Source organism: Polypterus senegalus, chromosome 8 (genome assembly GCF_016835505.1).
Source record: "Polypterus senegalus isolate Bchr_013 chromosome 8, ASM1683550v1, whole genome shotgun sequence".
Classification (NCBI taxonomy): Eukaryota; Metazoa; Chordata; class Cladistia; order Polypteriformes; family Polypteridae; genus Polypterus; species Polypterus senegalus.
This window is the reverse complement of record NC_053161.1, coordinates 167,741,267-167,885,445: the sequence shown is the minus strand read 5'-3', so window position 1 is coordinate 167,885,445 and position 144,179 is coordinate 167,741,267. Positions and strand designations below refer to the sequence as shown.

General features: G+C 41.5%; 2 protein-coding genes and 1 pseudogene across 3 annotated transcripts; 2 read left to right on the top strand and 1 right to left on the bottom strand.

Moving 5' to 3' along the window:
• The first annotated feature begins 5,575 nt into the window (after nt 1–5,575).
• Nucleotides 5,576–41,045, top strand: LOC120534443 (zinc finger protein OZF-like). Of its 2 annotated transcripts, none has more exons than XM_039762017.1 (3): nt 5,576–6,282; nt 27,263–27,908; nt 38,348–41,045. In XM_039762017.1, the coding sequence occupies exons 2-3, from the start codon at nt 27,461–27,463 to the stop codon at nt 39,559–39,561; spliced, it is 1,662 nt and encodes a 553-aa protein (XP_039617951.1). In that variant the 5' UTR covers nt 5,576–6,282; nt 27,263–27,460; the 3' UTR covers nt 39,562–41,045. The 2 variants fall into 2 exon arrangements, with proteins under 2 accessions (XP_039617951.1, XP_039617950.1); XM_039762016.1 differs by having other exon boundaries at nt 5,576–6,773.
• A 39,579-nt stretch (nt 41,046–80,624) lies between these two features.
• Nucleotides 80,625–143,304, bottom strand: LOC120534686 (NACHT, LRR and PYD domains-containing protein 3-like; the record flags this gene model as incomplete). The annotated part of the gene is made up of 9 exons (XM_039762277.1): nt 80,625–80,674; nt 83,116–83,249; nt 99,599–99,772; nt 108,847–109,020; nt 118,939–119,112; nt 132,927–134,616; nt 134,857–134,869; nt 142,184–142,200; nt 143,286–143,304. Coding segments are annotated over 9 exons (2,445 nt in total), but the record flags the coding sequence as incomplete, so codon positions are not given.
• Nucleotides 113,521–115,335, top strand: LOC120533663 (annotated as a pseudogene).
• Nucleotides 143,305–144,179: the final 875 nt, after the last annotated feature.

Below are 144,179 nucleotides of genomic sequence, written 5' to 3'. Positions count from 1 at the left end.
AGAAGTACAATTTTTTAAAAAGTTACTCAAGTAAATGTAACGGAGTAAATGTAACTCGTTACTACCCACCTCTGCCTGTGAGTTACATTCTAGATTACATTAATTTATGATATTTATACTCTACCTGGTAAAGATTTGTTGACTGAGGCCATAAATAGACACTGAACTGTCAAACAGAGAGAGAGATGAGGAGGTAGACAGATGGAGCAGCTCAAGGGGGCCATTAACAGGCCGCAGCTAACAGATGCCAACGCGCTCCATGAGAGGTAACTGTCGACAGGTGGTGAGGGCCACTGGGCCGCTAAGAAATGTCTGACTGGGTTAGCAGAGAAGGGACTTCATGTTTATCTACAGCTTGTTCTTATTTTGGAACCAAGGAATGTAAGATCAGTTTAAGAGGGCTGGCAAATGTAACTGATGAGCTGACACCAAAACAAACAAAGTGGAGTCTTTAATGTTATTGGTCTCCATCTTAGTATTTCTGTAGTAAAATTGATGACCAGTATATTGTAATGTGTATGTATTTGTGTGTGTGTATTTAAATAGTATGTGAAGGTGCTATCAAAATATTGTTTTATTCTATCTATCTATCTGATATAGTGCCTTTTATCTATCTATCTATCTATCTATCTGATATAGTGCCTTTTATCTATCTATCTATCTGATATAGTGCCTTTTATCTATCTATCTATCTATCTATCCAGTTAATTGTATATAGTGTTTTTCATATTTATCAATCTGTCTATTGTAGATAACATAATGGATGGACAGGCAACTCAACTGGGATGAACAACAGTATTTTATCCAGGGAGACCATAACAGGAGGTGAATGGAGGTACTTTCAGGCCATAATGATGTCTAATTCTAACCCCAGTTGGGGAAAAATTCTAAGGGATGGACTAGGGAAGTTCATCTACTAAAGGTAATTTATCCCCCCATACAATAGGTGGCAGAGCTTGCCCGGCATGGTCCCAGATTGGACACCAGCAGGGTTGCATGGGAGCTGAAGTTCTATAGAACAACTCTGTTGGGCTCTCTGGGTGCCACCAGAGGGTGCTGCCTACGGATAAAGTTCTTGGTTTTGGAAAGCATCCCCATGACCAGGATGTTCTTCCACTCTGCAAAGCTGTATCACCACAACTATTTCTCGGTCCAAGATTAAATTAGTCACCTCACCATAATAAGGGTGACCAAGCTGGGAGGAGGTCAGAATTGTTATTAGAACTGGGAATTGTGTCAGGGATTTGGGACTTAGAGGCACCCCCTTGTGGTCACATTATCTTTCACTCTGTCTCTCTCTCTTATATATATATATATATATATATATATATATATATATATATATATATATATATATATATATATATATATATATATGTAGTACTATGTTTTTGTAACATGTTAGTCATTATGGATGAAATGAGAAGTCAAGCAAAATGACCCCTTTAATTGGCTAACTAAAAAGATTACAATATACAAGCTTTCAAGGCAACTCAGGCCCCTTCTTCAGGCAAGTTGTAATCCAGAGACTGGAGTTCCCTGTGTTTATATAGACATTTGGACAAATAAAAACACTGGAAAACCTTTTTTGATGAGATATCTTAGATGTGAAAAAATTAATAGACCTCTTCAGGCTAAGATTCATTAAGCAAGAGAGCAGAATAATGTACGGTCAAGATCTTTGGATAAGATAACTGTCCAACAAAGTCATTTGAGGTTTCTGATGAGTTTTTCCATACAATGAGGGTCTGTAGACAGGTGGTCTGTGTCAGTCTGAGAGATGCAAACAGTCCTCATACCTGGCCATAAAACTCTTGTCTCTATTCAAGCCATGTTGTAATGTATTCAATTTTAACATGAGCTTAACTTCCCATTCTTTTCTCTCTTGCTGTGTTTTGAAGTTGCCCATAAGCACTGTGACTTTAAAGTCCCTCTCACAGTGTCCATGGCTGTTGAAGTGGGCCGCTACAGGACCATCTGTGTTACCGTGTTGTTTAATGTGGCACCTGTGAAAATTCATTCTCTGGCGGAGTGTTTGTCCAGTTTCTCCCACATAGAGTGTAGTGTCAGGACATTTCTTGCGGATAGTTAGGTAGACCACATTAGATGATCTGCATGAAATTGATCCCTTTATGTGATGTTCTAGCTGGCAGTGTGGCATAACTACAAGGTCTTTATCATAATGTGGGCACACGTTTAACCTCTTGCCTGAAGAAGGGGCCTGAGCTGCCTCGAAAACTTCCATATTGTAATCTTTTTAATTAGCCAGTAAACGGTGTCATTTTGCTTGACTTCTCATTATATCTTATGACGTGTGAGTCCCTGTCTTGCACCCCTAATAACGAGGCTGAGTCTCAGTACTTTAGCAAAGCCAGCTTTATTCAACTTGAAACAGGAACCCGCAGGGTTATTTAACTGCCACTCTCCGATACACAGACACAGCAGCCAGGCAGGGTGGTGACCAGGTAATCCTGTGCCCTGCATTTATAATGCTCCTTGCATCACTCATCCACAACAGCCGCTTATAGTGTGACTGCGATCGACTCACATGTGTTTCAGCAGCGCTTGCCGATGACGTGCTTCAGCATGTTGTCCCATTTCCCATAAGAGTTCAGAAACCTTACATTATATGTTGTCACACACGTGTGCATAGGAGGCAGGTGAAAGGCCTGAATAAGAGTAATTCCATGCCCACTAGGGGGTAGCAGAGTGCTCTGACTTTTTCTCTCACTTCTCTGCAGAACGCTTGCGGGAAATTCTGCCTCACCCTGATAAAGTCACTTCCAGTTCTACCCTCAATGATGTCACTTTCAGTCCCGGGCACAATGACATCACTTCCAGTTCTGGACCCAGAGATGACATCACTTCCCATCACTTTGGGTTTTTTTTTTTTTTTAGTGGTAGTGGGGTGGTGTGTTAGCAGCATCACTTCTGGTTCCGGTCTCAGAGATGACGTCACTTCCTCCAGTCCGCTTTAAAACCGCCATCTTTTTACCAGCAAGGCAGATCGGTACTGGACTCCAACCAACTCACATCTCTTGTGATTATTGACTTCATTTTGCAGCCGGGGAATAATATACGGTGTCGCAGATAAGGCCACCTCTTGAACCCTCAGGTACCAGTCCAGACACCGGATAAAAGTCCAAGACTTCTTTATTAAATAACAATAACGTGCACAAAGCACCCTCCACACTACTCATAAACTAAATTAACACAACAATAATACTCTCTCCTCCTCGCCCAGACACTTTGCCCCTCTACCTCCCAGCTCAGCTCAGTCTCAGGGCTTTCCCAGAGTCCTTTTATACACCCTGACCCGGAGGTGTTCCTGCCCAATCAGTCCACAGTTCCTTATTCCTTCCGGGTCAGGGTGTGACGATGTGGGTTCAGGCTCCACACTCCCTTTGATGTTTGGAAGCACTTGAACCCAACACCGTCGATAATGTTGCCGAGTGAGCTAGTCAGTGTAGGCAATAAACAATCGAGCAAGGGGATGGTTAAAAAAAAAGTGCATAGTGCTTTTATTTAAAAGAAACAGTGTTCCATATAAAGTGCAGTTCTTTCTTCAATAAATAATCCAATAAAAGGTGGAGGTTAAAACCAATAGAAAAACACAATCCTTAAAAACCAGAGGTTAAAATCTTCTTTAGGAAGCAGTTCTTAAAACAACAAGTCCGGTGCTTTTCTGGTAGCGTCTCACCTGCTTATCCTGTTAGGGCTTAGCAGCAGGCAAGACGTTCTCTGCAGCTGCCCTCCTCTTACTCACATGCGAGACTGGAGACCTCCCGATACCTGGCTTCAGTTGGCACTCATCCCAGTCTCGGAGAACTTGGTTTCCCACAACGGCCAGGTCGCCCACGTTGGGGATTCCAGCACCAAGTCTCCCGACTTCCACTGCCTTTCCATGGCCACTCTGCGGCCAGTTGCCTTCCCTTGGTCACTCCCGCTACCTGATCGCTCAGTGGAAGCGACATCCAACTCAACAGGCCCAACACCCGCCCAACACCCCAGGCCCTCGCAGCTGCCCATGAGCGCTCATTCGCTCGCTCTCTCTCTCTCTCTCTCTCACCGACCTGCTTCCTCTCCTGCTCCCGGTAACCTCCGTCCTCTTTCTTTTCGTTCTTTCCAAACTCCTCCCTCCATAACCGACTCGCGCTTCTTTTAAATAACGCGAGGGGCCATCACAGCTGTAGCATTAGCCACGGGAGTGATCCCGGATGTGGGCAGGTCGTCACCTGTGCACTTGGTGAGAAAACGCCCACATCGCCGACTGCCCCGCGGTCCGCTACAACAACGCCCCCCTCACGAAGCCGTCTCGGGTGCGGTGATTATTTATTTAAATAGGCCTTTACTCAACGAGCTGTGGACCCATAACACCACACAGGGTAAACAGTCCTTTTCTTCAACCCGGGAGCACGTCGTTCCTTCCTGTCATGTGACCGTGACGTACTCCCGGTTATAGGGCACATAAGAGCCCACGAGCCCCCCTACAGCGACTCCCGGTGGCCCCCAAGGTATCCAGCAGGGCTGTGTACAAACACTACATAGTCCATGAGGCCCTGCTGGAACTCGGGGGCACGATCCTGCTGTCGGGAGAGCTCCTCCTGGCGGTCTGGGGGTGAGGGCCGGAGTACGAAGCCGGCAATCCTCCACAACGGGTAGCTGCCCCAAACCTTTTTTTTTGGCTCTTTTTTGAATCTTTTGTGACAATATATATAGTAAATCTGGAATCCTCAAAGAGCATGCACCTCCTGTTGGCTCCACACTCATTCACTCATTCTGGGAAATCCAGAAACAACTCAACTCCACAGAAGCCGAGTCTCGCATAGCCAAGCATAAATGGTAAGACACACATCTAGAGACCACCAGGAGTGATTTTGGCTTAAATGTGTAAGGGAAAAATTTTTGGTAGTGTGATGTCACAAACCCTCTTGTGTGGGGCCTGATATTACCCACCCAGAAAACAGTAGGTGGGACAGCAGAGACACAAAGGCCCATCCTGCAGTTGCACAGGAGCACCACCTCCAGCAATGGTTGTAGGCACTGAGCTGGGCCGTGTCCTGGTGCTACTTATAATACAAAAGAGATCCCTGAGAAAAGTATGAGACCAGGTGCCATCATATCCCTGGCACAGTGCCTCAGATCACTGAATAACACCAGCAACAGTGTAAGAAATGTGGGCATCAGCGTTAGAAAAGATGGAGATGAACGCTGAAGAATCTAGTGTAGCAGCAAAATAAACTGGAATGCTACCAAAACCTACAGCTTGGCACCATACATGGTTCGAGTAAAAGACCCCAAGGGCAGACTCGAATTGGGGCAACACAGACTGAGCTGGCTCAGCCTCGCAGTAACATCAAACATCAAGACCTGGGCAGGACAGATGGTGTGAGAAGTGTGACTTTGGAGAGGAGGAAGGTGAACAGCAGCACCTCAAATATGGGACAGTGAGGGACTGCAGCTTCACCACACCATCAGAGGTGAGCCCAGAGGTCACAGCACTGGACACCAACATCAAACTGGCTGTTCTGGTGAGAAAGGAGGACCAGAGGGCAGAGAGAGAGAGCAGCTAATACAGAGAGTGAGAGAAGGAAACAAAATGGGTGTAAAACTACATGACTAATCTGTGTGTTATATTTAATATACTTATCTATAGTTAATTGTGCAGTTATGTTGATGGAAAAGTGAATATTTATATATCTGTATAAGGGCAGCCTTGAAACTGAGACTGAGGTTGGCGCTCTGAGTTTTCTCTGTGTGGATTTTGCATGTTCGCCCTTTGTTAATGTTGGTTTCCTCCAAATGTCTAAAGATATACAGGACACCTGAATTGCTATTGTTAAAGTGGGTTGTGTGTGTGTGTGTGTGTTTGTGTGTGTGTGTTCATCCTGGGATAAACTGTGCGGGTGTTGTTCCTGCTTTGTGCTGGAGGACAGCTGGAATTGGCTCCAGTACAGTATCTATGTATTGTTACATTATACCAGCCCAGCATTTCTGTTAACCCGTTAAATTCTGTATGTGTATATTATTTATGTTATTACTCAAACTGTTTCTGCTTTGGCAAAATGTGCGGATACTTGACACGGGAGGGGGTGTGTGGTATTTGGGGTGGGAGTGAAGCCCCCTGCCCGGAGAGCAGCGCCGATTCGAGTCGCTCAGCTGTTTAAATCCGTCAGGCTGATTTGTGATCACCGGCGATCACGTGGAGGGAGAACATCGGCTGGGCCACACGGACATTGTGGTCAATCTAGTGGAAGACACGGACTGAGAAACACGGGACAGGTACGTACTTGCGGCACATACGAGAAAAAGAAGAGAGGACTGGCCAGTCAGTCTTCAGAGACTCCCATCGGAGTACACGCTCTGCTCTTCACATCCCCATTTATGATTTTTTTAATGTCCGCACACTTTGCGCTGCTTTGTATTCCGCGATTGTCCGCCTGTATATCTGCTGCTTGGCGCGGTTGCGGCTTTCTTAATAAAAAATGGAAGTTCGCTGCAGCTCGGGGTTTCTTTTCTTTCTCGTTAATCCATAGCCTTGGAGCTTTGCCGTTTTTATTCGCCGGCTGTGCGCGGCCCTCAGACTGGTCGCCTCCTCCCATTCCCCACCCCCTGTCTCTCTCTCTCTCTCTTGCCCAGCTGACGGTGGTGCGTGCACTTGCCTGCAGGCCGCGTCACGATAACTGAGGTTTTACTTGGAGCTCCGTCAGTTCACGTGAAATGTCCATTGGAATTTGGAGACAAACATCAGACGGCCGTTGATCTATTACTTGGTACGAAGGATGAGCTGTAGCCTTATAAAGAAAGCAAAGCGCAAACTAAAACATGACGTGTTTTGCGTCGCTCCAAATTCAATTCGAAGACAAATATGTCTTTTCTGGCTAACTGGGTTGTTCCTTTTTATTAAGTCAGGGTTACTGCTTGGTTTGGAAACTTCGCCTTTTGATTTCACGCATGCGCCTTGGCTGACGCCGTCATGCCCGTTGGTGATGTGCACGCGCAGTCGCTTGCTCTGCTTTCTTCTCTTTTTGCCGTTCGGTTTGCTCTCCCAACTTATCAGTGTCATCGCTTCGCTGTGGTCGGACAGCTGTACGTGCCTTTGAAACATGCCAGAGGAGTTTTTGAAAAGGGTGTATGATTTGTTCAATTCTGCCATCGTCCAGTTGTGTTTTTTTTTTTTTTTAATTTTTATTTATTAATTTTATTACAATCAATACATAGCAATCAAGTTTTTACAAAAAAAAGAATTATGTTAAGAACAGATCGATCCCCACCACTGAGAGAGAGAGCAAGCCAAACGGTGTAAAATTTAAGGCTTGTAAAAATACCTAAATTAATAAATTCTCTGTGCTTTATAAAATCATTTCAAAATATTACTGATTAGATCCTGCCATGTTTTGAAAAAAGTCTGTACAGATCCTCTAACTGAGTATTTGATTTTTTCCAATTTTAAATAATATAACACATCAGTTTCCCACTGACTTAAAGAGGAGAGTTTGGGTTCTTCCAGTTTATCAGAATAAGTCTGCGTGCCAAAAGTGTAGTGAATGCAATCACAATTTGTTTGTCCTTCTCCACTTTAAGCCCCTCTGGAAGAACCCCAAACACAGCTGTTAATGGGTTAGGAGGGATTGTGAGTCCAAGGCTGTCTGAGAGGTAATTAAAAATTTTTGTCCAGAATAATGTTAATTTGGAGCAGGCCCAGAACATGTGACCTAGTGAGGCTGGGACTTGGTTGCAACGTTCGCAGGTTGGATCATGCCCTGGAAACATTTTGGAGAGTTTTAGTCGAGACAGATGTGCTCGATATATAATTTTGAGTTGTATAATTGTATGCTTTGCGATATGGAGCTTGAGTGAATTCTCTGCATTGCTACTTTCCACTCCTTTTCTGATATATTAATTGAGAGGTCTTTTTCCCAGTGTCCTCTTGGATCTTTGAAAGGAAGGGATTGTAAAATGATTTTATATATTGTAGAGATGGAGTCTAATCCCTTGAAATTGAGCAATATTTTTCCAGCGTGGATGAGGGTGCAAGATGAGGAAAATCTGGAAGGTTCTGTTTAACAAAGTTCCTGATTTGAAGATAGTGAAAGAAATTTGTAGCTGGAATGTTAAATTTGGAATGTAATTGTTCATAGGATGCAAAGACGTTGTCTATATAAAGATCTCTAAGCAAGTTAATTCCAAATTTTTCCAGATATTAAAAACTGCATATGTTTGTGAAGGTTGAAAGAGGTGGTTCTCTTGCAGAGGTGCCACAGATAGAAGCTTCTCCGTCTTAAAATGCTTTCTACATTGGTTCCAGATTCTAAGTGAGTGGAGCACAATTGGGTTATTAGTGTATTGCCGATAGCGTGTGTTTATTGGAGCAGAGCAAGGAATACAAAGAAGTACTGCAGGATTTTACTTCTATTGCGGTCCATGCCTGTGTATGTTCTTCTATTTGTGTCCAGGTTCTTATCGCCTGTATATTTGCCCAGTAATAAAACTGGAAGTTAGGTAGAGCCATGCCACCTTCTGCCTTTTGTCTTTGTAGGGTCGCTCTTTTGATGCGTGGATGTTTTGAATTCCAAATAAATGAGGTTATTGTTGAATCTAATTGCTTAAAGAATGATTTATTAATGTATATTGGGATGTTTTGAAATAAAAAGGAGCTTAGGAAGAATATTCATCTTAACAGTGTTAATTCTTCCAGCTAGTGTGAGATGAAGGGTTGACCATCTATGCAAGTCTTGTTTAATTTTTTCCATGCAGACGACGAAAATTTTGTTGCTATAGAGCTTTTAATTGTGATGTTTACGAGGTATTTAAACTGTTCTGCAATGATAAAAGGAAGGGTGTCTAATCTAATATTATATGCTTGAGAATTCACGGAAAGAGTACACTTTTATTCAGATTAATTCTGAGACCAGAGAGCTTTTGAAATTCTGTGAGTGCTGCTAAGACTGCAGGCACAGAATTTTCTGGAGTCCGATATATACAGTACCATGTCATCTGCATATAATGAGATTTTCTGTTCCAGTCCTTCTCTGCTAATCCCCTTTATCTGATCAGTATTTCGACAATGTATTGCCAGTGGTTCAATGGCAATTGCAAACAGCAGTGGTGACAAAGGGCATCCTTGTCTTGTGCCACGTTCTAGTTTAAAGTAGTCTGAGCAAATGTTATTGATGCAAACTGAAGCTTCTGGGTTAGTATACAGTAATTTAATCCATGCACAAATGTTCGGGCCAAACCCAAACTTCTCCAAAATAGTAAAAAGGTATTTCCATTCAATCATGTCGAATGCTTTTTCTGCATCCAATGATAATAATATTTCTGGGGTGTTTGATTTAGTTGGTGAGTATATTACATTAAACAGGCATCGAAGATTTGAAGATAAGTGTCGGCCCCTAATAAATCCAGTTTGGTCTTGGATTACCGAGGGGAGCACTTTCTCCATCCTTCTAGCTATGATTTTAGAGAGTATTTTAACGTCGTTATTCAGAAGTGAAATTGGTCTGTATGATGCACATTGTAATAAGTCCTTATTTTGTTTTGGAAAGACAGTGATTAGTGCTTGGCGAAAGGTTTGTGGAAGAGATTGGTTATCTCTGGCTTCTGTAAATGTTGCTAAAAGCGTCAATTTGTGGTATCTGTAATGTATCCAGAAATGCATTAGATTGTATATTGTCTTCTTTAAACTAAGTAGTATATAGGGATTTATATTAGTCTCTAAAAGTGTACATTATATTTTTGTGTTCGATGATTTTATCTCCGTTCGTGTTAGTGATTACCGAGATTGCGTTGCGTACATCTTGCTTGTGAATTTGTTGAGCTAAAAGCGTATTAGCTTTCTCTCCATGTTCATAATAATGATGTCTGGATTTGTAAATTAGATGTTCAGTTTCTTTAGTTGTCAAGAGGTTTAATTCTGAATGTAGAGCCTGCCTCTTATGTAGAGTCTCGCTTGGTAGTCTGGCATGTTCTTCATCTATTTTAGTAATTTCGCTTTTTATCTCTGCTACTTTCTTCACTTCGGATTTATTTCTGTGGGAAAGATATGAGATAATCTGTCCTCTTAAGAAGGCCTTAAGAGTTTCCCAGAGTATTCCTGCAGAGATCTCAGGGGATGTATTTGTCTCTAGAAAGAATTCGATTTGTTTGGATATAAATTCAGTACAATTCTCGTCAGCTAATAGAAGGGGGTTGAGGCGCCATCTGCGGGGTGAGTGTATGGGGCTTAGTAATTTCAGCTCCAAAATCATCGGAGCATGGTCTGAAATAACAATAGCATCGTATTTACAAGATTTAATCTTAGGCAAGAAGTTATTATCTATAAAGAAGTAATCAATCCTTGAGTAGCAATGATGTACTGGTGAGTAGAAAGAATATGTTCTTGAATTTGGGTTTAAAAACCTCCAGGGATCTGATAAGTTGTGATCAGTTATAAACTTTGTAATTATCTTTGCGGTGTTAGTTGCGTTCCCCTGTGGAGGACGTCTTATCTAAAAGTGGATTTAAAACACAATTAAAGTCCCCAGCCATTATAAGTTTATGAGTGTTCAGTTTGGGAATGGATGCAAATAAATTTTGTATAAATTCCTTATCATCAACATTAGGTGCATAAACATTTATCAAAATCATTTTACAGTTAGATAAGTCTCCCATGACCATCACATATCTCCCTTCAGGATCCAATACTACATCTGATGCTACAAATGGTACTGTTCTATGTATGAGAATTCCCACACCTCTAGTTTTCTTTGTAAAACTAGAATGGAACATTTGGCCAGTCCAGTCTTTTGCAGCGGAACTGATCCTTACTTAGTAAGTGGGTTTCCTGTAAAAATACTATTTTAGCATTTAGACCTGTTAGGTGAGAAAGTACTTTCTTTCTTTTTAATTCGTGATTCAGGCCTTTAACATTCCAGCTTACGAAGTTAACTGTCCCATCATGGAGACACTGATTCTGAGTTTTTGGTGTCATATTATAGTCTTAACTGGAAGTGAAATAGTTTAGGTCTTAATTTCCTATTCCCCCAAGAGTTGTTGCCATGCAGCTTATTATTACATTGATAGTTATAATTATAAAGATTGAGATGATAGATTAGGTATAGATCAAGCCTGCTCTCTTTCTCTTCCCCCTTAACCCCCCACCCTCCCTTTTTGCCTCCCCAGGTGAGGTTAAAACCCACTTAATGCAGTCCCAGTCCTCTGACATACCCAGAGACAGAGCACATCCAAAGCACATCAAGCCCCCATGCAGTGGCGCTTTAAGGTTAAAAGATAGAGATATCTGTTACCAATATAGTCTTTAAAAGAGGAAAAAAAAAAAAAGAATTTTGCACTTAATATATATATATATATATATATATATCTATATATATATATATATATATATATATATATATATATATATATATATATATATATATATATATATATATATATATATATATATATATATATATATATCTCTATATATATATCTCTATATATATATATATATATGTCTATATATATATATATATATATATATCTATATCTATATATATATATATATATATCTATATCTATCTATATATATATATATATATCTATATCTATATCTATATATATCTATCTATATATATATATATATATATATATATCTTCAGCAATTTTAGTGCATTAAGATGATATCCCCAGATAATAAACCCAGGTGATGGTGTTAAAGATGTGTCCAAAACAAGCATAACAAGTCTTAATGCAGTAATAGCAATAACAGCAAACCAAGGGTATGATATTGAACAGTCTCATTTAGGGTACACATGAAATAATTAGAAAAGAAAAAGAGGAGGAAAACGTAATTAAGCACAGTAAAACATAAACATTTAGCACCCTAGTAATACTAAGTAATAATAAGTAATAAGTAAGTAATAATAAGAATATGAGAATATATGCTGATAAAAAACCCGTATTTTAAAACAAATAGATCAGACAGTAGATTATTAATCCTAGCTTTATCATTTACCGCCATGACTCACAATTATGTATCAGAATAGTCCCGGGATCAGCTTTCTTAATTCATTTACTGCTTCCTCCTTGCTAGCGAAAACATAGAAATGACCCTGCCATTCCACTTTCAGTTTTGCGGATACAGGAGGCCGTATTTGACATTGGCTTGCCGTAGCCGCTGTTTAATATTATAGAAGGCTGCGCGTTTAATAGCTGTTGCTGGAGAGAAGTCAGGGAAGACACGAATGTGGCAATCTTAATATATAATATCTTCCTTTTTTCTGAGGAGTGCCATCACCTCTAACTTAAATGATAATCGTTCAAAACGAACTATAAAAGATCTTGGTCGGGGTCTGACGGTGTTTGATCCGCGGCTGTAAGCCGCTGCTATCTCAGATTCTGCTTTAAAGTCGCACCCGATTATTTTAGAAAAAAGTTCAGTTGCGAATTTCACAGGGTTTGAACTTTCTCGATTCTCCGGCAGGCCTTCAATTCTGACATTATACCTTCTATTCCCATCTTCTAAAGCAGCCAGTCTGTCTCCAAGTTTTTCTCCGAGTTTTTTACATTCCGAACTGACATTTACTGCTCTTTCCTCGGCACTGGCAGCTAGATGTTCGGCCATTTCGATCCGATTCGTGAATGTCTCATTAAGATGCTCCAATTGATCAGCAAGCGTGCTCAGTTTAACCGAGTTTTTCTCAATGCGCTCTTCAATTTTACCCAGCACCTGTCGAAGTTCAAGTTGTACCTCTTGACGCAGCCTTTCATTTTCCTGTTGGAATTCCTGTCGCAGCCTTTCATTTGCCTGTTGGAATTCCTGTCGCAGCCATTCATTGGCCTGTTTCATCTCCTGTTTCAGTCTCTCATGTGCCTTTGCCGTTGCTTTCTCATTAGCCTTCTCGCTTTTCTTTATATCTTGCGTGAGCTCAGCTAGCAACACTTTCAGTTCAGATAGCTCAATTGTGCCTTCTTGTACCGTAGATGAAGCAGCAGACTCTGCTGAAGCCGGTGTCCCCGCTGCTCCAGTCCCGCGTAATTGCGTAACTGAAGCCTTTTCCAGTTTCAGGTAATCCTCTCCAATCGGCGAGCTATCCACATCTGCACTCACGATCGCACCTTCGCTCCCCTTTTCGCTCTCAGCCGGCGACGATGTAGCGGACCGTGGTCCCGAGGAGTCTGTACTTTCGCCCATCTGATCCAGGTCCGTCTCTGAGATGCCGTATCTCGAGCTAGGGCTTGCTGATCGTAGCTTGGATGTAGCTTTAGTCTTCGATTCTTTCGGACCCCCTTCTTGTTGGCCATGTTTATATGTGTTTACATATACTGTAGCGGTCCCTCTCGGGTTGAATAAATACAGGATATCTCAGAATAATAAGCAAATAATATGAAAAATAGCACCACTGCTAGCGGAGCTCCACTTCAGACGTCCATCTCTCGCATCGGACGAAACCAAGTCCATCGTCCAGTTGTTTGACTCAGTTAGTTAGCGATTTGATGACAAGGACGTGTCGCCTGCTTGGATGTCCGGCAGGAGTGTGCCAAACCTTGACTGAGGGTGTCATCGACTTGAGGGGTCTATTGATATTGGAGGGCATTTTATGAATTCAAGCAGTGGAACCCAGGACTGTCTTAACAGCACTATAGGCCCCAGGGCAAAGCAGTGCACTAACATACATAGATTAGCATGGGGGCGTTAAGCTCATGGGGCCCCCAGGCAACTACCCAGAATGCCCATGCATTAAACATGACTGCACAAGAAATTCCTCAAATGGAACATGCATTTTTAGAAAGTTTCTCTTTGTGCTGAGACAGCACAGATGCGTGGAGTAAGTGAGCGAGTAGTGTGGGGGACAGGAGGACCTGTAATAAGAGATCCCTAGATATGCAAGGACTCGAACAAATAAACCACTAAACCCTGGTGGACTCCTCCAGTGTCTATCTAGATGCGGCCCTTTGCTCTTTGAGACTTACATTATTAGCTTTGCTGTTGTTGGTCCAACTTAAAATGCAGACCATGGTGCATATTGAAGAGAGGGGTCAAAATGGCAGACCCTGATATGGGGACTACAACTCCCATCAGGCTGCTGGGCAAACATCTTTATCAGCACACACAAAGTTTTGTACAGACCCAAGCGAAATGTCTAAGTCCACTTTCCCTTCTAGAATTGAGACTGAGTGTCTCCACGCCATCGCTTTCCAGTGACTTATTCTGTGGATGTCCTGCTATTTATCAGTGTTTACCCAATGTCGGGGGAGGTGCATGCCATGTTCCTTTGGCGTATTCAGTTAAGTAGTTTGAAAGTTAGAACCGAGGAGGATTTGTCAAGCAGCTTGAGTGTCCACCTGGCTTCAAATTCAGTCAGTATTGAAAATGAGGGGGTTAAACAAACCATTGTGTTATCTTTGTGCTCCAAAAGAGGGGGAATTTCAGCAAACCGCCATCACCAACCTGCGCCCCCAGTTTCTGAAAACACGTGGCTGTCAGGATTTCCTCACCAGCCTTATTATGTTACAAGTAGCACTTTTTTTGTAGTCTAATTTTGATGGCTTAAATTCACTATTTTATTATGTATACGTTAAATCTAGGTCAAGTGTCAGAAAAAGGTCACTTAATTTCTTAACGTGGGGATCAGAGTGTAGCGGAGAGCTGCAAATGCTTATTACCGTTATGGTCTTATTTTGCTAAGATATGGCCTGCCTGCTGCTGATATTGTCACCATGGCAGATTAAGTAGAGACGTACCATTATATCAATGTAATCGACCTAGGACTTGACGCTACACATACACATTTAGTTTTAATCTGGTTATCTATCACTTGTGTGGGCACTGCAGTGGGACACAACGTGTGTTCCTGTCATACAACGCCATGAGCTCAGGTGTGATTGTCACCCTGCCCGGGTTCCGTATGGAGTTTGCATGCTCTCCCTATGTGTATATGGACTGAGTGTGTGTGACTGGAGATGATGACCTGTTATACAGCTGGATATTTAAATTGTGTCATTAAGGACTCTCCATTGACAAAATCTGTTGATTCCTGTATGTGGTGTTATTAAATGACATCCACTCAGTTTAGGGTCACAGGGACGTACCCCTGGAAATGATGTGCCGGGCCTTTATAGGCCTCAATCTCAACACATAAGAAAGTAGAAAAGAGACTGAGTGAGTGGAATCGCATAAATATTCATTGAAGCATTTTTGAAGTCAGATAACCATTTGCTTAAGTTTACTACACGTTAAAGTGACAACCGCGCATCCCAGTTCTTGAATTCTTACAGCTTTTTATTACACAAAGCTTTGGACTGCCATTTCATCCTGGCACTGTTGAGTTCTGTCACAAACAGTCCCATTGTATGTTTCAAGAACTCATTATCTATATATATAATTCACTAAGGCAAGACACCCATGGAAAGCACGCCGGAAGGGGCGTGGATTCACTAAGCCGCCGACAAGTAAGACACCTATGGCGCACACAGGGAGGAGCCACGCCCACCAACTCCAAGACCATTGGATACGATGACAGCTCGCAGAGCCACGCCCACCAACTCGGACGCGACGACACAGAAAAAATGGCGTCATTTATATCCGTCTGTCGTAGAGGCTACATGCACCTCTGAGCCACGTTGACTGTTCATAGAGGCATGTTTCTCGCGGAGGTGAATCGCCATATGCAGCGTGTAAAACAGTTTGAGAGGGGTTTCCCATGGGATCCTGTAATGGAAGGATTTTTCTTTGTAAAAAGCAAAGGTGAAATAAAGAGAGGAAGGGAATCAGGAGAGCAGATGGGCGTTGGTCGCTCCAGCTGCAAAGACTAATGTTTTGGGAAAAACAGCTGGGAATGTTCTAAAGATACAGCCAAGGCTATGTAAGGAGTTGTTTTTCACTTCGAGAGGCTTTTTTCACATGTAAGCATATTACTGTGTCTTCTAGTACTAGGCACTTGCCTTAATCAGGGCCAAGTAGAAGAAAAACAATACCGTGTCCCGTGGAAGGGTGTGTACTGAAACTGATCACTTCTGTATACATTGCTTGCACGTAAGCCGCTTTTGGGGCAAGGACACTCAATTAGTATATAAGGGAAGGTTCCGCCCTCAGTTTCTTTGGAAGCTCAACCGTGGGGAATGCGCGCACCGCCCGGTACCTTTTGAGTAGGCTAACGAGTTGATCCTCTGACGAGACTGACATGCGGGCTCCCTCAGTCTACTGGTCTAGGATGATGGCTCTGGGTCTTTTGATATTGCTGTAAGCATAAGTTTGTTTCTTTAAATATATTACTGTTAGCATATATTTGTTCCTATAATCTATCGCTACTGCATTATACTGCATTATATGTATTTAAATGTTATAATTGAATAAGTAAATTTTTTTGAAGTATCGGACCTTCTCTCTCTGATTCTTGCCTACTTATGTTTTAATCCCTTGATCCATTTTCCCAAATCAAAACAGATCCTCAAAACAATCCTTTACAACTGAGGTTAAAACAAAATGAAGTAAGAAGTCTTCTAAAACCGAGTTTTCGGTTACAACGCACGACCGCGTGCACCATAGCAAACTGTTTTACACGCTACATACAGCAATTCGCATTCACGACAAACATGCGTCTTCTTAGATGCTCCTGCAGGAACACGGAAAGTCTACGTGAGTCACAGGTGCATCTGGACTGTGCAAAGACGACAACGACTCAAGTGACGAGTTGGAGGTGGGCACGTGAGTGATGGCGGTCCGCCAGTTTTCAGTCACGGACGATTGTGTGTTGGTTCGTTCCGTGCATGGTTACAATGTTGCTTTTCTTGCTGATTTATTACGTTACCGATTTTTCAAATGTTAATTTTCTCCCTGTGCTTAAAAATCATTAAAAAACCGGCCTGATTATGCGGCGAATGGTACGCCGCGGGTTGGCTAGTATAAAAAAATCCAGTGACAAGACTTTTTTAGAGAGAGACAATTTCAAGTCCCGTGAGATGAGACTTTGTGCCAAGAGACTTAACCACGCCTGGGACCTGAAATAAAAGTCAAAGAGTAGATGAGAAAGTAGAACATTGTAAAGAATTCAAAAACGTTAGCGTGATACACATGCAGAGCAGGTTAGAGATGACGGAAGTACTAAAATTCGAAAGTCTCAAAAAAAATGTTAGTAAAGGTCGCATTAGCACAAACAAATGGAAATTATTACTCGGTAAAATAACAACAGCGAAAGGAGATCGAATATATGGATATAGCTGATATGACAGAAGTATGTAGATATTATTCGGATTTAAACTTTTAAGTCGGAGATTTGTAGATCGTCTAATTCGAGTTGCCATCAAGAAAGTCGTGTTTCTTCCCAATGAAGAGGCATATTTGGTGAAAGTGAAATCCAGAGACACGAAGAGGCTGGCACGTAGCACAGGTTGTTGGCGAGTAAAACGAGCAGGAGGTCGAAGCCCCCTAGTATTAATGATATACAGCTTGACAGCTATAAAGACATCTGGGATTTCAGACTTGCAGAGCACTGTTCATGTTCACATTGGTCAGTGAGTAAAAGAAAACTAGTAAAAATATAATAAAAAAAAAAAGCATTAATAGTGTTTACACGGCATTACTTAGTACTTTGAACCACTTATGTAGCAAATATGTGGAACTGTTTAGGTTACGTACTGTCAGGGTAGCAATTGGCCCTTGGCTTCAGGCAGACTGTGTAGTCCTTTCAAATTTAGCCATGAAGATCCAAAAACATAACCAGAAGAGCAGCTACTAAGGAGTAGCCCTTTCAGGAGAGGGTTGAGGTAGCCACCCTAAGCCAGTACTGAAATATTCTTGCTTTATATTTGTGCTATGGAAGTAACCCTTGAGGAAGGCAGGAATAGTTCAGTCAATCAGTCTTTATTCAGGCACCGGTGAGTTGATGGATTAATGCATTGTAAGGCAGAAGAGCAAAGTTCTACTTTTCAGTCGACTGTTTTATATTTTCTCCCTTCCACTTACTTATAAAAAAAAAAAAAAGCATAATATCGTTTACCTAAGCATTTCATTTAATATTGTGCAAATCAGCCAGCCATTTCTGTTTTGTGTACGTGTCAGAGGGGCCCTAAAGAAGGACAAGTCATCTTTCCTGTGTCTAACGCATGTATTCCAAATAAAGAAGTTGTCCTCGGTCAGCTTACTGCACCCTGTCTCATGACAGTCAAGTCAAGTTGGGGAGCATGCGATGGTACAGCACGTTGCCGCACCCACTACATGACAAAACAACGTGGCAACCCCCCAGGCAAACACGTGGTCCAGTCCCACCCTCCGGAAATGACCCTCTATCTACCGCAGTCAAGTGTTACGTGGGCCTGGTCCAGCCACTCGGGTCCCCAACAATGAGGATCCTACGAGCCGGATCACCATCAGTGGAATCGCGCCACATGGCCGTAATGTCGTAACTGACGCTCCCTCAAAATGCAGGTAATGTGCCTCATTCGGGACTCCATGAGGAACTGCTCATTCAACATAAAGTCAAACCAACGGTACCCAAGGACTCTCTGAAGAGACACGGTACCACAGGAGTCCAGTCTTCATCTCTGGTCGCTGGATATCGTCCATGTCTCGCAACCATGTAGCAAGACAGGAAGCACCACCTTTTGCATAGATATTGGGAGTGCCACACACCCCTTTCCAGCGACCTCATGACCCCTCATGCTCTCCCAATCCGTCTACTGACTTCATAAGAAGAGTCACCAGAGACATGAACATCACTACCAAGGTAAGTAAACCTCTCGATGAGGTGGACACACTGCTGATGGCCGTGCCTAAGAGTTCATTAAAGGCCTGGATCTGATTTTTCTTTATCCAGGACACTCGCAAGCTTAGACACTCAGACTCCTCGCTCAGTCTCTCGAGTGCCCTGATCAGACAGACAGACAGACATACGCCTGTATGAATGACCTGCCATTAGAGCAAAACGGCTTTGTCAGCTTTTAACCCTTACTAACACGCAGCAGTTAAATGTTCTGAGTGAATGTTGAATAGATAGATCGATACTTTAATTCCAAGGGGAAATTCACATAATCCAGCAGCAGTATACTGAGGAAAGTTCTGCTGGAGGTAAATGCCAATCAAGGCTAATAGAGTAGGCATTTCCAGTCTTAACTCGTCTACCAATATTACAAAAAATTATAATAAAAAAAACACACGGATTGATGTGCCCTTCATGGACACTTGTTCTCCTTATATGTGCATGGGTTTCCTCCTCCAGTACAAAGACATGCAGATTAGGTGGACTGGTGATTTTAAATTGTCCCCAGTGAGTGTATGTGTGTGACTGACACCCTGTTCAGGGATTGCTCCTGCCTTGCACCCTATGCCAGGGGTCGCCAAGTCCGGTCCTGGAGGACCACCGTGGCTGCAGGTTTTCATTCTAACCCTTTTTTTTTTAATGAGTGCCCTATTTGTGCTGCTAATTAACTTCTTGTGATAATTGAATTGCTTTTTTTAAGATTTGTTCCCCTGAATTTCTTCATTGCTTTCCTTAAATGGCACCCAAAGAGAAATGAAATGTGAAGTGAGTGAGCCAACGGAAGACCAGCTAAGTCAGGGCCTCAAACTCCAACCGATTTCACTCCAACCAGCTGCTTCATGAGGTGCCAATTCCTGTCGTTAATGAAATCCGTTCTTTAGTTTCGTGGCTTTGTTGCTGACATTGTGCATTAGCAGACATTTCTGAAATTGCTGATTTTCTAAGAGCTCAGTTAAAATGCTTTGGTGATCTGAGCAGATCGACGTTCCTGAGACATTCATCTTTCTTTATTTTCAGATGTTGTATGATGGAAACGCGCCACATGGCCGTAGTGCTGGTCATGTTTTTGGCTCATTTTGTATCTCATTATTGTTTGGCTGCTAATTAAGGAAAAACAAACAATTAAGGGGTCTGAGTCTTCAAGAACAAGTCAATTAAAATAAGTTCAAAGCAGCACAAACAGGGCACTCATTAAAAAAAAGGGTTAGATAGATAGATAGCTAGATAGATACTTTATTAATCCCAAGGGGAAATTCACATAATCCAGCAGCGGCACACTGATACAAAGAAACAATATTAAATTAAATAGTTGAATGAAAACCTGCAGCCATGGTGGTCCTCCAGGACCAGAGTTGGCCACCCCTGCCCTATGCTATCCGGAATAAGCACCCGACTCCCCCATTGAACCTGCTCAATATTAGGTGGGTTAGAAAATGGCACGACCTGGCCACATCTTGCATTTTAAAATGGAATTAAAGAGGCAGGAGTTGACACATGAAAACAAAAACCACTTTGAGGCTTCCACTTTGTAGAAGGAAAGGTTACGATTTAGGAAGAAGTGCCTTCTATATTTCTGAAGCTTGCTTGTGCCAACTCTATGCGAACCCTCAGTGCCAGGATGTGGTCGATGGTAGACTTCTTAGGCTGTTCCGGTCGCTGGTAGGTGAGCAAGTGATCACGGATCCTATTGAGCAGGGGTGTCAAACTCCAGTCCTGAAGGGCCGCAGTGGCGGCAGGTTTTCATTCTGACCATCTTCTTAATTAGTGACCAATTTTGGCTGCTAATTACTTCTCTTAATTAACTTGATCCAGGCCCCTTAGTTGTTTCTTTTTCCTTAATTAGCAGCCAAACAATAATGAGACACAAAACAAGCTGCCACATCACACAATATCTGAAAATAAAGAAAGGAGAAGGTCTCAGTAAGGTTGATCTCTCAACTCACCAAAACACTTTGACGATGTTGTTATGAGAAACAGAAAATCAACAGTTTTGGAAATGTCAGCTGTGGCAGAACAAGGGCAACAACAAGCCGTGGAATTAAATAACGAGTTTAATTAACAGCAAGCATCGGCTTCTAATTAAGAGACTGGTTGGAGTTTGAAGCCCAAGTTTAGCTGGTCATCTGTTGGCTCGTTTCACGTCTCATTTCTGTTTGGCTGCCATTTTAATGAGGAAACGAATCAATTCAGATGGCTGAATCCTTCTAACAGGGCTATTAAAATGTGAATTAGCAGTGAAAACAGGTCACTGATTAAGAAAAGGGTTAGAATTAAAACCTGTAGCTGCTGCGGCCCTCCTGGCCTGGAGTCCGACACCCGTGCTATTGAGGATGACCCTAACAAGGACCTTACCCGGCACAGAGAGCAGCATTATCCCCCTGTAGTTGCCACAATCCAGGTGACCACCCTTCCCTTTCCAGATAGGGACGACAAGTCCCGTTTTCCAGTCAGTTGGGATGATGCCCCTCTCCCAAATGGAAGCAAAGATTGCTTGCAATGCCAGGAGGACAGCCTTACCACCAGCCTGGAGAAGTTCACCCCGGATACCACAGATCCCTGTAATCTCCCCCCCACCCCAGTTGGTTAACTACCCGTGCAATCTCAATGAGACTGGGTGGTTCACATCTAATTGGAGGATCAGCCTCAAGAACTGTGGACCCAGAGATATCCACTGTCCTAGCTGGAGGATCAACTGCAGTGTCAGCCTTTGTCGAATTTTTGCAAAGCGTTCGACTCAGTTGATCGAGCTGCCCTCTGGGACATCCTGAGGGTTCGCGGGACCCCCTCGAGGTTGTTGGATATCCTGGCTGGCCTGTACACTGGTACTATGAGTGCTGTGCAGAGTGGAGGCAGTTCCCAGTTGATTCTGGGGTTCATCAGGGGTGTGTTCTTCCTCCTACTCTGTTCAGTGCTTGTATGGACTGGGTGTTGGGCAAGGTTGTGGGGTTCAGCGGCTGTGGGGCATCTGTTGGCGAAGAAAGATTCACGCATCTTGAGTTTGCTGTGATCTTTGTGGAGTCAATGGAGGCTCTGATCGGGGCACTAGAGAGACTGAGTGAGGAGTCTGAGTGTCTGGCCTTGAAAGTGTCCTGATAAAAATCAAGAGCCAGGCCTTTAATGACCTCTCGGGCACGGCCATCAGCAGTATGTCTGTCTGCGGAGAGAGTGTCGACCTTATTGAGAGGTTTATTTACCTTGGTAGTGATGTTCATGTCTTTGGTGACTCTTCCTATGAAGTCAGTAGACGGATTGGGAGAGCATGGGGGGTCATGAGGTCACTGGAATGGGGTGTGTGGCGCTCCCGATATCTATGCAAAAGGACAAAGGTCCAAGTCTTTAGAGTCCTGGTGCTTCCTGTCTTGCTATGTGGTTGCGAGACTTGGACGCTAAACAGTGACCTGAGACGAAGACTGGACTCCTTTGGTACTGTGTCTCTCCGGAAAATCCTTGGGTGCCATTGGTTTGACTTTATGTCGAATGAGTGGTTGCTCATAGAGTCCCGAATGAGGCACATTATCTGCATTGTGAGGGAACGTCAGTTACAGCACTACGGCCATGTGGCGCATTTCCCCCCCCGAGGGTGATCCGGCTCATAAGATCCTCATTGTTGGGGACCCAAGTGGCTGGACCAGGCCAAGGGGTCGCCCACCTAACACCTGGCTGAGGCAGATAGGGGGTCATTTCTGGAAAGTAGCACTGGACCGTGTGACTGCCTGGGGGGTTGCCAACCGGAATCCCGAGTTGTTTTGTTGTGTAGAGGGTGCGGCAACACGCTGTGCCAGTGCATGCTCCCCAACTTGACTTGACTTGTGCCAACAACAGTAAAATACACTCGCCTAAAGGATTATTAGGAACACCTGTTCAATTTCTCATTAATGCAATTATCTAATCAACCAATCACATGGCAGTTGCTTCAACTCATTTAGGGGTGTGGTCCTGGTCAAGACAATCTCCTGAACTCCAAACTGAATGTCAGAATGGCAATATGATAATGATAATATGATGTGAGAACCAGGAAGCTGTGGCCACTCTCTTTTCCGACTAGATAGCGGCAGATCACTCCTGGCAGAGACCTTGTCCGGGTAAGTGATCAGAATATTCACTTCGCGACTTTAAAGCTGGCATTTTCCTGTGCTGAACCGTAGCTTGGTAGCCCTGATGGCAGAGAATACTTCTGCGAGGTGCTGCAGTGCTTTATCGAATCTGGGGGCGTCAGGACGTCATCAAGATATACACTCCAGTGGCCAGGTGGTATACCGGCAAGGACCTGCTCTATCAGGTGCTCGAATGTGACGGGCGCATTACATAAACCAAATGGCCTGACATTAAAATGCCACAACCCCTGCAGTCTTCTCCTTAGAGCAGGGGTGCCCACAGTTTTTCGGCTTGCGAGCTACTTTTAAAATGACCAGGTCGAAATGATCTACCTACATTAAAAATGAGATATATATATATACACTCACCTAAAGGATTATTAGGGACACCTGTTCAATTTCTCATTAATGCAATTATCTAATCAACCAATCACATGGCAGTTGCTTCAATGCATTTAGGGGTGTGGTCCTGGTCAAGACAATCTCCTGAACTCCAAACTGAATGTCAGAATGGGAAAGAAAGGTGATTTAAGCAATTTTGAGCGTGGCATGGTTGTTGGTGCCAGACAGGCCGGTCTGAGTATTTCACAATCTGCTCAGTTACTGGGATTTTCATGCACAACCATTTCTAGGGTTTACAAAGAATGGTGTGAAAAGGGAAAAACATCCCGTATGCGGCAGTCCTGTGGGCGAAAATGTCTTGTTGATGCTAGAGGTCAGAGGAGAATGGGCCGACTGATTCAAGCTGATAGAAGAGCAACTTTGACTGAAATAACCGCTCGTTACAACCGAGGTATGCAGCAAAGCATTTGTGAAGCCACAACATGCACAACCTTGAGGCGGATGGGCTACAACAGCAGAAGACCCCACCGGGTACCACTCATCTCCACTACAAAAAGGAAAAAGAGGCTACAATTTGCACGAGCTCACCAAAATTGGACAGTTGAAGACTGGAAAAATGTTGCTTGGTCTGATGAGTCTCGATTTCTGTTGAGACATTCAAATGGTAGAGTCAGAATTTGGCGTAAACAGAATGAGAACATGGATCCATCATGCCTTGTTACCACTGTGCAGGCTGGTGGTGGTGGTGTACTGGTGTGGGGGATGTTTTCTTGGCACACTTTAGGCCCCTTAGTGCCAATTGGGCATCGTTTAAATGCCACGGGCTACCTGAGCATTGTTTCTGACCATGTCCATCCCTTCATGACCACCATGTACCCATCCTCTGATGGCTACTTCCAGCAGGATAATGCACCATGTCACAAAGCTCGAATCATTTCAAATTGGTTTCTTGAACATGACAATGAGTTCACTGTACTAAAATGGCCCCCACAGTCACCAGATCTCAACCCAATAGACCATCTTTGGGATGTGGTGGAACGGGAGCTTCGTGCCCTGGATGTGCATCCCACAAATCTCCATCAACTGCAAGATGCTATCTTATCAATATGGGCCAACATTTCTAAAGAATGCTTTCAGCACCTTGTTGAATCAATGCCACGTAGAATTAAGGCAGTTCTGAAGGCGAAAGGGGGTCAAACACCGTATTAGTATGGGGTTCCTAATAATCCTTTAGGTGAGTGTAGAAGTAATCAATTTGACCACAGATTCTTGGTACAACCCCAATTCCAATGAGGTGGGGACATTGTGTAAAACGTAAATAAAAACAAAATACAATGATTTGCAAATCCTTTTCAACCTATATTCAATTGAATACACTACGAAGACAAGATATCGAATGTTCAAACTGATAAGCTTTATTGTTGTTTTGCAAATCTTCACTCATTTTGAATTTGATGCCTGCAACACGTTCCAAAAAAGCTGGGACGGGGCAGCAAAAGACTGGAAAATTTGAGGAATGTTCAAAAAACACCTGTTTTGAACATTCCACTGGTGAACCGGTTAATTGGAAACAGGTGTTTGTCATGATTGGGTATAAAAGGAGCATCCCCAAAAGGCTCAGTCGGTCACAAGCAAGGATGGGGCGAGGTTCACCACTTTGAGAACAACTGCGTGGGCAAATAGTCCAGCAGTTTAAGAACAACGTTTCTCAACGTACAATTGCAAGGAATCTAGGGACTTCATCATCTACTGTCCATAATATCACTAAAAGATTCAGAGAATCTGGAGAAATCTCTGCATATAAACGGCAAGGCCGAATACCAACACTGGATGCCCGTGACCTTCGATCCCTCAGGCGGCACTGCATTAAAAACCAACATCATTCTGTAAAGGATATTACCACGTGGGCTCAGGAATACTTCAGAAGACCATTGTCAGTTAACACAGTTCATCGCTACATCTACAAGTGCAAGTTAAAACTCTACCATGAAAAGCAAAATCCATATATCAACACCACCCAGAAACGCTGCGCTCATCTGAGATGGACTGACGCAAAGTGGAAAAGTGTGCTGTGGTCTGATGAGTCCACATTTCAAATTGTTTTTGGAAATCATGGACGTCGTGTCTTCCGGGCAAAAGAGGAAAAGGACCATCTGGATTGTTATCAGCGCAAAGTTCAAAAGCCAGCATCTGTGATGATATGGGGGTGTGTGTTAGTGCCCATGGCACGGGTAACTTGCATATCTGTGAAGGCACCATGAATGCTGAAGGGTACATACAGGTTTTGGAGCAACATGTGCTGCCATCCAAGCGACATCTTTTTCAGGGACATCCCTGCTTATTTCAGCAGGACAATGCGAAGCCACATTCTGCATGTGTTACAACAGCGTGGCTTCGTACTAAAAGAGTGCGGGTACGAGACTGGCCTGCCTGCAGTCCAGACCTGTCTCTCATTGAAAATTATGTGGCGAATTATGAAGCTCAAAATATGACAACGGAGACTGAAGTTGTACATCAAGCAAGAATGGGAAAGAATTCCACCTACACAGCTTCACCAATTAGTGTCCTCCGTTGCCAAACGCTTATTGAGTGTTGTTAAAAGGAAAGGTGATATAACACCGTGGTAAACGTGGCCCCGTCCCAGCTTTTTTGGAACGTGTTACAGGCATCAAATTCAAAATGAGTGAAGATTTGCAAAACTACAATAAAGTTCATCAGTTTGAATATTCGATATCTTGTCTTTGTAGTGGATTCAATTGAATATAGCTTGAAAAGGATTTGCAAATCATTGTATTCTGTTATTAATTACGTTTTACACAACGTCTCAACTTCATTGGAATTGGGGTTGTACTATTTTCTTAAAGTGATGATGTGTTTTCTCTTTGCTTGTCTGTTTACAGCGACGGGAGTTTTCAATTTTCCGCAGGTGCCCCACTGATTTATCTGCATGTCCATTGCCTTGCTGTAGGTTCAGGTTGGATATCCTCTTTGTATAAAGCAAAAGAAACCATTGCATTGTCGGGTCTGCCGTAAGCGTGCTGTTGTCCAGCATTGTGCTTCCCCTACCCCCTGTCTACTCTGCGGTGTCTTGCATGTTCTCCGCGTGGAGACTGGAGCAGGCTGTGTCCAAATTAGTGTGAGAAAATGCTTTCTAGTGTCATTCCTGGCGATTTTATGTATGGTTTTTTATCAAAACGGAGGTCGTGAAACGCTGAACTCGAAAGTGTCATGATTGATGTATTGCAGCCTTTTTCTTTAAGAGGAGCCATATTGTGTACTGCTCTCGGGGTCACGTCCTGCATTTCTAGGGATGTGGTTTCCGGGGCTATGACCTTGTCTTAGTCAGCAACTGGCATAAAAGCTCAGGCTTCGCATCAAACCTTATCCGATCTTTGGATTAACTCCTTCATTTCATTTTGAGTTAGTGTGTGTTGCCTCTTCTCGTATCGCCTGCTTTTTGACTTTGATTGTTTGCTTGTCATCTGGTTTCGGTCGCTATCATTTATTTTTGTTTTCTGTTGTTGTTTTGTGAGGTCATTTATGTTAGGTAGGATGCCTAGAGGGGGCTGGGTGGTCTCGTGGCCTGGGACCCCTGCAGATTTTATTTCTTTTCTCCAGCCATCTGGAGTTTTTTTTTTTTCTTCTGTCCTCCCTGGCCTTCGGACTTTATTTTTATTCTAGGTTAATTAAAATTAGGAAACACTGATTATTTATTTTGTCTCTTTTCTCTTCTTGAGCTACATTGTTTGTATGAAAATGTGCTATAGAAATAAATGTTGTTGTTTTGTCTTTGTTTGCTTCTCCTGGTTACCTCGCAAAATTTTCCTGCCGAGAAGTGGCAGAGTGGTGGCTCTGAGGCTAGGGATCTGCCCTGGCAATCGGAAGGTTGCCGGTTTGAATCCCGTAAACGCCAAAAGTGACTCTGCTCCGTTGGGCCCTTGAGCAAGGCCATTAACCTGCAATTGCTCCGTCCCGGGTATGACGTTAATCTGCACCCAGCCCTGCATGTGAGTTGGTTTGTCTTGTAGATCCAATCCAGGATCCGTCCTCCTTTTGACAGTTTTTCTCTCTCATTTTCTCTGTCAGGTTCCTTCCCCTTCTGAAAGTCTCTCTCCGAGTTCCTCAAGATCCCATACATCAGAATTTTTCTGCCAAAAGCACCAGTTCTTAAGATCTCTGTAATGAGCTGTGAAGAACAATTAAATGAATAAACTATAATTAATTTTTTTGGTTGGACTTTCTTATAGAGATAAGAAAGGAAGCCACTGTTTCACATTGTCCAATATGGAGAAGGCATTTCAGATTGTCCTTGGACCTCAACTTGTGAGATACAAAAGTGAAGAGGGCATCTCGGAAGACGTATGCAATGTAAAGGAGGAGACAGATCCCACACTGCACTGGGGCCTCCTTATGATGAATGGCATAGACGTTGATGAAGAGCACTGTAAATGGAGGTCTGGACATCTTGAACAGGAAAGTGTCTGCATGAACAAGGAGAAGGAGGACAACGACTGCTATAGTGGACCTCTAGACTTTACAGTAGACTCTGAACTCATGTCTGACATACAGAAAAACAAAATTGTCAGCGTTATAAAGGAAGAAGATCTGAAGCATGAGTCTGAGTGGCAGAGTTTTAATCCAGAAGAAGAGGCTCCTGCCTCCATACTGCATCCTTCTGTCCATGTGAAGCAGGAATATGACATGAAATGGATTGCCAAAGCATCGGCAGAAGGTAAGTGCTCAGATATGAGAATTGGCCTGAGGCTGTGGGCTGATGGGATTGACCCGACAGGCATGGCCTTTCCTTTCTCACTGAACTCAGAATCATAGTCTTGATTTGGATTGTGTGTTGTGGTGATAAGTTAAACTGTTCATTTGTGTGCTGAACAAGTCATGTATGGCAGCAGAATGCATCACATGTACTCTGTTTAAACACCAGAATGGCTGAAATTGATCAGCATTAAGCACTGTAAAAATGTCGGCATGAGTGGGGTCAGGTGGGCGGCATGCAGGTGTTGATAGGCCAAGACGGCGATCAAAGCGGTGGGGTAAGGAGTTAATGTCACCTAATGATTTCAGCCAATAATGAAGTCATGTAGTGTGCCACCATTTAAATGAGGGCTCATCAAGATCTGGGTCTGACCAGGGGCAAAATTCTCATAGAGCAAATATTCTTTTAACTGGCCCACACCATAGCAAACAAAACATAGACATTTCCCTACACATACAGGTATGAGAAACTGACACACAAATTTGTTTGACAGCCAATTCGCAGAGCACAATACTCAAAATTATTATTATTATTATTATTACAGGGAGTGCAGAATTATTAGGCAAGTTGTATTTTTGAGGATTAATTCTAATATGGAACAAACACAGTGCTATCAGTCAATCCAAAATGTTAATAAACCTGAAACCTGAATGTTTCACAACGGAAATGTGAGTGTGAACATCATCAGGGGAATACATATGTGCGCACAATTATTAGGCAACTATTAGTGTGCAGATTTATTATGCAACTAAAGGAAAAATGAAAATGTTCCCATCTCACTTGTTTATTTTCATCTGTTATAGTGAGAATAATAAACAAACACCTCAAAATTTACAAATAAACATCTCTGACATTTAAAAAAAATCAATCAATCAATGACCAATATAGCCACCCTTCTTTCCAATAACAGTCAGAAGCCTTTCCATTCATGGAGTCTGTCAGTTTCTTGATCTGTTGACGATCAGCTTTTTGTGGAGCAGTGACTACAGCCTCCCAGACACTCTTCAGAGAGGTGGATTGTTTTTCTCCCCCGTAAATCTAGCGTTTAAGAAGTGCCCACAAGTTCTCGATAGGGTTTAGGTCAGATGAGGAAGGGGGGCCATGTCATTATTCCTTCATCTTTAAGGCCTTTACTGGCTGGCCACGCAGTGGAGAACTTCGATGCAAGTGATGGAGCATTGGCCTGCATAAAAATCATGGTCTTCTTCCTGTATCACTGTTTGAAGAAAGTGTCTTTGAAAAACTGGCAGTAGGTTTGGGAGTTGATTTTGAGTTCATCTTCAATGCAAAAGGTCCAACTAGCTCATCTTTAAAAATACCAGCTCATACCAGTACCCCACCTCCACGTTGGAGTGGAGCTCTGTGCCATTACTGATCCACAGGTCCATCCATCTGGTCCATCAAGAGTCACTCTCATCTCATCGGTCCATAAAACCTTTGAAAAAAAATCTGTCTTCAGATATTTCTTGGCCCAGTTTTGACGTTTCAACTTATGTTTCTTGTTCAGTGGTGGTTGGGTTTCAGCCCTCCTTACCTTGGCCATGTCTTTGAGCACTGAACACCTTGTACTTCTGGGCACTCCAGGTAGGTTGCAGCTCTGGAATATGAAAGTACTGGAGGATAATGGGTTCCTGGTAGCTTCACGTTTGATTCTTCTCAAATCTTTGGCAGCTAATTTGCATCTTTTGTTCTCAACACGTTTCTTGCGACCCTGTTGACTATTTGCAACAAAATGTTTGATGGTTCTGTGATCACACACCAATATCTTAGCAATTCCAAAAGTGCTGGATCCCTCTGAAAGACTTTTTACAATTTTTGACTTTTCAGAGTCAGTTAAATCTCTTTTTTGGCCCATTTTGCCTGAGGAAAACTAGCTGCCTAATAATTGTGCACACCTTGATATAGGGTGTTGATCTCCTTAGGCCACACCCTCCCTCATTACACAAATACACATCACCTGACGTGCTTAAATCCAATAAGCATTCAAGTTAATACAGCTTGGAGTTGGAATATACGCATTAAAAATGATGATATGGTCAAAATACTCACTTGCCTAATAATTGTGCACACAGTGTATTTTTATTAAGTTTTTCAGGGTGGAATCTGAGGACGATTGCTACCTAAAGTCTCTTTCACACTTTCATGTTCACTTTGGTGGTTTTCCACAGTTTGTGTAATGCAAGTAATCGTCACCGCGTCAGCCAAGTCACTTCTCTTTATGGTTCTCGTTCACCTCATCACAGAGGAGCGCAGTGCTTTTATTTTTATTTTTAAATGTAACATGCTGAATTTTTTCCACTCTCGGATACACCAAAACATCTTATTGTGCAGCTTTCTGTGTTTTTACCCAAAGGAAACCTCACCTGGAAGTTGTTTTGCTCTTTGGAGCGTCGATCTTTGCACATCTTTAGGATTGTGATCACAAACATTGTCATTCTAACTGGTGACTCTGGCATTGCACTACCAGCACAGTCACAACACAAGTCTGACAGCTCACCAAAAACGACTGCACGTGACAAGAAATGCGTCCCGTGATTAGAGTTTTTTACTTTAATGAAATACTAAATGATTCCCACAGAATCATTGCCAGGAAGAAATTAATTCACTTTCTCCATTTGGTGTCATTTTTTTGGGAATTCGAAGTACTGTAACGACCCAAAGTGGGCGATCGGTAGAGGTATGGATTCAGGCACCTTATGCCATACCGCTGGTGTGGTCCTGTAAAGGACCTTTTGATTTCTTCAGCTATTCCTCCACCATGCCACCAGGTCTTCTGTGGCACAATGTGATCGGAGGTGCTTTGTCCCCTTGGTCTGCACACACCCGATTCTGCCTCACTCCTCTTCCTCAGAGTTAGAGGCATCCCAACATCCACCTAATCCCCGAGTTTGGTGAGCCGAGTCCATGTTCATGCTCAACAGCAACAACATTTATTTTTATAGCACATTTTCATACAAACAATGTAGCTCAAAGTGCTTTATATGATGAAGGAAGAGAAAAAAGACAAAGTAAATAATTAAAATTAGAAAACACTAATTAACATAGAATAAAAGTAAGGTCCGATGACCAGGGAGGACAGAAAAAACAAAAAAAAAACCTCCAGCCAGCCTGGGAAAAAAATTAAATCTGCAGGGGTTCCACGGCCACGAGACCGCCCAGTCCCCTTTAGACATTCTACCTAACATAAATGGCCTCACAATCAGTTCTCATGGAAGAATTTGATGATGATGGTCATGAGGACTTCTGGCCTTTAATCCATCAAGGTAAGGACACCACGGTGCTTTGATTAGGTGGTGGTGCAGATCGCCACCACAGAAAACCGGAAAAAGAACAGAAGAGAAAGTAGGGAGATATCTCAAAAAGTGCTACTCACAGCTCTGGATCTGAAACCTCTACCTACTCACATAGGAACCACTTTTATAGCGGGCTTCCCTAAATATCTGGGAGTGCAGCTGGATGACAAATTGGACTGGACTGCCAATACTGATGCTCTGTGTAAGTCAGGACACAGCCGACTATACTTCCTTAGAAGGCTGGCGTCCTTCGACATCTGCAATAAGATGCTGCAGATGTTCTACCAGACGGTTGTGGCGAGCGCCCTCTTCTACGCGGTGGTGTGCTGGGGAGGCAACATAAAGGATGCCTCACACCTGAACAAACTGGTGAGGAAGGCAGGCTCTATTGTAGGCACAGAGCTGGACAGTTTGACATCTGTGGCAGAGCGATGGGTGCTGAGCAGGGTCCTGTCAATCATGGAGAATCCACTGAACAGGATCATCTCCAGGCAGAGGAGTAGATTCATTGACAGACTGCTGTCACTGTCCTGCTCCACTGACAGACTGAGGAGATCGTTCCTCCCCTACACTATGCGACTCTTCAATTCCACCCGGGGGAGTAAATGCTAACATTATTCAAAGTTATTGTCTGTTTGTACCTGTATTTTTATTACTCTTTAATTTAATATTGTTTTTTGTATCTGTATGCTGCTGCTGGATTATGTGAATCACCCCTTAGGATTAATAAAGTATCTATCACTTCTTATTTCTAAAATCAAAAACTGACTTGTTAGCGATTACAGAAGTTACGTACAGTATAACAGTAAGAGAGAGGGGTGAGTTGTAACTTGATTTATGATGTTTGCTTACAGGCGGACAGGCCTATACACGTGTAAAGATGAGTCTTGAAATGCCAAGCTGTATCCAGCAGGGGGCGTTAGCTCCCTAGTTGGAATGAGTTCTTGTGTAATTGCGGTGTGTTACATAACCCAAATCTACTGTATATAGATATAATATAAAAAGGCGATACCCCTCTCTTAGTGAAACGGCGGTATGAAATCATATAGGAGAAATAACTTACCTTTGTTTAAGGACAGCTGCATAACAGATGAAGAAAGCCAATGGCAAAACCTAGTCTGGGAGTGGGGGCCCGATGTGTAGAGTCTGCCATTTTTTCCACTTGGAAGGATTTTCAGGATCTGATGACATTCTATCCCATTCGTCCGTCGGCTTCAAACGTACTTGGCCGCTTTCCAAAGCTTTATACTCTTTCTTCACATGCAGGCCCCCACTTAGACGAATCACGCCATTCCAGACAAGGCAAAAGAGAGGATACAATTTCATGCAGACTTTGACACGCAAAAATAGTATACGACAGTCCTCAGTCTGACTGCCCGTTTCGCAGTTGTCCCTAACTTGTCTTATCTTAAAATGCTTGCCTAGAAGTTCTATATGGTGAACCCCTGTGCTAAATCAGCCTCTCTGTGAACTGTGCATGTGAGTAGAAACAGACAGATTTATGAGATGTGCACAGAGTACAGCGACATATTAAACTTATACTCTTATTACACAAGTGACGCCACTAATTGCAGCAGCCCTTGATTTAATTGAACCGACACGCAGAGAGTCGCTGACTGGTGCCTTTATTTTTATTCACGGCTCAAACGTTACATTCTTTATTAACATTGCTATTCCGTCACAAGCAACGGGAAAACTATAAACAAAAAATAAACATTTTACAAAAAACGGAATAAATGAATACACGAAATACATTTTTTTTCAATTGCATACCTTGCTCCATTTACCAAGGGTGCAGCAATTTTAAAGATTACCATTTTAGAGATCAGCGTTTGCCTTCCGTCATTCTCTCACAGTTCCTCCACACTTCCGGTATTCTACGTCACTATGTCCCCAACGTGCGGAATGATTTTGTGGTCGTTTACACCAATACCACAGAGCCGATAGTCAACAACTGTGTTATTTTTCTGCCATAAACAGTTGTAATAAACAAGTTTGTTTCAATAAATAGCTTCTACTTCGATTTCCATTTTTTTTTTGTGCCCCCCCTGTAGATATCTCACGCTCTCAGGTTGAGAAACAACGCCATACAGAATGGCATCACCTCAGGGATGTTGCTGGGTTTTCTCAGATGAATGGCACACTTCACAGCTTTCCACAGCATTTCTATTGGGTGAAGGATGATGATGATGAGGTTAGGAGCACACGCAGGCACAGTGCATTGCCGCACCCACCACACGACAAACCAACTCAGGATCTAGATTCGGACCCGAGTGCAGCCATGCAACGGGTGATACCTCAGCACCACACCAGTTCAGATGGAGTGGAACCAGTGGGAGTTTTTTTATGGTGGCTGGATTGCCAATTCTTCCACCAACCCCCAAGTTTTTCCCTACATGTTGCAGGTCATTCCAAAACCTTCATTTTATTCTTCAACTACTCTTTTTGGTAGAACGACTTGTGTGTTTGGGGTTGTTGTCTTGCTGCATGACCCAGTTTCTCTTGAGGTGTAGTCCATGGACAGATATCTTGATATTTTCCTTTTAGAATCTGCTGGTATAATTCAGAATTCATTTTCCTATCCACAATGACAAACTGTCCTGGCCCAGATGCAAGAGGCCCAAACCCTGATGCTACCACCACCATCATGTGTCACAGATGGGATAAGGTTCTCATGCTGGAATGCAGTCCAAACGCAACGCTTCTCATTTGAACCAAACAGTTCTATTTTGGTCTCATCTATCCATAAAACATCTCTCCGCATGCTCTTCAGCAAACTGTAGATGGGAAGCAGTGCTTTTCCCTGCCATGCACACCACTGTTGTTCAGTATTCTTCTGATGGTGGACTCCTGAACATGATACTGTACAGAAGTGTTTGAAGATGAAGCCCTTGATAGACCCCTGCACTTTTACCATAAACAGGGTGTCCCTTCCCACATTGATTGACGACAACCGACTCTAATCTCCCCTTCAGATTACCTGCTACGTTCAAATACTGTTGCCACTTACAGATATGAAATACTGGGTGGTTCTCCTCAATCAATAAATGACCAAGCATGATATTTTTATCTCATTTGTTTAGCTGGGTTCTCTATATCTAATTTTAGGACTTGTGTGAAAATCTGGTGATGTTTTAAGTTATATTTATGCAGGAATAGGGAGGATTGTGAAGAGTTCACTAACTTTCAAACACCACTGTAGATTGTTCTGATGCTGTAAAGTCTTCAGAGGACAATGCAGGTTTTATTAAAGTGTATACATAACCCCCAGAATCACTTGATTTTTCCCCCTCTGCTCCACGGTTTAAAATTACAAATCAAATAATAATTCAGACATTGTGATTAAAATGTGAACATTACAAAGTTTTCATTTAAGAGGATTTGCGTGCATTTTGTTCACACCACACATGTTTCACATGGTCCCCCATTTCAGGGCACTATAATATTTGGCACACAGCAATGGCAGGTCTATTAAAGCCGTTGTCATATTTAGGACTTTGTCGCATATCCCTCACTTGTAATGACTGCTAGTCTGAAATCCATCGACATCACCAGTCGCTGAGAATCCTATCTGGTGATGCTCTGTCAAGTCTCTAATGCAGCCATCTTCAGTTCTTAGGGGAATGGGGGAGCTTGTCCCCTTAAGTTTTCTCCAGCATATGGAAGGCCTGCTCTATTGGACTGAAATCGGGTGGCTGACTTCGCCATTCAAGAATTTTCCATTTTTTAGCTTTGACAAATTCCCGTGTTGCCTCAGCAGTGTGTTTGGCTCATCATCTTGTTGTAGGATGAACTGCCATCCAATGAGTTTGATGGTATTTGCTAGAACCTGAGCAGATCAGATGTTTCTACGCACCTCCGAATTCATTGTGCCGTCAGCAGTTCCATCATCAATGAAGACAAGTGTGCCAGGATCTGTGGCAACCATACAAGCCCAAGCCATAACACCCCCATTGCCATGTTTAACAAATGAGGTGGTCTGCTTTGGATCTTGGGAAGTTCCTTTTCGTCATCACAATTTGCTCCTGCCATCACTCTGATCAGGTTCATCTTTGTCTCATCTGTCCACAAGACTTTTTTTTTAAATTCTGCAGGCTCTTTTGAAGTCCTTTTTCACAAACTGTAATCTGGCCATCCTGTTTGTGTGACTAACTAGTAGTGTGTCCTCTGTGTTTCCGTTCATGAAGTCTTTTGCTGATAGTCCTCTCTGACACGTCCACATCTGCCTCGTGAGGACTCTTTGCCAGGGTGAGGATTCTTCTCTCATCAGCAGTGGAGGTCTTCTTTGGCCTACCAGTCCCTTTGTGATTACTAAGCTCACCAGTGTGTTCTTTCTTCTTCACGATCCTCCAGACAGTTGATTGCGGTCATCCTAAGGTTTAATCAATGTCTCAAATGGTTTATTTTTACAGCTCTTTGTCCTCATGTTAAACAGCGAAAACTACAGATTCCAAAAAGTAGAAGGAAGCCGAAGTATCTTAAGACATGAAACCCACCTGAGGATTCACAAACACCTCTGACACCAATCATCCCAAATATTATGGATTCCTGAAATGGGGGCATGTAGAAAAAGTGTTGTGTGACCAAAAAGTCTGCAAATCCCCTTAAATAAGGTGGTTTTGTGTATGGCACTTGTCTGTGCAATTTTTTGCATATTATCAAGTATAATCCATGTAATTCAATGAAAATTGGAACTCGGAATTAATGTATCCAAGTAAAACAAAATGAATAATGTAGATTTTTGACCAGTGCCAACTGGTGGCTTTTTTTTTAACCACTGGGGGAACCCAGGATTAAATCCGTTTATGATGTGCTGTATGAATGAGACACTTTCATCTCACCTGTACTCTTGCAGCAATATTGATGCCGGGACTACAATTCCCATCAGGCAGAAGCAGTTAAAATATTTTCCAAAATGGTGTCTCATCTTGGACCACAGCTACTGCGTTTTCTGTTATTCTAATTTGGATTCAAATTTTGCTCAATTGAAGCTTTTGTTTGAGTGTCATGGTTGCTTGTGTTCATGTTGATTTTCCAGAAGATGCATTTCCCTTAAATTAACTTACATTTGAACCCTTTTCTGAGGAAGGTTTGTGAACCAAAAAGAGTAAACGGTGTTGCAAAACCCTGAATGTTCCTTTCTACCTCTCCTCACAAAACTTTAAAACTTCCAAATAAACGGCCTTTAATGTGTTTGAAAAAAATCGCATGTGAAATGAACGTAATCATCGATTTTGTGAAACTGTATGGGAGAAGAAACTCCTTTACTTTGCTCATTGCTACCTGTTCTGTTTTGTGCCGTTATAATTTACCTAAGCTATAGAGTAAGAAATTGACCACCGGACTAGGACAGTAGCAGCCATGTTGGTCAAACGTGATCATACAGATTACACTGCACTGGGTGGGTGTGAATGTAACACTGAAATAATCTGATGACATAAAATTGTTATCAAAGCAAAGCCGTACATTTGTGAAAAAGCCAATGGTGTTGAACCCCTGACTGCCGTTAGAAAGATAAGCAACAATGAAAACAAATGAAGCACGATTTGTCAGCATATGCTGAGTCACTCTTTAGCAACTGAGGATGGTGCTTACTGGTAGACATTTATTTTTTATGATGACACAGTTCTAGTAGCATGTTAAATTATCTTTATGTCATCTTTAAATAATTATTGAATACTGCTGTTAACACTAGGAAGACAGCCCAGCCATCCCTACTACAGAAGCTTTACACAGATCCTAATATAAACTTATTAATCATAACAAGCATGTTATACTTTTCAAAATAAACCACGCTAAGTGTCTGAATAGTTGTAAACATTCCACATTAGGTGATCTTCAACCTGCACAGTAAAATGCTGGAGTGTTATGGGCCTGTGAATTAGGGTGAAGCATTTTTCCTCCATGTCCACAGAGTTCTGAGAATTTACATGAACTCGCCTAATTTTTCACGTCTGTCCCTTTCTTGCCAATGGCTAGTGAGACATGTATGTTCTCACATCATTTATGTCCCAAAACATCATTAGAACATTGAACAATCCAGGCGAGGACAGGTCATTCAGACCAACAAAGATCACCAGTCCTATCCAGTTAATATCCAGTCGCACAACGGGGTGCTGGTGCCTGATCTGTCTCATCAGGTCATCATGATACCCTCTCCACTGCCTGGATAATCTTTTGGCAAGAAACTTCCTAAATTGAAACAGCAACAGCTGAAGTTTATAAATGAGTGGAATTAAGGTGGAAAAGGACAAGCAGGAAGAACATAGAAAGAACATGAAGACCACATACCCCTCAAGACCTGATGTTGAGTCTCTGGGACTCTCTAGTAGCAATACTGACCACTGTATGGCCAGGGCTTTACTAGACATTTTGAGGACAGCAAACTATGTTGTGTTGAGATTTGTTCAAGAGATTTTAATAATCATTTTCACATGACAAGGAAACCCTTCCTATACAATTGTTTGTCTGCTTGGTCATGATTTTCAGAGACCATTAATGTAATTTGGTAAAAATTACATTTGATATCCATCCATCCATCCATTATCCAACCTGCTATATCCTAACTACAGGGTCTGCTGGTGCCAATCCCAGCCAACACAGGGAGCAAAGCAAGAAACAAACCTCGGGCTGGGCGACAGCCCAACACAGGGTGCACACACACACACACACACCAAGCACACATTAGGGACAATTTAGAATCGCCAATGCACCTCACCTGCATGTCTTTGGACTGTGGGAGGAAACCCACTCAGACACGGGGAGAACATGCAAACTCCACGCAGGAAGCGAACCCTGGTCTCCTTACTGTGAGGCAGCAGCGCTACCCACTGCGCCACAATGCCACCCTACATTTGATACGTTTTACTTAAATACATCAAAGGCAGTTAACAACTAAAACAGTGTGTTTCCCTTATCTTTATTACTTATGAATTCATGTCTCCAATGTTTCTTTTTCTTTGTCGTCATCTTGTTACTTTTTACCTAGGATTACAATCAAATCAGAATGAATAACATGAAGCTCTGTAAATTTTGACACATATGAACTTTCTCTTTCATTACTTCTTGAACACTCACCTTTGTTTATCATGTGTTTTTTTTCTGCAGCTTTACCAGACAATGACAGCTTCAATTTTTCCTCATTAGCTCTTCATTGCAGAGTTCAACAGACTGCAGATGATGAAAATATCAAACAAGTGACTTCTGGCTCAAAAAGTGTAACACCTGCCTCTGTGCAGGATGAGTCTGTGTTGGTGATGAAGCTAACACCTGTAGGTGCACTCAACAGTCAACCTCAGAAGCACAATTCCGATTCAGTCACAGTGCACCAAGAGCAGAGCAAAAAATTTCAAAGGCAATGTAAATCTAGAGATGGTAACCTGAGACAAACGCAACAAAGGCTTTATCAGTGTTCTGAATGTGGCAAACAATTTACACAAATTTACAATCTCCAGAGCCATACAAGAATTCACACAGGAGAGAAGCCATATTGCTGTTCTGAATGTGGCAAACAGTTTTCACGAAAAAACATGCTCGAGATCCACAATAGAATTCACACTGGAGAGAGGCCATATTGTTGTTCCGAATGTGGTAAAAGCTTTCCTCGAAAGAATGATCTTCAGAAGCACAGTAGAACTCACACTGGAGAGAAGCCATACTATTGTTCTGATTGTGGCAAACGATTCACACAAATCAGCTATCTCCGCATCCATGCAAGAATTCACACCGGAGAGAAGCCATATCACTGTTCTGAATGCGGCAAACAGTTTTCACGAGCAGACGTACTTGAGAGCCACAAAAGAATTCACACGGGAAAGAAGCCATATTGTTGCTCAGAATGTGGAAAAGAATTTACCACCAGTCATTATTTTCAGATACACAAAAGAATTCACACAGGAGAGAAGCCATATCATTGTTCTGCATGTGGCAAACAGTATACCACAAATAGCGCTCTTCAAACACATTTGAGAATTCATACTGGAGAGAAGCCATACTATTGTTCTGAATGCGGTAAACAATTCACACAAATGAGCAATCTCCAAATCCATACAAGAATTCACACAGGAGAGAAGCCATATCGCTGTTCTGAATGTGGCAAAGAATTTACCACCAGTAACTATCTTCAAATACACAAAAGAATTCACACTGGAGAGAAGCCATATGGTTGTTCTGAATGTGGCAAACGATTTTCACAAAAGAGTGCTCTTCAAACCCACAAAAGGGTTCACACTGACAGACGCTCAGAAACTAAAATGTTGCCAACAAAAATGAATGGGAAAGATGTAAAGCAGAGCATTCAGGGACAATCCAAAAATGTTTAATAGATTGTCAGGCAGGGTCACCGTGAAAATAACTACTGTACACCACCAGGGAGAAAAAAACTGGAAACATAATGGAGAAACATACATGCATATCTCCAACAGCACAATCACGAAACAGACTGGTCAGGACAAATCCAGAAAACAAGTAAATGAAAGGAATGGAATGGCCTGAGGTAAATCCAAGGAGATTAAAAGCACCCTTAAATCTGCTGCCAACGGGAAGATGACAACAGGCTCTGATGCCATAACAAACGTCTGGTTCAAAACATCTGATAGCCCTGCACCAGGATACGGCCAAATGTAAAATCATGTTAATGCAGCACCCGCAGATGACACCACAGTGCCTCACCACTGGAACAACACTCGTAAGCCTAAAATCGGACCAAACTAACAAGCCCAAGAAATTACTGCCCCATGACCTGCTTCTCCGCAGTGTTTAAACTTTTCACAGCAATCAAGTCACCTTGAAGAAAACAACATAACGGCAACAGAACAAAAAGGAAACAAAAGATCGTCAACTACAACAAAAACAATGTAGCTATTGTTAAACAAGGTGTTAATGGAGAGCTACAAAAAGAGTTAAAACCTGAGTGTGGTGATGTGGACAACAGGAAAGCCTTTGACGGTGTGATGCAGTCATGGATACTCAAACGTCTGGAAATGTATAAAATCCACCCTGCTGTCACACATTTCATATCTGCCACCCTGCTCCATTGGCAGAAAACCTGCAGCTACACCACAACAAAAGCACAAATCACAATCCCGGATCAGCAAATCAAGAGGAATATTCCAGGGAGACTCACGTTCACCACTCCAGTTCTGTTTATTAATAAATCCACTAAGCAACCCCCTCAATAATATCAGCATCCTGATTGAGCCAAACCCCCAGATTGTCACATAATGTCTGTTTGTTAATGATTTGAAGCTTTTTGGCCATAACAAAAGGCAACTCGAGGAACAGCTTCACCGGCTAAAGAAATTCTCAGAAGACATCCAAATGACATCCGAGACTGGATAAGTAAACACCGAGGCAACTTTCATTAATGGAAAAATCGGACATAGCAAAAACATCACGTGTGTCATTACAGATGTGAACCCAGAAGAAGCCTATAAATATTTGGGGGTAAATGAAGCTGTACAAATTAACCAGAAAGAGTTACGACAGAAAATCGAGCAAGAATACATCTGTCAAGATGATACTGAAAACTTCCCTTCGATCACACAATAAAGCACAGGCAATAAACCAACTAGGCAGTCCCGTCCTCTCTTATAACTTTAGTGTCATAAACTAGCCACAGAAAAATTTATATAAACTGGACATAAACACACAAAGACTTCTGCATGCACACCAGTTAATACAAGAATCAATGCCCCCCACGACTAAACATTACAGGATCTGAAGAAGCCGTTGGGCTTATGTATTATCGTGGTATTTCCCTCTACTTGCTCTTTTACCTGTTTCATCAAGGGTAAGTGTTCTCGTCAAGTTCGTTATCGGGTTGGTCTACTGTTGAACTTTAAGATGAACACACACACACACATAGATAAACACACACACAGACCCTAACCACAACTGTGCTCCATGAATGACACACACACGCTGATTAACCCTTAGCACTTTAAACCACACAAGTGCTATAGGAATAACAGCCTGTCATTCAGCACTTCAAGAGACTTACTTATTTTCGGCACGAACAACAATACGATGTTTTAGTGATATCTCAGACCTAAATATTACACACGTGGACAAAACTGTTGGTACCCTTCAGTCAATGAAAGAAAAACTCACAATGGTCACAGAAATAACTTTTAATCTGACAAAAGTAATAATAAATAAAAATTCTATGAAATTTAACCAATGAAAGTCAGACATTGATTTTCAACCATGCTTCAACAGAATTGTTTAAAAAAATAAACTCATGAAACAGGCCTGGACAAAAATGATGGTACCCCTAACTTAATATTTTGTTGCACAACCTTTTGAGGCAATCACTGCAATCAAACGATTCCTGTAACTGTCAATGAGACTTCTGCACTTCTCAGCAGGTATTTTGGCCCACTCCTCATGAGCAAACTGCTCCAGTTGTCTCAGGTTTGAAGGGTGCCTTTTCCAGACGGCATGTTTCAGCTCTTTCCAAAGATGCTCAATGGATTGAGGTCAGGGCTCATAGAAGGCCACTTTAGAATAGTCCAATGTTTTCAACTTAGCCATTCTTGGGTGTTTTTAGCTGTGGGTTTTGGGTCATTGTCCTGTTGCAAGACCCATGACCTGCGACTGAGACCAAGCTTTCTGACACTGGCCAGCACATTTCTCTCTAGAATCCCTTGATAGTCTTGAGATTTCATTGTACCCTGCACAGATTCAAGACACCCTGTGCCAGATGCAGCAAAGCAGCCCCAGAACATAACAGAGCCTCCTCCATGTTTCACAGAAGGGACAGTGTTCTTTTCTTGATATGCTTCATTTTTCCGTCTGTGAACATAGAGCTGATGTGCCTTGGCAAAAAGTTCAATTTTCTCTCATCTGTCCATAGGACATTCTCCCAGAATCTTTGTGGCTTGTCCACATGTAGTTTGGCAAATTCCAGTCTGGCTTTTTATGATTTGTTTTCAACAATGGTGTCCTCCTTGGTCGTCTCCCATGAAGTCCACTTTGGCTCAAACAACGACGGATGGTGCGATCTGACACTGATGTTCCTTGAGCTTGAAGTTCACCTTGGATCTCTTTAGAAGTTTTTCTGGGCTCTTTTGTTACCATTCGTATTATCCGTCTCTTTGATTTGTCATCAATTTTCCTCCTGCGGCCACGTCCAGGGAGGTTGGCTACAGTCCCATGGATCTTAAATTTCTGAATAATATGTGCAACTGTAGTCACAGGAACATCAAGCTGCTTCGAGATGGTCTTATAGCCTTTACCTTTGACATGCTTGTCTATTATTTTGTTTCTAATCTCCTGAGACAACTCTTTCCTTCGCTTCCTCTGGTCCATGTTGAGTGTGGTACACACCATGTCACCAAACAACACAGTGACTACCTGGAGCCCTATATATAGGTCCACTGACTGATTACAAGATTGTAGACACCTGTGATGCTAATTAGTGGACACACCTTGGATTAACATGTCCCTTTGGTCACATTATTTTCAGTCTTTTCTAGGGGTACCATCATTTTTGTCCAGGCCTGTTTCATGAGTTTTTTTTTTTTTTTTATTAATTCTGTTGAAGCATGGTTGAAAAGCAATGTCTGACTTTTATTAGTTAAATTTCATAGAATTTTTATTTATTATTACTTTTGTCAGATTAAAGTTATTTCTGTGACCATTGTGAGTTTTTCTTTCATTGACTGAAGGGTACCAACAGTTTTGTCCACGTGTGTACTTTTGGTCTACAAGAATACATTTAAACATGCAAAGACTCAGCACTCTTGACTATAGGCCATTTATCTTCCAAGAATACCTTCTTTCTCGTATTGTCCCTAACTTTTGAGTAGCGCTCTCACTCTCAGCCTTATAAACCTCGTAGCACAGATATAATGGCAAAAATCCGGCTGTCACCAGGTGCTCAAAGAAATCTAACTTATTACTTCAATCACTCTAGACATTAAGACAAAAGCATTGAAGGTTAAAAGCAGCATGGTATTTATTACAAGAATAATAATAATACCACAAGAACAAAGAATACTAGAAAATAGGTACTGATAGGAAAGTCTGAATATATATAGTCTTTAGAAAAAGCTTACGAAAAAGTTACAGATGACAAGGATGAATGTCCCAGGGAGGCGTTTGATTTAGCAATCGATATTCATGGTGCCTTTCTGACAACCAGGGCCGTCTTCGTCTGTTCCTCTTCTTCTTTGCTTCTCTCTTCTTGCTTTCCAAACCAAGGCATATTTATTATGAAATATCATGCCTTGGCTTCACAACACATGCACCTGATTGGCTGGCTGTCCAAATGATTGATCAATTAATTCACTGTCCGTTTTCCCACACAACAAAACCTTTAATGTACTCTGAAGTATCAGTAGTTCTTCCTGTCCCAGGCTGTAAACCAAACTGTTGTTCCAGATGTCCATCCATAAAGTAATCAATAGCCTGAGGTATCAGCTCAGCATTCTTTCCCAGGCTGTAAACCAAATTAGCACTAAGCTATGAACAAAAAGTAAGGTGTAAGGGAAGAAAACCTGCTTTAATTTGTCTTAGTTCATCTGTTGTCTTTTCTTGAACAAAATATAATGGAAACCAAAATGTACAGATTTTATACACCATAACAGCTTATCACCATAGATTACTTGTACAGGGCTACAGATCACTGAACTGAAGACGTGCCTCTTCTACTTAACAGACCACCTTGTGAAGAAGGTACTGAACCCAGTAGGGGGCGCTAGCTCCCTTGTTGGAATAAGTTCTTTTGTAATTGCAGCATATTACATAACCTGAAACTATATAGATATGATAACCCTCCCTTAGTGATACGGTGGTAAGAAATCACATAGGAGAAATAACTTAGCTTTCTTTAATGACCATTTATGTGGCATAACAGACAAGGAAGTCATGACAAGACCTTTCGGGTAGTTGGGGCCTGATGTGTAGAGTCTGCTATTTTCGTCGCTGCATCGAAATGATTTTCCAGATTGGATGATGTTATCTCCCATCCATCCGTTGGCTTCAAAAGGTGTCCCGGGCAATGTTCCAAGGCTTTATACTCTTTCTCCATGTGCAGGCCCCCACTTAGGTGAATCATGCAATTCCAAACAAGGCAAAGAGAGGATACAATTTCATGCGGAGTTTGACACACAGAAATAGTGCACGTTTCCATTTTCACAGTTGTCCTTTACTTGTTTTGTCTTAAAATGCTTGCCTAGCAGTTCTTATATGGTGAACCCCTGTGTATATGTGAGTAAAAAGTAAGAAAGAAAAGTAGATGTAAAATATTTGCACAGAGCACAGTGATATATTAAACTTCTATTTTGACTACAGGTACATCAACATAAAGCAATTGAGCCCAAATCAGCGTCAAGTATTAAACTTGGCCAAACATTTAGAAAAAGCAAAAAGGCATGACAGAGACACTGCCAACTGGTGTGCAAACAGCATCAGTGTAGCTGGCTGAACAGCAACAACAGGAATACAAAAGGATCGACCAACACAAGCGGATGTACAATTAGAAAGGCCACAGATATAACGGAAAAAACGCAGACCTGCTTGCTCCATCCCCATGTAAATCAAGAGCTTTCCTATGGATGGCTTCTATGAAGCATGAGAGACGTGCCTAACAATAGCTGAACCAGACAATGGCCGCCACACAAGGTGGTTTAAGGCAAAAACAGAAAAGAATGGGAAACCTGATCGGTGTCGATTCTGCCAAACAGAGAGAGAACCAGCCACTCATCTGGCTGCTGGTTGTGAGGCGCTAATTGTAGAAGGTTTACACACACAAAGACACAATAAAAAATATGCAAAAAAATACAAGATGCCAGTACCACAGATGACCATATTACAGACCGGATAGCCAAAAATGAGGAGGTCTTAGTCACTTGGCACGTACCAATACTAATGGACAGAAAGATAATCGCCAGGAAACCACACCAATAAAACAGTCTGATAAAGCAAGAGTCATCGAGATGTTTCTTTCTCAAGTGATTAGCCAGAATGGAAAGTCAAAAAAATAATCAAGTACAGTATTAAGAAATGCATTCTGAGATTAATCAGAAGTGGAATAAAACCACTGAGGTTGTGCCACTGGGGCACGGATCAACAGGCCTTATCAAAAAAAAAAAAAAAAAGAAAAAAACGTTCAGGCTCATCTTAAAATCCTACCAACTACCTTACTTCCAGCGTCTGTCAGGAACGTACTGTACGATAAGTCAGTCAGTCATCGTCCAACCTGCTATATCCTAACACAGGGTCACGGGGGGTCTGCTGGTGCCAATCCCAGCCAGCATGGGTTGCAAGGCAGGAACAAACCCCGGGCAGGGCGCCAGCCCACCACAGGGCACACACCAAACACACACACGGGACAATTTAGAATCGCCAGTGCACCTAACCTGCATGTCTTTGGACTGTGGGAGGAAACCCACGCTAGCACGGGGAGAACATGCAAACTCCACGCAGGGAGGACCCGGGAAGTGAACCTGGGGGTCTCCTAACTGTGAGGCAGCAGCGCTACCCACCGTGCCACCCACTGTATGATAAACAAGAGTTTAAATCAAACAAAATAACCCACCTCACTCATGGAGTCCCAGCCCATTTACACTTTATCATTATTATTGCTCCTGTTATTAGTACAGTGGCACCTTGGTATATGTCCGCTTTGGAATAAGTCCAACTTGGTATACACCCTGTTTGGACGTGACAGATTTTGCTTGGTATACGACTCGTGCGCTACCCTTGTTTACTTCTCTCGAGAGACAAAGCCACGACTGCCCACGAGCGTCAGTACGCCAGTTGCTAGCATTCAGTGAACAACCCGCGCTGTAACTCTCTGTGAATTTTCATGTGATTTTGTGTTTTTTCACATAAATTTGAATTGATTGTTGAAAAGTATGAAGGTGGCATGCGTATCCGGGACATGGCTGCTGCATATCGTATCCCGAGAACGACGGTATCTACGATTGTGAAAAAAAAAGACTTATTAAAAAGTAAAGTGAGGTTAAATTTTCATATAATTCATCTGATTGCTTTTGTATGTATGTATTTTAGTATTAAGTAGTGTTTAAAGTATTTTATACAACCCCATCAATGTATAATATGCTAATAACAATAGGATTTTTTTTCATGGGAACGGATTAATCATTTTCCCATTATTCCTTATGGGAAAAATGTGTTTGGTATACGTCCTGTTTGGTATAAGTCAAAGGATCTTAAATGGATTAAGGACGTATCTTATTAGCCCTCATCTTTTGTTGAGATCAAATATAATCAACTGTTGTTTGGGCTTCCACACCCCCAATGTTGTAGGTTTGAGAGTAAAAAATAAAATAAATAAAAACATACAATGAAAATGAGCCTTGTCATTTGTCCTCCAGTGTTTTCATTGTTCTGACTTATTTAAAAATAAGGGAGTACATTTGAGAAAGAAGATGAAATCCTGAAATGAACAGATGTTATTATTCCATCAAGTAATGATATTGCAATTATTAATATTTTATAAGTTTGTGGAATTGAAAATTAACAAATTCATTACAAATGAAAGACACCATCAAAGTCAAATCTGTCACAAGTGCTGATCATTCCGTCCTTTGGCTCGACTGACTAAGGCAGTTGCTTTTCGTATTCGTATTTGCGTTCAAGTCGGATTAAAGAGTTGCCTAAAAAATATGATCAGGAGTGATATACTGTATTTAGAGCCTAAATTTTTACTAATAAAAGGCAAAGCCCTCACTCACTCACTCACTCACTCATCACTAATTCTCCAACTTCCCGTGTAGGTAGAAGGCTGAAATTTGGCAGGCTCATTCCTTACAGCTTACTTACAAAAGTTAAGCAGGTTTCATTTCGAAATTCTACACGTAACGGTCAACAACGTCTGCCATATTGAACTTTCTTATTCATGGCCCCATCTTCACGAAATTTGGTAGGCGGCTTCCCTCCATTAACTGAAACCAATGTACGTACTTATTTCGGTAGTGTGATGCCACTGTCGGCCGCCATATTGAACTTTTCAACAGTCTTTGTTACTTATGGGCCCATCTTCAAGAAATTCTATCGATCAAAGAACTGTCACTTACTGAGTGGTTTCCATGCCCGGAGATGGCACCTGCCTTTTCCATTCCATTTGTTACATATTGCACGGCCATATCAGGCTCACTCTTGATATCCGGAGGAACATTGTGTCTTATGTATTGAATGACTGGGACAGGTTCAAGGTGTGGACTGATGACGGTACAGGAGATAATTATACTACACAGGAGCACTAGAAGAGTGAAATGCTTAAGCCCTTCACCTATGGTTCTGCATGTGAGTTGATGGCTGCCGCTGAATTGTTCGGTTGTCGATTTCAAGTGTACCGAAATGGCCAAATATTTTACACCTTTCGACAACCGCCAATGCCTCTTAAACATCTTAGATTCACAGGTGACGATTTCAGTAGTGGACACTTTGATGTTTATGAATGTTTAAACTCTCAAAAGCTGGATGTGATTTTATCGCTGAAACCGGTTGTGCGCTTACAACGCTTGACAGATGCCGAATGTCACTTCAACACAACAAGTCCTGCAAATACTGTTGTAATTGAAACAAACCATGAAACTCAAACCGATTATGACAGCAGCAATCCAAGCTGTGAGATTTGAGACAAGATTACTGTTCACATGGCCAACTGTAAGTTACATGCTCAAGAGAAAGCTCAGCGCACAGCTTGGTCATATTACAAACGGACGGCCGAACTGACAACATGGTATACAAAGAGATCCTTAACAAATAATTATTAGCATATTGTCCCACAGTTTAAAAAGGTTTAATTTTCTTCTTAATAAAAATTTGAATGCAGTACTTCACCGTTGCGAAGCGCGGGTATTTTGCTAGTCTATACTAATAAAAGGCAAAGCCCTCACTGACTGACTCACTGACTCATCACTAATTCTCCAACTTCCCATGTAGGTAGAAAGCTGAAATTTGGCAGGCTCATTCCTTACAGCTTACTTACAAAAGTTAATCAGGTTTCATTTCGAAATTCTACACATAACAGTCATAACTGAATCCTACTTAAGTACATATATACGGCCATAGCCTGCAGCTCGGTCGCCGTGTGAGGCGGAGTTGCGTCCCCCATCACCACGCCTCCCACGTAGTTGGCTGCCTGCCCATATAAGGCCGTCTGTCAGCAGCAATCCAATAGACACGCTGCCCCCTACGAGGCGTTTGTCATGCCTAAGATGAATACGATATTCGTGAGATACAAGTTTAGTGAGAAGACGCAAGGTATAAACGAGACTTTTGATCACTTTGTAACAGAGTTAAAATTGCTGGTGAAGGACTGTGCTTATGCAAACGTAGATTAGATGGTCAGGGATAGAATAGTGTTTGGCACAAACTCAGCGAAACTGAGACAGAAACTTTTAAGTGCCGGGTCTGAGCTAACATTAAATGAAGCCGTGGACATCGCAAGATCGCACAAGATAGCACAACCACAGCTGAGAACCTTTGATGCATGTACTCCGAGCGACTCACGTGAACTGACTGTGAACGCAGTACACACACAAAAAGCAAGAGCTCCAAAGAGCGCTGAACGAAAAACGCATTACACAATTGAGAAGGCAGCAAAAGAATATGAAGCGAGTGACGCATACAAGCATATTCATAAGTGCAGCTACTGCGGAAACAAAGCACACGGTGGAAAAAGTCAATGTCCAGCTAAAGGAAAACAGTGTAAAAAATGTGGTAAATTGAACCACTTCGCTAAAGTCTGCAGGACTGGGAACGATAAACCCGTGCATGCAGTGTGTAATGTCTCAGATAAAGAGGAAGACGAGCTGTTTATTGATGCAGTAAGAAAGGAACAACCCTCTGAATCTGAACAAGCCTTTGTAGACATATCAATAGGAAAGCAAGGTGTAAAGCTTAAGTGTAAATTACGTTCATAGACACGCTGCTGCTAAATATTTGCAGGCAGATCCAAAACTTAATACCAGGAATGCCTGTTAAACATCTTAGATTCACGAGTACCGATTTGTGTAGTGAACACTTTGATGAAACCTGTTATCTTTACAACGGTTGACAAACACGGAATGTAACTTGAACACAACACATCCTACAAATACGAACCTGATTGAAAGAAATAATGATAATCAAATCCTTGATGACAGCAACACTCATAACAGTGACAAAACAATTACATTGACAATCATGTTACGTTATTTTTAAAATGTTTCCTTTTCTTTTTCATTACTTCTTTAACACACTACTTCTCCGCTGCGAAGCGCGGGTATTTTGCTAGTTCACAAATAATTTTGAGAAACACGGTGGAAGGACATCAAAAATGTGATGACTAATTTGCAGAAGGCAGCTCACATATTTACAATAATCCGTTGTCATAAATACGAGTCCAAGACATTATAAAGGTTTGGGGCAGCCACCCGTATATTGTTCTTCCCAGCTGCAAAAGGCTTTTCTTTTCAAACAAACGATGTGCATCTCACAGAGTCCAAAACAGAACTGGCTATACTAGCCTAAGATGGAGACTTTAAAGGTCTTGAGAGGAACTGATGTCACCAAAGGGGCCAGAACCAGAAGTGACGTTATCAGAGGGGCCGGAACCTTGCAGGATTTCCCAGGAAAGGTCTGTAGGGAACTGAGAAAGACAGACAGCGCACTCCGCCGGCCCCTGGTCGGATGTTTTATTACAATTATTTGAGCCCTTTAGCTGCCTCCTTCTCGCACGTGTGCGACACCATCTTCTACTCATTGCCACTTGATGTCTATGAATCCCACCATTGAAAAGGATGATACCAGGCCCACTTTGGCAGATCAGGTTGAATTTGCTCTGCTGAACACCAAATTCAAAGGTGTCAATCCGGAGCACTGCAAAGAGGGACAGAGAGACACGGCATAGATCAGTCACCGGCACAGTGTCTCTGTCTCACACACACACACGCAGAGGACACTCTAAGGTGAACACTTATAATATTCAGTGATCCTCACTCTGTAGTTGATATCTACTGCATATGTATGGTGTAATGTGAATATAAATATGTGCTGCTGTGGTGGACTGCCGGCATTTTACTCCGGTCCTCACCCCCTGGCCGATAGGAGGAGCTCTCCCGAGAGCATATACGGGCCCCGAATTCCAGCAGGGCCTCATGGACTATGTAGTTTTTATACACAGCCCTGCTGGATACCTTGGGGGCCACTGGGAGTCGCTGTCGGGAGGCCAATGGACTCATTTGGGCACCATGACCCGGAAGTTCGTCACAGGAAGAGCGACGGGCTTCCGGGGTGAAGAAAAGTACTGTTTACCCTGACCCGGAAGGAATAAGGACTTGTGGAACTGTTGGGCAGAAAGACTTCCAGGTCAGGGGGAATAAAAGGACTCTGGGAACTCCCAGACAACGAGCTGAGCTGGGTGGTAAGAGGGCAACGCGTCTGGGAGTGGAGGATTGTGATTGTTACTGATTTATTATTGTGATTGATGAATATAGTGGAGTGGAGGGTGCTTGGTGCACATTATTATAATAAATATAATTATTGTAGCACTTTTACCAGGTGTTTGGTGTGGTACCTGAGGGTTCAAGGGAGCACTACTGCCCCCTACTGCGACACTGCACAACTAATTACAATTGTCATTCAAACAGAAACAGCAGCCACTGTAGACACCCTTGTGGTAAAAAGAGAACCGGGTGATTTTTACTGAGGTTGGCATTAAAGATCCCCTGGAGTGCTGCGACAACAAAGAGCAGCAGGATAAACCCATCCTGACCTGCTGTCAAAAAAAGCATCTGACTTTACCAGCAGCATCCCTCCCACGCAAATCCATTGTTGAAGGTCCAGATAGGCGATCAGCATAAAGTCGTCTCAGTCACAGCACAGTATAAGAATAAAACATTTCCTTAAATGAACATGATAGTTGTCCACTCTGTACCATTCCTGGCCAATCTTCCAGTTACAGAAGCACACAATGCCAGATACTATACTGATACATTTACTGTGTACCCCTGTCCCTTAACAATCAAAGTAAGAACAAATTTCACCCCATTAATTAATATTTAAAAATTAAAAATCCCTAAACCTGTAATCATTAACCATAACAACAACTGAAATTGTCAGTAAAATTCTAGTTTTGTTATGCACATGAAAGAAGGCAACATTTACTTTTGATATATCTTTATTAATTATAATAATAACTGTGATAATAATGATAAGAGGTGTGGAAAAATACAAAACCGCTTGATCAATCTGGTGTACGTGACAAGAGCCATGCAGTCCCTGCGTGCCCAAAGTCTGCGTGCTAAGTGCTACTTCTTGTTTTAAGGTTACTACACAAAAAACCACAAGTGTGGACTCATCGAGCCCCAAACTAAGGAAACTAGCAGATGTATTCCACCTGTAGATTTCTGTTAGTGCTGATTCAGGCTAATATTTTGAAATACTTCTGTAACTAAAGTCATAAGACAAAAGCCCTATAAAAATTTGGGACACCAACCCCTCGGAGCAGATGAAGGGCAGGTGTCCTAGGACTGTGCTTCTCTGTCATTTTACCTTTGCCTGGTGTGTATCAATTAAAGATTTTTACTAACTTTAATTATTATATCTCTCTGTCTTCAGTCACAAGAAATGACACCATAGACAAAGTGTCCACAGAGGCACGGGGGGGATATTTATGAGAAAAGAGTATTATGGTGAGAGAGGAGTCGTCATCCGTATTACTAAAGCTCTGCTTTGCAGCATTGCGAATTCTACAAGTCCATCCATCCATCCATTTTCTAACCCGCTGAATCTGAATACAGGGTCACGGGGGTCTGCTGGAGCACAAGGCAGGAACCAATCCCGGGCAGGGTGCCAACCCACCGCAGGACACACACAAACACACCCACACACCAAGCACACATTAGGGCCAATTTAGAATCGCCAGTCCACCTAACCTGCATGTCTTTGGATTGTGGGAGGAAACCGGAGCGCCCGGAGGAAACCCACGCAGACACGGAGAGAACATGCAAACTCCACGCAGGGAGGACCCGGGAAGCGAACCCGGGTCTCCTAACTGCGAGGCAGCAGCGCTACCACTGCGCCACCGTGCCGCCCAATTCTACAAGTCGGCATTTGTAACTTGTGCCATTTATAGTTTTGGAACCAAACCTTTAAAATGTATTTGATGATCCACAATCATTCCTCTCCCCTTGACAGTTGTGTTGAGCTTTTGAAATTTGGCGATACCATGTGTAGTCCAAACAAAGCTCAATAAATAAGGATGTGAAAGGCCGAGCGGACATGTGCAGTGACCAGACATGGAGGCTCTTTGGTGTGGCGAAAGTCAATAAGCAGTTCCTTGGTTTTGCTCATGTTAAGTTGCAGACAATTCTCCAAGTTCTTCACCTGTCTCCACTCCTCTGTGTCAATACACCCCACAAGTGCAGACTCATCTGAGAACTTCTGCAAGTGACGTGGCCTGCTGTTATATTTACAAATGGAGTTGTACGGAGGTAAGAGAAATAGAGACAGGCCTGTTCACTGCTCACACAGTCCTCGAGTCTTATAAACTGTGGTCTGCCGGACAGATAGTTCATCATCTAGAGGCTAGTCCTTGGACATTTCAGTTTTAATAACTGTCCGGTCAATAGCACCTGTCACATCTGGAAACCTACAAACTTTCTTTGACTATCAACGTGCCATGCCATGTCATGACTGCCCACATTGGTAACCGAGTAGCTTGTCGAGAAAGAATTCATTCAAAGTGCATCACCCAGGATATTCTGCAAAGACCTGCTAGCATGGCATCTTTACGTTTTGTAGTTTCGTGTTGCCATTGTCAGGCATGTTCACCTGGGAGGCAGCGTAAGGGCTCGAGTGAAAGTAGCTACCCACCGAGCTAGGGGTTGGCACCTTTTTCTGACCTGTTCTCTTTTTCTCCCTCTGCAGGCCAGTTGATTGACGTCTCTTCCATCACTGACATCATCTCTGGTGTTCCGTCCCTTCATGCCATCTTCCTTTATAATCTGGAAAACCAGCTACCTACTTACATTTACGTCTTCTTCTTCTATCGGCTGCTCCAATTAGGGGTCGCCACAGTAGATCTCCTTCTTCCATATCTTTCTGTCCTCTACATCTTGTCCTGTCACACCCATCACCTGCATGTCCGCTCTCACGACATCCATAAACCATCTCTTAGGCCTTCCTCTCTTTTGCTTGGCAGATGATTTAATCCAAAGTGGCTTTTAAAAGAGGTAATCATAACATAACATCAAGTAACCTGAGGCCTGGGCCTATTTGTTTGCAAAGTGTAGTAGGTCGGGTAAGAAAAGTTCATTTCTACAAATGAAAAGATGTAATAATTTTACAATCATAGATTACAATTCATAATGTCATTAAACGTATCAACGACTTCAGCTCAGTTCCGTTTTGACTTTTGTCTGTAAAGACATCTCCACAACTAATTTCCACAAACCCTGTCAAATTCTACAAGGTGCTACCTTAAGTCTCTCTCTGTGTCATTTTACAGTGGCACAGTCGTGCAGATTTTGCTGAGAAATGACAGCAGCAGCAAGACCTGAACACCATCATCGGTAATATGGCAACCAAACTCCAGTCCCTAAGGGTCTGGGTAGGGAACAATGGACTCAACTTGCCGAGATTAAGGTGAAGAACCAAGCTAATATGGATCTCCACCAAGACCATCTGCGAGCTCCATTCCAGGTGTTGTTACCACTTCATATGGAATCCTATTTTCTTGTATTTGTGCGTATAGCCACACAACAGCACAGGGAGCGAGTGGAGTGGGCAAACATATTGGCGCCATTCTTGAAGAGCCTGCTACAACCTTGATGAGCAAGCTGCTCCTGATAACATCCATCCATCCATTATCCAACCTGCTATATCCTAACTACAGGGTCACGGGGGTCTGCTGGAGCCAATCTCAGCCAACACAGGGCCCGGGCAGGGCACACACACGGGACAATTTAGAATCGCCAATGCACCTAACCTGCATGTCTTTGGACTGTGGGAGGAAACCCACGCAGACACGGGGAGAACATGCAAACTCGCTGCCCGGGTCTCCAAACTGCAAGGTAGCAGTGCTACCCACCGTCCCTTCTGATAACAATCACCTTCAAAACAAGGTATTGAAGAGATAACAGCAGGTGAGAGTGTGTAGGGACTGGAAATTCGGACCTGAGCGGCCATCATGTTCCCAGGTCTTCAATCCTTAGGGAAAGGTTGGATGTTAGCTGTAACTGGACATCAAAGACTCCAAACAGGTCATCGAGCAGTTCCCCTGTGACATCTTCATCAACACCTGGCCAGTGTGGTGGCAAGTGTTTACGAACATGGATGTCCTCATTGAAACTCTGGAGTGACACAGGGTGGCCTTAGAATGTGAATTTGCGTAACAGTCCACTCACCAAACTTCCCAGATGGGCTGCGTCACCAACCCAGAGTCCACCCACCGTGACGCAGAGACGGTGGCACAGCCAAAGAACAAGCCCATGCATCCCCTCTGCTGTTTTGAGTGTGGGGAGGCCGGGCACACCAACCTCAACTGCCCTCACCTAAGATGAGCCAAAGGATTGCAGCTGGGTGCGAGAGAGGAAGGTATTGTACGGTTACTGGGTTACAGAGGGGACTGGGTGGTCTCATGGTCTGGAATCCCTACAGATTTTATTTTTTTCTCCAGCCGTCTGGAGTTTTTTTTTTGCTTTTTCTGTCCCCCCTGGCCATTGGACCTTACTCTTATTCGATGTTAATTAATGGTGACTAATTTTATTTTCTTATTGTGTCTTTTATTTTTCTATTCTTCATTATGTAAAGCACTTTGAGCTACTGTTTGTATGACAATGTGCTATATAAATAAATAATGTTGTTACTAACCCCCTTATGTCTTCCTTCAATAGGAGTGGTAGTAATAAACGCCAAACTGTTATCTCACTCATCGATTCCGGCAGCAACATTTCTATTGTTGCTAACTATTATATTCTTCTGAGACAGTGGAATGCCAGCAAGGAACTTTGGCGTCTGCTTCACTTGCCATCCCCTTTGAAGGTACAACATGCACAATACAGGTGGCAGTCCTGCGTAATCCACCTTACCAGGTAATACTGGGGCGAGACTGGTCAAAAATCAAAAGCAGAATAGCACAGCCGACCCTTAGGGATTCTCCAGGCTTGTTATGGACAGGGGGTGCCCATCCCAAGCTGCGTCCATTCCGTGCCCACCTAGCCATCCAGTGCCACAGGCTCTCCAACAACTCTGTACTTTCAATTTTGGCAAAGTCTGGCTTCTTTTAACAGAGAGCAGTGAAACTACAATTGCCTGAAATGTACCAAAGTGGACAATGTACCGAACAGCCTACGTCACCGGGGCCACATTTTGTTATTAACAATTATCTGATATATTGTAGTGGAACACGGGGATGAGATTAGGTCATTGCTGCTAGTTTCCTGTACGTCCACCTGGGTCGTGAGAAAACGCTTGAGCATATCAAGCTCAGATTTTAGGGTCAGGGATCAATGAGGAGGTTCGCCACTTTTGTGCTTCATGTGCAGTCCATGCTTCACCACGGAAATGTTTTCCTCGTTTGTCACCGAATCTCAGTGTCTCAATGCCGTACAAGCCAGTTTGAATTTGTGAACATATCCATGTTAAATGGCGGCACGGTGGTAGTGCTGCTGCCTCGCAGTAAGGAGGCCTGGGTTCACTTCCCGGGTAACTCCCTGCGTGGAGTTTGCATGTTCTCCCCGGGGCTACTCCATGCTAAATTGTTTTAAATTGACATAGCCCTCTTTCTAGAAGTTTAGGATTTCAAGGGTGGTGACTTATCTGCATGGCCTCTTTGATGTGGATTTGTCCTTGTGGACACCGATTTGGAACTGACCACCAACAGAGGTCGGTGCTGTATAGGATCAAGCTGAAGAATATAAAAGGAAGGAAATACTTATATGTGAAGGAAAAAGTGCACGGAAAGAGGCCTGTTTTTTAAAAGTGTTGTGGTGTGAAATTTTGTATATAAGTTGATAAATATATTGTATGTCTTTATTTGTAAGTTAGACAAAGCAAATATAATATTAGTGTTATATCATTGAAAACAACTGCAATGGTTTGATGCCCCCCTGTGATAAGCCAAGTCCAGAGGCCGTAAATAATGCAAATAAAAGAGGCAGCCGATCGGCTTATCACGGACATGTAAAAAAAAAAATGTAAAAGAAATAAAGTTTTCATTTACCTGTTTAGCGCCCCTGCACAGATTAACACAGCAGCGGTACAAAGTTTTAGCGGCGGCTTGAGCGCCGGGATGTTCGAAGGGCTGCCTGGAGGCCTACAAGCCCGTGGGGCTCAAACTCGCCAACTCCGAGGCGCGCGATTGAGGCCGTTTTTTTTTTCCGAGCGCGCTCACGGTTTCTGACAGCCAAGTGCGGAGGCGCGCTTCCGTAACCGCTGGAGGAGAAAGGGCGAAGGTGAACGGGTCGTGAAGGACAGAAAGCTCAGTTTTAAGGTAGCTGACAAAAAGGGAATTGACGCGCGTGGTAAAGTATAGAAGAGAAAGTAAAATAGTACTTAGGCTACTTAACAGAGGCTGAACGTAGAGCCCGCAAGTCGCCAAGACCGACGAGTACGTACGGACGCGCGCGCGAGCAAGAAAGAGAACATTTTAATAGGCTGGACTGTACCTGAGCAGATGCTGTTGAACGGCGCGCATCCCAACATGTCTGAGTATTGGAAGTCCGCGGGAAACGTAAAGACGGATTGGATGGTCAAAAGGGCTCGCGATATAAAACTGGGGTCCGAACATCAGAGGACGTCTTTTGTCCAGGTCTTCAGGCTTTAATGCATATCTGTGCTAGTGACTTATTTCAGAGTAGTGGAGATACGTATTGTTCTTTGTGTGTATAGATTAGATGATTAGTTTATTCCTTTTGTTTTGATTATTTTGTAGCCTGTCCCTCGTGATCCCTTTTGTAGTTGGACCAAGGAGGTGAAAGTGTTTTTGGTTTTTTTTTTCTGTTTGGTCTTTTCTTCTCTTTTGATTTGGAAACCACTGTAAATATAATAATAACTGCACTGATTTTTCTTTTTGGAAGTGTGTTTGCATTGGACTTTGTAAAATATTTTTTTGCAAGACATTTCTTTTTAAAAGAGTATGGACACTACTAGAATAAAATATCCATCCATCATCCAACCCGCTATATACTAACTACAGGGTCACAGGGAGCCAATCCCAGTCAACACAGGGCGCAAGGCAGGAAACAAACCCCGGGCAGGGTACCAGCCCACTGCAGGACACACACACACACCAAACACACACTCATGCTAGGGACAATTCAGGATCGCCAATGCACCTAACCTGCATGTCTTTGGACTGTGGGAGGAAACCCACGCAGACACGGGGAGGACATGCAAACTCCATGCAGTGAGGACCCGGAAAGCAAACCCAGGTCTCCTTACTGTGAGGCAGCAGCGCTACCGACTGCGCCACCATGCTGGCCTGGTGGAATAAAACAGATTCCTGATTTTGAATAGTTTTTCTTTTTTATTAGTCTGAGTCTCTCTTGCTCCAACCCTTGGTTGCTCGGTCTCGTCTACTGACACCCCAAGTTGAGAGTTGTGCAACTGGGACTTTACCAGGGGTATCACACCACCCTTTAGGACTGTGTTTTTGTAATTTTACGCCAGGATTCGTAGAAGTGCCTCAAACCAGTTTGGCCAGTGATTCTGTGCAGGACTCTCACAATCAACCCCTGCATGGAGGCCAGCTACCTAGCTGGCATCCTTCACCTTAACAAATGGTATTGGGAGCAGGTGTGAAACCCATTGTGTTTCAAAAGTTGCCTGTTTGGTCTTAAATCAGAACCCATTAAGTACCACGACACCCTATTGGCTGTAAGATTTGGACAGAGAGTCTATAGATTTGCTTGCTTTACCCCTCCCTAACCCTCTCTTACACCATTACCATGAAGAAGCATCTCTCTTGTCACACTATTGCCATGAGGAGCACAACTCAGCAGCCATATTGAGACAGGCATGTGGTCTGTTGTGAAGAAAGCTGACCACAAATGGACTAGAGACATTTAAAGTAACTGCAAGTCAGTGTGCCACCTAAAACTACACATCAGCATTAATCAGGTTGTATGGTTGCCAATATTCACTTGTACTTTGCTTATTGTTTTATTTTATGAATATTACCAATAATACATTATTGAAATTGTAACTTAACTCCTGCTTGCCTTTTACTACACCTAATTGCCTGAGGTTATAAATGTAGAAGGGAAGGTGGGGAGAAGTTATAAAGTACAATACTTTATAAACAGTGGTAAGTCTGTGAGATTTGAGGCGTTCTGACAACAGCTACATAATAATAATACAAAAGGGGAAAGTAAAGTATTAGAGAACTCTACCAAGACAAAACAAAAAGACAATATAAAGACCAAAATAAAGGAATAGATCTATAAAAAAAGGTCACAAAGCTGTCAGGAGATACATAACACATGGCTATAGTTTGGAAGGTAGACTACTGCTCCATAGGCCACTGGGCCTACTTTCTCTGAGGCAGTTACAAAAATTGGATTTTTTTTTTCATTTTCATTTTCTGAGTTGCAGGAGATGAGGTTGTGTTTTCTGGGGTTTGACTTGTACCTGTTGAAGTGCTCGCCGGGACTGCCATTGTAATGCCTTCATAAAGTATCTGGACTCACCGATTGCCGCAAAGTTTTCAAAGTAACTAAAACAGCAATCTAATAATTTACAAGAATAGGCAAGTAGGGATGTCTGCCAAATTAAAACCTAAGAAATCAGCAAAACAAGCATTTAAAGAAAAGGAGGTCCTGCTCAACCTTTATAACACACTGGTGGGGCCTCATCTGGAGTACTGGGTGTAGTTTGGGTCTCCAGGCTACAAAGAGGACATAGCAGTGCTAGAAAAGGTTCAGAGAAGAGCGACTAGGCTGATTCCAGGTCTACAAGGGATGAATTATGAGGAAAGATTAAAAGAGCTGAGCCTTTACAGTTTAAGCAAAAGAAGATTAAGAGGTGACATGATTGAAGTGTTTAAAATTATGAAGGGAATTAGTACAATGGATTGAGACTGTTATTTTAAAATGAGGTCATGAAGAACACGGGGACACAGTTGGAAACTTGTTAAGGGTAAATTTCACACAAACATTTACACAAAGAACGATAGACACTTGGAATAAGCGACCAAGTAGTACGGTAGATAGTAAGACTTTAGGGACTTTCAAAACTCGACTTAATGTGAATAGGACTGGCGAGCTCTGTTGGGCTGAATGGCCTGTTCTCGTCTACAGAGTTCTAATGTTCTAAACAAACAGTCAGCCGCAAGTGCATATGTCGTCTTCTCAAGAGAAGAGAAGTCAAGAGCAGAATTCAACTGAAGTGGGATGCGTTTCAACATGGAGCATTCACTGAACCTAAAGAGCTACAGGAGGAGGTGAACTATGAAATCAAGTTTCAGTGTTAGGACAAGACAGAAAACGAACTGTGAACTGACAACATGAGTCCTTGTGGAATGGCATGAAGATGATGCAGGGTGACGCCGAAGGGCAAAAACACAAAAACAGTGCCAAATCAGCATTACCAAGTGACAGCGAGAAATTAAACATTCAAAAAGGAGAATTTGAAATTAATATCAAAAACCCAGAGCGTAAAACTATGTGACAGTGTAAAATTAACAATGAAAAGTAAAATCATGAAACCCACCAAAACTGAACATGGACGTGAACTTTAGAATGGAAATGGCATTTAATGGAAATGACACACACCCTTGGGCTGTTTGGGAGCGCCTTTTCCCAAAGCAATATTTACCCATGGAGTGCCTTGTTGAAGATGTGTGAACAAAGACACAGTCACATCAAATCATTAACGTGTTAAAGTTACTCACATGATGGATCGTCCATTTCACAGCCGCTGTTTGCCTCCACGTGACTCAGCAAACATGCCCCTGTGGGCCCACCTGGGCTAGGGCTGTCCACCTAGATGGGCCCTCTCCACAATGTACATACGTACTGTCACATACGTGCGATTAGGAAGCAGCCATCAAGTCCAAAGGTGACTGGTACTTCACAAGGTAGAGGGTTAGTTATGTACGCTGATATCTCTTTCTCTTCGCCGACAGAAATAAACAAGAAAAATAAGAAACTTTCTTACCTTACTTCCGGGTCCACAAAATGGCTTCAACAACAACACACACAACTTCCGTGACGTCACTTTTGGCCATCCCAGATGACATCACTTCCTATGCAGCCATACTGACATCACTTCCGGCCACCACAGAAGACGTCATTTCCGACGGCCATTTTCTGTATAAACGCATTAAACCAAACAGTCCTTGTCTTGTACGATCGATTTTGATTCATTTTGACGTTTTTTTTTTTCATCTTTGTCCGTAAGGATCATTCCGCAGATCTTTTTGAGCCTAACTAAACTAAACTATCACAACCTTTCTCTTATTTTACTGGGTTTAATAACTACAATATATATATATTTTAGTAGTATGATTCAAATGGATTTGCATAAAAAATACCTTACAGCATTTTGTCTTTACTTAGCTGTAGATAGCAGTACTAATGAGTTATATCTTGTGTAATAAATATTCTAAGTATATCAACACAGCTCAATTTATGAAGTGTGTAGCCATTCAGTTATTATCACATCAGGTAATCTAGTTATATTTTGGTTGATTGAATTTTTCATGCAATTCTAAATTGCTTTTTTGGAAACAAAGAAAAAATGCTTTTCTGATGTAGGGTGGGCAACATGTATCTAATAAAAGTCTCATAAATCAGCTTCTGCAACCCTATAAAGACCACAGTATTTGGGAAAAAAAATCAGTTTACTAAGAGTCGTAACTTTCTTTCCAAGTAAACAAAGGGGTGAGGATCCCTCGGAATGTGTTATCAACAAAAGGGGTGGTGCTTTATGCAAATGACCACATTTTATGCAAATATGGGATAGTCATGTACATAAAACTTGACTATTTCAAATTAAATCAACCTTATTTGACTGTATATAGGGAAAGTAGGAAGACCAAGTTTTGAGGATTAGAAAAATTTTAATTCTGAGCAAGTTTAATATAAAATTAGTGAGTAATGACAATAGTCCCTTAGACAGGATATGCTTCTGTTGAAAGAAGATAATCTTGATTGTGTTGTTTCAACATAAATTAATTGTGTTAGTGTGACAGCAAACAGATTTACGTCAATGTAACTAGAGAAAGGTACGTAATACCAGAAAACATCATAATTTCAGTTAAAGTAGTTTAAATTAGCTACATGAAGTGAACATTCCCAATAGCTATTTTTTTTATTTTTGATTTTTATTTTCATTACTAGGGGTCTTCGTCCCATGTTCGCTTCACTCACCAAGCCTGCGCTACACACTAGTCACTTTGCGTCTCTGCCGCTCGTCTATGTGGATTTCTTTTTCATCAAACATCACATCTTTTAATTCTCGTGGATACGCCTCTTCATTGGGAAGAAACAATTCTTTTCCCTGATGGCAACATGAATTAGACGATCTACAAGTGTCTGACTTAAACTGTTAAAGACAAACAATATCTACATACTTCTGTCAGATCACCAATGTCTATATACTTGATCTCTCACCGAATAATAATTTCCGTTTGTTAGCGCTAATGCGATCTTTACTATCAGTTTTTTGAGAATTTCAAATTTTCATTATCTCTAACATGCTGTGCATTTGTATCATGCCAACGTTTTTGAATTCTTTAAGATGTTCTACTTTGTCATCTACTCTTTGTCTTTTATTTCTGACCCCAGTTGTGGTTAAATCTCGCAGGACACATACACTCGCGGAACTTGAAATTATCTCTCTGAAAAAGTCACGTCTCGTCCCAGGCTAAAAAGTCACATCATGTCCCAGGATTTCTTTATACAATAGAGAGATACATAATGAAATCCTACGAGAAGTTGATTAATAGACAACTACGAAACAAAACCCTGGCCTATCTGAACACACATCTATGTATGTGCATACAGAGCAAAGACGGAGGTAGAGGACGCCATAGCTATGCTTCTGAATTTAATTAATGAGTTTTTGGATGGACAAACACACAATTTAATTCCATTCAATTCATTGCAATTTTATTGTGCCAAGAGGGAAATCTGGTTTGTCAACAGGTTTTACAGAGAGGCCGTGACATAACATATAACAAGTTAGGACAGTGCTGGCCTGGCGTAACATTCAGGTGTGTTCTCCAACAAACTTGACTGATATGAAAGTTGGAGCATTTCACATTTTTTATTTGCTTCATCCAAGTGTCAGTTATTACATTTTTGATAATTGAATATTTTTGCAACAATGAGTCATATTCAAAAATAATAGCAATAGCATAAAAATAATAATAATAATTCAATTTGTCTGTAGACTCCATTAATTTTGTTCTTTTTAACAGCACTTTAGATAGATAGATAGATAGATAGATAGATAGATAGATAGATAGATAGATAGATAGATAGATAGTAGGCACTATATGATAGATAGATAGATAGATAGCAGGCACTATATGATAGATAGATAGATAGATAGATAGATAGGAAGGACACTATATGATAGATAGATAGATAGATAGATAGATAGATAGATAGATAGATAGATAGATAGATAGATAGTAGGCACTATATGATAGATAGATAGATAGATAGATAGATAGATAGATAGATAGATAGATAGATAGATAGATAGATAGATAGCAGGCACTATATGATAGATAGATAGATAGATAGATAGATAGATAGATAGATAGATAGATAGATAGATAGATAGATAGATAGATAGATAGATAGATACTTCTTTACAATGGAGATAAAAGCGGAGTACAAAGAGGCTTGTGGTGGCTCAATGGCTTCCATGCACAGCAGACAGCAATTCAAGTGAGTTGACCCAGAGTGGCGTTTGGGGGTGGCAAGTGGGGCGACTGCCCCAGGCTCCACACCTAAGGGGTCCCTGCTTTTGAGGTCCACGTGTCTCGTTTGAGTCCGTGTGTTATATTGCAAAAATTTAGCTGAATACTGTCATGAAAAAATCCAGTGTATGTTAACACTATTTTTATTAAATTCGTGAGCAAGTTTATAGTCCACACATACCGGTAACAGCGTTTGGCGCATGGGGTTAGTCAGCACTAGGTCCCGCACACCCATAAGGCCGCCTCTGGAGGTGACAATGACATCAACTGAAATGTGTTAATGGTGGAGGGTCTATGAAGAATTGGTGTTCACTTTTCTTAAACATAACATTTTTATTAAACATTTAGATAAGTAGTATCTAAAAATTAGCTAATGAGAAATTACTAATAATACAAAATGGCCAATGCCAACATTTAAATCAGTATCAATATTGCCCTGTGAAAGAAGAAAAGGAACTGCAACAAGTTCTCCATGTAGCTACGAATATTAGTTAGAACAGAGCAATTCATTAAAATTATATAAATGAGTAAGAACTTGGAAAAGAACTGATTTATTGTATATCAGGAACATGAAAGGTGACGGTAATCTTAACAAGGCTGAAGAACAAGCTGTGAATAAGTAGCCAAATTCATCCTTGTGTAACCTAAAAGACTTGAATTCCCATCTGAAGTTACTTGGAAGTAAATGCGGCTCTTCAGGTCTGGATAGAGCAGAAAGTGGGCTCAGTCTTGTGTGTTATACCACCAAGTAATCAGCACCGAAGAAACGGTAATCCTACTCCCTCCTCGCGATTAGTGGCCAGCGTGGCCTGATCTTCTGCCCATAGTTCAACTGCAGTTCCATTTCTGGGTTTGTCTGTGGGATTTGCAGAGTTCAGGGTCTTCCCCACCTCTGTGCTTGTTGTGTGGTATTGCATACATGGATAAAATCTGAAGAGTGGGGTTTCACCCAACAAATATGTAAAATCTGTCCCCCATGGACTTTTATGCAAGCCATACATGCATGTTAAATGCAACTTTTACCATTGATCAGGGGCTATTTTGCATACGATGGGCAAGAAGATCAGGGGTACCAGATGCCACTGCCATTTTTAAACCTCACCCTATGTTTTTATCTGTTTGTGCCTCTATAATGTTGTTAATCAGTTCAAATACAATTTAGCTGCAAGATGATAATGTCGGTTGATTACAATAATAATTTTCAGGTAATATTGTTCAATCAAGGCAGTCTTACTTATGACTACATCATTGCTTTCCCTTTCCATTTATTTCCAGACAACCTCCTTGTTTTGTACTCCGTTAATTAATTTTCTTAAAAGGAGAGAGCGCTGCAGTTTGAGCTGTCTGTGTGCGCATGTGGTCTGCCCGCAGGATGCAAAAGTAATTCCCTTCTCCATCGTTTTGTCGTTTCCGATACATTATCTGTCCGATGCCAAATGCGAACAACTCAAACTCTGCAGTCTTGTCCAGTGTGGTCCTACTGTGGTGAATTTTGGTACAGATGTTCGATCTCAAACAATAATTCAACTGACTTTTCAGTGTGAAACACAGCCATTTAGCCAAATCCTCATGATCAATGTTCAGTCCTTCACCTTGCCCCAGCTTAAGACTGTCAAATTGAATCAAAAGACAGGACTCTGGTTCTTAAACCTTAAAGGTTTAAGAAATCCTGTTGTAACCCCAAACCCCCCAAATGTTTCTTGCAACCCTCCAGGGGGTCGCGACCCACACTGCTCTAGGGTTTCTCTGACTTCCCTGGCTCCCTCTTGCCCTGCCTTTTCAAGCTCTATCTTAAATATGAACGTCTACGCGTGGAAGTGTGTGCATCTGTCTGTATGGCCTGGAAGTGCGAGGCTACAGCATGAAGCTGAAAGAAATTGACTCTGTCACCAAAGTGAAAGCAGAGCGAAAAGAGGGAAACTTGCTTTGCCGCTAATACACAAGCGAGGCAAGCACATTGGCAAAACAAAACCTCCAAGGGAAGAGAACCTTGCTTAGCTGCTAATAGACAATGAAGTCGAGCACGTCGGTAAAACGAAATCTCAGAGGACAGAGAAACTCGCTTAGCCAGTGGCAGATGTGAGCACATCGGCAAAATAAAACCGCAGACGAAAGAGAACCTCGCTTAGCTGCTAATGTACAACCGATGTGACTGATTGATTGAAGTGCCAGAATCCATGGTTTCTAGAAGCCCAGGCTTTTTACAAAACAGGCTTACACAGCTACTGTTTTACACTTATGAAATGTGGCAGTGAAGTGAAAATGAAGAAATGAAAAAGAAAACTGAGCCTCATGAATGTCAAGAATGTGAGAAAACGTACAAATTAGCATGTGACAGTGTTTGTCCAGTCACACACACAAGATAACATGAACCGTGCTCAAATGGAAACAATGGACACAAGTTCAAACAACATCAAGCTTTTGCGTAGTTTCTGCTCAAATGACCATCAGGTTGTCCCATGATGGACCGGCAACCCCATGAATTATTTGTCCTCAATTCCTGGATAGGCCTCACCATCCTTACCCAACAACTGAACTGTCCACCCACCTTTGCTCCTGCTGCTACCGTCAGTGAGAATTGTGACCCCCAGGTTGGGTTTTGGAGGACAATCCCTACAGATCTCCTCTGTTTTGTGACAAGTTCAGGGTCTAAAACACAAGCGAGTTTACAGAAGCACACAGGCTGAGAAGAAGACACGGAGAGGTTATTATAGGTACAGAACAGATGAAAAGATTACAAGTAATAAGATGAAATTAATAAAATGAGTAAGATTGTATAATAAAAAGAAGAGTACAGTGGGAGTGGATGGGGTGTTGTCAGTCAGGTTAATTTCATTTCTATAGCCACCTGCCGCCCAGACCGCTTCAGCTCCACACATAGTGACGTCAGGATCTCCTTCTCACTCTTACTGATCTGAATATTATGCAGCCTGTGAAGAGAAAACAAGTGGACATTACCAACACAGGAAGATGCTATCTCACAACTTAGAATCTCTCGGTGACATGCCAACAACACCTTTGAAGAATTCCTCTCTCTGTCTCCGGTCAATCACGTCAAATGATGCCTGAATCAACTTGAAAACACTAAACCCACCGAATGAATCGGTCGACATCCTCTGAAGGCCTGTTAATTACAGTTTCTCTCATTTTACGTTCCATTTCAGGAAGAAGGTGGCCTGTCCAGTTGACAGGCTGTTGACTCCTCTGTTTACCTGTGGTTACTATCAATGTCTTGCTTTGTTAACTAATGCTCAGCCTGTCATTTTCTTTGCCACACCTCAGTCTCATATCTTCTTTGATTTTTCTCTCCTGTCTGTCTTTGGTCATCTATTGTGTTTCTTCTTCTTGTGGTCCCCTCAACCCTCTGTCCACTGACATTGGCTCTTCTGTTTGTTTGTTCTAAATGACCCTAAACCCTCATCATCTTATCCATCCTCTCTTCTTGTCCACAATGCCCTTCATCGTGATTGTATTACCTCTGCTCACTGTGCCCTTCTACCTTAGTATATGATTGGTCAGTCATTTCTACAGCTGCTGTCCACCTTTTATCCTGTTCGTGTTTTGTCACTCCATCTCATACTAACCCTTTTATCTCCTTTTCTTGTTGGTCTTCATCTGTCATCTCTTATTATCTTTGTTATCTTTCCTGTCCAGCTCCACTTGACCACTACTGCTTGTCCTTTTCCCCTCACTGACTGTCCTTGTCCTTCCTATTCTCAGGCCATGTGTCCTGTGATCAGGTCGCAAAAGACTCGACCTGATGTCCTCTCGTACCCCAGCAAATTCACAGATCTTTTAGTTTTTATTTAAAGGCATCAATTTGTTTAGCCGGTTTTCTTAGTTTGACCACCCTGTGTGTGGACATTCTATGGTGATCTACACTCTACTTGTGCTGTTGTCCTACTTTGCCCCACTTCTACTGGGAAACCCTAACCAGGTGGGACCAAAGTAGAAGGACATTACTGGGTATATGGACTACATGGAATTGTCAGTTGTGTTGGTAGCACATACTGGAAGAAAATAGTAGAAGAAAAAGGTGATGGATAAAATGAAACATCACTTTATCTGCACAAATCCAACCAAAGGTTCAAGTGTGTGTGTGTGTGTGTGATGTGAAGGCATTATTAGTGAATTAGAGAAGAGAGTATCAAACCAACGGATATGCAGAAGATAAAAATGTAAGGATAACAAACCTGCTGGGCAGGTCTCATTTTGTATTTTCATATATCTGCTTTTTAAGGACATTCAGTCAGGTGACTTGGTCATGTTCACCTCCTCTGTGTGGCCACACAGAGATGGACTGTCTATTATGAGAGGGCCTGCAACTCAGCAGTGACCAGAATCAGGAGGACTTTACTGAGCAGATCAACGACGTGGACTTCAAAGAGTTTGTGTTGTCAGACTGTTGGACATACTGGGAGAATGAAGAAGAAGACGAAAAAAGGAAGGAAGGAGTAAAAAATAGAAAGAAAAAGGTTCAAGTGTGTGAGTGTGATGTGCAGGCTGGTTTAGTGAATTACAGAACAGAACATCACACCAAAGGTCATGCAAAAGAGAAAAATGAAAGGAGGACAAACCTTCAGGGCAGACATGAAAGACAAGCAGAAATCTACAACAAGTAGAAGAGACCATGAAACAATGTATGGAGAGACCAGCATGTGTGCAGCGAGTCTGTGGGGTACAGGAGTGAGTGTTAGTGCACAACACCATGAGTGTGAATGGCCCTGAACAACAGGTGTGTTAAATCATTGCAAAGTCCTCAGCGATGTGTGAGTAGACCCTCAGTGACCATTTTATTAGTTTCACCAGGTAGGCCTGCTTTTGCCTCTGAACCAACCTGAATGATTCCAGACATTAGATGCCTGAAAGACTCCTTATTTTTGTCTCCATGTTGACTTAATAACATTACACGCTCCTGCTAAGTTTTCCCCCAGCTTTTGTACTAATAATTTGCAGTTCCATGTCCTTGAGATCTGAGAACTATGCCGGCCAATTGGAGTTGCTGTCCCATTTGTAAATGTAGCTGGAGATGACACCTGCTTTGTAACATGGCACTTTATCCTGCTGAGATTTTTTAAAGTATACTGTCGGGCCATTAAATGATGTCTGTGGTCGTTACTGATCACAAACTGGTGACCTTTGGATTACAAAGACACAAAGAGGCTTTTCCATTGCAGAGTTTGGCAGATGAGGCAGCTTCTAAGGTTCAAGCAGCAGCATCAGACTGAGCTCTCTGCCATTCCACCACTCCTATGGGCTGCTGTATTTTTCTTTCCAACAGTCAATAAGTTACCTGACCCCTAAGGCCTGGAGTTTGCGATTTTTTCTTTGGTCATCTTTATCTCCTCCATGTCCATGATTCTTTTCTTCGCATACTTTTCACCTCTTATCAAATCATCCCCAAACCACTTTAACCTTCTTTTCTGTTTTCTTGAAGATTTACCCAACTTTAACTGTACCTCTAATTCTCTCATTCAGGATCTTATCAAGCTTCATTACTCCACACAACCACCTCGATATCCTCATGTCTGTAACCCACACTTTCCTTTCATGCACTTTTTTAATTGTCCAGGTTTCCGATCCGTACAACAATCCTGGTCTGAACACTGTTTTCTACACATTACCCTCTTCACTCTGGCATGGATTCTTTGGTCACATAACACTCCTAATACTGTTGTCCAGTTTTCCCAACCAGATTACATTCTCTGGTTTATTTGCAGATCAAGCTCCTCTTCCTCTGTTATTTTTGATTTGACATATGTGAACTAGTCTACCCTTTTAAGCCGTTCTCCCTGGAAATAAACTTGTCAGTCTTAGTCTACTCCCTTAAATCTTAGATTTTTTTTCCTACTAATATTGAGGCCTCTGTCCTCCATAGCTCTTCTCCATTCCTCTAGATTCTTTTCCACAATATGCTTAGATGGGCCACACTGCAAAATGTCATCCACAAATAGCATGCACCATAGAGCCTGATCTATTACGTCTGCTTCAATGGTTATATTAATTGTGGCTATTAACCTTTTTAAAACTCATAACGGAGTTTCCAGCTCCACAGATGCAATGTTTGCTCTGAGGGTGTTGATGGAGAAGTTTAGAGAAGGCCAGAAGAAGTTGCATTGCGTCTTTGTGAACCTGGAGAAAGCATATGACAGGGTGCCTCGAAAGGAGTTGTGGTATTGAATTAGGAAGTTGGGAGTGGCAGAGAAGTACGTAAGAGTTGTACAGGATATGTACGAGGGAATTGTGACCGTGGTGAGGTCTGTGGTAGGAGTGATGGATGCATTCAACGTGGAGGTGGGATTACATCAGAGATCGGCTCTGAGCCCTTTCTTATTTGCAATGGTGATGGACAAGTTGACAGATGAGATTAGACAGGAGTCCCCGTGGACTATGCAGGCAGGGTGGAGTGGGTAGAAAAGAGTGTCAGGAGTAATTTGTGACAGATGGGTATCAGCAAGAGTGAAAGGGAAGGTCTACAGGACGGTAGTGAGACCAGCTTTCTTATATGGGTTGGAGACGGTGGCATTGGCCAAAAAACAGGAGACAGAGCTGGAGGTGGCAGAGTTAAAGATGTTAAGATTTGCATTGGGTGTGACGAGGATGAACAGGATTAGAAATGAGGACAATAGAGGGTCAGCTCAGGTTGGGAGGCAAAGTCAGAGAGGTGAGATGGCGTTGGTTTGGACATGTGCAGAGGAGAGATGCAGGATATATTGCAAAAACATTGTTAAAGATAGAGAGGAAGGTCTAAGAGAAGGTTTATGGATGTGGTGAGAAAGGACATGAAGGTGGTGGGTTTGACAGAGCAAGATGTAGAGGACAGAAAGATATGGAACAAGATGATCCACTGTGGCAACCCCTAACGGCAGCAGCCAAAAGAAGAAGGTTAGGGTTAGGCATTAGGGTTAGGATTAGAGTAGTTAAAAACATGGCAGACTCTTTATGGATGGAAGGGGATGGAAGGGCAGTGCTTAGTTGTTGCACTGTGGCTATGTCTAATATCATCATGGCAGTTCCCAAAGTTTGATGAGATGGTGGAGAGTTTCTCAAATTTTGATGAGAGGCTTAAAAGCTTCTTTGTGGCAAATGTTGCTTCTCAAGAAAGTAAAAATAGACAATGTTTCCGATGGTAATCAGGACAAAGTGCTTTGCACTAATAAAAGATGTAATGACACCATGGGATCATAAAAGAAATCAGTTTAGAACAACTATCTGCCACGCTAAAGGGACATTTTGAACCGAAGGGAATTTGGTGTGGAGCGTTATATTTGTTGCAGGTGCAACGCATGGGGTCAGTGTCAAAATATAAAGATTTTAAAGGGACTGGTGGAACATTACCAGTTTGGCACAAACTTCGGGGGAACAGTTGAGAGACCAGCTACTTTTGTGGAATTGCTAATGTGGAGCTGTGAGCTCCATTGCTAACAGTTGTGTACATCGAAGTGCTAACCTGAAACAACACGGCGGATATTTGCAAAAGTTTCAAATGTACCTCTATAAACATTAACCAGTTTCATCCTGTAAAGCCTGTCAGCTTGGTCACCAGGTGAAGAATAATGGAAGACAGTGTCCTGCTGTTTGGTGACCGAACAGAAGCACAGTACATGCAGTTTCACAGACATCAAGTGTAATGTGTCAAAAAGTGGGACATATGGCCAAAGCTTACAGAAACATACACATTGGGTCCAAAAGTTTGGGGGCTGACCATGGATGTTGCCAGAATGAAGGTGGGCAAGTACATTTCATAGGCACACCAGAATTTCTGGTGTGATAAGGATGTAGTGGGTTCCCATGATATAAAAAAAATGTTCATGACTGAGAAGGATGGTTCACATAAAGATAATGCATTGAGGAGGGACATGAAAGATGGCTGTCTCTTTTGCATGAGCTTTTTCTAATGGATAAGAATCAAAATGAAATTTGATTCAGGTGCAGCCATGTCAATAATTTCACAGAAATTCAATTGTAAGTTTTAAAAGTTTCCTTTGTACTGAACAGATTGTAAATGCAGAAAAGGAGGGGCATTTTTTTTTTTGGTGCTTCAAGGGGGCAGGATGGACTTTAATAGGGTGAAACTGGCTTTCTCATTTAAAGAATCCAAATGAGGCATTGCAATAGAGGTACGGTTGTATTTTTGAAGGAGAAATGGGGTAGGGTGGGGGGTGTAAAAGACATCCAGGCAAAAATGTATGTGTCTGAGAATGCTACTCCAAAAGTTAGTAAGGCAAGGCCTGTGCCCTGTGCAATCACAGAAGCAGTGGATGAAAACTTGGATCTGTTGGTGCAGATGGGAGTATTGGCACCAGTATCTTATTCAGAGTCAGGTCAGGTTGGGGAGCATGCACTGGTACAACATGTTGCCGCACCCACCACACAATGAAACAGCTCAGGATCCTGGTTGGAAACCCCCCAGGCAGACACACAGTCCAGTCCCAACCTCTGGAAATGACCCTATATCTGCAGCATCTAGGTCTTACGTGGGAGTCCTCTTGGTCTGGTCCAGCCATTCGGGTCCTCAACAATGAGCCGGATTACCCTTGGGGAATCACATCACATGGCCATAGTGCCGTAACTGACGCTCCCTCACAATGCAGGTAATATGCCTCATTTGGGACTTCGTGAGCAACACAAAGTCAAACTAGAGGTACCCATGCATTCTCTGAAGAGACACAGTACCAAAGGAGTCCAGTTATGCAGAGTGGGCAACCCCAGTTGTTTCTGTTCCCAAGTCAGATGGGAGTGTAATTCTTTGGAGATGACAAGGTCACCATGGATGGGTGTAGATTCCTACCTCACATCCAGAGTTCAAGATTTATTTACCTGCAAATGGCAAACTAGTAAAGTTCATTTAGCACAAGCCTATCAGCAAGTGCAACAAACAAATTACCCTTTCGAGCAGCCAATGCACATGACATTTTTCAACACATAATGAACACGGTCTTACAAAAGGGTTAAACAGAGTGATCTGCTATTTGGATGACGTGTTGGTCTCTGGCCGTGACCAGCATGAGCACTGCAGGCATCTCAATGCTGTGCTAAACAGACTAAGGCAATATGGGTTTGAATCCAGTTTTGGAAAGTGCTCCATCTTTAAGAGCCGAGTGAAGTATTATGGAATATGTATTCCTAACTTCTCCATGCTAATCAGACCTATGACAGAATTACTACAAAAAGGGCAAAAATGGTCATGTTTAGAGCATGTGTGTTCAGCATTTGAGAAAACCAAGCAGTCAGCTTGTTCTGAAATGGTAATTGTTCATTATAATCTGAATTTACCCATGACGTTAGCTTGTGATGTTTCACAATACGGAGTGAGAGCTGTTCTTGCATGCAATAACCCCAATGGCACAAAGAGAACAACTGCATACACTTCTCCAATGCTCAGTAAGGCAGAGCAAAATTATTCAGAGATTAAAAAAGGAGCACATGCTATTGTTTTTGTGTTTGTCAAAATTTCACGGGTATCCATATTGGAGAAAATTTGAATTAGTCGTTGATCACAAGCCCCTATTCAAAATATTAGGACTGTCACATACATGCGAAAAGGAGGGAGCTGTATGGACAAAGTGAGGATAATTCCACGCCAGGCCAGGAGGTGGCAGGGTGCACTAACCTTTCTTCTGCTGACTCTGCAGACAAAAAAACGGGAAAACCTGTCTGATCCAACTCTGAAGACATCACTTCGAATTCCGGTGCCCAGAAACACATCAATTCCAGTTCCGGTGCCCAGAAGCACGTCACTTCTGGTAGTATTCCCAGAAGCACATCACTTCCAGATTCACTACACCACTTCCTGTCTGGACGTTTAAAACCGCCATCTTTTCCAAACATTCTTAGTTCAGTTATGGGCTCCAATCCATGCACATCAATCTTCTTCTTTAGGCTGCTCCCATTAGGAGTCACCACAGCAGATTATCTTCTTCCATATCTTGCTGTCCTCTGCATCTTGTTCTGTTACACCCATCATCTGCATGTCCTCTCTCACCACATCCATAAACCTCATCTTAGGCCTTCCTCTTTTCCTCTTCCCTGGCAGCTCTATCCTTAGCATCCTTCTCCCAATATACCCAGCATAATAATTCTTTACATCTATATAGCGCTTTTCTCACTACTCAAAGCACTCTCCACACACGGAGGACCCGGGAAGGAAATCCACAATCTCCTTACTGCAAAGCAGCAGCACTACCACTGCGCCACCTGTGAGGATCTCTCCTCTGCACATGGCCAAACCAATGCAATCTTGCCTCTCTGACCCTCTAATGTCCTCATTTCTAATCCTGTCCATCCTCGTCACAACCAATGAAAATCTTAACATCTTTAACTCTGCTACCTCCAGCTCTGTCTCCTGCTTTCTGGTCAGTGCCACCGTCTCCAATCCATATAACATAGCTGGTCTCACTACCGTCATGTAGACCTTCCCTTTCACTCTTGCTGATACCCGTCTGTCACAAATCACTCCTGACACTTCTCCACCCATTCCACCCTGCCTGCACTCTCTTCTTCACCTCTTTTCCACAATCCCCATTACTCTGTACTGTTGATCCCAAGTATTTAAACTTATCCACCTTTTCCAACTCTACTTCCTGCATCCTCACCATTCCACTGACCTCCCTCTCATTTACACACATGTACAGTATTCTGTTTTGGTGTTCCTACTGACCTTCATTCCTCTCCTCTCTAGAGCATATCTCCAACTCTCCAGGATCTCCTCAACCTGCCCCCTACTATCGCTACAGATCACAATGTCATCAGCAAACATCATAGTCCACAGGGACTCCTGTCTAATCTCATCTGTCAACCTGTCCAATCACCATTGCAAATAAGAAAGGGCTCAGAGCTGATCCCTGATGTAATCCCACCTCCACCTTGAATGAATCCATCGCTTCTACCACAGATCTCACCACTGTAACACTTCCCTGGTACATATCCTGTACAACTCTTACACACTTCTCTGCCACTCCCAACTTCCCTTTATACAATATCACAGCTCCTCTTGAGGCACCCTGTCATATACTTTCTCCAGGTCCACAAAGACGCAATGCAACTTCTTCTGGCCTTCTCTATACTTCTCCATCAACACCCTCAGAGCAAACATCGCATCTGTGGTGCTCTTTCTTGGCATGAAACCATACAGCTGCTCACTAATCATCACCTCACTTCTTAACCTAGCTTCCACTACTCTTTCCCATAACTTCATGCTGTGGCTCATCAGTTTAATTCCCCTGTAGTTACTGCAATCCTGCACATCCCCCTTATTCTTAAATATCGGCACCAGTAAACTTCTTCTCCACTCCTCAGGTATCCTCTCACTTTCCAAGATTCCATTAAACAATCTGGTTAAAAACTCCACTGCCATCTCTACTAAACACCTCCATGATTCAACGGTATGCCATCTGGACTAACAGCTTTTCCATTCTTCATCCTTTTCATAGCTGTCCTCACTTCCTCCTTGCTAATCCGTTGCACTTCCTGATTCACTTCCACACCACCCAACCTCTTCTCTCTCTCATTCTCTTCATTCATCAGCTTCTCAAAGTACTCTTTCCATCTGCTCAACACACATTCCTCGCTTGTGAGTACATTTCCATCTTTATCCTTTATCACCCTAACCTGCAGCTTATCTTTCCCAGCTCACTCCCTCTGTCTAGCCCATCAGTCCTTTTCTCCCTCCTTAGTGTCAATCCTCTCACACAAATCATCATACACTTTTTCTTTAGCCTTCGCCACCTCGCTCTTCACCCTGTGCCTTATCTCCTTGTATTCGTCTACTTTCTGCAGCTCTCTGACTATCTCACTTCTTCTTTGCCATCCTGTATACTCGCCTGTATTTCCTCATTCCACCACCAGGTTTCCTTTTCCTCTTTCCTCTGTCCAGATTTCACGCCAAGCACCCTTCTTGCTGTCACCCTTACTACATCTGCTGTAGCTTCCCAGCTGTCTGGTAATTCTTCCCTACCACCCAGTGCCTGTCTCACCTTCACCCTAAACTCAACCTTGCAGTCTTCCTTTTCCAACTTCCACCATTTGATTCTTGGCGCTGCTCTCACTCTCTTCCTCTTCTTGATCTTCAACGTCATCCTACAGACCACCATCCTATACTGCTTAACTACTCTTTACCCTGCCACCAGTTTGCAGTCTCCAATCTCCTTCAGATCAACTCTTCTGCATAGGATGTAATCTACCTGTGTGCATCTTCCTCCACTCTTGTATGTAACCATATGTTCCTCCCTCTTCTTAAAATGTGTATTCACCACAGCCATATCTTCTTGTCCTCTACATCTTGTCCTGTCACACCCATCACCTGCATGTCCGCTCTCACGACATCCATAAACCTTCTCTTAGGCCTTCCTCTCTTTTGCTTGGCAGATGATTTAATCCAAAGTGGCTTTTTAAAAGAGGTAATCATAACATAACATCAAGTAACTTGAGGCCTGGGCCTATTTGTTCGCAAAGTGTAGTAGGTCGGGTAACAAAAGTTCATTTCTACAAATGGCAAAATCCACTATCCCCTGACGTTCTTCATTACTCTCCTTGACACCATACCTACTCATCACCTCCTCATCTCCACTGTTCCCTTTACCCAATGCCCATTGAAATCCGCTCCAATCACCACTTTCTGTCCCTTGGGTACACTGCTCATCACTTCATCCAATTCACTCCAGAAATCTTCTTTCTCACCCATTGCACACCCAACTTGCAGTGCATATGAACTAACAACATTCATTATCACACCTATAATTTCCAGCTTGATAATCATTACTCTTCCTGACACTCTTTTCACCTCCAAAACACTATTCACATACTGTTCCTTCAGAATAACCCCTACTCCATTTCTCCTCCCATCCACACCATGATAGAACAATTTGAATCCACCTCCGATCCACATGGCCTTACTCCCCTTCCATTTAATCTCTTGCACGTACAATATATCAACCTTCCTTCTCTCCATCATATCTTCTAACTCTCTCCCCTTACCAGTCATACTGCCAACATTTAAACTTCCTACCCTCAGTTCCACTCTCTTTACCTTCCTCCTCTCCTCCTGCCTCCAGACACGTCTCCCCACTCTTCTTCTCCTTCTCTTCTTCAGCCAACAGCAGCCCAATTTCCGCCAGCACCCTGTTGGCTAACAGTACTGGTGGCGATAGTTGTTAACCCAGGACTCGACCGATCTGGTATGGAAATTTGTATTGTTGTCCGCATATTGATTTGGCAAAATTTTACATTCTTCCTGACGTAACCCTCCCCATTTATCCGGGTTTGGGACCGACACAAAGAAACACACTGGTTACTGCATCCCCTGTGACTGGGTTCATCAATGCACATCAAAGCTTCTTTCAAACTCTATTTGCAGCCAGAGAAATTACAGTGGGATGCAAAAATTTGGGAAACCTTGTTAATAGTCATTATTTTCCTGTATAAATCGTTGGTTGTCACAATAAAAAATGTCAGTTAAATATATCATATAGGAGACACACACAGTGATATTTGAGAAGTGAAATGAAGTTTATTGTATTCACAGAAAGTGTGCAATAATTGTTCAAACAAAATCAGGCAGGTGCATAAATTTGGGCACCGTTGTCATTTTATTGATTCCAAAACTTTTAGAACTAATTATTGGAACTCAAATTGGCTTGGTAAGCTCAGTGACCCCTGACCTACATACACAGGTGAATCCTATAATGAGAAATGAGAGTATTTAAGGGGTCAATTGTAAGTTTCCTCCTCCTTTAATGTTCTCTGAAGAGTAGCAACATGGGGGTCACAAAACAACTCTCAAATGACCTGAAGACAAAGATTGTTCACCATCATGGTTTAAGGGAATGAATGATACAGAAAGCTGTCCCAGAGATTTCAGCTGTCTGTTTCCACAGTTAGGAACATATTGAGGAAATGGAAGACCACAGGCTCAGTTCAAGTTAAGGCTCGAAGTGGCAGACCAAGAAAGATTTCGGATAGACAGAAGCGACAAATGGTGAGAACAGTCAGAGTCAACCCACAGACCAGCACCAAAGACCTACAACATCATCTTGCAGCAGATGGAGTCACTGTGCATCGTTCAACCATTCAGCGCACTTTACATAAGGAGATGCTGTATGCGAGAGTGATGCAGAGGAAGCACAAACAGAGGCGCTTGAGGTATGCTCAAGCACATTTGGACAAGCCAGCTTCATTTTGGAATAAGGTGCTGTGGACTGATGAAACTAAAATTGAGTTATTTGGGCATAACAAGGGGTTATGCATGGAGGAAAAAGAACACAGCATTCCAAGAAAAACACCTGCTACCTACAGTAAAATATGGTGGTGGTTCCATCATGCTGTGGGGCTGTGTGGCCAGTGCAGGGACTGGGAATCTTGTCAAAGTTGAGGGACGCATGGATTCCACTCAGTATCAGCAGATTCTGGAGACCAATGTCCAGGAATCAGTGACAAAGCTGAAGCTGCGCCGGGCTGGATCTTTCAACAAGACAACGACCAAACACTGCTCAAAATCCACTAAGGCATTCATGCAGAGGAACAAGTACAACGTTCTGGAATGGCCATCTCAGTCCCCAGACCTGAATATAATTGAAAATCTGCGGTGTGAGTTAAAGAGAGCTGTCCATGCTCGGAAGCCATCAAACCTGAATGAACTAGAGATGTTTTGTAAAGAGGAATGGTTCAAAATACCTTCAACCACAATCCAGACTCTCATTGGAACCTACAGGAAGCGTTTAGAGGCTGTAATTTCTGCAGAAGGCGGATCTACTAAATATTGATTTCATTTCTTTTTTGTGGTGCCCAAATTTATGCACCTGCCTGATTTTGTTTGAACAATTATTGCGCACTTTCTGTAAATCCAATAAACTTCATTTCACTTCTCAAATATCACTGTGTGTGTCTCCTATATGATATATTTAACTGACATTTTTTATCGTGACAACCAACGATTTATACAGGAAAATAATGACTATTAGCAAGGTTGCCCAAACTTTTGCATCCCACTGTATACGGATGGCTGCCCCAAACCTTTTTGAGTGTGTTGAGTCTAATCATTTCACATGGACCAAAAACAGCAATTCCCACTTAGGCTGCTGCAAGACTACAATGATGGGCATTCACCTTTGCACCATACCATTATGAAATTCGATTTAAAAGGTCTGCTGAGCATGGAAATAAGTAGACTTTGGTGTGAACACATGGCAGAATGACTATAAAAAAAAGAAAATTACAAACAAAGAAAATTTCTGACTTGATAGTCCCAGTCCCAGTGATGCCTTCTTTGGAACAAGAACAATGCAGGATGTTGTCCACAGCAGCTGCACTTTCTGGAGCCTTAGTGACAGACTGAACAAGTGACAGAGGACACCACAAAGTTGGTCAGCACAGGCCTTTAGAACTCAAGGACTGACTCCATGTGCTTATGCAGCTTTTCTAGTGTGTATCTTCCTCAGTTGTCTCCTTAATTGGTCTTCAGTTATGGACAGACCACACTGATGGACAGAGGTGGAATCATCATTGGCCATTCCAGTTGACACGGTAGATGTAGTTCCACATGACATTTTTTTCATGGCCCCTCAGTGCCATTACATCTTTTAGCAGCACAAAGTTATTTGTCCTAATTACTGTCAGAAGCAGTGTCTTTTTCCATTTTTGAGGAATAGCATTTGACATAATGATGCTTTTAAGCAAACGTCAATGCATTACTGAGATTGACATTAAAAGAGACTGGTCCAAAGTCAGGCTTAGAGTGCAAAGGTACTTCCAGTTTCAGTGGAAAACAATGCTAAGGCTACAGCTAGAGACCCATTGTTGAAAAGCATACACTTTTAAATGCTGATTGGGTGGCCAGAATATTTAAATGATGATGAGTTGAAGCCTTATTTTCAGAGGATCTTGAAGTTCAGAGTAGACACCAACTGTGTATATTGGGGGATAATAGCTGTAATTCCATTGTCACTTCAGAGTGTCTTACTGACAGGTTACATGGGGAACACACCAGAATAGTAAAAGGGAGAGCTCAAAGTCATTTTTGGTGGCTGCGATTATACAGGCAGATAGAAGATATGGTGGTTGTGTGCAGATCTTGATAGGTTTGGTATAGAGGGTCCACAGCTCAGATTGAAAAGGACAGTTTTTTTTTTTTTAAATAGATAATCGCCGCACTTGTGGCTTAAAGAGGGGGCTTGGTAGTGTGGTGATTCCCGGGCGCTTTGTGATTGCGGGAGGTCCTCGCTTAAGTGCAGAGGTGAGGAGTCGTCTGCATCCGTAATTGATGCCGGTAGCTGCTAATAGCCACTTGTGATCCACGTCCCCATTATATATAATAGGAGCGTGAGGTTGAGGGAGAAGAAGGCAGCTGGAAGTGAGAGAGTCGGTGAGAGCGAGAGAGACTAGCTGATGTTCGCAGGTGAGCCCTAGCAGGGTGTCTGGCCGACACTCAGGGCCGACGGTAGTGGCCGCTCCTGTTGAGTGCTGGTGGGGATCAGGAGTGACCGGGAGAAGGTTGGCTCGCCATAGCGAAGGCAGCTGGAGTCAAAGATTTAGAGTGGAACCCCAACGTGAGCGTCCTGGCCGTTGTTGGAAGCCAAGTCTTAGTCTGGCGGAAGGCTGAACGAAGCCAGGGATTGGGAGGCCACCAGACCAGCCAAGTGAAGAAGGTCAGCAGCAGGTAGGGCGACTCCCCTGGTGCATAGCCTGGATGGGAGAAGCAGGGGAGTCGCCAGTAGAAAGAAGGCACCGGGCTTTGTTTTTAAAAAGGACTGCTTCCTGCCATCGTTTTTTACCTTGTTTTAAAGGAATTATTTATTGGATTTTAACCTCCACAATTTCACTTGTTTTAAAGGATTATTTATTTAATGGCAGTTTGTAGCACTGCACTATTTATTTGTTGTTTTTAATAAAAGCACTTTTTCGCACCACCCCCTTGCTTCGTCGTTGTGTCTCACTGTCCAGCTTATCCGTGTCATTACCGACGGTGTCGGTTCAAGAGCTCCCAAACTGCAGATGGGAGCCTGGAGCAGAACCCGCATTGTCACAACAGGAAAATAGGAATTTTACAGAGAAAGCACCTAAATTTATTACATTGGGCTGAAAGGCCATGGCAATGGCTTCACTTGGATTTTGGTGAAAAAAAAATGGACAGATGTTCCTAGTATTACAGGATGCATATTCCAGGTGTGTTAAAAGAAATCAAAAAGATAAATAGCACCACTACCACTACATTTGAAAAGATTCTAAGAATACTATTTGATGCCTATGGCCTCCCCAGAAAGGTACGTATCGGACAATGGTCCACAGTTCATTTTTTCCAAATTTGAGTCACTTAGACTGAATCCAGTAACAATAAGATTCATGAAACACACACTCACTTGTTGTTGACTCACCTCAGACATTTTAATTTGCAGTTTTCACTTCTCAGCCCTTCACACAGCTGAGCCACTCCTGAATCCCTCAAGTTGTTGTCGCAAAGCTCTAGTTCAGTCAGTTGTGAGTGTGGATCAGAAAGGGCTAAGGAGAGAGCTGAGCAACATCTTGAGGTAAGACCACATTCACACAGGCTGTGGAGACGAAGAGAGATAAATGAGGACATAAGGAGGGACATGCAGACAGACAGCCAACCTGGGGTTTCAATAGATGACATGATGACTACAAGCAGAGCTGGGCACTCCAGTGTGTCACTTATCAGCAGGCTGCTAGCGCTTGAACTGAAGTTCAGTTTGAACCCAAAACCAATGCTTCTCTTAAAGGTGCTTTACAGCTGGGAGTGTCTCCTGTCTGTCATGTCAGTTTTCATACTGGACAGGGAGGTCACAGTAGGACTGACCTTGTCCTCCACTCAAGTGTCCAGCTGGACTTTTCACAGAAGATGAAAGTGACACACTTGAATTTCTGTCAGTCATTCAGCTCTTAGGACAAGTTGAACTGATTTGTAGGACACCATCCTGATAGTCATGCTGATCACTGCTGGACTTCAGAAACATTGATACTTGAGTTTTTGTCATGACAGAGCCGATTGATGTCAAAGTAATGAGGACAATTTATCTGTTTACTGCAACACCTAGGCAACCATGAAGACGAACAATTTTCAGTGCATCGCTGTGGTCTGCGTATTTAATAAGATTGGTTTACTGTATCACAACAATGTTATCTTAAACTGTTAGCACACCCTGGCATGGAAAGGCCCTGTCCACACTAATGTATTTCTTCTTAAAAACTAGTACCGGGCAACAAATACAAATTTTAATCGCATGATTGTCTGATTAATTAATCGATTAATTAATGCGATAATAACACTTTAACTTGCCCAACCCTATTAAAAGACACAAATATTTGTCTACATTTTCGTCTTCTGTCCACACTAACTTATTTGTTTTCAATCCCTGAATACAAAGACTTTTACAAACTCTCCCTAGAGCCGTATATTTCTGAAAATGTAGCGTCAGCATTTTAGTGCAGATGTGTGTTAACGTGGTATTCTGAAAACAATGCTCTAATGGCGCTCTGATTGGTTTGCTCTTATTTGGTGGCCTTTCCCTAATTGGATCCTGCTCATTAGCATAAAAAAATATTCCAACATAGCAGGCATAAAAGAGTTGCTTTTCAATGTAACTTATGCTGCTTGCCTGTATGCTTCTAAATTGCGTTTTGTAAAGTTTGAATACTGCATACATGCGTACAAAGCAGTTTACTTATCGATCGCTACAGGTTTGGGATAAATCCCGGGGCTGGAGGAATAATCGCTGTAATGAAAATGTAGAGCCCAGTGAAAATCAGATTGTAAATAACTCACTTGGCAATGTCTTATTAACGTTTATTACTTAAACTTAATCTGTTCAGCATTAGGCGTGCATTTGGCAGCACAATAAATAACAAGACGCTAAATTAAGTTCTGCGGTGGGCTGGCACCCTGCCCGGGGTTTGTTTCCTGCCTTGCGCCCTGTGTTGGCTGGGATTGCCTCCAGCAGACCCCCGTGACACTGTAGTTAGGATATAGCGGGTTGGATAATGGATGGATGTTTAGTCTGCAGATACTGCGGGTTCAGTGTTCTTATTCTTACTTATGTGTGTGGTGTTATCATGCCAAGATCAAAAGCAGTTATGTAAGGCCCTCAGAAAGAAGGATGTGTCTGCATGGCAAAAAGATTTCAAAAGACCACCAAATTATTTGAAATCAGTCATTCTGCTGGAAGGACAATCATCTACAAGTGGAATATTTTTGAAATGACTGCTAGTTTGTTCAGTACTGGCTGAATTCAGCACAAGAGCTCACCGTTTAATACTCCAGGAAGTCTCCATTTAATTGTTAGACCTACAGATAACTCAAAGTGCATACACCTACAATCAGAAAGACACTGGCCTTTCAGGTAACTACTATTCTGAATAATCATTTCAGATGTAGTGCTTGTCCCAACACAGCCAGTCATGTTACCAGTGAGGTGGAATATGTTAATGCTAAGGGAAGGGCTGTATTTGACATAGTGGCACCTAAAAAAATGAAGAAATCAGCACTAAAATACATTGGAAGATTCACAGAGTGTCACATCTTAAGAGAAAATAGATAGATAGATAGATAGATAGATAGATAGATAGATAGATAGATAGATAGATAGATAGATAGATATTAACAGAAACACAGGAGTGTAAAGGAGGGAAGGGACAGTGGTAGCTGTGAACAAGGACAAGATTAAACTAAAGAAAATACAACATGGGATTATGGGACAAGAAATAAAACAAGAGGTGAGACAGAGAGAACAACAAAAGTGACCGCAGTGGGAGGGGGTTTCGGGGTCACAACACTGTCCGTATGAATTAAACTATTAAAGAGAAATCTGCATCTGATTTCATCTCATGTCCATCTGTCTGTCCACATTGGACACTGCAGTCTGTCCTGACAAACAATTTGTATTGTAATGAAATTCAGTAAAACACACACACACACACTTGTTGTTGACTCACAACAGTTTTTTAAATTTGCAATTTTCATTCATCAGTCCCTCACACAGCTGATCCACTCCTGAATCCTTCATATTGATATTTCCGCTCAGGTCCAGTTCAGTCAGCGTTGAGTGTGGAGAAGAAATAACTGAAGAGAGGAATGAACAACATGTCGAGGTGAGGCCACATTTAGACAGGCTGTGGAGATAAAGAGTGATAAATAAAGGACATAAGGAGGGACATAATAATAATAGTAATAATACATGTTATTTATATAGCACCTTTCCTGTGCTGAAGGTGCTTCACATAGTCTCATATGTAACATTGGATATGAATATTTTCTGCATAGAACACTAAAACAGATAAATACAGGATACTCAAAGCATGAAACAGAATAAAAGAAAATAACCCAAAGTGAAATATTAAATTCAATTCAACAGAAGAAAAGCCTGAACAAATAACATAATTTATGATATTACACACACACACACACACACACACACACACACACACACATAGAAAGTATCCTGAGAATCTGGACAGACAGGTGAACTTACAGAAGGGGCAGAATGTCAGGTTCAGGTAGACGTCTTCCTGAACAGAGGAGTCTGAAGTTGTTTTTTAAAAGAATGAATGGAGTCCGCTGATCTAATTAATTTCAGGAGGTGACTCCAAAGTCTGGGTGCTATACAGCTGAAGGCCCTGCTGTCACCCATAGAGTGCAAGTTAGTGTCGAGCTCAACAAGATGGCCAGAATCAGAGGAGCTTAGTGGGCAAACAGGAGCAGAGAGATGGAGAAGGTCATTGATGTAGTCTAGTGTGAGGCCATTTTAAAGCTTTGTAGGTTATTAATAGAATTTTATATTTAATCCTGTAAGACACAGGATGCCAGTGGAGGCGAAGCAGGATGGCTGTGATGTGCTCGCTGTTGCTGGTCCGCGTTAGGACTCAAGAGTTTTGAATAAACTGGAGCTGTGATGTAAGATTAGAAGGGACGTCTGCCAATAAGGAGTTACAATCGATGCGGGATATGACAAAACCAGGGGCAAGTTTCTGAGCATTAAAAAAGGAGAGGAATGAGCAAACACAGGATATGTCATGGAGGTGAAAGTAAGAAAGTTTCTTAATGTGGTTTATTTGGTTGGAATAAGAAAATGAAGAAACAAAAATGACACCAAGATTCCTTGCATCAGAAAAAGGTCTGATGAGATCAACCGTCAAATTTCTTAAGTTGGGCTTTAGTGCCAATTCAGTTCAGTTTTGTTGCAATTTAATTTTAAATATTCCTGCTCCATCCATATTTTAATTTCACTGAGGCAAGTTGTGAGCTGAGAAAGCCCTGATGAAGTTTCACTTTTACGAGTAAAATAGAGTTGAGTATTGTCTATATAGAAGTGATAACCCAGTTCATAGCTACCAATAATATGGCTAAGGTAAAGCATATATATACAGAAGAGCAGAGGGCCGAGGACAGGGCCCCGAGGAACTGCTTGTGTGACTGGAGCTGAGCTGGACCTGCTGTTGTAAAGACTAACAAACTCTGGGCTATCAGTCAGATAGGACCTAAACTACTGGAGGGCAATGACAGAGATATCCAGCATGTTTTCTATTCTGGACAGCAGAACATCATGTCTAACAGTATAAAATGCTGCACTTACATCTAACAAAATTAATTTGCTGGTTTGTCCAGAGTCCGCTGCCATAAGCAAATCATTGGTTATCCGAAGCAGAGTAGAGTGACAGCAGAGCTGAACTCTGAAACCAGAATGAAAGGGTCCCCAAATTATTAGAAGTTAAGTAATTGGTGAGTTGAGAGGCTACAACACACTGAAGGACTTTTGACAGAAAAGGTAAATGAGAAACAGGCCGAAAATTGCATCAAGACCAGACTTTTTTAACATTGGGGTTACAGAAGCGATTTTAGGAGTGGCAGCACAAAGCCAGTGTCGAGGGATCTATTTGTTATTGGTGTAACAGTCAGGATTATGGCATGAAGGCAGGATTTAAGTGGTGGGGATGGAGTCCAGTACACAGGTATTGGGCCTCATCTTACAAAGCAGGTGATTAACAAGTGACTGGTGAAAATCTAGTAAAGGAGCTGGATGGAGTGGGAAGACAGGGAACAATATAAATGGATATATTATTTATGTTGGTTGAATTATTTAGATCTTTAATTTTAATGCAGAAAAAGAGGAGGAATTTTTCAGAGTTCAGTAGAAGAGGTGATTGAACCAGATGCAGGTTGAAGTAGTTTATTAATTACAGAGACCAAAACCCTTGGGTTATCATGGCCACTTTCTATCATTCTGTCTGTAGTACTAGGGTGTTGTACCATGTTAGCCATTATGAATGTAGTGAAAAGTGAAGCACTGAAGAAGGGGCCTGAGTTGCCTCGAAAGTTTACATATTGTAATCTTTTTTGTTAGCCAATAAAAGGGGTCATTTTGCTTGACTTTTCATTATTATTCTGTCATAATGTGTGTTCTTGGCTGCAGCTAGTGCATCTTTGGTGGTCAGAGAAAGCCTGGATATGCACAGTGAGGCCAGTTTTACATGACACTCTCTCAAGGCGTCGGCAAGATACTTTCATAGACCATAATTCTGAATTGTACCATGGAGATGAACGCTTAAAGGAAACCTCCTTATGTTTTAAAGGAGCTGTTTTATCAAGTGCTGAAAGAAGAGCTGAGATATAGTGATCAACAAGACTATCTAGTGTTGATGGAATAGGGGAAGATCAGAAATGGAACTAACAAGGATAAAGGGACAGATTAAAGTTTCTAAAAGAAATTTGACATTTATAGATAAGAGGATAGAGAGGTCATGAGTCAGTGAAAAGTACTGCTTTATGATCAGAGGGTCCCAAATCACTGCTGTAGTCAGAAACTGAGGTATCATCTTTGAGTCATCACTGTTTTGAAAAACAAATCTCCATGGTAGTAAAGTCCAGTTTTTACCAACTGAGGCAAATTTCTAAACAAAAATACTTTCTATCACAGAAGGACTTGGAAACAGTCATTCATGGCTTCGTTACATCTCACCTAGATTATTGTAATTCCTTATATGTGGGTCTGCCAAAATCTGCTCTGTTGCTCCTTCAGCTGGTTCTGAACGCGGCAGCTAGACTTCTGATTTGGTTGAGAAAAAAGGGATCACATCTTCCCCATTTTAGCCCCTCTCTCCATGAGCTACTGGCGAGGTGTCGCATTGATTTTAAAATCTTGTTGTTTGTTTTTAAAGCCTTGCATGGTCTCACTCCAAAATATACCTGTGACCTCCTTCACCCCTATGTGCCACCAAGAGCACTGAGGTCATCTAGATGACTGCTCCTTGTAGTGCCAAGATCTCGGCTGAAGTCAAGGGGAGACCGAGCTTTTTCAGTTGTTGCTCCTAGGCTTTGGAATGACTTGCCTCTGCACATCTGGAACCTCATGTATAAACAGTGCGTACGCACAAAAATGTTGCATAAGAACGTTTCCATGTTCAAATCGTGATGTATAAAACCTAAACTTGGCGTAAAGCCATGCACATTTCCATTGTAGCTCATACCCTGTCGTATGCAAGTTCTCCAATTTGGTTTTGCAGACTGGCAGCATCCAGCGTCAGAGCAGTGCTGCTGTTCCAGTGTGGTTTATCTTTCTTTTTCAGATCCACATCCCTGACGCGGCTTTATAAATACACTGAAATTAACCGCATATTGTTTATTAGTTTAATGCATCTGATTGTAATTAACCTGTAACAATATAATGGTCCACAGAATGATCAGACTATTCTACAGTAAATACCATAACTGCTTTAGCATTGTTAGTCTCACCACACTTTCTTCTTCTTCTTTCAGCAGATCATCTTTTTCCATATTACTCTCACTGCACCACTCGTAGTATTTATATCACTGTATCTGAGTGCGAATCACAGTTGTACAGCAGCTGATCGGAAAGAGAATTATCAGTATACAGCATCACGAACACACTGCCTCAGCCATTCGCTATTTGAATTGCTCTCATCCGACACACGCTTCAGTGTCTTTCCTGTACTGACCTCGCGGTTCACAAACAATTTCATCACAAGAACTACAAAACGCAACCCATCAGTCCACCAAGTGCTCCTTGTACAACTGCCTGTACTTATAAGTACAATCACCTCACTGTAAACTTGCGATACAGTTATAATATTGCACAACCCGAGCCACTTTATAAAGAGTCTATTTACATATGATGAAGATATCATTTTTAAGATGAAATGCAGCAAAATATGTTTATTATATTATACAGATAAAACTTTCACTTTAACTACACGGTGCCGCAGCGCTAGCGAGGAGCTTGAGCTTCGTTCACGGATTGTTCCTGCCTCGCGCTGTATTCTTGTTGCGGCTGCCATGACACTGGAAGGATAGGTGGATAGAATAATTAAACATTACGAAAATATTTCAATGTTCCTTAAAAGTTTTGAAGAATCGCGTTCTAAGCTAACAGATGGCTTAACATCTATCACAGAGCTGATTGTATGGCGATTGGGTATTTGGAGAAAGAAATGGAAGGACAGGAATTGGGGGTTAGTACGTTTGAAAGAGACAGTACATAAAGTATTTCATTAAAGGTCGCACATGGCGCAGCAAGCATCTTGCATGAGACATGAACAATCACTGTGCCACCGTGTTCCCATGTTTAATAACATGATTTGACTCCTATCATCATGAAAATGATATCAAGTATACATCTCATTATTTTAACTATTCAGAGAGCTGTAATATCACAAATGTAATGTATTCTGTGTCCTGTTGGAGGAAGAGAAAGCCCGTTTAAGAAGCACGTAGTGATTCACAGAAATAGAGCACATAGAAGATCAAAACAAAGCATTTAACGTGTAACTTTAGTTACGATGGGATTTGAGAAACTGGTTAATTATTATTATTTTTTTTTTTTTAATGGATATATATATATTCATTATTTAAAAAAAAATCCTTGGACGAGACGTGACTTTTTCAGAGAGATACTTTCAAGTCCCGCGAGACAAGACTTTGTACAAAGAGATTTAACCACGCCCGGGTCCGGAAATAAATGTCAGAGTAGAACATGAAGTAGAACATCGTACAGTGGTTCAAAAATGTTGGCACGATACACATGCAGAGCAAGTTAGATATAATGAAAGTACTAAAATTCGAAAGTCTCCAAAAACTGATAGTAAAGATCGCATTAGTGCTACCAAACAGAAATTATTACTCGGTGAAATAATGGAACAGCGAAAAGAGATTGAATAATTTCAGCTATGCAGTATCTGTTAAATAATACAAAGAGTACAACTGAGAGAACAATCCAGTGAAGGGATCAGAAGAGTGAGAGGGACGTAAGTGGACGTAATGGACAAAGGACAAGAACATTACTAAAATAAAGAATGGACAGCATGAGATTGGGGGATAACAAATAAAACAACTGACTGGACAGAGAGGACAACATGAAGACACTGTGACCACTGTGGGCCAGGAACGTAGGGCCACAATGCTGTCTTTACAAATTTAACTAGTAAAGGGAAATCTGGGTCTGTGTTCTCCTCACATCCATCTGTCAGTATGTTGGAGTCTATCCTGATTAAACATAGCATTTGCATTGTGGGTTTGGAACAGTCACAGCCATGAAATCAGATGAAATAAAATGAATCAAACACACACACTCACTACAGTCTCTTTAGTTTGCAGTTTTCACTCCTCAGCCCCTCACACAGCTGAGCCACTCCTGAATCCCCCAGCTTATTCTCATTCCGGCGATTGCTCAAAAATTCATTGCCCAGCTCCAATATAGTCAGTTGCGAGTTTGGAGAAGAGAAGACATTGGAGAGAGCTGAGCAGCATGTGGAGGTGAGACCACAATCAGTCAGGCAGTAGAGATAAAGAGAGAGATGTGAGAACATGAAGAAGGACAGACAACAACAACATTTATTTATATAGCACATTTTCATACAAATGATGGAGCTCAAAGTGCTTTACATGATGAAGAAAGAGAAAAAAGACAAAGTAAGAATTAAAATAAAATAACACTAATTAACATAGAATAAAAGTAAGGTCCGATGGCCAGGGAGGACAGAAAAAACAAAAAAAAAAAAAACTCCAAATGGCTGGAGAAAAAATAAAATCTGCAGGGGTTCCAGGCCACGAGACCACCCAGCCCCCTCTAGGCATTCTACCTAACATAAATGATCAGTCCTCATTGTATTCAGGGCTTTCATGGAAGGACTTGATGATGACGGTCACATGGACTTCTGGCCTTTAATCCATCAATGTAGGGACAAGACAGACAAAACACAAGAAGAGCAGATAAACAAAATGGATTTGAGCTGCCGCAGGTTCTTCCTTAATGAGACCCATTTAGAGAATAAATTTAATAAAATGACACTGGGATTGTACAGAGAAGAAGACGAGGAACATGGAGGAACAAACATCATGTGGTGTGAAAACAAGACACAAACAGGGATCTCACTGCCGTCCATCTGTCTTTTTCTTTCTATTTCCTTACTTTTCAACTCTTCAGATTTTCATTTTATTTCTCAACAATTACATTGACAATCATGTTACGTTATTTTCAAAATGTTTCCTTTTCTTTTTCATTGCTTCTTTAACACACTACTTCTCCGCTGCGAAGGCTGGTATTTTCTAGTATATATATATATATATATACACGAGGGATATCCAGAAAAAAAGGTTACAAGTGCCCTGGAGGGTGCAGGGAATTTTTTTTTTCGATGGTTGGAATACCTGCGTGTAGGGGGGTCCTAACGGTCAAAATAAGCCCGGGACTGCGTCAGTCAGTTGTGAAATGTCATCACAGCAAGCGAGTTCGTCAACCTCTGCTGAGGCCGTTTGCTCCACCTACCGCCCGATCGCGAGATTCGTTCGGTTCCTCACTTTGCGTCGCGAATCCGCGGCCGAGATCCATCGTCAGCTTGTGGAAACTTATGGACCTGAGGTAATGTCACGTCAGCATGTTTACAAGTGGGTTAGGTCGTTCAAAGATGGGATATTGCTACCCACCCACCCTATTCCCTGGGCCTTGCGCCCTCAGATTTTCACCTTTTCACCAAACTGAAAGAATTCTTGGGTGGGAAACGTTTTTCCAACGATGAGGAGGTGAAGGAGACAGTGGAGAAGTGGCTTTCGGTGGCTTATTTGTATTATCTATGTAATTGAGAAAATAAGTTATAGTATTACCAGACTAACACCCACACAGGCTCCAGGGTGTGACATTTAAGCAAGCAGTCACTCGTACATTTGATCAAGGGGTGGCAGTGATATAATGTATGAGTAACCGCGTATGTGTGTTATGTGTAAGATTGCAAAGTATCACTATGAATACAACAATACCGGTGCTATTGAGAGAGGGTGACACATTAGAAATTTCATGACTGTAGCTGCTACATGGCTACTTTTAGGTGGTAGTGAAATTTCTAGGGCATAATCTACAGGTCAGTTGGTGAACAGCAGATTAAATCCTAAGTGATTCTGCCCTCGCAGTCTGGAGTTGGGGGGTGAGGGGTGATATCCACCCCCTAAAATCCAGTTGCAACTACAGCCAAGCAATATTGCCTAATGCTCGATTCATTAACACACATTAATAAAACCAGTAATGGTGCACTGCATAATAACGTGCAGTGAATACACTTGACTTGAGCATTCCTAGTTTCTGTGTCTCTGTTTAGCATTCATTTTCTCAGAGGTTGATGTACTTGCTGCTTCTTGAGCAGCTCTTCTTTTCTCCACCCTAGCGGCCCACTTCTTCTCTTCTTTCATTGGCATCTTTTCATGTTAAACCTGATTAAGTCAGTGTTTGTGTTTCAATTACTTAGTACTTTTCTTCAATTTTTCACTTAAGCTGACACTTAAGTCTTCAATTTGCCTCAAGAATGATTTAAGAAGACGTAGGGGAAGTGACGATGAAGGTGGTAGGGATGAGAACAGCGCTCATATGCATGTGCCGCACAGCCACCTTGCTGCCGAGAGTTTATTCTACAATAAAATTAAATAAAAATAAAAAGAGGAATAAAAATGATCAAACCAAAAGCAGGCAGTAGAGGTCGTGTAGTATATGTGTACCAAATTTCTGGTTAATAGGTCAAACAGTTTGCGAGCTTCAGGTGATTTAAAATCTTGGACAGACAAACGAACAGCCACGGTAGCGTATTATATAAAATTAGCAGGAGTAACCGGCGTTGTCCGGGAATCTATAACTGGTAAATTTCCCAAATGAAAGAAACGGAACATAGAAATAGAACAAACAGTTTTGTGATTGACATTTTATTGCAATAGGTAATATAAGTGGTTATTCCAGAGTGTTTGGATACATTATATTTTTTGTTTTGCCTTGTGTTATGAAAATAAACAAATTGGGAGGACTGCCCACTCTAGAATATGCTACGTAGAGTTGTCCGTGTGAAAAACATGCATTTTCCAAATTGATGCCTTTAACTTGGAGTGATTGCCCTTGAGCCTTATTAATTCACATAGCAAAAGTGAAAAGCAAAATGGTAAATCATTCGGAATCAGCAGAATTCTTGGTATGAAAACATCTTGACCTCTTGCGCAATGTTTTAGACGGCCTTGAAATAGACTTTTTTCTGGCATCGGAAGTGGACTTTCTAATGCCACGTCTTTTTTTCGGTGGCATGGGTATATTAGCGAAAAGCAGGACAATTACTGTATAATGTGTTAGATGGTATTACATACGGAATAAGCACCACAGTGAGATGAATGTACGCTATTTACAATATGTCGCAAAGCGAACAAATAGCACTAGTCAGTCAGAAAGATTAAGACTGAAATCGTACTGTGAGTCGGAAAGCGAGCAATAGCACCACAAATACGGAAAGCCAGTCACGCGCACTGGGTCGTTCACGTTTTACATCCATACAGCAGTTCCCCTTCACCCAATGAAAGCAGTCGGCCTTCTCATACTTGGACACTTCCTCCATCTCTTGGCGATTTAAAGAAACATTGGTAAAGAGCACCACACAGGGACCAAACATGCCGCTAGATGGCTCCGCCGTTAACGTCTGTTGCAACGTGCGGCCATCTTGTCGATAGTAAGTACGGGGACGTGTGCCAAAAGTTGTGTCCGTAAAAAGGTGCCCTGCACTTCACCACGGACATTTTTCCCAACCAAACATACCCCATGACCTCCTCCTGCTCACAAAGGAGCCCCATGCCCAGTTTGGTGGAGATCGGACGTCCGGTGCAGATTTGTGTGGCGGAAAAACAAACATACGTACATACACACATACATTGACTCTGCTTTATACTTTAGAAGATGTGGTCTTACAATTGCTATAGGCTCTCCTAATACTATAAAAAAATTAAACAACAGCAGATACATATTTACCTCAAGAAAGATAACATAGCACCTCTTGGCTTGGGTGTTGAGCATGTACAGAGGGAGGGGATTGTGTGCTCCCTGGGAATGAGTTCTTTCATAATTACAGCGTGTTACATAAAACGAAACTCTATAGATATAACATAAAAGGCGATACCACTCCCTAATGATACAGCAGTAGGAAATCACGCAAGAGAAATAACTTAGCTTGGTTTAATGTCAGCTTACGCTGCATAACAGAAGAAGGAAGCCAATGAGAAAACCCAGTCTGGGAGTGAGGGCCCAATGTGTAGTGTCTGTCGATCTCATCAGTGCAGGATCAGATGATGTTATCTACCATCCGTCCGTTGGCTTCAAAGGTGTGCCAGGCAATGTTCCAAGGCTTTATACTCTTTCTTCACATGCAGGGCCTCCCTTAGGCGAACACGCACTTCCAAACAAGCCAACGGTGCTTAAACAAAGATACAGTTCCACGCTGACTTAACATATTAGAAAATAGTACACAGCATCTCTCAGTCTAACTGCACGCTTTCCATTTGCTCCAATCTGTGTTATGTGATACAGCTTGCCTAGCGGTTCTATGTGGTGAACCCCTGTGCTTCATCTGGCTATGTGTCAGCTGTGTGTGTGAGCAGAAAAAAGTAAATTTTATAAGATAGATTTGCACAAAGCACAGTGACATAGCAAACTTATGCTTACATTGATAACGTGGGGGGTGTTTTCAGTTTAACACCAGCATTTCTTCTTTCTCACATATAGATAGACTAGCAAAATACCCGCGCTTCGCAGCGGAGAAGTAGTGTGTTAAAGAAGTTATGAAAAAGAAAAGCAAACATTTTAAAAATAACGTAAGATGATTGTTAATGTAATTGTTTTGTCATTGTCATGAGTGTTGCTGGCATATATATATATATATATATATATATATATAATGTATATATATGTATGTATATATATACACACACAGACACATATATAAACATATCTATATAAATATATATATACATCTATACACATATATATACAGTTATATATATATATACATATACACACATACATATATATATACATACTGTATATACACATATACATATCTACATATATACTGTATATACATATATATATACAAATCTACATATATATATCCACATATATATATATTAGGTGGGACTCGATTAAAAAATTAATCCAATTAATTAGAGGCTGTGTAAGAATTAATCTTGATTAATCGTATGTAATCACACGTAAATTTGCCCCAAATCGCAAATTTTTTTTTTATTTAAAAGCGGTTTTAGTGGGCGACAGAATCAAATAATAGACATGGACATGAATATTGTAAACTGAAGCTGTTTTAATTTCTGAAAAAAAGCCTTTAAACTGCATTTGAATTCAAAACAGAAACAAAAATATCATCCCTGGTTAAAATTGGGCAGACTTAAAAATAAAGTGGTAGTTTAAGTACTTTAAGTAGATTTTCAGAATAGTATTGTCTTTAAATAATAATAACCAAAATTTCAACATAAAGTGCAGTTTTTCTTCTTAAAAAATAAGTCAGAAACATAAAAGGTAATTTGACCAACTTAATCTTTAAACTCTGAGTAACCTTAGCCAAAATTATTTTGTACATTAGGCTAAAACAGTGTGATCATTGAACATTTTGTAATTAGATGTATTTAGAATTACTAACGGTCACGGAAGTCCAATGATCCCCAGTAAGAGCCACAAAGTCCGCTTTCTGTAATGCATCTAATTTTGCTTGCTTTTCAGTGTGCACAAAACCATGCTTTTATCAAGGCTTACGGAAGTCGAAATGATCAGTCGTAGGAACGCGCTTTATTCCGACTCTAACATTTTTGTAGCTGTGATGTGTGCATCAGTGTAATGGATGTACCAGGAAATCATGCATTGACAAAAGTTCCCGTTTGCTTGGAATTGAAAGTGTGATTAAATCGTTATTTTTAACGCGTTATGGAGTACATGCATCGAAGCTTCTCAGCTGTGCTTGTGCTAATAAAGGGAAACATTTTAAAAATAACGTAACATGATTCTGCATTAACCTAATATTTTTTCATACGTCCCAAACCAAGGAGATGCGAAGGTAAAATGAATCGGTAGCGTACATAGTCAGTACATCCCCTCTCGAATCGAACCTCAATGTCGGCATTAGAGGCGAAGACTCTACAATTAGCCACAGCGTGTGGCTTGTCTATGCGAGAGTATGTATGTAGATCGGGTATATATATACATTTATATATATACCCGTATCGCAGTGGAGAAGTAGAAGTTATGAAAAGGGAACATTTTAAAAATAACGTAACATGATTGTCAATATACAGTAATTGTTTTGTGAGTGTTATTGAATGTTGCTGTCATCAAGGATTTGATTATCATTATTTCTTTCAATCAGGTCGTATTTGTACGATGTGTTGTGTTCAAGTTACATTCCGTGTTTGTCAATCGTTGTAAAGATAAGAGGTTTCATTCATCGATTAGTTTCTTACTGCATCAATAAACAGCTCGTCTTCCTTTTATCTGAGATGTGACAAACTGCATGCACGGGTTTTTTACACTGTCTTCCTTTAGCGGACATTGACTTTTTCCACGTGTGCTTTGTTTCCACAGTAGCTGCATTTATGAATATGCTTGTATGTATCAGACGCTTCATATATTTTGCTGCCTTTTCAATTGTGTAATTCGGTTTTGTTCAGCTCTTTGGAACTGTTGCTTTTATCTGTGCACTGCGTCAGTTCACGTGAGCCACTCGGTGTACTTGCATCGAAGGTTCCCAGCTGTGCTGGTGCCATCTCGTGCTATGTCCATGGCTGTATTTAATGTTACCTTAGTCCTGGCACTTAAAACTTTCTCTCGCAGTTTCGCTGAGTTTGTGTCAAACACCACCCTGACCATCTCATCTTCCTCTCCATAAGCACAGTCCTTCACCCGTGAATATTTACCCGTGGCAGTTTGCTATTGGATTGCGCTGACGGACGGCCTTATATGGGCAGGCACTAAATTACAAACGCCAGCGGCAGCCTGTCTATGAACTTAATTTAAAGTGTAGGTTTACATCGTGCTTTGTTTCCGAAGTAGCAGAACTCATCAATATGGTTGTATATGTCACTCGCTTCTTATTGTTTAGCTGCCTTCTCAATTATATAATGCATGTTTTCTAAAGAGCTTTTTGAGGTCTTCCTGGTTTTCTATGTACTGCGTGATTACGTGGGAGGCGTGATGATGTCACACGAAACTCCGCCCCCACGGCGTTGAAGCTCATCTCCATTACAGTAAATGGAGAAAAACTGCTTCCAGTTATGACCATTACGCGTAGAATTTCGATATAAAACCTGCCCAACTTTTGTAAGGAAGCTGTAAGGAATGAACCTGCCAAATTTCAGCCTTCCACCCACACGGGAAGTTGGAGAATTAGTGATGAGTCAGTGAGTGAGTGAGTGAGTCAGTGAGTGAGTGAGTGAGTGAGTGAGGGCTTTGCCTTTTATTAGTATAGATGGATAAGATACTTTATTAATCCCAAGGGGAAATTCACATATGTCAGGGTGCACACACAGAGACAGCTCTGATTCACATATGATTTTATTAAAATTTACCTTTTGTCTTCATTAATTTCCATAGATTTCATGGCCTTTTCGACGCTCAGGCCTCAGATCTCTTGGGTTCCCAGACTCATCATGTTGCTCTTCTCCTTTTTGTACAAAACAAAACTAATACACTAATCTTGCTTAAAATTCGAAAAAATCTTTCATCTTGCATTATGCATGCAAGTCTGATGGATATTTCAAACTCTCATCCCAGGTATGTAATACCCCACTGGGACATGAGGGGGCACTGCCACTAACAGACTTTTCTCTGTTTACGTCTTCTACAATCCAGAGAAGATGCCCCCTCAGGGCAACCGGCAACACCCTTTTCAGCGGCACTGGTATAACAGGGAGACACCCCACAAATGTCACCTGTCTCATTTGTACCCAAATGTCTGAGAAAGATTGAAGCCCCCAGACATTTGAAATCATTTATAGCTATTGCAATTGAGGTATTTTACTTTTACTTCAGCATTATCAAGTGTCTGTTTACTTTGTTTGCAACCAGAATATAGGGGGCAACCTGGCTGATACTGCAACACTTCACAAGAGCCACAAGTGTTCCTTTTACCTGTTCACAATATATACATATACACATATATATATATATATATATATATATATATATATATATATATATATATATATATATACATACATATATATATATATATACTGCTTACAAAAATTAAAGGAACACTTTAAAGAAACACATTAGATACATCAGATCTCAATATGAAGTTGGATATCTATACAAATAACGACAGGGCAATGTCTTAAGAACAAAAGGATGCCAAGTCTTTTAATGGAAGTAAAAGTTTTCTGCCTACAGAGGGCTCAATTGTGTAGACACCCTAAAATCAGAGTGAAATGAAGATGTGGCAGGCTAGTCCATTTTTTAAAACTTAATTTCTGCTACTCAAAATGCTTTTCAGTATCTTGTGTGGCCCCCACGAGCTTGTATGCATGCTTGACAACGTCGGGGCATGCTCCTAATGAGACGACGGATGGTGTCTTGTGGCATTTCCTCCCAGATCTGTATGAGGGCATCCCTGAGCTGTTGTACAGTCTGAGGAGCAACCTGGTGGCGCCTAATGAACCGAAACATAATGTCCCACAGATGTTCTATTGGGTTTAAGTCAGGGGATCGTGAAGGCCATTCAATTGTTTCAATTCCTTCATCCTCCAGGTACTGCCTGCATACTCTTGCCACATGAGGCCAGGCATTGTCGTGCATTAGGAGGAAACCAGGACCTACTGCACCAGTGTAGGGTCTGACAGAGGTCTGTGAGTCGCTCCATGGATATGCCTCCAAGATCATCACTGACCCACCACCAAACCAGTCATGCTAAACGATGTTACAGGCAGCATAATATTCTCCATGGCTTCTCCTGACCCTTTCACGTCTGTCACATATACTCAGGGTGAACCTGCTCTCATCTGTGAAAAGCACAGGACGCCAGTGGAGGACCTGCCAATTCTGGTATTTTATGGCAAATGCCAATTGAGCTCCCCGGTGCTGTGCAGTGAGCACAGGGCGCAGTAGACATTTGGGCCCTCAGGCAACCCTCATGAAGTCTGTTTCTGATTGTTTGGTCAGAGACATTCACACCAGTGGCCTGCTGGAGGTCATTTTGTAGGGCTCTGGCAGTGCTCATCCTGTTCCTCCTTGCCCAAAGGAGCAGATACTGGTCCTGCTGATGGGTTATGGACCTTCTATGGCCCTCTCAAGCTCTCCTAGAGTAACTGCTTGTCTCCTAGAATCTCCTCCATGCCCTTGAGACTGTGCAGGGAGACACAGCAAACCTTCTGGCAATGACACGTATTGATGTGCCATCCTGGAGAAGTTGGACTACCTGTGCAACCTCTGTAGGGTCCAGGTAGCGCCTCATGCTACCAGTAGTGACACTGACTGTAGCCAAATGCAAAACTAGTAAAGAAACAGTCAGAAAAGATGAGGAGGGAAAAATGTCAGTGTCCTCCACCTGTTAAACCATTCCTGTTTTGGGGGTCATCTCATTGTTGCCCATCTAGTGCATCTGTTGTTAATGTCATTAACACCACAGCAGCTGAAACTGATTAACAACCCCCTGTGCTACTTAACTGGCCAGATTAATATCCCATAAGTTTCATTGACTTTATGTTATACTCTGATTAAAAAGTGTTCCTTTAATTCTTTTGAGCAGTATATATATATATATATATATATATATATATATATATATATATATATATATATACATATATATATATATATATATATATATATATATATATATATATATATAATCCTAAGCCTAGAAGCGCAACGATTTTGTGCAACAGTTTTATGTGACTTTTTATGTGATGTTTTTGTCACGCTTTAAATCAGGCTTATTTTAAAACCTACATATATATGTTTAGTATCATACTTTTCAGAATTTATTGAACTTTAATGTGATGTTATTAGATTTTCAGATTTGTATTCCATTTTTAAATTATAAACTAAGAAATATCAAGAAATCACATCCCGTGAGACAAGACTTTGTGCCAAGAGATTTAACCACACCTGGGGCCGGAAATAAAAAACAAAGAATAGATGACAAAGACAGCTGCTGTACGGGCTTTTAAATGTTTGAAGCGCCACGTGAGATGCAGATCACACAACATGGAAGCAGCAACAAGCCAGAAGCTGATCGAGCAAAGAGGAGGTAAAAAAAAACCCCTGTATTTATTTCCCATTGTATCACTGTTTAAGAGGGGGTTTCGGTGGAGCAACCGCGTCTCCTTGGGGTGCATTCAGCCCCCCTCTTCATAATGCGAGCGGCAGAGATGCAAAGTGGCTGCTGGTGCATAGCACAAGCTGGTGGGGGAGGGATAGGGTTTTGGGGGTTGGCGAGCGAAGCATATATATATATATACATGTATGTGTGTCTGTGAAATTACATAAACGAAACATTACAGAGGACACTATTATTTTTTTGTCTTTGTTTTTTCTGTCCTCCCTGGCCATCGGGCCTTACTTTTATTCTATGTTAATTAGTTTTGGCTAATTTTATTTATATATATATATTTTCTTTCTTCATCCTGTAAAGATACATCATTTGTATGAAAAAGTGCTCGAGAAAGAAATGTTGTTGTTTTTGCAGTTGTCCACCATTTCTCCTGTCCTCATTTTCTCTCTCCTATTCTTTCTTTCTGTTCTTTCGTGCCTTGTTTTCTTTCCTTTTCTATTTTTCTTCTGTCTCTCTCTCTATCTTGCTCTCCTCCACTGCTCGTTTCTATCTGTCACCTCAGTCCAACTCTTTGTCTTTCGTCACTCTGGTCAGTTTTTCTACTCCCACTCACCATGTTTTTCCTTTTCATTCTATCTTAATGATTTTAGAGTTCAGAGTTAGAGGAGTGTGAGGGAGGGAAGTGGCAGTGGAAAGTGAGGACAAGGACATGACTGAAAAAAAAATGGACTGCATGGGATTGTGGGATATAAAAGAAAACAACACGCTGGACAAAGAGGATGAAAAGAGTGACCATTGTGAGGGAGGGCTCAGGGTCATAATGTTGTCTTGATAGATTTAATTATTAAATAAGAAAAGAGAAATCAGGATCTCTGTTGGCTCACCATAATCTCTCAACTTTGCAGTTTTCGCTCCTCAGCCCCTCACACAGCTCAATCACTCCTGAATCCTTCAAGTTATTACTGCTTAGATCCAGATCAACCAGTTGTGAGCTTGGAGAAGAAAGAACTGAAGAGAGAGCAGAGCAACATCTGGAGGTGAGACAACATCTTGTCAGCCTGTGGAGATAAAGAGAGAGAAATGAGGACAAGAAAAGGGACAGCCAGAGGGACAAAAGTAAACCAATCAAGCTTTCAGCCAATGGAGACAAAAACTCATTGACTCTGCTTACCGTGGTGTCCACCCATAGGGAAGCTCTAACCACAGCAGAACATAGGGCATCTTATGAATGAAATTAAACATCAAAGAGAAGAAAGAAGAGCAGAAAAACAAAATCATTTAGAGAAGAAATTGAATACGAAGCTACTGGGGTTGTATGGAAAAAAGACGAGAAAAAAAGATCATGTGGTGTGAAGACAAGATACACAGAAGCCTCATGACTACATGTCTTTCTTTATTTTTCAAATTTATCTTCAGTTTTTCTTTTACTCCATGCTGTTTCAGTTGACAGTGTCTAAAAATCAGAGTGTGGAGTGTGTTATCTCAGTAGATTTGTGTTTTCTACTCCACTTATTAAATCTTTCTATTTGACTCCAGTCCTATTTATCATGTCCAGGTGTTGGTTAATAGGAATTTAATCAGATTGTCAACGGGACAAAATGAGCAGAAAGGCTCATCAGTACAATCAATGTCACACACTGAACTTTTCACCTCAGTCCACATCCCTTGTCATAATTTCTCTCACAACCCCTCACTTCTTATTCCTAGTCATCATCATTTAATCCAAGTCCCCATTCAGTGCCTTATCACCTCAGTGTCAGGTCAGCCTAATCAGTGTTACAGACGGCTGGGGTTCTTACCTGGCCGGGACGCCTAAAAGGACCGGAAGGTGGCATAAAAAGCTTCCGGGGTCACGAGGGGGCAACCGCCCTGGACAAAAAGAGGACCACGGGACAAAGAGGTTCTGGCCTGTTGTGACCCGTGGCCACCGCCAGGGGGCGACTCAAGCCTCGAGGGACCTGGAAACAGTTACTTCCGCCACACTTGGCAAGATGGCGGAGGAATCTGCCAGGGATGCCCGGAGTGCTTCCGGTGCAAAAGGCAGCACTTCCGCCACACCAGGAAGTGCTGCCGAAAGTTCGTCATCGGACACCTGGAGCAAATCCGGGCGGGAAATAAAAGGCGCCTCCTCCTAACGGTCTGGGAGCTAGAGTCAGGAGAGGGAGCAGGACGAAGCTCCCAGGAGAAGATTGGCGGCCAAGGACAGAGATTTAAAGTCTAATTGTGGTGATTATTGCTGTGCGCATTGTGTGGTGTTTTGGAACTGTGTTTATTTATAGAAAAAAAAAGGTGTGAACTTTATAAAGATGTGGTTTCTGACTGGTGGTGTCTGGGCAAATCTCACATCAGTTATTGCCTAAGTGTCTACATTGTTGGTTTGCCTTTCAGTCCTTCTTGCTCCTTCACTTGACATTGCCATCTGACACTAGAGGTACTGGAAATACACAGCACTTCATCTACTGCTCAAGACCTTTGTGATCCATGTAACTGACATATTTTTGTACCCACAGTTCGAACTTCATTCATCAGCTTTTTTCATAACAGACTTTCTGTCTTTCTCCCTGACATGTGCTTTTAAATAAATCAAACAGGCAGGTCATTATTCATGAATTAAAAAGAAAAGAAAGTATTCTCTCACTTAACAGGTCTAATGCCAAGTTATTATTTTTACAGGAGACTAAATAACTAAGGACAAATTTTAGTTGTAATGAGAGTGGATTGGCCACAATTTTCATTCTAGCTATACAAAGAAAACTAGGGGTGTGGGAATCTTAATACACAGAACTATTCTTTTTGTAGCGTCAGACTTAATATCTGATCCTGAAGGACGATGTGTCATTTTGGCAGGCAATTTATTTAATACTAACATGATTTTATTAATTATCTATGCACCTAACAGGGATGATAGAGATTTCTTCCAAAATGTATGTTCATATATTTCTAATGTGAACACTCATAAAATGATAATGGCTGGAGACTTTAATTGTGTTTCAAATCCAGACCCAGATAGATCTTTATCTACAGCAGCGATAACATCTAATAATGCAAAGATAATAACACAGTTAGTTTGTAATGGATCTAGGTCATTGGACATGAGGGATCGAAACTGCGAGTGAAGTGGGCAAGGAGTATTCATCGATTCCATGAGGATTATTGGAGCCAAGAATAGCCTTTTCATCCCCACTGTCAACCACAGATAATACACCAGTGCGTGTTAGCCACATCATCCCCACTGGACTCAGAACTCCACCTGTAGAGCAAAGAGAAAATTGAAACTTACTGTCCCAGCTGAAGGTAATGATTGTCACACTTATGGGGAACATAAATGACAAAGAGTGATGTAAAGAAAGATGTTAAGGATATAAGGGATACAAAGAAATAAATAAATGACCTGAAAAAGAAAAATGATAGTCTCAGAATATAAGAGAATTGGAGATACATTTAAGTACTAAGTTTACTACAACCTTTATAGAATCTCTAGGAAAAACTGTTGAAAAAATACAGGAAAATACAAGTAAGTTAGAGAGTTAAATTAGAGTACTTGCTGCACAGCTTGAAGATGTTAAGCAAATATTTATGACTTGTATTGAAATAGCTGAACAATCGACTTCCACCACTGATGAAAAAGCAATGGCTATAAAATCAGAATGCAAAGTGCTCGCTGACATACTTGCTGCGCTGGAAGCTAGATACAGAAGGAACAACATCAGAACCGAAGATTTTCCTGAAAAACGTAAATGTCCAACCCAAGTGAAATTCATAGCTAAACTATTCTCTAAAATAACAGGAGACGACTTTAAATCAGACACCGAGATCTCAGCAGCCTACCATACATGTAGATCAAATGCCTCAAAATTGAAAAGCCTGATTGTCGGTTTCGACAAACTACAGGCTGAAGAAAACATGATGCCTCTTTCTCAGACTGAAAGAGAAGATTATATTTGAAAACACTGAAAATATATTTTCATGTTCGTATTTTCCCAAGTTTCTCCCCTGCAACAGCTGCTAAATATTCCACATTTTGCAGCATTAAACAGTGTCTACATGGAGCTGAAATGAGATACAGCCTCTTGTTTCCTGCTAAAATGAAAGTGGTTATTGAAGATCAGTTTTACATGTTTTGCTCTCCAGATGAAACAGAAAAACAGCTAAGCAGACTGATGAACATTCTTTTCAAACACAATTACGAGTCACCAGTTTGTGGCATGGCAAAGAAAATTTTACTTGTAGCTTGAAACTTGGACCGTTTATAATGTGACATTTGCTGTAAATATATATTTCATTTCCTTTTTTCGGCCACCCCTTTTATTGTGTTAAGCTTTAATTATTATTTTGACATTTCTTCCATTAACTATATGTACATTTTGGCTATCACAAAGTAACCAGCTATTTACAGTGTTTTTTTCCCACATCATACCCTTGGTTTATTTTATTGGGACTGCTTAAAATCATATCCTAGGTTTATTGTATTTGGATTGTACTTTCCTAAGGTATCTCAGTTTTAACTTCCTCTACACCACTGCTGGAGGGAACTGTTTCATTATAGACATGCTTTTTCTCTTGGCATGTCAGAGGACTGGAACTTCGTGAGGTGTGGTCTGCCTCACTCAGGGAGGCAAAGTGGTGGTTGAGGGCAGCCAGAAATGTGGTTGGGATGGTGAGAAAGAGAGCAATGCTATTTCTTATTTATCCTTTCTACCCCAATAACCGTATGTGCCAACATAAAAATAATTTCCATAACCATAACACATGGCAATAATATGAAATCTATCAACAATGTACTACCTTAACTTAAGACTGCAAAATGTCAACAAAAAAAGCAATGTATCTATGAACAAATTGTGAACTTTGTGGGCTGGAATGTCAAAGGTCTTAATCATGAATTAAAGAGAAAAGAAAGTATTCTCTCACTTAACAGATCTAATGCCAAATTAGTATTTTTACAGGAGACTCATTAAATAAGTAAGGACAAGTAATTTATTTACTACTAGCGTGATTTTATTAACTATCTATGCACTTAACAGGGATGATAGAGATTTCTTCCAAAATGTATTTTCATATATTCCTAATGTGAACACTCATAAAATGATAATGGCTGGAGACTTTAATTGTGTTTCAAATCCAGACCCGGATAGATCTTTGGCTATGCAGTGGCGATAACATCTAATACTGCAAAGATAATAACACAGTTAGTTTATAATGGATCTAACTTATCAGTCCTAGAGAGGTTTTTAAATCCAAACCTAACAGCATATTTCTTCTTCTCACCAGTTCACCATTGTTACTCAAGAATTGATTATTTCTTCATAGACAATAATTTTTTTTATCAAATCTTGTAAGTACGATGCTATTGTTATCTCTGACCAAGCCCCTCTAATCATGGAGCTTATATCACTGTGCCCTACACACTCCTATTGTAGCTGGGGTAACTTAACCCCCTGTCATTAGCTGATGAGAACTGTACAGAATTCATATCCAAACAAACTGATTATTTTTTTTAAAACCAATACATCCTCAGAGGTCCCTGCAGGAATACTCTGGGAAACTCTGAAGCCTTTCTTAAGAGGACAGATTATCTCATATCTTTCCCACAAAAATAAATTGGAAACCAAGAATGTGTCTGAGTTAACCAGTGAAATTACCAGAATAGATTTAGAATATGCAAGGTCTCCAAATGAGGCACTTTTTAGGTTTTGCAATCTGAATGTAACCTCTTGACTACTAAAGAAATGGAACAGCTCATCTTTAAACTGCAGCATCAGTATTATGAAAACAGAGAGGAGGTCAATAAGATCTTATCCAAAAAAATCCACAAGCAGGAAAACTGACAATAACAACAATTACCAACACAAACTGAGATAAAATCATCAACCATAAAAATACAACCCACACATTTAGAGAGTACTATAAATCCTAATATTCTGCTCAGTTTAAAGAAGATAAGACACAATCTAATGAGTTTGGGGGTTGAATTTTGCATTGTTAACTTTTACTTGATGTATAGAATGTCATTCACTTCTAATTAAAACCAATAATAAAAAAGAGACACTGAGCAGTATGGCTGTCACCCCACTTCTTACTATATGGATTCAGGACTTTCTTTTAAATCGTTCACAGCTAGTCAAAGTATATGACACTTTTTCAAAGGTCCTTCATTCAAACACAGAGACTACTCAAGGATGCGTTTTATCTCAATTACTATTTAATCTGCACATAAGTGAACTGAAACAGAACCTCTGCTCCATTATCTAGTATGCTGAGGACACCATGCTGACAAGACACATATCTGAAGAGGATGAGTGCCATTATTTAAGTCAGGTGGACTGTTTGGTAAACTTGTGTAATGATAATCATCTTACTCAGAACATCAAAAAGACACAAAGAAATGAGATTTGACTTTAAGAGGAAGAAACCTGCATATTCGCCCACCATTGTTCTGGGGAAGGAGGGGAAGGAGGTAGAAACAATGATAAATAATTTGGGAACTACCTGAGATAATAATCTAAATTATAACAAAAACGATTGCATTATTATTAACTAGGGGGCTTTCTCTGTGATTTGTTAATTGTCATAGCAAAATCTATTCTAACGGGAAACGGTAAACGTTTTAATATGAATGGCATATCAAGATCTCCTTTGTTGTGTAATGTTATCCGGGGAAGTTGTACTTCATTACCTTTCTTGGATACATCCTTCTTTCTACAGTAATTTGTGTGGTGGAAGACTGGACGGTGTTAACGGTTGTAGATATTCTTCAGAATATTATAAGTTGATGTTTTCACCACCAACTGTTTCAGCATAGTCTATTGATACGCATTTAACCAATTTCCCATGTAACCGATCATCAATTTTTGCGTTAATTCGTTTAACTTCATCGTTTCTCTGTGCTAGGATTGCCCGTGTACTAATTTCTTCTGTTGATAACCCTTCAGAATGAAATTCATCAATAAGATTTGGACATAATATGTCTTCTTTAATTGGGAACTTAAAGTGAGGAAAACAAACATTTCTAAGAGCTGAGAGAGCAGGAACTGTGTCTGTCAAAAGCATTCACACGAATGAGAGGTAAGAGGGCTGTGGGTGTGGTTGAATAGGAGAAGAGAGGAGGACGGGACTTGAAACAATCTCATGTCAAAAGTCTCGTCTTGTAGGACTTGAAAAAAATCTCTTCAAAAAAGTCTTGTCTCGTCAGTCATTACGGGAGGCTCCTCACCAAAGGATTTTTTACTATAATATATATATATATATATAATCTGTTGTTTGCATTTTCTCTTGACAACATTTGCTCTGTCCTATTCATACTCTTCTTCATACCTTGTTTTCTTTATTGTTCTGTTTTTCTTCTGTCTCTCTTTAACTTGCTGTCCTCCGGTGCTTGTTTCTATCTGTCACCTCAGTCCAACTCCAATTTGACCACTTCTCTTTGTCCTTGGTCACCCTGGATAGTCAGTTTTTCTACTCCTACTCACCATGTGTTTCCTTTTTATTCTACTTTAGTGACTTTAGAGATCAAAGTTAGAGGAGTGCAAGGGAGGGAAATGGCAGTGGAGAATAAGGATTAGGACACAATTGAAATAAATGAATGGACTTCATGGGATTATGGGACATAAAAGAAAAAAACACTCTGGACAAAGGGGATGAAAGGAGTGACCACTGTGAGGGAGGGCAGTTTCCTTAGGAGGCATTAGCACTCCGGAAATGTTTTCTTTTGAAATTGCGGCATGTTAAGTATAACCAAAAGATATAGAAATATGACAGAAAAGGCGATATCCCTCTCATCATGATTATGGCAGTACAAAAATCACATGAGAGAAACAGATATACTTTAGCTTACTTTACTGATGGTTTTTACGCGGTTACAGATGGGAAGCTTATGACAGACTCTATCAAGGTGTGGGAGTCTTGATCTATGCAGTCTGCCATCTTTCGTCACCACGCTGAAAGGGTTTTCCGGACGGATGACATAATCTTCCATCCGACAGCTTCAAAGGGTTTGACTGCTTGTTCCATGTATTTATACTGTCTTCTCCATGTGCAAGTCCCTCTCCGGTCTCCAAACAAGGAAAGTAAACTCAAACCCCACCTCCAAAAAAAATAGCACAATGCTCACACTGCAGTTTGTCCCATTCTCCAAACTGCTAGGCTAATGGTTTCTAAATGCAGCCTAGTCCCTGTGTACCATACTTGGTCTGCCTGTATGAATAAATCTATAACAATGTGCATAGAGACAGTGACATTAAACTTCATATTATAACAATGGCTCAGGGTCATAATGTTGTTTATATACAGTGGTGTGAAAAACTATTTGCCCCCTTCCTGATTTCTTATTCTTTTGCATGTTTGTCACACAAAATGTTTCTGATCATCAAACACATTTAACCATTAGTCAAATATAACACAAGTAAACACAAAATGCAGTTTTTAAATGATGGTTTTTATTATTTAGGGAATAAAAAATCCAAACCTACATGGCCCTGTGTGAAAAAGTAATTGCCCCTTGTTAAAAAATAACCTAACTGTGGTGTATCACACCTGAGTTCAATTTCCGTAGCCACCCCCAGGCCTGATTGCTGCCACACCTGTTTCAATCAAGAAATCACTTAAATAGGAGCTGCCTGACACAGAGAAGTAGACCAAAAGCACCTCAAAAGCTAGACATCATGCCAAGATCCAAAGAAATTCAGGAACAAATGAGAACAGAAGTAATTGAGATCTATCAGCCTGGTAAAGGTTATAAAGCCATTTCTAAAGCTTTGGGACTCCAGCGAACCACAGTGGGAGCCATTATCCACAAATGGCAAAACATGGAACAGTGGTGAACCTTCCCAGGAGTGGCCGGCCGACCAAAATTACCCCAAGAGCACAGAGACGACTCATCCGAGAGGTCACAAAAGACCCCAGGACAACGTCTAAAGAACTGCAGGCCTCACTTGCCTGAATTAGGGTCAGTGTTCACGACTCCACCATAAGAAAGAGACTGGGAAAAAACGGCCTGCATGGCAGATTTCCAAGACGCAAACCACTGTTAAGCAAAAAGAACATTAGGGCTCGTCTCAATTTCGCTAAGAAACATCTCAATGATTGCCAAGACTTTTGGGAAAATGCCTTGTGGACTGATGAGACAAAAGTTGAACTTTTTGGAAGGCAAATGTCCCGTTACATCTGGCGTAAAAGGAACACAGCATTTCAGAAAAAGAACATCATACCAACAGTAAAATATGGTGGTGGTAGTGTGATGGTCTGGGGTTGTTTTGCTGCTTCAGGACCTGGAAGGCTTGCTGTGATAGATGGAACCATGAATTCTACTGTCTGACAAAAAATCCTGAAGGAGAATGTCCGGCCATCTGTTTGTCAACTCAAGCTGAAGCGATCTTGGGTGCTGCAACAGGACAATGACCCAAAACACACCAGCAAATCCACCTCTGAATGGCTGAAGAAAAACAAAATGAAGACTTTGGAGTGGCCTAGTCAAAGTCCTGACCTGAATCCAATTGAGATGCTATGGCATGACCTTAAAAAGGTGGTTCATGCTAGAAAACCCTTAAATAAAGCTGAATTACAACAATTCTGCAAAGATGAGCGGGCCAAAATTCCTCCAGAGCGCTGTAAAAGACTCATTGAAAGTTATCGCAAACGCTTGATTGCAGTTATTGCTGCTAAGGGTGGCCCAACCAGTTATTAGGTTCAGGGGGCAATTACTTTTTCACACAGGGCCATGTGGGTTTGGATTTTTTTTCTCCCTAAATAATAAAAACCATCATTTAAAAACTGCATTTTGTGTTTACTTGTGTTATATTTGACTAATGGTTAAATGTGTTTGATGATCAGAAACATTTTGTGTGACAAACATGCAAAAGAATAAGAAATCAGGAAGGGGGCAAATAGTTTTTCACACCACTGTAAATGTAATTATTCAATAAGTAAAGAGAAGGCATCTGTGTCCTCATGACATCCATCAGTCTGTCCACTGTCTTGATTAAACACTGCATTTTTATTGTGGGTGTTAAGCAGTCACATCTATAAAGTCATAAGAAACAAAATTCATCAAGCATGCTCACTGTCATGCACCTTCACATACACTCGCCCTCAAATACACACTTATATACACACACTGTCTTGTTTATTGACTCACCATAATGACTCAACTTTGCAGTTTTCACTCCTCAGCCCCTCACACAGCTCAATCACTCCTGAATCCTTCAAGTTATTACTGCTCAGATTCAGACCAATCAGTTGTGAGCTTGGAGAAGAAAGAGCCGAAGAGAGAGCAGAGCAACATCTGGAGGTGAGACAACATCTTTCCAGCCTGTGGAGATAAAGAGAGAGAAATGAGGACAAGAAAAAGGACAGCCAGAGGAACTAAAGTAAACCAATCAAGCTTTCAGCTGATGGAGACAAAAACTGTGCTCATTGTCTGTGCTGACCTTGGCGTCCACCCATCTGACCACAGCAGAACAGCGAGCATCTTATGAAAGAAATAAAACATCAAAGAGAAGCAAGAAGAGCAGAAAAACTTAATGGATGTGAGCTGCTGGAGTCTCCTACATTGTAAAAGAGGAATGTCAGGGACCTCAGGAAATGCGCAAATTTTCAGGGTTTAACTAACAGAAAATGAGGGCAGAAGTCACCATCAGATGACTGAAGATATGAGACTGTTGAATTCCAGTGTTTTATATTTAATTAACATAAAAAAGATGAAGACAATAAACAAACAAACATGCTGTAGATAAACTAATATGGTGGAAAGAAAATGTCTCTTGTGAACAGGTAGAGGGCCTGACCTTTGTGGTAAATCAGCCCTTGACACAGTGTTTTGATTTGGGAAAATGGTTCAAGGGGTTCTTTTAGAATAAGTGGGCAAAAATCAGAGAGAAGAGGTCCGATACTTCAATAAAATTTACTTATTCAATTATAACATATAAATACATATGAATGGGTTATGGAAATAAATATATATGCTTAAAGAGACAAACTTATACTTACAATAACATACATACATACAGTAACATACATCAAAAGACCCAGAGCCATCATCCTAGACCAGTAGACTGAGGGAGCCCGCATGTCAGTCTCGTCAGAGGATCAACTCATGTGCCTTTTATCAGATAAGACCGGGCAGTTGCGCCTTTCCCCACGGTTGAGCGTCCAAAGAAACTGAGGGCTGAACCTTCCCTTATATACTAATTAGGTGTCCTTGCCCAAAAGCGGCCCATGTGGAAGCAGTGTATGCAGAAGTGATCAGTTTCTCACACACCCTTTCCCACGAGACACGGCATTTGGTCTTGACTGAAGCAGTGCCTAGTACTAGAAGACACAGTAATATGCTTACATGTGAAAAAAGCCTCTCGAAGGGAAAAACAACTCCTTACGTAGAACATTCCCGGCTGTTTTTCCCAAAACATTAGTAATGCAGCTGGGTTTGCACTGGAGCGATCAACGCCCATCTGCTCTCCTGATTCCCTTTCCTCTCTTTATCTTACCTTTGCTTTTTACAGAGAAAAATCCTTCCATTACATTCGGCCCCTCGCTCAGCGCAAACCCAGCGCTCTTGCCTTTCTTGTTCTGACTGCAATTTTTCGTAAAGCACAAAATACATAACAGTTGAATATAGTCATTAAATAATAATAAAACAATTGTCCATAATAAGTGCTTTTTCTTCGCTTGGAGAAATGTTTTTCCAGTGAAATTACATTTTTACTTCAACCCAGGTACTTATCTTAGCTATGCATAAGGGCTGCCTTCTCCGCTATCCCCTTGGCTCTCTGTACTCGCGGCAATAATACAGCTATCTGGGATTCGGTCATTGAGGCTCGCCCTAATGCATCCGTCAAGTCCATTTGCATTTTCTTAATCTCCCTTTCTTTTTCGTCTACCAGACTCTTAACCGCAGTTAGCAAAACACACCCCCGCATCTGCAAGCCCGTTATGGGTTCTTTTACAGACACCTGACATTCCTTAATCGCGGCTAGTACAATCACTGGTGTTGGGGGGCCTAAACTTTGCCAATACAGTGGAACCTCGGTTTGCGAGCATAATTCGCCCCGGAAACATGCTCGCAATCCAAAACACTCGTATATCAAAGCAAATTTCCCCATAAGAAATAATGGAAACTCAGATGATTCGTTCCACAACCCAAAACTATTCATATAAAAATGATTAAGACAAAATATAAAGTAAAATACATAATACAAATTAACCTGCACTTTACCTTTAAAAAGAATCATGGCTGGTGTGAGTTTCTAAACTCATGTGGGATTCCACCCAACAGGAAGACACGCGGAAGAGTGTCCCAAAGCAATCGCAGTCTCCCAGCGCTGTAGCAGTTCGCCGTATAAGCACATCCAAAAAGATCGCAGACATGCTATAAGCGCCTGTCGTCAATGGGTCATACAAGGAACATTATAAAGATCCCACTGCAATAAATAACAGCGATGTTGCTGTTTCAAGCTGAATAAAGCTAGTGTTAAAGTACTGAGACTCAGCTTCGTGTTTTGGGGAGCAAGATGGGGACTCGCACTTCACAGCGCACACACACACAGTCACAATGCTGTAGTAAACAGAGAAACACGCTGGGCGAGCGAGATAAGGAGAGAGAGAGAGACACGCTGGGCGAGCAAGCGAGATAAGGAGAGAGAGAGAGACGCGCTGTAAACAGAGAGACGCGCTGGGCGAGCAAGCAAGCAAGAAAAGGAGAGAGAGAGAAGAACCATCAGCTCAGTTGTGATCACATGATGCTCAGCAGACAAAGTGTATCCATACTGCTCGTATTGCAAGACATCGCTCGTTTATCAAGTCAAAATTAATTAAAAATTTTTGCTCGTCTTGCAAAACACTCATAAACCAAGTTACTCGTAAACCGAGGTTCCACTGTATTGTGCTAATCCCCCCCCCCACGTCTCAATTCTCAGGCGCAGTCTTCCCATACCGTTTCCTCCCAGCCGGGAAGAGGTGAAGGAGCCGTGCCAGGGTTTTTATCCTTTTTCTTAGACATCTCTGATTTCCGTTGCCTCACTTAATAGTTCAATATTTTACCAGATTCCCCAAAATCCTGCCGACTACGCCAAAATGTTTTGATTTGGGAAAATGGTTCAAGGGGTTCTTTTAGAATAAGTGGGCAAAAATCAGAGAGAAGAGGTCCGATACTTCAATAAAATTTACTTATTCAATTATAACATATAAATACATATGAATGGGTTATGGAAATAAATATATATGCTTAAAGAGACAAACTTATACTTACAATAACATACATACATACAGTAACATACATCAAAAGACCCAGAGCCATCATCCTAGAACAGTAGACTGAGGGAGCCCGCATGTCAGTCTCGTCAGAGGATCAACCCCGTGTGCCTTTTACCAGATACCGGGTCGTTGCGCCTTTCCCCACGGTTGAGTGTCCAAAGAAACTGAGGGCGGAACCTTCCCTTATATACTAATTAGGTGTCCTTGCCCAAAAGCGGCCCACGTGGAAGCAATGTATGCAGAAGTGATCAGTTTCTCACACACCCTTTCCCACGAGACACGGCATTTGGCCTTGACTGAAGCAGTGCCTAGTACTAGAAGACACAGTAATATGCTTACATGTGAAAAAAGCCTCTCGAAGGGAAAAACAACTCCTTACGTAGAACATTCCCGGCTGTTTTTCCCAAAACATTAGTAATGCAGCTGGGTTTGCACTGGAGCGATCAACGCCCATCTGCTCTCCTGATTCCCTTTCCTCTCTTTATCTTACCTTTGCTTTTTACAGAGAAAAATCCTTCCATTACACACAGACAGACACGAGGACACACAAAGTCCAGAACACACCCGTTTAGTTTGCCTTCTTCCTTCACAAAGTGCACAAATCACCAACAATAATGCTCTCCGTCCTTTTCTCTTTCTTTCTTTCTTTCTTTTTTCTTTCTCTTTCTTTCTTTTCTCCTGCCGCCTCCACTCCTCTCCCACCCGACTCTGGCTTCCCAAATGAAGTGAGGCTGCCCCTTTTATAGTTCACCTGGATGTGCTCCAGGTGCTCCCTGATGATCATTTTGCAGCACTTCCTGGTCTGCATGGACACCCGGAAGCATTCCAGATGTGGCTGGTTCCTCTTCCAGCAGCACTTTCTGGTGTGGCAGAAGTGCTGCCATCCAAGGCTCTGGGATCATCCAGATGCATGCTGGGCTGAGCTTCCAAGCTCCCAATCTGTGGTCCTGATGTAATCCAGGGGGCCTTCCCTCTTGCGCCCTGGGGAAGATATTGCCCCTCTCCTGGTCCTTCTCTTTTCCAGGTGTCCCGGTGGGGCAAGGTCCCTGGTCGTCTGTCACGCCTTATTAAACTTTCTTACATGCATAGTGAGACACATTTAGAAAAGAAATTGAACATGACAATACTGGGATTTTATGGAGAAGAAGACAAGAAAAATGTGGAGGATAAACCTCATATGATGTGAAGACAAGATGCACAGAAGTCTCTTGACTTCTTGATTGTTTTAATTTATCTTCAGTTTTTCTTTTGTTTTCTTTTTCCACGCAGTTGACGGTGTCTAAAAAAGTGTGGAGCAAGTCATATCAGTGGATGTGTGTTTTCTTCTCCACTAATTAAGCCTCTCTATTTGACTCCAGCCCTATTTATCATGTCCATGTGTTGGTCAGTAAGAATTTAACTGGATTATACACAGCACAGAATAGAGTCTACTTGCACAATGCACTTAGTTCATGTAATGTATCTCTCTCTGCTAGGCTTCTTATTAAGGTGGCATTGCTTCTCTTGGTTTCTGGTATGCACATCAAGTTTTAAAATGAACATGTGAAGACATCATATAAGAATGAGCAGGGAGTGTATCCACCTGGCAGTTCAAATTTAAATTTAACCTAATAGTGAAAATCTATACAGCAGACTCTGTAGAGCTTCTAACATCTTCTGGCATATAGTTTCAAAAACGATATAGAAGAAGTGAAATGAAATATTTTACATTGCCAAACTTCTGATGACTTCCGGTGTAGTACTCTGTGATGGAATCAAATGGCTATTTTTTCAAAAATGTTACGACTTGGGGAACTTAATCAATGCTCCCTTTAGGGGTCGCCACAGCGGATCATCATCTTCCATATCTTTCTGTCCTCTGTATCTTGTTCTGTTACGCCCATCACCTGCATGTCCTCTCTCACCACATCCATAAATCTTCTCTTAGGCCTTCCTCTTTTCCTCTTACCTGGCAGCTCTATCCTTAGCATCCTTCTCCCAATATACCCAGCATCTCTCCTCTGCACATGCCCAAACCAACACAATCTCGCCTCTCTGACTTTGTCTCCCAACCGTCCAACCTAAGTCGACCCTCTAATGTCATTTCTAATCCTGTCCATCCTCGTCACACCCAATGCAAATCCTAGCATCTTTAACTCTGCCACCTGCTTACTGGTCAGTGCCACCATCTCCAACTCATAAAACATAGCTGGTCTCACTACCGTCCTGTAGACCTTCCCTCCTACTCTTGCTGATACCCGTCTGTCTCAAATTACTCCTGACACTCTTCTCCACCCATTTCACCCTGCCTGCACTATTTTCTTCACCTCTCTTCCAAAATCCCCATTACTCTGTACTGTTGATCCCAAGTATTTAAACTCATCCACCTTTGCCAATTCTACTCCCTGCTTCCTCACAATTCCACTGACCTCCCTCTCATTCACACACATGTATTCTTCCTTGTTCCTACTGACCTTCATTCCTCTCCTCTCTAGAGCATATCTCCACCTCTCCAGGGTCTCCTCAACCTGCTCCCTACTATTGCTACAGATCACAATGTCATCAGCAAACATCATAGTCCACGGGGACTCCTGTGTAATCTTGTCTGTCAGCCTGTCCATCACCATTGCAAATAAGAAAGGGCTCAGAGCCAATCCCTGATGTAATCCCACCTCCACCTTGAAGGCATCCATCACTCCTACTGCAGGATTCAACACTGTCACACTTCCCTCATATATATCCTGTACAACTCTTACGTACTTCTCTGCCACTCCCGACTTCCTCATACAATACCACAGCTCCTCTCGAGACACCCTGTCATATGCTTTCTCCAGGTCCACAAAGACGCAATGCAACTCCTTCTGGCTTTCTCTAAACTTCTCCATCAACATCCTCAGAGCAAACATTGCATCTGTGGTGCTCTTTCTTGGCATGAAACCACACTGCTGCTCACTAATCATCACCTCACTTCTTAACCTGTCTTCCACTACTCTTTATCATAACTTCATGCTGTGGCTCATCAATTTTATCCCCTGACCTTTCAAATTCCAATTTGCCAGAGGAAAAAACTGGATTTTTTTTTACATCTTTCATTTACTTTTCTCTGTCATGTTCATTTATGAAGTACTTTATGAAGAGCTGTGAAACTTGAAGGGTGGCTTGTAAGAAGTTGCAGGACAGTTAGAAGTGGAGAGAGAACAGGACCACACAGCACCAAGCTGGCTTACACTTTCTTCTTACAGACATGAACTACTTTGGAATAAAACCGATGTCCATTGAGGATCACATTAATCAGGCCTAATACTGTGGCCATTTATATGGTTTTGGGTTGGGTTTATCCTTTGTTCAGAATGGCATTGGCAAAGCGTATGAGGAAGAAGCTAACAAACAACAGTAATGACATGATGGATTTACACTTATATGGTGTTGTGATGTGAGATTTTGCATATAACTTGATAAATGTTTTGTATGTCTTTATTTGTAATTTAGGCAATGTAATTTAGTGTTAGTTTGGTGAGAGGTAGTCGTGTTTGCCCAACCCGCAGTTTACGACTTTTCTTTGTAATTTTACGACAGGATTTGGGGGATGTGTCTTAAACCAGTTTGATGAGTATTTCTCTGCTAAAGTCTTTGTCTCATCCCCCACATAAAGCCAGGTTAGCTTATTGGCTGTACGGCTTGGACAGAAAACCTATAAATGTGCTGGCTCAACCACATTCTCTCTCTCTAACCAACATATGATGAAGAAGCGTCTCTCTTGCTAACAACCAAAGAAGACCATCACACCATGAACTAAAGACAACACAATCAAGAGCACAGTTTCAGCCATTTTGAACAGACATGTGGCTAAAAGCTGAGCACCAACGATGCCTTCACTAGAGACATTTTAAGTAACTACAAGTCTGTGTGCCACCTGAATTACACACCACCATTTTGTCAGGTTGTATGGTTGCCAATATCCAAATGTACTTTGCATTTTGTTATTATTTATGAATATTATCATTAATACATTATTTTATGTGTAACGTAACTCCTGCTTGTCTTTTTACTACATCTAATTGCCTGAGGTTATAGATATAGAAGGGAAGGTGGGGATAAGTTATATACAATACTACCTTATAAACAGTGGTAAGTCTGTGAGATTAGGCATTCTAAGGCTACATATTAATAATACAATAGGGGAAAGTACTGTAGAACAATATATATATTACTCTACCAAGATAAAACATATGGCTATATTTCTCTCATTTCATTTAGAGAAAAGCCAAGCAAAATGACACCTTTTACTGGCTAACTAAAAAGATTACAATATGCAAGCTTTCGAGGCAACTCAGGCCCCTTCTTCAGGCAAGATGTAATTTCATTTCATTATGTAATTTCTCATTTCATTTAAAATTTATTTCTGGAGGATGTGACAAAAAGGCCTTTTGATTAAAATATTGCATATTTGTTTCCTTTTTTTTTTTAGAATGTTAAAAACAGTGTCACACACGTGCACTTAAGGGTCAGCCAAAGGGTCCAATTCAGGACAAGCAAACGGGTAGGGAAGAGTTTGTAGGAGTATCAATGCCTTTCTCTTCTTCCTACTGCCAGCCTTGATAAAACATTAAAAGACAATAGAAGAAAAAAACACAAAACAGAGTAACGTAAGTCTGTGTGATTAAGTATTTTAAATGAATATCTGAATATTTCTCGTTGTGTGTGTGTGTGTTTTTATTTTTTTTAACTCTTACTTCACTAACCTTTTGCTCTTAACCAGTGACAATAACTCAAACGAACAACCTGTTGCTACTTTGAAAGTCACATGACTTTACCGCCAAGTTATCCAACCCCTGCTGATGATAAATCCACTTGGTGCGTATTAATTTCTGGTGAGGGCTAAATATAACTGTTTTGACTTCTACCTAAATGACTGAAATTAGTATATTGCACATCCCACAAGATTCAATAAATGAAACAATGATCGAGTTATGTTCAAAAGTGGAACATAAACAATACATGTAATATAAAGTAAATACATTCTTGTAAATGTAACAATTTGCTATTTCCTTTTTTTTTCCAGTGTATTTCACAGCTAAATCTGTTCAGAACATAATCTCTCTGCATGGAATGACTGCAGGATTTGCTTTCAAATAGGATAATGGCACATGGTTTTCTAATTGTATGCCTTGAACGTGTGATAGAACGTTCAGTATGACCTAATGTATTATAAAAGAAAATCTTGTGACGAGGCGTGATCGACGAGGCGTGATCTTCTGAAGAGAGACAAAGAGACACTTCAGAGAGGAAGAGACACTTTCACTTCCCTCGACATGTCATACTGACATCCATTGGAAGCATGCTCCCGTGAGACGGTGACCTATGCAAGGAAAGTAATAATCGGCCAAGAACAAGTAGAATTGAAAACCTTGCAGGTCCAAAAAGGGTCAGAAATAAAAGACAAAGAGTAAATCACACAGTACCACTTCATAAAGACAGTCAAAAACGCTGGCGCCATACACATGCAGAGCAGGTTACAGATTATGAAAGCAGTGGAATTCAAAAGGCTCAAAAAAAAAAAACCTTGGCATGATGCACACACAGAGAAAGTTCAAAAATATGACAGTACTAAAATTCAAGTGTCAAAAAAAAAAAAGAGTACATATCGCATTCGTTTAAACAAATAGAAATTATTACTAGGTGAAATAACGGAACATCAAAAAGAGATTGAATATATGGACAATAACAATGCGATAGTAATGAAAGTTAATTCCAAATATCGTTTTTAGATAGATAGATAGATACTTTATTAATCCCTGAAGTTTTACAGTAAAAGTGGAACTTTAAAAAGTATTTGCGTGTTCATTTCAAAGCCAAACAGAACGAAAACTTATAATGCAACGAATACCTGTAACGCAACATGAAACATAATTTACTTTCAATTTTTTTACGTTGTACTATTTTTAACTATGGTTAATTACTCACTGTAATGTAAAATAGTTAGTTCTATTATGCATATGTAACAATTCCCAAGAAAATAACAATCTCTTTAAATTGTACATCAGCTTCCCATACGCAAGCGGCAGAGCCACTGTTAAGATGGTTATGGCACCATCATGTATCTTCTCTTGTCTAACAAAAAAGACAAAAATACTTTTGCTCCTTAATCAGGAAATCAAGAGTGGCACCATTGAAGCATGTCAAAAAATTCCAAGACTGGAGCTCACAGTTGCTGATGTGGAAGTCAAAATAAACAGGATGCTAAAAAGTGAACTTCAAATGTCTCTGCAAGAATCTACATTTTGGACTGATAGCACCACCATGCTAAAATACATTACAAATGTAAACACTCGATTCAAGACTTTTGTTGCCAACAGAATCACATTGATAAGAGAACATTCACAACCTTCACAATGGACGTACGTGACACTCTCTTGTAAATACAGAAGATCAAGTGTCAAGTGTCAAAAAATCTTCATCAAAAGCAAAACTTGGTCACAAGGCCCAAGATTCTCATTCAAGCCACAACATTAGTGGAGAAAAAGCGCAAATCAAATGAACTCTCTCACTGAAGGACAAATCTGAGCAATTAACTTGACAATTGCAGAAGAAATCACCAACCCAGTAAATAAACTCATAACCTACTACTCAGAAAGGCCACACAAAGAAAGCAGAGCCTTAAGAAATACTAATGCCATTAAAGGGTGAAACAAAGACATTTTAACTTGAAGTCAGCCAATCTGAATGACACCCAGAAGTGTGTTCATCACTGAGCATATTAAGAAAGCAGACGCTGTAGAAGTCTGAAATCCTTGGACAAATGCAGCTATAGTAACAATTTATTTTTATTAAAAAAAGCAGATATCTGGCAACTTAAGTGATGGTGCAGTCTGCCCTGAAGTCACCGTTTGTAGTTTAACCACAGTTTTGTATTCAATGTCTCTCAGATGTTGATTTTCATAAAGTTGTCTCAATTAAATTAATCAAATTAACACATATACTCACTTCTTCTATTACTTACCACAGTTCCTCTAATGTACAGTTTTCACTCCTCAGCTCCTTACACAGCTCAATCACTCCTGAATCTCTCAGTTTTTTCATATCCAGGTGCAGCGTAGTCAGTTTTGACTGTGGAGCAGAGAGAGCCGAGAAGAGAGGTGAACAACAGTCAGAGGTGAGATGACCTGAGTAGATCCTGTAGAGATAAAGAGAGACAAAGTGAAGATCACAGATGTAACAAGGAGAACTCAATACTGTGGTAGTGTGGAGCCTTGTGGTGGTATAGAGGCATGCAGATGCTGCTCTTGAGAATGTTTTATGCTGGGATGCTGGGTTTGTGTGAGTTATTTATTTTACAACTATATCATAGAAATTGAATAAAGAGAGCATTGTAAAAACATGGTGGCAACGGTGATTGCAACTTTGAAGAAAACCAAGTAAAGTAAAACTACTTCAGCAAGACCAACAAACCTTTTTTTGAGATGCTGCATGAGGAAAATGGATGCCACATTCAGACTGAAAGCATCCCAAGCTTTGAAATGGATGGAACTGAACCTATCCTAGGCATGCAAGTTATGGAAATATGAATTTACACTGCACATGGACATCACCTTAAGTGAATCAGAAGAGACTACAAAGGTAAAAGATTTCAAATATTTGATAGGGGATTCAAGAAAAGAACTTTGTGACACGCTGTGTGCTGCAGTGCCATCAGGAGATTTGACTTTCAGTGCCATATTTACTGATATCTGAGACCGAATGAAACTGTGAGAGATACCAATTTTTCTCCATAAACTAGAATATAGGGGAAAATATTGATAAGTGCGTCATAGATTTGAGAGTGCTAGGTCGAGTTTATACGTTACATGACGATTGCGCCTACAGATGCTGCTGCTACACAAGCAGTGTATTGTTTATACTCGCTTGCGTACTTTATGTAAATATGGAGGATTCCACCAGGTGGCATTGCAAAATATCATCATGGTGAGAAGATGTGTTGCGAATTGCCCAAAACATCCATTAAATTCCCAGGACACCTTGCCACAATATCGCTGAAAAGGATGGATGTTTAAGGATTGCATCCATCAATTCAGGAACGTGCCAACTCCAGACAGCATTTGGTGCGAGGCAGAAATGATCCCTGGATAGGGCATCAGCTCATCGCAAGCTGAACACAAGCACACACATACACTGGTGTCATTTTAGTCTCACCAAATCCCCAAACCTGCATGTCCTTGGAAGGAAACTGGAACACAGTGTGGAAACCCAACAGGGAATCATGCAAACTCCAGGCAGGGCACACCAGGGACGTGACTCCCTGCGTGACAGCAGCGCTACCCCTGCCCCCACATGTGTAATTATTAACAACATTAATTATTTAAATGAAGTTAATGATTTATCTGTAAAATGTAACATACATACTTTAATGAATTTCATCATGAAAGTGATATCAAGTATAAATCTAAGGATTCTAAATATGCAGAGAACTGGAATATCATAATGTGTTCTGTGTGCTGAGCTATTGCTTCTTGCCTCTGCTGTCAGCGCAGCAGGAAGCCCCAGAAGCACATAGCGATTAACAACTAGGTTGGTTTTAAGATGACGTTTACAACGTTTTACTTTAATGACAAAATATATTAGGAGATTATAGTGGAAATTTCCGCTTTAATCATGAAATAGACATTTTTTTCTTTACTGTGTCCCTAATTTTTTGTACTCTGTGGCTCAAATATTTTCCCATATATTAGGATGAGGTTGCAAAGGTGTAAAAAAAAAGGCAAAGAAGATGGCATGTGAGACCTTTAAAATGTATCACGATATTACGATGGGGAATGTGCGACACTTGTATTGCCTGTACAAGAAACAGATGAAGAAAAGCACCACAAATACATTTATATGTGAGCATTTAAGTTTGAAGATTTGCTTCACCACATTAAACCACTCATCAAGCATCCAAGCTGGCACATTGTTCCTGTAGGATCTACAAAGCGGCTGGCTGTCACATGTAGATAGTAAACATAAACAGAGACTCTGATGTCACGTTCCAACTTGAACACACTGTGCCTCCAACCCTGATTTTTTGCTGGTATTGCAACTCGTGCACGTATTCCGTTAATTTCTGAGGACATGCTCAGAGGATGCATCAAATGAACGCTGGAAAAGTGTGGCAGCCATAATGCATGCGTGTACGCATTCCGAACGTGAAATATAAACCTATCCTCAGCAGCGACATGCAACTTTGGAACAATAAAAGATTCGCTAATAAGAGAGAGAATAGCATGTGGTACTCAGAATTCACAATTAAGAGAAGGCCTGTTAAGAAACACAGATTTGACACTGCAAAAACGTTTGCAAATATGCAGAGCTGCTGAACTGTCAAAAGAGAACACTAAGACCATAGAAGGACAGCAGTTTGAAGGGGTGAATGAAGGTAAGAGAGGCGATAAGATCGGGATTACAAAATGTTAATGTAGTGGGGAACAACATGAATGGGGAAAAAAAAAGAAACCTGCCCAGCATATGGAAAACAGTGCAAAAAATGTAGCAGATTAAATTATTGTATAGCCACATGGAAATGCAAGGAATTTTAATAAAAAGAAGGCTAGAGTGTGACAGAAACTGAAAAGGAAGTTTCATGAGATACTCAGTTAAGAAAACAAAACAAAAAGGAAAAATTACAGTACACCAAGGGGAGCTTTTCGCAATGGCTTTTATAAGATGTGACAGGCTAGTAAAATTCCAACTAGGCCAGAGAACCAGCTGTAACATCAGACCAGTCTGCCTGCTTAGCCCGGATACACAGCTGGAGAAGACACCACAGGTTTTGGTTATGGGAAAGAAGAGCACACTGAAACCCATTGGCAAATACTGTACAGAATTAAAAGAATTAAGAAACCCAAGAAACAGGAAGTTATATCGCCTACAACAACAACAACATTTGTTTATATAGCACATTTTTATACAAATGATGTAGCTCAAAGTGCTTTACAAATGAGGAAAGAGAAAAAAGACAAAATAAATAAGAAAATAGAATTAGGGAACACTAGCATAGAATAAAAGTAAGGTCCGATGGCCAGGAAGGACAGAACAAAAAAAAATGGCTGGAGAAAAAAAAAAAAAATCTGCAGGGGTTCCAGGCCATGAGACCACCCAGCCCCCTCTAGGCATTCTGCCTAACATAAATTACCTCAATCAGTTCTCATTGTATTCAGGATTCACATCGAAGTGTTTGATGATGACGGTCATGAGAATTCCAGTACACAAGGAGAGTAACTTTTCGCAACACTTAAGAGTTTATGGTGGTGGAGGAGAGTTCCTCAGTACCATCACTAGGTAGCAAAGCAGTGTCAATGGACCTACTGAGAACACGGCGAGAGAATATCGCAGTCATAGATGACATTGTCACTGAGGCAAATGATGAAAGACAACCATGGGACATAAAAAATACATTCTAAATGTGTTTGCCAACATTATTGAAGGAGATGGCTGCCTCGAGGAGGCTTATCAGACTGAAGTGGATCCTAATATTTCACCAGCCCAGCTGTCAAAGTGACAAGTTCTGGTTTCTTTGATGAATCTCTTAAAGGAAGATCTTAGAAGCCAATAGGAGAGAGGAAACAAATCCTTCAAAAGGATTTAATACCAGTCCAGCACAAGATTCATGAGCAGAAGGACCAAAACACTACTACCAATATGCAGGAGTCCAATACAACCAACAGTGGTTAACAAGTTCATTATTACAACAGAAGAGCAAGAGATCTCGGTAAGGTACAACAAGGAGAAAGGGTGAGAGTCCAGACTGAGATATCAAAACACGTACAGTGGGTGCCTGGAACAGTGATGAAACAAGTGTTCAGTAGATCATATGCAGACCAACTGGACAGAGCAACCATCCTAAGTAGGAACCACAGACACCAGAGGATACTTCCAGAAGAGTGACAGAGTGTAGTGGGGCAAGACAGAGCCTTTAAGACAAAGAGAGAGGCACAAACACACACACCAAGCACACACTAGCGACAATTTAGGATCACCAATGCACCTAACCTGCATGTCTTTGGACTGTGGGAGGAAACCCACGCAGACATGGGGAGAACATGCAAACTCCACGCAGGGAGGACCCGGGAACCCAGGTCTCCTTACAGCCAGGCAGCAGCGCTACCACTGTGCCGCCGTGCCCTAACATTACAGTAATGTTTAATAAATTCATACCTTACACTAACACTTATCTTTAAATATTATCAATAAATTATAGTCAGATAAAGAAATCCACACCCTTATTCTTCCATCACTAAGTAAGTGGTGTGACAACTGTAGCTTAAAAGCTGGTGAAATAAATTGAAATAATTATCTTAAATTCATCATTATAAAAATGCTATGATTAATAATACCCAGCTAAAAATGCCCAAAATGCTAGCAATTGACTGTTGACTGAAGGTGAGATGCTGATCTTGACTCTAGAGGTACAAGTTTCAGTTACTCAATCTGACAGTTCCATGAAGAATCTTAACATCACTATGGTACATTTGAGAGAGGAGGTATTGTAACAGAATTGTTAAGTGTGACCCTATGCTTATGGTTGATTTGAGAAGGTAGATGGCCCAGTACAATCCATTAACACAGGCATGTAAGATGATGTATGATGTTGAGCTGGAGTGCGTAGAAGACACACAGAGGTTAGGTGCAAGGCCATCTATGATTACTATGGCAATACTAGATTGTAGAGGGGCAGATGCAAGGAGCTACCATGGTCCTTGTAGAGGGGCAGATGCAAGGAGCTACCATGGTCCAAGGACAAACGATGTAACTGTAGCATTTTAGCATCCTGACGGCGAGCCAAATCTTGAAAGACACCTGCTGATATATTCACATAGTGAGGGTTGAATGGTAGCAGAGGAGCATAGGTGATTAAGGTGTTGGATCCCAATTCAGAAGCACTGGTATACCCACACTTCTTCTCATATGGAGACCAGAGTTGTGATACGGAAATCAGGCTGCATGAACATCTGCAAACACTGAGTGGGCTTAATAATGGCAACATGGTGGAATTAAGAGTACGGGTCACATAGATGCAATACTGCACATACTGATTCTCGATAAGTGAAGGATTTAACTAATTTTTAAGTGGAGAGAAGCTGACAGAGCATTACTTCATTGGACACCTACATAAAGGCAGAGGCCAACAGACTGAATCAGCAAAGGTTGTACCTAAAGGGTTTCAGGGGATTAATGGATCACCTTGCCAAGGGGTAGGCCATAAGCCTTCTAAGGGAGTCCTAGGAACATGCACCAAATTTTTCAGGATGCAATGGCCATTGTCTGTAGATATAGCAACCCTTTCTGACAATCACATTCAACCTACGCTGGATACAACTTATGGGTCACTGATTGGCCTGATATCATAGCACGTGTGTTTAGTCTAAAGTTTAACAAGCTTATTGATGATATTATAAGAAAGCAGGTGTTTGAAGTGGAAATGGTGAAAATCCACCATTGATTTGAGTTTCAGAAGAGGGGTTTACCACACATATATCCTTCTTATTCTCATGAGTGAAAATAACCCATGAGAGGTACACATTATTAGTAAGATGGTTAGCACAGAACTGCCAGATGATAATAGAGACCCAGTTCTATATTAAATTATAGCAAAGCAAATGGTACATGCGCTAAATGAAACATGGCTTAATTCCAATGGGGCGGCAGTTTTAATCGAATCTGCGCCTCCGGATTACAGTTTTACTCGTGCCGACCGCCAGGGGAAAAAGGGGCGGTTTGGCAAACATTTACTCGAGCCGATTAAAATGTAAAGATGTTAGTTTTGGTAAATTTAAGTCCTTTGAGTATCTCGCCGTTGTTATTCATGGAGATTCTCACGTTCTAGTATTATCCGTGTATAGACCTCCTAAATATAACGCGTCTTTCCTTGAGGAATTCTCTGACTTAATGTCAATTTTAGTTACAAACTATGACGCACTCTTAATAGTCGGCGACTTTAACTTTCATGTCGACAATCAGTGTGACCAAAAGGTAAAGGAATTCATGAACCTCCTGGACTCTTTTGATTTGAGGCAGCTCGTAAATCAGCCTACACATAAAGCAGGTCATACGTTAGACTTAGTGATTACTAAAGGACTTAAAGTTGATATAAAGCAGGTCATTGATATTGGTCTATCAGACCATTTCCTTCTACTATTTAATATAGAAATAAAGATAGAAAACGCTCATGAGAAGCATTTTGTTAAAAAACGCTTCTTTGACTCATCAGTAGCTTTAAAACTTACAACTATTCTAAGCAATCAGTCCGTTTATAATGCCAGCTATAATAGCGAGGATAATGTAAATAGTAAAGTGGAAAACTTTAATTCTAAAGTAAGAACTGCTGTTGACATAGTTGCACCTGAAAAGACAGTTAAAAAATCTTCTAGTATTGTTATTCCATGGAAGACCCAAAGAGTGTCTGATTTAAAAGAACATGTCGTAGAGCTGAGCGTAAATGGAGGAAAACTAAACTAACTATCCACTATGAAATATTAAAAGTTAAAATAACAGAATACAATAACACTGTCCGTCTTGAGAGGCTGCTATTTCTCTAATATTATAAATAACAATGCTAGTAATCCCAGAGTCTTATTTTCAACAATTGACCGTCTGTTAAACCCAGGTAACACAAAGGAATGCCCCCAGAATACTTCCAGTGAAACCTGTGAGAACATTGCTGTATTTTTCAATCAAAAAATTAATGATATTAGAGATAACATAGTATATCTCCCCAACACTGCAGAACCTCCAAAGCCCCGGTACTCCATTATAAACAAATTAAATGCTTTCACCAGGATAGATTTACCTGAATTACATAGTATAATCTCTCAACTGAAACCCTCCACCTGCGTCCTTGACCCAATACCAACCAGGTTTTTCAAAGAAATATCAGGCGTGCTAATTGACAATATTCTGGACATAGTAAATTGTCATTAGATACGGGGTCTTTCCAGACTGTCTTAAGACTGCTGTAGTTAAACCCCTTCTTAAGAAACATAATCTTGACCCTTCTGCCTTTGAAAATTTTAGACCCATCTCTAACCTGCCCTTCTTAAGTAAAATTCTAGAGAAGGCAGTCATTATGCAGTTAAATGACCACCTCAATAAACATGCTATTCTTGATACATTTCAGTCAGGCTTCAGAACAAATCACAGCACAGAAACTGCACTTGTTAAAGTAGTAAATGACTTGCGGGTAAATGCAGACAGAGGCCATTTATCTGTTCTCATCCTCTTAGATCTGAGTGCTGCATTTGACACCATTGATCACAATATTCTTAGAAATCGCCTTAGTCAATGGGTGGGCCTCTCTGGCAGTGTCTTAAATTGGTTTGAATCCTACCTGGCAGGAGAAAATTCTTTGTGAGTTGTGGTAATCAAATCTCAAAGACACATGATATCCGATATGGTGTTCCACAAGGCTCTATCCTGGGTCCGCTGTTATTCTCAATCTACATGCTTCCGTTAGGTCAGATTATCTCAGGTTACAACGTGAGCTACCACAGCTATGCTGATGACACACAGCTGTACTTATCTATAGCACCTGATGACTCCGACTCTTTGATACACTAACACAATGTCTTACTGGTATTTCTGAATGGATGAATAGTAATTTTCTCAAACTAAATAAAGAGAAAACTGAAATTTTAGTAATTGGCAATAATGGATTCAGCGAGGTTATCAGAAATAAACTTAATGCACTAGGATTAAAAGTTAAGACGGAAGTAAAAAATTTAGGGGTAACCGTTGACTGTAATCTGAATTTTAAATCGCATATTCATCAGACCACTAGGACAGCATTTTTTCACTTAAGAAACATAGCTAAAGTTAGACCTCTTATATCATTGAAAGATGCTGAGAAATTAATTCACGCTTTTGTTTTCAGTAGACTAGATTACTGTAACGCACTCCTCTCAGGACTACCCAAAAAGACATAAATCATTTGCAACGAGTGCAGAATGCAGCTGCTAGAATCCTAACTGGGAAAAGAAAATCCGAACACATTTCTCCAGTTTTGATGTCACTACACTGGTTGCCTGTGTCATTCAGGATTGACTTTAAAATACTGCTTATGGTTTATAAAGCCTTAAATAATCTCGCCCATCTTATATATCGGAATGCCTGACACCTTATATTCCAAATCGTAACCTTAGATCTTCAAATGAGTGTCTCCTTATAATTCCAAAAGCTAAACTTAAAAGAAGTGGTGAGGCGGCCTTCTGCTGTTATGCACCTAAAATCTGGAATAGCCTGCCAATAGGAATTCACCAGGCTGATACAGTAGAGCACTTTAAAACACTGCTGAAAACACATTACTTTAACATGGCCTTTTTATAACTTCACTTTAACTTAATACTGATACTCTGTATGTTCAATTCTTCATAATAACTATTCAGTGGCTCTAAAATCCATACTGACCCCTACTCTCTCTTCTGTTTCTTTTTCCGGTTTCTTTGTGGTGGCGGCCTGCCACCACCACCTACTCAAAGCATCATGATGCACCAACATTGATGGACTGAAAGCCAGAAGTCTACGTGACCATCATCATCAGGTCCTTCAATGAAAACCCTAAATACAAAGAGGACTGTTTCACTTATGTTAGGTAGATTGCCCAGAGGGGACTGGGCGGTCTCTTGGTCTGGAACCCTACAGATTTTATTTTTTCTCCAGCCTTTGGAGTTTTTTGTTTTTCTGTCCACCCTGGCCATCGGACCTTACTTATTCTATGTTAATTAATGTTGACTTATGTTTATTTTTTATTGTGTCTTCTATTTTTCTATTCATTTTGTAAAGCACTTTGAGCTACATTTTTTTGTATGAATATGTGCTATATAAATAAATGTTGATTGATTGATTGATTGATTGCTGGTACATGGCCCACGTTAAGAGGCTAATCTGGGTGCACCATGTATGGTTAATGGGACATGTAGCAAATGATTCCCCAAGGTGTATAGTAAAGAGACGATTGTCAATGTTAGATATCCTAAATAAAGGTGCCATCAGGGAGTGACCGTGTGCATTGGGGATAGAGAGGTGAAGAATGAGTGGATGGTGCCATACAACCCATTTCTGAGTTACAAGTATTACTGCCTGTGACGATGTGGGTTCTGGCTCCACACTCCCTTTGCTATTGGAAGCACTCGAACCCCACACCGTCGATAATGAAACCGAGTGAGCTAGTCAGTGGAGGCAAATAAACACTTGAGCAAGGGGTGGTGCAAAAATGAGTAGTGCTTTTATTTAAAACCAACAAAAACAAAAACAGTGTTCATAAATAGTGCAGTACTCTCCAAGTTCTTCAATAAATAAATAAATAATCCATTAAATGAAACGAGGAGTAAAACCAATAAATAGAAAAAACAATCCTTTAAAACCAGAGGTTAAAATCTTCTTGTGGAAGCAGTCTTTAAAACAACAACAAACAAATCCGGTGCATCATTTGTTAGCGTCTCACCTGCTAATCCCGTTTGGGCATCGCAGCAGGCAAGACGCTTTCTGCAGCTGCCCTCCTGAAACACACGCACGAGACTGGAGACCTCCCGATCCCTGGCTTCGGTATGGCACTCATCCCAGTCCCGGAGAACTTGGTTTCCCACAACGGCCAGGTCGCTCACGTTGGGGATTCCCACCACCAAGTCTCCCGACTTCCGCTGCCTTTCAATGGCCTCTCCGCGGCCAGTCGCCTTCCCTGGTCACTCCCGCTACCTGATCACTCAGCGGGAGCGACATCAACACAAACACCTGGGTGTCGGCCTAACACCCAGCTTCTACGCAGCTGTCCACGAGCGCTCATTCGCTCGCCCGTCCGCTCGCTCTTCGCGGCTCTCTCTCACCGACCTGCTTCCTCTACTGCTCCCGATAACCTCCGTCCTCTCCTTTCCTTTCACTCTCCGATCGTTTCTCACTCCTTTAAAACCGACTCGCTCTTCTTTTTAAAATGACGAGGGCCACAGCAGCTGCAGCATTAGCCACGGGACAATCATGAATGTGGGCAGTTCCTCACCTGTGCACTAGGTGAGAAACACCCACACCCTACGGATCGTCCCGTGGCCCACTATGGCCCAACGTCCCCTCACTAAGCCGCGAGCACATCGATTATTTATTTAAAATGAATGGCCTTTTCTCAACAAACTGTGGACCCATAACACCACACTGCCACATTAATGTTGAGGTGTGTGCATCTGTGAAATGTGTCAAGTATCTCTTCAAGTACATTTACAAAGGGCACCATTGTGTCTCTGTGGCCATATGTCAGGATAGTGGGGCAGGTCACATTTCATATTACTGTATATACTCGCATATAAGCTGGGTCTTAAAACCAGACAAATTGCCCATAAAATCAGACCCCGATTTATACGCCTGTTCAAAAGTACGACACATTGTAGATAAGGGATGCTCTTACGATAAAAGTGTATGAGGGTGTAAGATACAAAAACACAAAACAATAGTCACAATACATAGAAAAAAAGGCATTGTGCTCCGTAGTTACTCTCTCAGGTGGGCATTAGCATATCATAATCTATTGCACCAATAGCGTGAGATTTCTGGAATTTGACTTATATGACCGTCATTTTAAAATACCGGAAATTATACGGTAAAACCAAGCCCCGACTTATACACGGGAGAACGTAAATGCGAGTATATACGGTAACTGCCGGTAAGTGAGTGCCCAAGAAGCAGTCTGAAGATTGTTTAGGTTTGAGATTCATGCTCAATCACATACTATGATGAGACTAAGTGCATTTGCCAGGAGAGCAATATGTTGTGTTCGAAGAGGGGCAGGAAGAAGCTGTAGTAACTCTCACTACTTGGTTTAGATTACACCAAACTGATAAAGATGCAAAAATGTACGAGTATAGTACAACTCCTGAGAATTACGTATATGACAAGTGTGAGAAAGTATGGAGAAACCTCCAGATGATGATTGGAAGGATGCATTTCATCTCAGACCTAGAAAGGGTACTGAGTAAGGTTACTGCTGTTGCATGTTAGAGGGGCACTGTTGTTCGATGACCTGAAGACGGCTGATGACATCATCTATCGATCATTCATGAAGTCAGCAAGGGCAAGGAGCCTCATTAATGATCGTCAGGTGTGGAAAGAGTCTTTGGAAGACATAATAGTATTTAACAAACATGAAAGTTGTTTGTGTATATATGTGTCTTTGCTGTACCGACAAATGCGGCCATGCTGTTTGATAAATACAGTCAGTACTTGATTGAAGAATATGCATCGTGGCACAACAATCATATGCAACATTGCACCTACTGTCAGAATCTAGCACTGCTAGAAATATAAAGGGTTTGTGCCAACATGGCAAATACTGTGCTAACTTTTACCTAATGATGCCAACAGCTGTATAGAGCAACGAGAATCCTACACACTATTTCAAAGCATTAGCAGAACACTACCATGAAAATCAGATGAAAAGGCCACTTTTGATGAGATCGTGTTGGATATAGAAGACAAGATTAGAAGCTTCAGGTGTTAGTTTTCAGAGAGGCCAGGAGATTCAGGTAAAACGCGTCTGTACAACGCACTACTACTTGAAGTCAGAGGAGAGAGGGGTGTAGAGTTACCAGTGGCCTCAACTGGCATAGCAGCTAATTTGATGGTAGATGGTAGGACATTCTACTCAATGTCCAAGCTGCCAACCTCTAGCAGTGAATTTGAAATGTGGTATGAGGATGACATCACCTGACACAGATCTATTGAGAATAGCTAATTTGATGATCTGGGACGAGGCCACATTGGAGCCAGGATTCACATTAGAAGCAGAAAATAAGCTCCTTAGGGATGTGGTGCGTGATTAAAGCGCCTTTGGTGGGAAGACAATACTATTAGGAAGTGATTTCAGACGGACATTACCGGTAGTTTCACATGCCTTCACGTTCATGATGGTGGAGATGATGTCTAAAGAGATGCCCACTCTGGATACTAATACAGAAAATGAGTAGGGTGCACCAGGAAAATAGCCAATGGCTTTTAGTCAGGAAATGGGCAGAATGGAAGCACAGAAGATGCCAATGAGCAAGTTGTACAAACACCACACAGTATGATATGCTCTAGAACGTTATACTTCATTGGCATAATTAGCAAGTTGTAAGAGGAGTGTCGCCGTGGTATGATTTGGCTTTACATGGGTGGGGGGGCTTCACATGCCTGACTACACCTGTAGTTCACGTGAAGTAGGCAGCTGCTGCTGATGGACGCCAATGTGAAGCTTGTTTATGGGGCGAATTAAATTGTTAGCTGCAACTGACCATACGAAGTTAGTTTGTTGCCCCTTTTGTTTTTAGATAGATAGATAGAGATAGATAGATACTTTATTAATCCCAATGGGAAATTCACATACTCCAGCAGCAGCATACTGATAAAGAACAATATTAAATTAAAGAGTGATAACAATGAAAGAATAACAGATAGACAATAATTTTGTATAATATTAACGTTTACCCCCAGGGTGGATTTGAAGAGTCACATAGTGTGGGGTCTCCTCAGTCTGTCAGTGGAGCAGGACGGTGACAGCAATCTGTCGCTGAAGCTGCTCCTCTGTCTGGAGATGATCCTGTTAAGTGGATGCAGTGGATTCTCCATGATTGACAGGAGCCTGCTCAGTGCCCGTCACTCTGCCACGGATGTCAAACTGTCCAGCTCCATGCCTACATTAGAGCCTGCCTTCCTCACCAGTTTTTCCAGGCGTGAGGCGTCCCTCTTCTTTATGCTGCCTCCCCAGCACACCACCGCGTAGAAGAGGGCACTCACCACAACCGTCTGATAGAACATCTGCAGCATCTTATTGCAGATGTTGAAGGACGCCAGCCTTCTAAGCCTTTTAAGGGATTTCATTAGTGTTAAGTGTGTTTTTCTTTGCTTTTAAGAGTAATCCCCAGAATGTGTTACAAGATGGCTGTATAATACTTTAGTGTTGCAGAGAGATGGCTCATATAAAAACTCCACAAAGCAGACTGTAGGGGGATTTATTTCAGGAGGGGAACTGCTTTGGGAGGAAGTGTCTGTGGTTTAGTGGACGGAGCAATCAGATGGCTGCTGATTTGTTTTGGCATTTCAAGCCACTTTAGCCAGTTCGTGGCTGGTGGTCTCTTATAGCCTTATTTATTTATTTATTTATTTTTTCTCCAAGTTATTGATCTGAATGACTTCAACAGGATAATATTTTAAACTTTAGTTTTGTACTTTAATTCAAGTGTGTATTTGTTTTGTATTTTTCTAGTGATGAAAAGGTCCTTTATTTTTTTAATGCAATGCACCTGTTGCTACATTTGTACTAATTAATATTGTGTCATCTTTCACCAGTGTCTTCCTCGGACCCTGTGACCAGCTTGATAATGTTAAATGGGGGGGAGCTAAGGAGTGTTTTGCCCTGTTTATTTATCAATGTGGACCACGTGCAGGTTGTGTCCAAGTTACTTGATGCTATTCTGTGAACATTGGGGTGCGTTTGATCTTTCATTAACCTCCATGCTGAAGAAGAGTCCCATTATTACCTGTAAGTTTCATTGGACAAAAATGAAAGAATTTGTAAGTTACTTAACTGTGACTATTATTACTGTTCTGGCAGCTTTTAATAAAACTGGTTTAAAAATAATCCTCCTTATAAATTGTAAAACGGCCTTCAAATGGGCAGACATGTTTAACAATAACACCAAAGGGACTTTTCTTGAAATTTTTTGAGAAATAGGAATTACAATTACAAAGAGGGTCTAACAGTGAATTTGTATGCTGAACGATTCATTAAAACAAGCCAATTATAAATTATTATTTGTATCGAGATTTCTGTTGTTATTTCACAATTGTGGCCTTAAGGTGGTACTGTGAGCACACAGCAATGTATGTTCTGACATTCTGACCTTCGTCTGATTGTAGGACTGACACTCTCTGATGGACATACTAATGACACCCCTCTGTGTCCACAGACAGTCAAACTAAACTCATGAAAGTTTTATTACTCACATGACACAGCTGCAGAAGACGAACCCTGGTGCCAGTCTCTTGATGCATTCTGGAGTGGGCTTCTTAAGTTCTTCACAGCAGCTGATGACACAGCCCAGCACAGCACAGTCCAGAGGTGATAAAGTCATCTTATTAAAATCCATCTTTAAATCCTTCCCAATGGCGTTTCTGATTATTCTGTTATTCTGAGTCTCATAGAGCCACTGACACACTCGCAGAGCTTCATTTTTATCTTCACCCCTTAGCGCCTGATCAGCTTTCCACTTCACCCACTCCAGTATCCTGTTTGCCGTCTTCCACTCAAACTGCACCAGGATTCCACGCAGTGTTTTAAACACAGAAGGCCTGGCCAGTCCTGCCAAGAATCGAGTGAAAATCTCAAACCGGCCATCTTCACATGAGTCTAGCTTCACAAGTAGCTCCTCGACATCCCCTGATGGATCAAGGTAAAAGTAGCAGGCGGCCATGAACTCCTGCAAGGTGAGGTGATAGAATGTGTATGTTGTGTGCTCCAGAGTGCTTTCACTCTGAAGGATTTCTTTGAGGAACCCTGATAGAGCTGGCTGGAGACCAAAGACGGACATCTCAAACTTGTCATCAAACACCAGAATTCTGTTGTCCACTCCATAAAAAGCCATCTTTCCTAGTTTGAGCAGAATCTCTTGCTGCTCCTTGGCTTCTTGCTTGTGACTGGTGAGAATGTTGTGAAGGAACATCACAAAGAGTTCTGTGAGAGTTCTGGGGGCAGTGTCTAGATTTTCATCAGGTGTTTTGAAGTAGGTCTTCAGCACAGAGCAGGCAATCCAGCAGTACGAGGGGTTGAAGCACATGGTGTACAGGATGGCATTCTCCTCCACATACTGAAAAGCCTCAGAGCCCAGCTCAGCATCACCAAAGAACTTCTTAAAGTACATCAGACTTTGTTTAGGGAAGAACCCCAGGATTTCTGCAAATCGATCAGCCCTCTCTGTGTCCAGTGTCTCCAGAGCTGTTGGTCTGGTTGTTATGAGGACAGAACAGCCCTTTAGTAATGTCCTTCTGACCAAGCTGGTGACAAGGATGTGGACAGGAAAGTTGTCATCTGGGCTTGAGCAGAGCTGCTCCTGTGTAAAGTCCAGTTTGTGTTTGTACTCATCAAGACCATCAAATATAAAAAGGAGAGATTCAGGTTTCTGCAGGATTTCCCTTAGTCTTGGGTCATCGAAATATTTATAGTGCCTTATAATCAGTCTGGTCAGAGACATCTGGGACTCAGTCTTTGTGTCTAGTAGGTTGAGCTCCCTGAATTTAAACAAGAACACAAATGCGAACCTCTGGTACTGAGAGCCTTTGGCCCAGTCAAACATTATTTTCCGCACCATGGTGGTCTTCCCAATTCCAGCCACCCCACTGACCACTACAATGTGAGGGTCGGTCTCACTCCCGGGACTCCTTCTAAAAAGATGCTCTGTCCAGATTCTCTCACATTTCCCTTTCATGTGCTCCTCTTTTAGCTCTGCATGATCTCTTCCCATCTTCTCAACTTCATGGTGGCTCTCACTGTAGGTTCTTTTGTACTGTTTAACAACCATCGCCTCTATGTATTGAGTCTCAAAGTACACAGCTCTGGGGTGTAGATCTTGAGGAGAAGCCTGATCCTCCAGTGTTCTTCTAGATTCAGATACACCATCTTTGTGTGTCTCACAGAGGCCTGAAAGTGATAATGAGAACAATTGAAGAAAACCTAAAAGTGGACTTTTTAGAGGCTGGCACTGATGAGGCCTACCCCATGGTGTCTAAATGTGGGAGATGCAAGCTGATCCAGCATCTTGCAATCAAGGTCACTGAGGTAACCTAGAGATTGCACTGGGGATGAGACTTCAAACAGAAATAGGTATGCCATGGGTAGACTTACGGTACATACAAGGCTGTAGGTGCACACTAAACAAACCTCTAAGCCAGAGCTAGAAGTGCAAAACCATTTTTAGGTCCTATGGCTCTTGAGGATGATTCTGAAACATATGGTCGGGTAGGGAGAATGGAAAAGCCCCAGTGGGTCACTTGAAAACTAATGCCTCCAGAAAGATAGAAATAGTGCTAGTGCAGGACTCGATCAGCAGAAGGACTGAGATTTATGTTTGTTTTCTTGTGTGGTCAGACTCTTGTATGGTGTGCTGTCTATCTGATGAACAGTTAGGACACCTCCTCCTTGGAAGGGAGAACAGGCTGCTGTCAAGAGTTGGGGGAAATTTAGTTCTCATTAGCCATATTGTAATGGATGACAAATGTATGGGCAGACAGAAAGTTCTAAAATACAAGAGTTAAGGGCCAAGCTGAGGAACAGAATTCACAAGATGGTCTTCAATGAATGTCTGCGTTTTCCACTCACCAGTCCAGGTAAGACCGAGGAGATTTGAAAGCTAAATATGGTTCTCATCTTGGGATAGGAAAGAAGGACAATGGTTGATGGGGCATTGGGATGACTAGATGAAAAGCATTTGAACAAGAGGGACACCAATGTGGGGGCATGAGGGGGTGTTGGGTAGGGCATATAAATAGATACCTCAAAGATCGGGGGTTAGGAAGGTTAGGACAGGCCAGATTTAAAAATGTTGCATAAATACACAACACACACACACACAATGTAGAAGTTTCTAGCTCAAACAGCCAATGGTAATTGAGTAACAAAGGGAGTCCTTGGGTTATAATGTTTCGAGTTTACAACGTTCACTCCCATAAAAATAAAAAAAAATTGAAACATGAGTGTTTTGGCTTACGCCATTTGTGTCGTACTTACAGAATATGTGGGCAAACTAGTTTGGTTGAAATCTCTCCTTCATGTAAGTGTTTAGACAGTACTTTGAAGAAGGTCCTTTGGCAGCATTTGCAGCCTGAGCACTTCTTGGTAAGTCTCTACAAGAACTGCACACCTGGGGCTGGTCAGTCTATCTCACTTTTCATTGCAGATCCTCTAAAGTTCTGTTAGACTGGATGGAAAGTGTCTGTTCACTGCCATCTTCAGATCTCTTCACACATGTTCTGTGGAGTGTAAGACTGGGCTTTGGCTGGACCACTCAAGGCCATTCAGAGACTTGTCCAAAAGCCACTCCAGTGTTGTCTTGGCTGTATGCTTCAGGTCATTGAACAGTCATCACAGTCAGAAGTGGTGTGCTCCCTGGAGCAGGTTTTCTTCAAGGGCCTCTCTGGAATTAGCTGCATTCCCTGTTCCTGCATCCCAATAGCAAGATGTTGTCGCCATCAACCTTCACTGCAGGAATGCTGTTAGATAGATAATGAGCAGTGTCTGGTGTGATGGACGGCCGGGACGCCCAAAGAGTGGAAGGATGTGGGAAGGCAGCTACTTTGGAACACTGCCTCCCCCAGGATGCTAGATGGCAGTTTCCCTGAGCTGTAACGGTACCCTGGTTCCCTGCAGGGCACCATGGGACATGGAGTTCATTTATACAGCCCTGCTGTGTACCGTGGGTGCCGCCAGAGAATGCTGTGAGACAAGAATGGGAGGAGAAGTGCTAGAAGGTCACGGGAACGGAAGCCCAGAAGTACTTCCAGGCTGAAGAAAAGTTCTCTATCCAACCCAGAAGTGCTGGCAAGTCACGTGATCAGAAGGATGGAAGTACTTCTGGGTCGGACACAATTTAAAGGACTGCAAAACACCCAGCCAGAGTCGGGTGGAGGTGGACAAAGCTTGCTGGGAGGTGTGAAGGAGAAAATAGAGAAAAATTGCATTGTTATTGTGTGATATTCTGATTACTTATTTTATTTATTTGTGGCAGTGGTGCTTAGGAGAGCACTGTACAAGAAGAAAACAATTAAAAATACTTCTTGGTGCTTTAACCTTGTGTCCTGCGTGTCTGTCTGTTGGGATTAAAGGTGCAACAGTAACCCCTAGCGTTCACATTGGTTTTTGCCAGACAAAGTGCTTGGAGTTCTGCCCAAAGAGTTCAATTTTTGTCTTACCAGACCAGAGAATTTTTTTCTTTTTATTTTGTCATATCTCTTTTAATTTACAGGGGCTTCCACCTAGCCACTCTATCATAAATGCCTCATTGGTGGAATGTTGCTGAGATGACTATCCTCCTGAGAAGTTCTTCCATCTCAGCAGAGGACTTCTGAAGCTCTAACAGTGAGTTCCAGGGAACGGACACAACTTTAGAAATTTTTTATCCACTGCATCACAATTTTGTTATGGAGGTGTGTAAAAAGAGTTCCTTGGTCTTCATGAGTTGGTTTTTGCCCTGACATGCATTGTGAATTGTGTGACCTTATTTATACAGGAACACGGGTGCCTTTCTAAATGCCCGGGGTTTGTTTCCTGCCTTACGCCCTGTGTTTGCTGGGATTGGCTCCAGCTGACCCCCGTGACCTTGTAGTTCGGATATAGGTTGGATAATGGATGGAAGGACTACAACACACTGAATCCAATGTATTTACTGTATAATATTCCAACAGTAACAGAAACCTTGTTAGATTAAGAGATGGGCAGGACAAGGATGGGTACATATTATTGAGGGACAACAGCCAAAACTGAAAGGTCGGGGAGTCGCCATGTATGTAAAACACGGCTTAGTGAGGATGTTTGGTATGATTTGACAGCATTAGGGAACAAGGTCTCATATTTAGAGTTTGCTGTAGACCCCGTAATGCAGTGGTTCCCAACATTTTCTGTGCAAACAAACTGAATTCGGAAAATAAGCTTTTAACTCAGTGCCTACAATTGAAATATATATTAAGCAATTTACCGTTACAAATCTCAATAATGGACGGCACGGTGGCGCAGTGGTAGCGCTGCTGCCTCGCAGTTAGGAGACCCGGGTTCGCTTCCCGGGTCCTCCCTGCGTGGAGTTTGCATGTTCTCCCGTGTCTGCGTGGGTTTCCTCCGGCGCTCGGTTTCCTCCCACAATCCAAAGACATGCCGGTTAGGTGGATTGGCGATTCTAAATTGGCCCTAGTGTGTGCTTGGTGTGTGGGTGTGTTTGTGTGTGTCCTGCGGTGGGTTGGCACCCTGCCCAGGATTGGTTCCTGCCTTGTGCCCTGTGTTGGCTGGGATTGGCTCCAGCAGACCCCCGTGACCCTGTATTCGGATTCAGTGGGTTAGAAAATGGATGGATGGATGGAAATCTCAATAATCTTGTAAATGTGTCCTCTGTGAAGCTTAGACACTCGATTGATTATCCAAGGGTTGGGGTATCCTGATAAGCATCAAGCACTGTGAGGAAATGGCACACAATCAATGACTGTTGAATAAAAAATAGTTGCAAGCTTTGTACAAAATAACACCGGCACAGTTAAACTGCCAAGACCTCCAGCAGGAGACATAGGCTGAATGTAAGCAGCAAGGCCTGCATCCAATTTAGTCCACTTTGTACCCCCAATTAAAAATGTCAATTAAATCTCAAAATCAGTGGTGTTTCCTGATCAGGGCTTTCACAGAAATCCATACTAGGCCTTACTCTTCTCTACAGATCATTGCATGCTCCAAATTGCATCTCTCTTATTATAAAAAAAAAAATCTTGGAAAGTTGGAAGAAGATGAGACGTGATTTTCTCAGAGACGCACTTTCACGTTCCGTGAGACGAGTCTTTGTGCCAAGAGATTTAACCATGCCAGGGACCGCAAATAAAAGACAAAGAGTACATGACAAAGTAGAACATTGTAAAGAATTCAAAAACATTGGCGCAGTACACATGCAGAGCAGGTTAGAAATAATGGATGTAGAAAAATTCGAAAGTCTCAACAAAATGATAGTAAAGATCACATTAGCGCAAACAAACGGAAATTATTACTCAGTGAAATAGCGGAACAGTGAAAAGAGATCAATATATTGTTTGGATTTAAACTTTAAGTTGGAGACTTGTAGATCGTCTAATTCGTGTTGCCATTAGGGAAAAAAAAGTTTCTTCCCAATGAAGACGCGTATCCAGGAAAATTAAAAGATTCCAAAAATGTAGGCGCGGTACACATGCAGAGCAGGGGCCTCATGTATAAACAGTGCATACGCACAAAAATATTGCGTATGAACATTTCCACGTTCAAATTGCGATGTATAAAACCTAAACTTGGCGTAAAGCCACGCACATTTCCACGGTAGCTCATACTCTGTGGTATGCAAGTTCCCTGCTCGGGTTTTGCAGACTGGCGGCACCCAGCGTCAAAGCAGTGCTACTGTTCCTGTGTGGTTATCCTTTCTTTTTCAGATCCACATCCCTGACGCAGCTTTATAAATACACTGAAATTAACCACATATTGATTATTAGTTTAAGGCATCTGATTGTAATTAACCTGTAACAATATAATGGTCCACAGAATGGTCAAACTATTCCAAATACCATAACTGCTTTAGCGTTGTTACTCTCACCGCACCTTCTTCTTCTTCTTTCAGCTGCTCCCGTTAAGAGTTGCCACATCGGATCATCTTTTTCCAGATTACTCTCACTGTACCACTAGGAGTATTTATATCACCGTATCTGAGTGGGGAATCACAGCAGCAGCTGATTGGAAAGAGAATTATCTGTATACAGCATCAAGCACACGCTGCCTCAGCCATGCTGTCTATTGAACTGCTCTCATATGACAAACGCTTCAGAGCCTTTCCTGTACCTCACACTTCAGAAACAGTTTCATCCCAAGGACTCTAAACGCACTCAATCAGTCCATCAAGTGATCCTTGTAGAACTGTTTGTACTCATAAGTACAATTACCTCACTGTAAACTTGCACTTCAGTTATAATATCGCACAACCTGAGCCACTTTATAAAGCGTGTATTTACATATGATGACAATATCATTTTTAAGATGAAATGCAGCAAAATATGTTTATTATATTATACAGATAAAACTTTAACTTTAACTACACGGTGCCGCAGCGCTAACGAGGAGCTAGCGCTCCATTCATGGATTGTTCCTGCCTCGTGCTGTATTCTTGCTGGTGCTGACGCGACATGGAAGGAGAGATGGATATTTTGATGTTTCTTAAAAGTTTTGAAGAATCAGCGTTCTAAGCTTACGGATGGCTTAACGTCTATTACAGAGCTGATTGTGTGGCGATTGGGTATTTGGAGAAAGAAAAGGAAGGACAGGAATTGGAGGTTAGTAAGTTTGAAAGAGACAGAACTGCTGCAATAAATTATTTCATCGAAGGTCACGCATGGCGCAGCAAGCATCTTGCGTGAGACATGAACAATCACTGTGCCACCGTGTTCCCATGTTTAATAACATGCTTTAACTTATATCATCATGAAAATTATATCACGTATACATCTTTACTGTATTTACTGTTTTTACTTTACATGCTTCCACTGGGATCTCTCACTAGGAAACATAATGTTAATTTTCACTTGTACGCAGATGACACCCAGTTACACCTTTCATTTAGATCAAATTAAGTTTCTCCGATGTTGTCTTTAATTAGTTGTGTTAATGAATTAAAGGACTGGATGGATGAGAACTACTTGTCTTTAAACACAGATAAAACAGAGATGTTAATTGTTGGAGGGAATGACGTTGATTACAACAATATTTGGTCATCGTTTAACTCAGTTGAAATCCCCATTAATTTTACTGAATCAGCTCAAAATCTCGGAGTTCTCTTTGACTCTAGCATGTCATTTAAAGCACATATTACAATGTTGTCCAAATCATGTTTCTTCCATCTTAAGAATGTTAGGAAATTAAGGCGCTTTCTAAATGAACAGGATTCTGAGAAATTAATTCATGCATTTATTTCTAGTAGGATTGACTACTGCAATGCGGTGTTCACTGGCTGTTCAAACTGTTCTCTATACAGCCTCCAGTTAATCCAAAAATGCTGCTGCAAGAATTATCACAAGAACAAGAAAATACAAACATATAACTCCAGTTCTTAAATCCTTATACTGGCTCCCGGTTAGGTTTAGGGCAGATTTCAAAATCCTCCTCTTAACATATAAAGCATTAAATGGCCAAGGTCCGGCTTACTTGTCTGAACTTATCGTGACTTACAAACCAGAGCACACATTAAGATCTCAAGATGCCGGTCTGCTTATGATTCCAAGGATTAATAAAATAACAGTGGGAGGTCGAGCTTTTAGCTACAGGGCCCCTAAACTGTGGAATGGTCTGCCTGCTACAATAAGAGATGCCCCTTCGGTCTCAGCTTTTAAATCCCGGCTGAAGACTCACTACTTCAGTTTAGCATATCCTGACTAGAGCTGCTGATTAACTGTACAGACTGCATCTCTGTTGTCAGTCATTAGCACTAAAACATAAGTAACATGATAGTTATAATTGGATACTAATCCTCACCTATTCTGTTTCTCTTCTCGGTACTTGTTGTGCCTGCTTATGGTAAAGTGATTCCTTATGGAAGATCACTGGAATCATGGGAAAGAGAGGTCCTTTCATCGGATTGGCTGGCCCAGCACTGTTTCACCCATGGAATGGCCAAATGGGGGAGGAAGCTTGATGGATGAGGTCTTCAGGACTATAAACAAACCTAAATTATATTATGTGATGTCATCCATTGTTTAAATTCTGCTATGTACTTCTAAAATTTTTATTTTTATACTGTATTGAGGATTTGTTCTGTTCTGTGCATTGTATTGTATTGACCCCCTTCTTTTTAACACCCACTGCACACCCAACCTACCTGGAAAGGGGTCTCTCTTTGAACTGCCTTTCCCAAGGTTTCTTCCATTTTTTCCCTACTGGGTTTTTTTTGGGAGTTGTTCCTTGTCTTGTTAGAGGCTTGGGGGGCTGTCAAGAGGCAGGGCCTGTTAAAGCCCATTGCGGCACTCCTTGTGTGATTTTGGGCTATACAAAAATAAATTGTATTGTATATACATCTCAGTATTTTAATTATTCAGAGAGCTGTAATATCACAAATGTAATGGATTCTGTATCCTGTCAGAGGAAGAGAAAGCCCGTTTAAGAAGCATGTAGTGATTCACACACATAGAGTACATAGAAGATCAAATACAAAACAAAGCATTTAACGTGCTACTTTACTTACGATGTGATTTGAGAAACTAGTAAATTAAATGATTTTAAGATGACGTTTATGATGTTCTACTTTAATGACAAAATAAACTACGTGATTAAAGTGGAAATTTAAAAATTTAAGTTGACATTTTGTGCTTTTTCCCCAATGTGTGCTTTTTTTTTCTCTGTACCCTAATAAGGTTTCATATGACACTCAGGCGGTGGGCTACGGCTTGCCTTTTCACAGCGACTTTAATATCTGACAACTTCTTTTTTATTTCGGGCATTGTGAACGTGAGCTTTCGAGTTTCTCCGACACTCTATGTCACTCGATCAAGTTCCTTTTGTTGTCTATACCGCTGTTTAAACCAACAAATAGTACGTTTTTCCTTGCCTCCACTTGGTATTCGCTGAAATTCTTCTATTTTCCCTCTTGCTTTTGCCATTGTCTTTTCACAGAAGGCTGAGCTTAAGGGCTATTTATACTGATTTGCATACTCAAAGAGGCATAATTCTGGGAGGAGTTGGGACGGGACAGCAGGCGCGTGCACGAGGGTTACTTTTCATTCTGACTGGGATTTATGGAGCGGAAGAACATGGAAGCTGGCGTTCACACAGATTTATGCATCTGGAATTTTTTGTGCATAAGCACGTTTCCGCTTTTGTGCTTACGTCATGTTATAGTGCGAATTCTACGCACGGCGTTATGCATGAGGCCCCAGGTTAGAGATAATGGAATTACAAAAATTCGAAAGTCTCAAAAAAAGGAAAAGTAAAGATCACATTAGCACAAACAAATGGAAATTATTACTCCGTGAAATAACGGAACAGCGAAAAGAGATCAGAGACTTGTAGAATATGTATATTTCGTGTTGCCGTCAGGGAAAAAAAAAGTAGTGTTTCTTCCCAATGAAGAGGCATATCTGAGAGAATTAAAAGATTTGTTGTTTGGTGAAAGTGAAATCCCGCAAGAGAAATAATTTCTCATTTGTGTGAATGCTATTGTCAGACACATTTCTTGTAGAGAGAAAGAAACAATATTCACTCATGGGCAATTATACGTTGTATTGTCATGATGTAATTCCAAACATGTAATGAAAATTCAATGCAATATTGATGAAAAGGTAAAAGCGAAAAGAGATTGAATACAGGTAAAATTCCATTATAACAAATATCTCTACAACAAAATTTTCATTACAACGAAGTATTTTTATGGTCCCGACAGTTTCCCCATATGACACGAGTCTATAGAAATCTCGTTACTACGAAGTACATTCAGCAGATACTTTCATTACAACGAAGTGCACAAAAGACCTTGAAATGCCCGAATGAATCATCTGCAGAGCAGTTAGTTCTGTGGCCGCAGCTCAGTTATGTAAACAACGATCCCCAAACAGAAACACTGTCATTTTTTTTCTTTCTTTGAACTTTCCTCGCACTGTTTTTTTTGCCTTTTTTGTTTCCTGCGATTTCCAGTGGTACCTTTTGCTTATTGCTCATCAATATTTAAAAAACATTCATTGGAATTTAACTTATTGTCACCATCGTATAGAAATGGCAGACACGGAAAAACAATAACAATTCATATTGGAGAAAAAAAAAACTAATTTTTTGCAGCTGTCGATTGCTGCAAAAAGAAAAAAGACGTTGCCAGTGATTTCGGAATTTTGCCATCGATGCTGTCAATTTTTTTGAAAGACAGAACAAAGTATAAAAATCTCGGGTTGCAAACGCATGTGAACTGCTGCATTTGAAGACGTCGAAAAAGCCATTTCTATGTGGTTCAGTGATGCTCGTTCAAGAAACATTCCCATTAATGTGGCACTCATTCAAGAAAATGTGAGGTCTCTTAGAACCTCCCCCAACTAGACAGCAAGCCGAAGAGCGTCCCGAAGTTCGATCTCCACGTCTGTACGGGGCAATAGCAAGCTTGCAGATATGCTGCTCCTCTCCGCAAAAGTAAACAGAAAAGATCTCTATGGGTGATGCAAGGTTAGGAGCACGTAAATTGTAAATGCAGATACTGTAACAGGATTACTTGATCACCGATCTGGCCATGATCCTGCCTGACTTCTATGTCTGTGTATAGCAGAGTGGCAGATCACGCTACAATAAATAACTGTGCTGCTCCTGTTTTAAGCTAAATAAAGCTGGTTTTGCTAAAGAACTGAGACTAAGCCTCGTGATTTGGGGTGCAAGACAGGGACTTATAGCATGACCCTGATCTTTTATGATTTGCTTCTGTGGCGCTTCACTGCACTGCTGTGAGCCTCCTATTACCCCACCCCAGCAACGGA

Coding starts and splice junctions, on each gene's coding strand:
- LOC120534443 (XM_039762017.1), top strand. CDS start 27,461: ATGGAGAAGGCATTTCAGATTGTCCTTGGACCTCAACTTGTGAGATAC. Junction 27,909..38,347: donor TGCCAAAGCATCGGCAGAAG/GTAAGTGCTCAG, acceptor TTTTTTCTGCAG/CTTTACCAGACAATGACAGC.